The 144179-nt window shown below is 37.0% G+C and overlaps 6 protein-coding genes across 8 annotated transcripts; 1 reads left to right on the top strand and 5 right to left on the bottom strand.

The window, feature by feature from the left end:
* Window positions 1-4094: 4094 nt before the first annotated feature.
* On the bottom strand, window positions 4095-14995 carry LOC140151973 (hyalin-like). The gene is made up of 8 exons (XM_072174274.1): window positions 14893-14995; window positions 13297-13557; window positions 12918-13205; window positions 12396-12662; window positions 11531-11818; window positions 10770-11054; window positions 4895-4971; window positions 4095-4436 (listed from the first exon to the last, which is right to left on the bottom strand). The coding sequence occupies exons 1-8, from the start codon at window positions 14903-14905 to the stop codon at window positions 4206-4208; spliced, it is 1710 nt and encodes a 569-aa protein (XP_072030375.1). The 5' UTR covers window positions 14906-14995; the 3' UTR covers window positions 4095-4205.
* Window positions 14996-26474: 11479 nt separating this feature from the next.
* Window positions 26475-36664, bottom strand: LOC140153712 (single-strand DNA endonuclease ASTE1-like). The gene is made up of 2 exons (XM_072176537.1): window positions 36530-36664; window positions 26475-31509 (listed from the first exon to the last, which is right to left on the bottom strand). The coding sequence occupies exon 2, from the start codon at window positions 31487-31489 to the stop codon at window positions 29621-29623; it is 1869 nt and encodes a 622-aa protein (XP_072032638.1). The 5' UTR covers window positions 31490-31509; window positions 36530-36664; the 3' UTR covers window positions 26475-29620.
* Window positions 36665-37854: 1190 nt separating this feature from the next.
* On the bottom strand, window positions 37855-43777 carry LOC140153711 (E3 ubiquitin-protein ligase Midline-1-like). Its single transcript, XM_072176536.1, has 5 exons — window positions 43591-43777; window positions 42199-42389; window positions 40932-41103; window positions 40012-40217; window positions 37855-39422 (listed from the first exon to the last, which is right to left on the bottom strand). The coding sequence occupies exons 1-5, from the start codon at window positions 43679-43681 to the stop codon at window positions 39126-39128; spliced, it is 957 nt and encodes a 318-aa protein (XP_072032637.1). The 5' UTR covers window positions 43682-43777; the 3' UTR covers window positions 37855-39125.
* A 681-nt stretch (window positions 43778-44458) lies between these two features.
* Window positions 44459-52982, bottom strand: LOC140153710 (probable E3 ubiquitin-protein ligase MID2). The gene is made up of 6 exons (XM_072176535.1): window positions 52355-52982; window positions 47374-47469; window positions 46645-46878; window positions 45672-45694; window positions 45216-45360; window positions 44459-44679 (listed from the first exon to the last, which is right to left on the bottom strand). Exons 1-5 carry the CDS (start codon window positions 52892-52894, stop codon window positions 45216-45218), a joined length of 1038 nt encoding a protein of 345 aa, XP_072032636.1. The 5' UTR covers window positions 52895-52982; the 3' UTR covers window positions 44459-44679.
* A 5495-nt stretch (window positions 52983-58477) lies between these two features.
* On the bottom strand, window positions 58478-109873 carry LOC140152391 (nephrocystin-1-like). Its single transcript, XM_072174697.1, has 29 exons — window positions 109652-109873; window positions 103274-103362; window positions 102207-102267; window positions 101156-101230; window positions 100333-100394; window positions 95001-95807; window positions 92454-92747; window positions 90325-90463; window positions 89057-89151; window positions 85294-85363; window positions 84777-84825; window positions 83717-83741; window positions 82578-82620; window positions 80743-80952; window positions 80314-80398; window positions 79859-79950; window positions 78922-78997; window positions 77553-77605; window positions 76685-76759; window positions 72512-72584; window positions 71598-71635; window positions 71286-71371; window positions 70988-71064; window positions 69068-69167; window positions 65974-66086; window positions 65186-65259; window positions 62327-62371; window positions 61638-61754; window positions 58478-61198 (listed from the first exon to the last, which is right to left on the bottom strand). The coding sequence occupies exons 1-29, from the start codon at window positions 109712-109714 to the stop codon at window positions 61049-61051; spliced, it is 3336 nt and encodes a 1111-aa protein (XP_072030798.1). The 5' UTR covers window positions 109715-109873; the 3' UTR covers window positions 58478-61048.
* Window positions 109874-112220: 2347 nt separating this feature from the next.
* LOC140153709 (uncharacterized) lies at window positions 112221-134340 on the top strand. 3 transcript variants are annotated; one of them, XM_072176533.1, is made up of 3 exons: window positions 112221-112361; window positions 116833-116937; window positions 133019-134340. In XM_072176533.1, the coding sequence occupies exons 1-3, from the start codon at window positions 112295-112297 to the stop codon at window positions 133801-133803; spliced, it is 957 nt and encodes a 318-aa protein (XP_072032634.1). In that variant the 5' UTR covers window positions 112221-112294; the 3' UTR covers window positions 133804-134340. The 3 variants fall into 3 exon arrangements, with proteins under 3 accessions (XP_072032634.1, XP_072032633.1, XP_072032635.1); XM_072176532.1 differs by lacking the exon at window positions 112221-112361 and adding an exon at window positions 116270-116715; XM_072176534.1 differs by lacking the exons at window positions 112221-112361; window positions 116833-116937 and adding an exon at window positions 126426-126457.
* The last annotated feature ends 9839 nt before the right edge of the window (window positions 134341-144179 follow it).

The following is a 144179-nucleotide window of genomic DNA, read 5'->3' as shown; positions in this document are numbered from 1 at the left end:
TTCATCCCCCCCCCCCCTCCGAATGATCAGTCGCCCCACTCTCTCCCCGGTCCCTTCTCTCTCCTCTCAAGTTCTTCTCTTTCTAGTCTTTCCGTCTCTCCCTCTCTTCTCTTTCTTCCTCACCCCCTCCCACTCTCACTTGTTCAGTCTCAAGTATCCCCTCCCTCCCTCCCCCTCCCTTGCAACATTTATCAGTAAGATCCATGACTGAAAATAAGCTCTGCAAAAATAAACATTTAAAATAAACCCGAGTCTTGCATATAGGCCCAACCAATTATCAGATTAGCGTGCCATTGGCACGAATGAATAGAATACATTATCTTTGCTCCAATACAATTCTTTTGTATTGCATTTCAATATAAAACATGATTACCAAATCACCACTTGTACGCGCCTCATTGGGAGATGTTTGACTATTTCAGACGCTCATTTCATCGCCAATATGAAAGACTTTTGCTTATAACTTGGCAACATGGTTAGTATATATTTCAATGAAAGACTATTTTTACGAGCTACGTACGTATAGGCGTAAGTGCATATACACCAAACACAAGTCAATTGAATCCGTACAATTTTCCGCGAATTTAGGACCGTAAAATTTAGACTCTTCTTTTGTCTAGATTAGCACCCAACCGCACATCTCAAGGTTTTATGTCAAAAATCAATATAACTTACCAAAACGAAAACTGAAATTCACGAACTTCAAATTTTCAGTAACTAACAAAAGGCTAGAATAAAAGATTGGTCACACCTGGGAGACTACCACTTCAGAATAACAATGACTTACAAAAACGGATACGGAAACAGAAACTGAAAAGATAAAACGACGGTATGTATATAGGTCTATCCTTCGCAATAGGCCTATATGTTGTTATCATGGTTATAGGCCTGTTCAATAAAGTCAAATGGTTTTCTTAATATCACGAATACCCATTTTAAAAGCCAGTAGAGGCAATTGAGGTAGTGAAGGAGGAGTCGAGGGTTGAAAAGTGGAGAAGCGGATGTGTGATCGAGATTGTAGGGAGGGGAGGAAGACAAAAAGAAAAAGAAAGGAAGAGAGGGAAAAGGAGAGAGAGAGGGAGACGGTGAGCGATGGCGTATAGATCCGGGGAATACATTTCCCAATATTTTGCCAGGCAGGGGTGGTCCATACAATCACCCCCCCCCACCACCACCACCACCACCACCCCATGTTGACGCCTGTGTGTGGGTTTCTGTCGAAATCAACCTCATATTTGGCCATGTTAGCCACAAAATGCCAATTTTTTAGTGCTTCGCGCGAATTTATTCCACTTTTGTCTCATATTTCACCAGTTTAGTTTCAATAGGCCTATGGTAAAAATTTTCGCGCGCCACTGCTAAAGTGTAGGCATAAGAAAGAATAAGTGCAGAGAAAGGAAAAGAAAGGGATGAATAAAGAAAATAATAATAATATTATTATTATAGAAATTAAGCATATAACAGCACTAGGCAGTCATTCAATGATGCCAAAACCTTTATGCGTTACGTAATTAAAACACCCAGTCAGATGTATTTCACACCTGCCAAACACAAGTCACCCAATTTCGAAAACTGGACGTTGAACGTACACTCTCATGAATATTGATTGGCAACATTTTCCAATATGTCAGCGCTCTAATCGGAAACAATAGAACAAAAGACCCTGCAGAGCGTTGCTTGCAGCCCCCATGCACCAGTCACGATATCCGATCTATAATCAGTATACTTCGGTTATTTATAAATGCGCTTTTATAAATGCGCACGTGACCAGATGGCCAGCGCCATATTTGCATTACATCACTGTCAATCACTGAAATGGCGACCATTGTGGGAGTGGCTACAGTTGTGACCTTGTTTCCATCGTGCAGTTATTGTTGCCTACATGTATGCACACAACACAGGGGCACTCACAATAGGCAATTGACCCCTACTGGTAGCGCTGCGTTGTAGATATAGGAGATGAACTAGTTAGCGTCATATAACAAAAAGTATAAAAGCTATGATGTTAGTACTTGCTCTATATTTCATTGACTTATTCTTTGCAAAATATCTGAATTTTCAACCCGGTACAAGCTTTAATAACGGAGGACCATACATTTGTATGAGAAAGAAATCCTACCATCTATATCCAAACTCCCGTGTTATTCCAATGCACATTTTGCTTCACCGGGCCGCCCTGGCTTGGTCGCATTTGGAAAAGGGATGTCACGAAACCGTAATAGGTACAAATTTAGTACTTTTTGTCAATCAAGTTTATTCTCTACATGTCAATCTTTAACTCATTAGCATAGTCCTTATAATAACGGGGACCGCCTTGATGAGTAAATGACAGCAAACCATTGAAAATACCCCAAAACTCGGTCAGTGGAGCTCCGCCCGTACATGTCAATAGCGTCATTATCGATTGGATTAGTCGACCGTAGCGGACAATTCGATCGCTCATTGGATTAATATTATTGTGGCACATTTGATGTCGTTTAAAGGGGGTCTCCGGCAAGCATATATCCTTTATTGTTAGAATAATAATTATCAAGCACGAATCGCATGGTTTTATTTAAAACAAATTCATACTGACCATAAAACGAATAAAAACAGTCGGATCTCAACACGCGATATTCAAAATTCCCGCGCTGAAATTGTTTAAGTGCAATGACGTATGGTTATTTGTGCTCAATTGTCGCCAGCCTTCATTGTATTACTGGGACGTCATTGCACTCGACAATTTCAGCGCCCGGGAATTTTGAATATCGCGTGTTGAGAGACTGACGTTTTTATTCGTTTTTATGGTCACTATGAGTTTGTTTGAAATAAAACCACCTGACTCGTGCTTAATAATTATTTTTCTTACATATAAGGCATAATGTTGTGATTGCCGGAGACTTCCTTTAAGAAGCATTTTATTTACGCAAAAATATTTTTTTTAATTGAGCAAGAATAAGGATAGAAAAAACGTTGAAAATTCTATGTAAAAATTACATTAGACCCCACCAAAGATTACTGTTTCGTTTTTATGGTAATCTAATCTTTTATTTCCTGAAGAAAAAAAATTGAGGTCTATTGTGGAATTCTTATATAAATGATAAAAACATCGAACGTGTATACAAGAAAAATGGTATTATACTGACACACATGTATTGTATATGCGATGTACGAGCCCACGTGTCCGGCGAGTCGAAATCGATATAATGTATTATCCATGTAGAGGCCCATTTATTATCGGATTTCTGTATGTAGAACACGTAGTTAACAACAATTGAGCGCTATTAATACACATTAATGTTTTTAGGCAAATAAAATTCCAAAACGTTTTCTGCCTTTGCTTGTCACGTGGTACTGGTAGGCCCATGTTGAAGTTGCGATTATATGGTCAAATAAGTTTCAAATGGATTCCAAAAATACAAGTGGCCGAGCGGTCTAAGGCGCTAGGCTCATAGAGTATCCAAAGCGGTGCGCCGTGAGTTCGAACCCCGCCTCTGCCAAACTTAATTTTACTTTTTTAAATTTCATATTGGGGAAATGTGACTGGGAGAATTTATGTATGGCGTGGAGTGGTGTGGATCTGATATGTAATGCTGTTTATTTCCCGGCATGCTTAGTACTAGTAGGCACAACGGTCTTACCATAGACCCTGGAAGATATTTAATAAATATTTTCTCCACAATTTCTCAATACATGTATGATAAAATATTAAAACATCGTATAAGAACTATTCTATAGTAAATCAGTTATACCAAGTAACTGATGAGGCATTAAATATGCAGGATATTAATCATCTTCCTAATAGGCAGACTATGGTAGGATACATGTCATAGACGTGACTTTTTACTTCTGCAAATGGCCGTTGGTCGGACCTCGTCTCTTCTCGACATTTAACTCTATGCAGTCTCATCCCCCTGTCTTAAGTCGCACTGGAACCTAGATGTTCTCTGTGACATAACAAAAACTCCTTTAAAAAAGAATGGGGTGCCCAATGGAGTTTCGACCTGCCAAAATCGCCCCCCCCCCTTCGACCTACCAAAAATGCTTGCCCCCTCCTCCACCCCCCCCCCATAATTCACCACCCCGGGGTACATATAGTTATTGCACCACACCTTATACTATTATATGCAATTTCTACAGATAATGATTTATAAATTTCTTTAAAATGACAATGGATCCTGCACTTCTGATCAAAATCAAAGTCAACATTCTCTGTGTCATTAAAATCACTGCAGAGGACACTTGAAACGAACGCGGTAATCCAAACACTGTTGACCATAAAGGGCGTTCCATCTGTTCCAGCAATAAAATCCTATCCTCGGACAACAATACGCTACTTGGCCTCTCTTCTCGGGTGCAGAAGGTATCAAGCCAACAGTCAACCAATCGTCACCCGCCAATGTCTCGCATTGGACATCTATTGGTTCTTCACCATTTGAGCAAGCAGTGGATGGTGTCTAAATAACAGGAATATGAAAATGACAGATAATGTTAAGAAGAGACCAACAAGATAGAAATTTTAAAATAATAGAATTCACCTTGGTGTTATTCAGATTATGTATGCCTTCTCCTATGAGAACAAAACTTAATATTTAAGTGACATGTTCTTATAGGACACTGTGATACAATATTAATGTAAGCCCAGTTTCAGGAATCCGAACATGGAAATAGGCGACACATTATATTTACAACCTTCTGAAGTGTATTTTTTGTTTTGTTTTTCGTTTTTTGTTTTTCGTTTTGTTTTGTTTTTTGTTTGTTCGGGGTTTTTTTTCAGCTGCCCCCATGCCTCCTGGCTTCTGGCAAATATGTTATAAATATGAATTGTCATGTTTTCTTTCTTTCATTTTCACTAGTCTCCGGTTTGTTTGTTTTTTATCATACTTATCGTGGTTTGAGGTTTGAATTCACTTACGGTGTCACAGTCACAATTTCCACCTGGTCTGTCTCTGTTGTACCACTGAGTCCATTGACCAGGTAAGTTTTCGTGTCCTGTAACGGTAAAAATATGAATATAACCTGCTATTACTAGATTTCTTTACATCAAATATATTGCTGTATTTAACTTATAACTGTAACTGATGATAAAATGAGTTTAGGCGACGATAAAATCACCCTGTTCTGCGGACGGACGGACCTTTCAAGTATATAGGGCTTTTTCATTAATTATTCAGTTAGGACGCGGGACTACCAATTCTTTAGAAATGCATAGTCGCGCTAAAAGTCGATCGATACATAAAATCAGCACAATTCAGATATACACCTTTTTGCTATGAAATTAATTTTCTCGGTCAAATATAAAGCAATATTTTTTTTTTCTTCAGTAATGTCAGTTAAAAACTTGGTGCTTGGATATACATTTTTTTTAAAATCCTGGTGTTAAAATTCAAGCATCATATTTTGTCTTTTAGTGTGATATTTTTGATTTTTATAGGCCTTTAGTTCGCCCGTGAGCTTTTTACGGAATTCATTTTTTAGCGTCTCAAACTAATATAGTTTGCTAAAGAAAGATATTTCCCACCTCTGTAAAGCACATCGTGTGGGTCTATATATTATAGTTTTGTCAGAATTTCCGTTTTTATTTTACCCTTTTTCCCTTCGTGCTCCGAAAATGTCAAACTCAGTACTTTATCTCGAGAACAACCAGCAGAAATAATCGATATTTCAATTGTTGTCAACCAGGTCCCTTTTCCATTGAAAACCAGGATTGCCTGACCAGCGATTTGGTAGCCCAAATCCCCAATTCTGGTAAATGAGGTGAATTTTGGAAATTTGCTCCCGTGATAGCCTGCAATTTCAATTTATAGGGGCTATGGATTCCATGATTATGAAAACCATTTTGTCTGTTTGTTTGTTTGTTTGTTTATGATGAGGTCCTTGGGAAAATCCACTGTCCAAACCTAGAAAAATTCGCGTGTTATTAGAGGGGATTTTAATTTTCTGTCCCTCCTATCTCCAGGTGAATTTTGAATGACCCCCCCATCGCGGGTTGGCATTTTCATTACACCCTTCAGACTTGCGTTCGGGTTTGTGTAGGCCTATTTGTCATAATTTAGCGCTATAGGACCTACTTTCTAAATGTAGGCTATAGCTATTATAGCCGTGCTATATAAATATTATAAGGTACCGGTATGTAATATTATGTAGGCCTATGGGGTGGGGTGGGTACTCAACACATTTTAACCATGACTTACAATGCAAGGCTCATTGTTGCCATAAATGATTTTTCCTTTAGGTCATTATAATAGGTTGTTATAAACTTCCATGTTTAACCTTGTATTGTTTTGGCTGCTTCATTATGACTTTCGGGTTTAAGCAATTTCAAACAAACACAAACAAAAGGCACTATACCCAGTCACCTTCATGATAATTGAAACACTAGGTAATTTCTTTGCTATATTGAAGTTCTGGCAACACCGTATCCAGGCCGGGCACCCAGAGATATCGATCCACAATGCTAGTATTAGCCTAAGATTTCACGAGTGGATTTGAAAATTGTTCAGCTGGTAGTCAAAAATTATGGAATCAAAACGGAAATTCTGACAAAACTATGATATATCGCTCACGGTGATGTGCGTTAGAAAGTTTGGAAAAATCCTTCTTTAGCGAAATATATTACTTTGAAAAGCTAAAAGATTGATCCAAAAAAAGGCTCGCGGGCAGAGTTGAAGCCTATCAAAATCGAAAATCTTACACTAAATGACTGAATTTCACGACTAAGTTTAACACTAAGATTTGAAAAAAAATACAGTATCAAGCATTACAGTTTTTCCTGACATTTACTGAAAAAATGAAAATTATTGCTTTTCATTTGGCCGAGAAAAAAAATTTTACACTGAAAAGGTGTAACTCAAAATTGTGTTCATTTGAATACCAAATTCGATCGTTTGTATTGCCTTATTAAATGACTGAGTGAGCCTTGCAGAACAATAACAATCGGTAGTCCCGCGTCCTAACTGTATTCTGGAGGCTAAAGTTACCCTAAAATATCACAAAATCTAAAAAGTATGAAAGCAATCTGAAGATTTTTTACAAACATAATTTTTTTATTTTCTAAAATGTTCAGCATAAGTTATCAATTTTTGACCCCCAAACCGCTGATTTGACATGATTTTAGCAAAATTAAAAAAGAAATAAATAAAATAAACAATTCTCCAAAACGCACATTTGTGGGTCGGTCGGGCCAGTAGAACAGAGTGTTTATTTTTCGTCGCCTTAAGGCGTGGGGTATGGGCGAACTTGAAGTACAGGTATCTGGAGAGGGGAAGCAACGAGTTACCCCAAATCACAGCGGCAGGTAAGTGACTGGGCCGCCGAGTGCGAATATGTATTTATTTTGAAGGGTCGTGTTTGTTTTAAATTTTGGGGCGTTTGTCCAAAATTTGACATTTTTGGTGACATTTCAAAAAAGCGACATGCCAAAGACAACTATTTGGGCACATGGTTTGTTATATGTTATTGTAGTTCTTTTCCACATACCTACGTTACCATTCGCTTTAGTGATTTATTAATTATATATTTCGTGACTGCAATTTGGCGTTTTCAATACGTTTTAAGCTTATCATGAAATTAACGTGAATATCCATGTCACACTCCTTTTAGAAATTTTACCTGATCGTCGGCTTTTGCAGGCAACAGAATATATGTTGGCTCACGATAGATATCGTATTCCTCTATGTGGGTCACTTGATGATAAAATTACTTTGAATTCCTTGTAACAACATACAAATTTGCGACTGGAAACAGGGTCTGGAACTGATTTTGGAACAGCTATAGACTTCAGCGCCGTATCAAATCTCATAAAAAGCGCACGACTGGCGAGTATGTTTTTATGTTTCCCGCACGAAAGCTTACGTCTACATCTATACTGTACTTCTTTGGAAACGTTGACCTTTGACCATTTTTTGTATAATGCCCTGCTATGACCTTGATATGTACGCTTGATTGGGTACTGTATAGCATCCACTTGATTGAGTTGTTTAGCACCTGGTCAGTAGATAATCCTACAGGGATACAGTAGTTTAACTATGGTGTGAGCATGGTGAAAGACTCATTATTGATTATGCGCGGACCCGGGGCGCGAATATTAAAAGCACAGGCCCTTTGCGTGTATAGCAGCAAATTATAATAGAATTTATTTATTTATTTATTTCGTATATTAGTTAGTAATTAGTATTATTCCATGATTCATCGGTTTATTATTGGTTGTTGATAACTTGAAAACTTGATTGATTGATCGATTGATACTCATTTCACACTATATTCCTGGTTTATATATATTAATTTTGAATAGGCCTGACATCGTACATTAGATAAATAGGCCTATCAGTATTGATTTATTCTATTCAGCAATAATCAAGGATTATTATCAAACTTCTCACAGTTTTCCAACAGGGGTCGATTCCCGCGATCTGAGGTGGTCTTTTTCTGGTGGCTGTGTCTGTTACAGGCACACTCCTCTGGAATCCAAACCAGGTTCCCGCCCATTACACATCCATTAATTTAGTTTTTTAAAGAAACAAACACTCCAGATCTTCTTTCCTCATACAGTGGCCTAGGAAATCAAGTTGCAGTTTCCGGATCTTCTTCAGCAGCATCCGTTGACTGCCAGCTCTATGTAATGCTGTTTCATTTGTGGTTTGACTTGTCCAAGGGATCCTCAGCATTCGCCTGATGAACCACATTTCAGTTGCTTGCAATCGATCTTCCATTGCCTTTGAGACTAACCAGCTCTCGCAACCATATTTCAGAATTGGTAGTACATAGCTATCTAAGACCCTGAGTCTTGTACTCATGGTGATATTCAAATTACAAAGGAGGGTGCTCTTCCTTGTGAAAGTCTCTTTTGCCATTGCAATTCTCCTATTGATTTCTCTGTCACACCTCCCATCTGATGTGATCCAGCTTCCCAGATAGCTAAACCCATCAACTTGCTTCAGATTACCCTCATGGATTTTAATGTTGCAGATAGGAACATCCTTCTGTTTTGTAACTACCAGACACTCAGTTTTCTTGCAATTGATGAACAGTCCTTTCTTCTCACTTTCAGTTACAACTTTGTTGACTATTTGTTGAAGGTCTGACTACGATGTAGCTATCAGGACAGTGTCATTTGCGTACCTTAGATTGGTATTTTTGTCCCTCCAATCTTCACTCCTGGTAAATCCTGCAGTAATCTTATTCGAGAGACTAATGTCAAAAATGCGAGATATTTACTCACAACTTTTTAGCAAGAATTGGCAAATAAATAAACAATAAAATAAATTATATATTGTCTTTTTCCAGATCTCGGAAGATTCAAAGCGCTGTAATTTCGCTGCCATGGTGAATCATCACACTCAGATCGCATCAACTAGGTCAGCTGCATGCTGCCGAACCTGGCGCAAACCTATCCGCACTTAGATTGCAACATCCACCAATATTATTATCTGTGCAGCTCCCCAATTCCATTGGGTGAAGGAAATTTTTGATAGCCAAACAACTAATCACCGATTTTTGAAAGCAGGAGGAATTGAGATCCCGGAGAAAACCTGCGAAAATGAGCATGGAACCGGTATAAACCAAGTGCACATACAGTGCACTCCATGGGCACGACTGGGCACGACCGGGCTTGAACTCGGGACCGCAGTAGTACAAGGCGAGGGAACAACCGCTGCGCCAAATCACTCTCCCAAAAAGACAATACACATTCGAGGGGTACGGTGGTGCAGCGGTCTCTGAAACTGTTTCGACTCATAATCGCGAGATAGCATGAGGTCGTGGGTTCGAGTCCCCGTGATGTCGACGTGTTGTGCACTTAGGCAATGTTCTTCACCCCTATTGCATGTCCCCCACCCAAGTGTACAAATGGATACCAGCTTTATTTTTATTAAATGCCGGGAAGGTAACAGACTCGCTGTGGAAGATGAGTAAAGCGATCACCATAATTATATGAAGGAGCTTGGCAAAATCGCTTCAAAAGAGATATGGATACTCCGGTATGTGAATCACAGGTTCGTACCCCTTACACATTATGAATAACTATGTAGACATTCTGACCAATAACCCTAGAACTACGAAGGGGAGTGGACTTACCACCCCTACGGTTTTTCATCCGTCATTTAAAAAAATGCGCGTCCTTACGCCCAAACGTCTTGAACTAATCGTAGATCCATCCTTTGCGCTCATTTTCCGCGATTAAATTTTTACCCCAGCACGTTACCCTACGAGACCGACCATCAAAGATGACCATAAAGGGGTGACACCCATCATAGGTTTTATGACAAAATCGATGGTTTTCATTTCCTGCTTGCAAAATTATTTCAAGAGATATTGACTTCTTACTTGGTTGTTAGTTTGAAATAGTCATTTCCTTTTATATTTGGGAGAAAATATTGTTAGAATTTTTAGCCAAAAATCAATTTTGCCCATGCCTTTGATAGCCAGAATTTCACAATTTTGCATTGAGAGCGCTCACATTATGACGTCATATTAACATTATGTGGAGAATATTTGTATAGGCCTATACTTATTTTGGTATCACTGGATAGAGGGGACCATAGCTATACATTAGTACCAACTATGGCACGGCGGTATATTTATAATTGAAAATATTATTATCCTGTCTTTGTATTCATTCATTAATAAAGAAATCGGTTCAATCGAAAATCCATAAAAACGTAGATTTCTTGTCAATTTTGACAAGAAGACAAGAAAATATCTATTGGATAATTTGAAAAGTTCGTGAAATTCGTCAAGACTCAAATGTTATCAGACGGTTACCGAATATGTAAATAAGATAAAAGGCCTACCTATTGCTCTAATGGTGACACTGAAGCCACATCTTATGACGTTTCCATAGTAATCATAGAATGTGTTACCAACGAATTGCTCGTTACAATTACCATTAATGAAAAACTCAGCACCAGAATGCAAACGTCTCTGCCATAGAGTTGCCGCTATTGGATTTCCTGCGTCATCTGTAACTACAGGTTCCTCCCAACAGACACGAGTAGATGTTCCTTCAGGTATCTCAAGATAGACATTCTGAGGACAATTTATGACGGTAGCAGGCGTTGGTGCGCTTCCTTGACGCCCTGCAAGCGATGAACAAAACTGACATAATTATGTAAGGATGTTTGCTCATAGAGATTGATTAAGTATAAAAAATTAAAAAAATTTATAAATGTTTTTATTAAACACTCTTTTTATGTTAATCGAAGTTCCTGAATATGCTTTACAACTATTATGTCAATGTTAATTTGGTCAAATTTGTTTGGTATATAGTGAGGTTATAAAGCTCGACATTAACTTGTAGGCCTATCTCTGTGATTGTTCGGAAGGGGGGTATGTGATTTAGTTTGATTCAATAGGGGGGTTAGGTAATTTTTCTCCTTACATCTCAATGTTCTTCCCCCCCCGGCATTAATAATGAACGGTCCCTAAGGAGAGCTAAAAACCACCATCCTATATCAGATTTAAGGAGAGCAGTAGAGAGTGATTGCTCTCGCTCTCCTCAAAAGGCAGCCATTGGGACACCTCTGTCATGTTCCAGAATAGAACCTATACTTACGAACTAGAATATTTTGATAGCAATCTTTTCTGTTTCCAGACGTGTCGTAATAAAATATTGCAGTTCGATGGAATCCAATGGGAAAAGATTGTATCCCTTCTTGATGAGATGCTATCACAGTAGGTGTTACTCCATCGTTGTCTGTAGCTCCTGTAGGCCATGTAAAATTATAGTCAGCACTGGTAGCCTCATTTTCGACATACACTGTAATTATAGGTGGGGTATAACTGACTGCGGGACAGTATACCGTAGGCGGGACCGTAGGAGGCTGAGTATCGATATTTACTCCTGTTATAGAGGGCAGAAGAAAATGTTCATATATTAGATAATTGCCCAAATATAGCTAAATATCTGAAAGGTATTTAATTCTGTATTTTTTAATTGAGTTTCTGTTCCTAAACCTGTCTGTTTCCCCATTTCATTAAAGGAACAGTCCGGCAATCACATCAGTATGCCTTAATATATGCTAGAAAAATAATTATCAAGCACGAATCACGTGGTTTTATTTAAAACAAACTCATATTGACTTCAAAAACGAATAAAAACAACCGTCTCTCACCACGCGATATTTAAATTACCCTGGCACCGAAATTGCCTGTGGCGATGACGACCCAGTAACACAATGAAAGCTGACGACAATTGAGCACAAATAACCATGACGTCAATTGCCAAAGGTAATTTTGGCGCGGGAATTTTGAATATCGCGTGTTGAGAGCAGGCTGTTTTATAAATTTGTTTTTGTGGTCAATATGAGTTTGTTTTAAATAAAACCCGGTGATTCGTGATTGATAATTGTTTTTCTAACATATAAGGCATAATGATGTGATTGCCGAGCGTTCCTTTAAACACCACCACGGGTTCTCACCATTTGGATAAACAGTGACAGCAAATTCACAAACAGCCTCGTTACCAGCGGCATCAGTAAATGTGTATTGTACGAGTTCATATCCGCCTGCTGTAAATTGGTCTCCTGGTGAATGAGTTTGATGGAGAGATACAGGCAGTCCAGAATCGTCTCTTGCAGTTGGTGGATCCCACGTAATAATCAGACTTGTCTGGCTTGGCTCCAACACTTCGTATATGTGTGCTGGACAGTTGGAAACTACTGGTGGTACCGAATCATCTTCTACAGCTGTAAAATATAAAATAAAGAAACCATTTACTTGTTTTACGTTTATCGGCACATTGTTGATCAGCTGTTTTGACCGCGTTTTTCAGGCAATATTGTGCCAATGCGAAACAGTGACGGAGGGGTGTGTGGCCCCCTTAGAATTTTGTCCAAATGAAGCCATTTGGTGCACATTTTATACTTTTATTCAATTGATTATAGTAGAAATGTGTGCAGTGACATTTAATGAGCAAGTCATTCCTGCTCAACTCAACTTACCTACAACGGGAACGATGACATCAAATTCACAGATGGATTGGTTTCCAAAGGAGTCTGTGAAGGTGTAAGTAACAGTGGTAACACCGGCTGGGAACTCAGATCCAGGCTCGTGAGTCTTTTCCACACTACTTGAACCTCCGCAACCGTCGATTACCGTAGGCTCAGTCCAGTTAACGGGAACAGTACCACAGAATGCGGGCTGGTCAGAAGTGATATTTAAGGGACAGTTGAGGAAGGTGAAATTTGGTTCACATTCACATGCATCTGGTGAAGATATTACTTGTTTCACTGTCAAATGTAGAGAATGAAAAAAATCCCATATCAAGAAAGTTCCCAATAATATGAATCTGTTTATTCTTGATATAGAGTAATGACTCACCATTTATCACGATATTAAAGGAACACACGCTGATGTCATCAAACACATACGTAACAATTGTGTTAGAGTTCACGGGGAAACTGGTTCCAGGACTGTGTGATTGGTTGAAGATAGCGATTCGCTTTCCATCCGTTGTCATGGCTGTTGGTTCCTCCCATGATACGCTGATAGGCGAGGTTGATGCTGACATGTTGATGGATATTACATTCGGACATTCCATAATGTTTATACTGCTTGATAGGTCGTCCTGCTCCAAACAACCTGATCGAGAAATTGTGTAACAAAAAGGCTTGCTATAATGTGTTTAGGGATACGCCCTACACAGCGTCATCATCCCTATATCTTCGTGTCAAAAATTGCCGTGATAGTACGGCGAATCCTCTCATTTTTCAAAAGCTACGCATGGCGATTTTGTTCGAGATAGGCCGAGCGACTCAGGCTAAGCATACCATATGCACACGATATGAGATACCACATAGCCTGCAACAGAGTTTCTATTCTATGTTTTTACGATTTGCGCATGATCAAGTACCCCATATGATATTGCCATTACAAGAAAATTCGATTTTTGTCAGGTAAACCCCAGGTTTTGTTTACACTAACTGGAAATGCAATACACTAATTAGCGGGGATTGCTGTTTGCTGTGGATATATATATTTTACTGCATTTTATCCGTAACGATTTTGAAATCGTTGGTCAAAATTGTGATATATTAAACACGTGTACAGAATATTAAAGCACAAGTCTATACAATGTACTATATCAACACACTATACCACTTTCATTATCTGCGTCAATAATAGAATATTGATTTCAATCGAATTGAATACATCTCTCCATTTTGAGTTTGTACTCCACCACTGAGCGATCTAGCGATCGATTTCTAACCAATCAGATGGGACTCCTTTTCTTGCGTTCGGTGAAATACCAATCGCCCGTCGCTCACCAACGGAGTATTAAGTTTATATTTATAATATAGGGTGTCGACACTGTGCCCTTTGAACAACTCGTATATTATCGTATATATCGGTTATGTTTGTTTTCAGCTTCGAATTCACATTATTTGATTACGATTTTCTTTTTCCATCATCAAGTGATTGTGCTAATCGGTGTCGCACGTTTTGGCATGATTGCGTGTTACAGTACCAGTGATCATGATGATGTTTCTTCCATACATGAGATTTTATTAGCCTTTTCGAAATATGGCGGGCACAAAAGGAGAGGGCGTACTTTGATTTGGGTAATCTTTTGTCAGCTGAGAAGCATACAAAAGATTACCCAAACCAAAGTACGCCCTCTCCTTTTGTGTTCGTCATACTTCAAAAAGGCCAATTCCTATTTATATGTTACGTTACGAATAGAGTATTTAATACTATCACACCATTTGTTCATAATAATGGAGTGAAGACATAATAGCGTACACGAGGTCACGGGTGTGCGTTAAAAGAACATGACTCTGTCGGGGTGGGGTCACCATTTCTTGATGAAGACCACTACTTTGTAGATCTAGTTATTGTGTCATTAATGGTTTACTCGATTAATATTAGATTAACATTTGTACATTAAAAATTAATATTGGTTATAATATGATTTACCCTGTCCAATCATAGACTCTAGTCCAATCGAGGTAAGAAACCATAATATGATGACCACTATCAGACATAGGAGACAGAGAATGAAGCACACACTACAGCATATGGCGATGCACTTGTTTCTACTGGTTTGACGTTCTGCGTTATCAGGAATCTGCAATTAAAACGCAATAGGCTAATAATTAGTTTATCATGCATAAATATTGTAGCCTATAGCCGTTTGACTACTCTCTTCGAACTCTGCTACTCACATCTATTTTGTCCCTTGATAATCCTAGGTTTTTGATGTATAAAAATCTCAAGGGGATAAGCCGGATCACGAAGTGTCCTTTTAAGGGGCCACATCACTAAATAAACCTCCAATTGAAATACACGTAAAAATACAAGAAAGGAAGTTCATTTCTCTACCCCATGTGACATGTTGTGAAAGTTTCGACTGGATTTTCTTAAAGTATAATAATAATAAATAAATACACCTATAAATAATACCCCAGCAAACACAAAAACGTTTTAAAAACGTTTTAAATAGTTATATTTTGGCTTTTGGTTTAGGTAAAAACGTTTTAATAACATTAAAATGTCGGGTTATATAATGGTCATGATAACGTTTTAAAACGTTTTGTATGAAAACACACTACAAAAATATTTTTAAATGTTTTCAAAAAATGTTATTGTAAACTATTTATGCAAACATTTTTGCCAAATATTGCGTCAATACTTAAATAACATTATGTTAAAATATTTTAACCCAGCAAACACAGAAACGTTCTTAAAATGTTTTTTCAAAACCTTTTAATAACATTTTAATGTCAGGTTATATAAAGGTCATGAAAACGTTTTTAAAACGTTATTGAAAATATTTTGGGCAAACATTTTTCGCAAAATATTTTTTCAACCCCAAAATAACATTCTGTTTAGAATGTTTTGTATCAAGTTTTCAAGAATGTTTTTGGAATGTTATTAAAACGTTTTTATACCCTTTATAAAACCCGACATTTAAACGTTTTCTGTAAAACAATTTTGTTTGCTGAGCAGTAGATTATCAAAAAATGTTTTTTTAAGGTTATGAAAACGTTTTATACTCTTAATATACCTTTTATATAACCCGACATTTAAACGTTTTCTGACAACCTTTTATAACCTTTTGCGAATGATGTCGAAAACGTTTTGTGTTTGTTGGGACGCCAATGATGTTACCTATAATACTTCTAATGTATCATCATCATGAAATAGTAACATCATATGAGTAAATAACTCACCGTTGTTGTATAACTACTTATTATTTCTCCATTGTTCAAGCCAGCATGAAGATGGTCAACTCTGTTTTGACCAGCGCCTAAGCAGTTGCTAGACTGTTCCAACTCCATTGCTCCATTACTTACACCAACTTGATGAGGAGCATGATGCAGTCATGTCTACAGTAGAATTCATCTCGACCTTTGCAGGACTTAACCCCATTAAAAGCTATTAAGTAGTAGATAAAGGGTTCAAAACAGACCATTACCATAGATAATCGGTGTCTTGTTGAGGTATGGTGAGCATGTTAGTCGCTCGGAAGGCGAGACCCCGAAGGGGTCGAGCCTTCCGAGCGACTAACATGCGAACCATACCTCAACAAGACACCGATTATCTATGGTAATGGTCTGTTTTGAACCCTTTATCTTACATATACGGTGAGCCAAAATAAACGAATTTGTTGTTATGGTTTATTCATTTTCAAAAGACAAACTGGAAAAGCTGATATGATTATCTTGTGTAAGTTTAGGGTTTTCCAAAAATAAAAACACACCGAGACAGTGTAATATTCTTCCCGTGTGTCCTGCGTTTGAGTCTACGAGTCTTATCTAGTGTCAATTGAAAGTGATTTAATCAAATCAATACAGCATTGATTTTAACCGGAGATTCTATTCAATTCACTTGTGGTCATGTCCCACTCGATTATACATATTCGTAATATTAATAATGAATATGTAAATAGTTCAAAGGTCAAAGTGGGTGTGTTTTACCTAGACATGGCGGTAACTCATTTAACACCATAGAATTTATATTTATCTTTAATATACTTATAGAACAAATGTCCTGAACCAAATCAACGCATATTCCTGGGTACCTTCCTCGACCTTTTTTGGTTGGGGTTAGGCCGCAGATTGTTGTAGTTTTTCTACATCTAGTCTTGTGGCCTGTAATGTGCTGCATTTTAGGTGCAAAATATCCTTGGTTGAACTTAATTTGTAAGACCTCATGGCTCTTGTTTTGTTACCTACTTTGTCGGAATCTGCGTTAGTTGGGGGAGGGGGGACAAAGGTAGATTGACATCCTCGTCCTAATTATACAGGCTTTAAGACATAATACAAACTAATTTGCATTATTCAATATAGGTGTTCTTGGTGTCATTCAATACACACAAGTATTGTTTACCATCTTCATTTAAATCTAATATGCATAAACTTGCATAATAATTTATGCTGATCGTGTAAAATATATTAAACTTTGATGCATTTTAAGTTTGTTGAAATGTCCAAAAAGTCAAATAATGTGGCCAGTGTTTCTAAATATGAACATGTACTTCTCTTGTTCAAAATTTATTGATTGACCTGACCAAGATTATCTTGACCTGACCAAGATTATCTTGACCTGTCCAGATTATCTTGACCTGTCCAGATTATCTTGACCTGTCCACATTACTTGATATAATCGACAGTTGACTAGACTTTGAACAAAAGAAATACAATAGATAATGGAACAAAAGAAGAGGGCTAGACGTATATACCAAGATAACACTCATTGAAACAGCTCAACTGATTAAATCGGATCTTCTCTGGTTGTGCACAAGTGACTGTTTTCATGTGCGATATCGCAATAAAGCTGGTATTCATAGCTTCAGTTGGGTAACCGATTATAAAGGAAACGAAAGGAAACAATGTTATGTGTGGCTTTGTTCACGAAATCAGACAATGTCGTGCTTTTTGTAAACCAGCATTCTTGAAAATGAGCAACATAATGATTTTTGACTTAACACGGTTTAGAAATAATTTCTTCATATTTTTGGTGTTATCTGTCGTTTACATGTCCTTCCTAAAACACAAAAGTACGACCTTCTCCAAACACCTAAATTAGCTAAAAATTTAGGACATGTTACAAAACTTTATTTTCTAGAACCTGTTTAGAATAATTTAAATGTAGCTTTTACCGGTTTTTTTGTGGCATCCTTCAGAAGTGAGCGGTCCGATACCAATATTTTCGGTCAAATCTCCATTCAAATAACACGGGGAGTTGGCTAGCTATGCCTTGCCCTCACTCATATTTTACAAAAGTACGACCATTTCTGAACATCTAACCTAGCTGTAATTTTAGGTCATGTTAGAGAAATATATTTGCTAGAAGTTTTGGAGAATAAATAAAATATTGGCTGGTTATTTTTCACACAGTGATGTTAACTAGGCAAGTGTCCATTCTCCCAACATACATCATTTGCAGGGGTCACGCGTCAATGGTGAGAGCACTGTGTATTGTGTATAGGAAAACGGACAGTAACTGCAGTATGGCACCATTTCTACCACCAGTAGACTCATATGCATACGCGTATTCATTTTCTACATAGGACATCGTGACTTTTCATATAACAGCGTAAAGGAACATCTAGGAACAGAGAAAAGTTCTGGGAGTATTTATCTTCGCGTATCAGACGTCACTGATTATAACACAATTACTGAACTTGAGCTGTCGCTTCAAGAACCGTGTAATTTATACTTTGTCAAATCCGGGTATATTTTGGATATATTGTTTGCCGTTACTGAAGTGTGCATAAAGGCATGAAGAAAAGTGCAAACTCTAACCTACCAAAAAGATATTACAAAACAACAACAAATTTATAATGAATAAAGAAAAGTGCAAACTCTGACATACCAAAGATATTACAAAACAACAACAAATTTATAATGTTCTATAAATAAAATGCTACGAAAAATCCCTGAAGAATTTTTTCAGCTTTAAAACAAACTCGCATTTCAAAGCTTAATATGTGATAGTGAAGTACGCTGTTAGAACACTTGGTAAAAAACCTGTTGGTAAAACATTTTACCCAGCATTGGCTTCTTTTTAGCAATTTATCCAATGTTGGGTAAAAATTTTATCCAACATTGGGTTTCCACGTGGGTTGTTCATATGGTACTCAGCGGTTGGGTAAAATGGCGCTTTTACCTAAAATGGATTAGAATTAGGTTTTAAATGTTAGAGTTAGGGTTTAGGTAAGAATGAAGAACATGGGTTAGGATTTAGATTAGCGTTTGTGTTAGGATTTGGGTTGGGATGAAAACTATTGAAATGGTAAATTGCACAGTATTTGACATATCCAGGTACAGGAAAAACAACGCTTGTATCTGATGTTGCATATTATTGGGTATCCAGGTACAGGAAAAACAATGCTTGTATCTGATGTTGCATATTATTGGGCATCCAGGTACAGGAAAAACAATGCTTGTATCTGATGTTGCACATTATTGGGTATCCAGGTACAGGAAAAACAATGCTTGTATCTGATGTTGCATGTTATTGGGAATCCAGGTACAGGAAAATCAATGCTTGTATCTAATGTTGCATAATTATTGGGTATCCAGATATAGGAAAAACAATGCTTGTATCTAATGTTGCATGTTATTGGGAATCCAGGTACAGGAAAATCAATGCTTGTATCTAATGTTACACTTTCTTGGGAATCCAGGTACAGGAAAAACAATGCTTGTATCTGATGTTGCATGTTATTGGGAATCCAGGTACAGGAAAATCAATGCTTGTATCTAATGTTGCATAATTATTGGGTATCCAGGTACAGGAAAAACAATGCTTGTATCTGATGTTGCATATTATTGGGCATCCAGGTACAGGAAAAACAATGCTTGTATCTGATGTTGCACATTATTGGGTATCCAGGTACAGGAAAAACAATGCTTGTATCTGATGTTGCATGTTATTGGGAATCCAGGTACAGGAAAAACAATGCTTGTATCTGATGTTGCACATTATTGGGTATCCAGGTACAGGAAAAACAATGCTTGTATCTGATGTTGCATATTATTGGGCATCCAGGTACAGGAAAAACAATGCTTGTATCTGATGTTGCACATTAATTGGGTATCCAGGTACAGGAAAAACAATGCTTGTATCTGATGTTGCATGTTATTGGGAATCCAGGTACAGGAAAATCAATGCTTGTATCTAATGTTGCATAATTATTGGGTATCCAGATATAGGAAAAACAATGCTTGTATCTGATGTTGCATGTTATTGGGCATCCAGTTACAGGAAAAACAACGCTTGTATCTAATGTTGCATAATTATTGGGTATCCAGATATAGGAAAAACAATGCTTGTATCTAATGTTGCACATTATTGGGAATCCAGGTACAGGAAAATCAATGCTTGTATCTAATGTTACACTTTCTTGGGAATCCAGGTACAGGAAAATCAATGCTTGTATCTAATGTTACACTTTCTTGGGTATCCAGGTACAGGAAAAACAATGCTTGTACCTAACTTTGCACATTATTGGGTATCCAGGTACAGGAAAAACAACGCTTTTAGGCTTATCTAATGTTGCATATTATTGGGTATGTTTCATAAATGTTTCATTGTCCATATACAGCCGTCGTCCCTGGTTAGGGTCGGTCGGTCTGATTTTAATTTTTTTTAAAGTCATAACCAAAACATGCATAGTAATCAATTGCCCAAATAGGTGTGAATTGGAATATTTCTCCACTGTATCATTTCCTTCATGTTTTAATTAAAACAGTTTAGAAGTGTGAAGAAATTTTTCAGGATGTCAAATATTTTGAATGAAAAAAAAAAATTTATTTGGAATTTCAGGGTCGGTATTCTTTTTCAGAATAAACACTTTTTTCCAGGTTAGGCAGGGATGCAAATTGTGTGGGAGCGGGGAGCACCGCTCCTAGGAAATGACAGTTCAAATTGAGGAAATAATGCCTTGAGAAAAAAAAAAGAAAGGGGGAAAAGAGGGAGGGAGAAGAAAAAGAAAAGAGAGGAAGAGGGAAAAGGGAAAAAGAGGAAAGAAAAAGAAGAGGAGGCGGAGTGAGGTAGAAGATGACGTAGGAGGAAACAGATCTCAGCAAAAGACAGCAAGTTAATAGGTGGGGTTGTGAGGCAATGTAGTTACTGAATGGAAGAGAGGAAATCTCAAGACAATGGTTATCCAAAATTTTGAAGAATTCACATGATTGTTCAAGAAATAAAAGCCTTAAAAGAGGAATGTGTTGGTGTCATAATATGGAAATGGGTAAAATGCATTTTTGAGGAAATTTACAATTTATCACCAGAAGAGATATTCAATGTAATTTTAACAAGAAAAAAAGAAACCGGGAAGGCAGGTGAAAACATGGCACATATCTGAGGAAATTTATATAGAGGCAGCAATGAGAATTTTATGGGGAAAGGTCATAAAGGAATTCAGTGTATTGATTCAATACTAATGCCAGTGAGGAGAGCCTGACGACCTAGAATATCTTGAGGAAATTTAAAAAGAACCATAAGCACTGAACAAATTGTAAAGGGTATTTTGAGGAAATGGACCAACATTAAGAGGTAAACATAACAAAGGCAGCCATGGTAACAGAAATTGAGATTCCACACTCTAAGAAATAAAGGTTCTAAAAAGGTTCTAAAGTTGTCCTCTCAGGAGAACCCTTAGAGTTCCTCTAAAGAACCAAGAAATGGTTTTAAAACCGAAAAATGGCCACAAAAATGTGATACAGAACCGTTTTCATTCTTTAGTATCTTTAAGGGTTCTCCATAATTAAAAAACATTTTAGAGGTTCAAGAGGGAGGGTCCTCCTGAGAGGACAAAAAAGGTTCTATCTAGAACCTTTATTTCTTAGAGTGAATGGTCAGCGAGTGGCTAAGTGGCACCTACTGACCAAAGACCTACTGAGGAAATTTAAAAGGAAACAAATGGAGAAGGCTAAATCAATAAAAAATAATTGAACTTGATATTCAAATTGGATGAACTATGATGCAAAAATTGGGAAGTTAAAGCCAATGTCCATAAAAACCTCCCGAATCCTGCAACTAGCTCGTCTGGTAACAGACAGTTTATTTTGGCATTTAATTGCTCTTTCTTCTTCTGAGTGTTCTTTAACAATATCATTTGAAAGGTACGAATATTGAATTATTTTCTTAACATCTGTATAATTATCCCATCTGCATGCAAAAAAAAAAAAACTTTCTTGACAATAAAAAGTTATCAATCGAGTTTGTTGCAGGACTCAGGAGACTTTGATGGACAGTATGTCAAATGTTCAGAAGTATCTCTCTGATTCACTCAATCTACACGAAGCTCACTTTAGGCCTACACATGATTTTGCTCACCGGTTATGAAACTGGCTGAGATGCTGGACTGAAGAGTGGTGACAAAACACAATACTATACCATGACTTTGTCAACAAGTCTATCAAACTTCCAAAGTTTGAAAGGGTGCTTGAGGCAATGGAGCAATGCCCTGCAAGGGGAGCATAGTGCCCTCTTACAAACAAAAAGATATATAAAAGTGCTCCATCTGACAAAACGAAGGGGGTGCAAAAGAAAGGGGAAAGGAGCCTGTGTCACAACAAAATTCACCCCAAACTAGTGTAAAATAAACTTTTTGGGCGCTATGCATGCACATTGTTTCAAAAGAGCCTTTTTGAGAGCTCAAAGACTTTACATGTAGAGTCTCTCTACAAATACATGCTATGTTACCATTCTTCATGTTCTTATCTTTCGAATGCAGAATAAAGCTATTTTTATGTCTGGTATGATTGAGGAAATTTTGAGCCTAAAACCCTTGCTCCTGAGGAAGAAATCACAATTTGCACCCCTGAGGTTAGGGTCGGTCGGATTTCAGCCATCTGCTCGCCCAAGGTAGGGCCTATTTTGAGGCCCATCCCCTAAAATAATTAGCTATAAAAATAAACCACCCAATAAATGACAATGAAATTTAGTTAAACTAAAGAAATCTCGCTGTCATGAAAACCCCACACCAAATAAATAAACACGTTAGAACAGAGACAGTGGCATGGTAGTACAGTAGGCCTACCTTTATTTAATCACGCGAATTCAATCAACAATTATAAACAGTTGTCTTTGTAAACATGACATACCGTAGTTTAGCAATCATCACGCTAGTAGGCCTACATGTAGTTTGGGACTTTGTTCCTATTGATAAACTTTATTTACGTAGATACCTTCTCGTTTTTGCTGACGTTAATTTACGCTTGATTACATGTAATGCTTCAATTGGTCGTACTATGACAAATAGGACTTCCCTTTTCATATTTTGTTTTTCTGCCTCCGCAGGAGGTAGTTTGCTTTGAAATTGACACCTAAAATGCCAGCTAATGCCGCACATTGCGCGGCATGTAGCCCGATTGTACAAATTTATATTCTAACAAGTACTCTAATTTTCGCCCAATATTAAGAGCCCAAAATATATCCCCCACCTCTCTGCGCCATACATAAATTCACCTATCGCCATTTCCGAATGTTCAAAAAGGTAATCACGCTTCCTCAGCATGTGCAATAAATTAGCATTAAAATTAATCTTATTCTATAGGGATTCTAGAAACACCTAGCACGTGGCGCCAATGGCGTGGGTCTATCAAGTTCATGAATTATGCATTAGAATATTTTCAAACTCATATGTTGTATAATTGAAGACCGAATTAAAAAGACTAGCTTGCGTATGCCGTCCTGTCAACCAGACCAAAATGCCATATTGCGCAGGTCAGCAACCAATCACGGCGCGCCTTTGTCATGACGTCAGACGCAAACTAGTCTTTTTAATTCGGTCTTTAATTATAGGTTGTAGCCTCAGCGCTCATCAGCAGCTTTATCGTAGAAGACAAGTTTGAAAACCGTTATGCTGTGGCAATGGAAATAAACATCAAACAAGGTTTAATTTCATGATTACATGAAACCTGATTATCAATGCAAAAACTTTGGCTGGAGAAGTTGAAGCTGACGTTCATGGCGACACTTTGGATGTGATAATTTGACATCATGGATTGTTTTGTGCAAAATTGGAGGTATTTTTGTGCCGCGGCGAGTCAGCAGACCGACTGGCATGCAGGCCTAGCTCGACTAGGCCACAATGATCACGTCATGATCATGATGCATTTGAACTGCAAATCTGCAATGTATGGTATGATACGCCTAGCCGCGCCTATGGCTGGCTTCATTGCTGTTCAAATACATGTACTAAAGTATTGCAATTTTATTGCGTTGATATAATTCGGAATAATTCGTTTTAAAGTATTTGTTTCCCCAATTCCCATGCGTGGTTGGTCATGTGGATTGTTGGTGGTATGTATGTCAGTTTTTTACATTCTACTGAGTACTGTTGCAATATTTTTGCATGCATACCCATGACCGTTTCAAGACTATGACTGAGAAATTTGCTTTTGGTTTGTTAAGATATTAAAAAATAAAAATAAAATGCAAGAATCATCTTTCTCCACACAATACTTCTTACAAACAAGGTGTTGATATTGGCCCATTCGATGCAAGACAAAGCACAAATGAAGGAAACAAAACAAAACAATAATGTTTTTGATTTCATATTCAATTACACATACAAAAAAGTAATGGCCTATGAAAAGACCCCCCAATATAATAATATTAATATTATTTTAGTCCTGAATACAAAATATAATAAACAACACATAATATACAACTTAGGCCTATATTTAAAAAACAGAAACGGCTGCCTGCATCTGGAACTCTTCATATCTGAAAGTTTGAAGGTCTTATTTCATACATCAGAATTATCTGCAAGATTGCAAGATGGCTTTAGGTGACCGTGGCCCTATTGGCTAATGCACAAATTTAGATTTTCTTTCTATTTAAATAATATGTTAAAGCTTATGCCCTGTAGATTACATTCGGTTCTTGAGATATGGCGCGAAACCAAAACAAAAAATTGGCAACAACTTTCTTTTTATTTTCTATATTTTTGACAAGTCAAGTTGCCAGATGATTTTCTAATTACATGCATGAATTATGCAAAGTAAAGATTTCAGATACAATTAAAAGAGCTATGGTACTGAGGCATGGTACATGGGTAGAACACACACTATACTACACAATTACGGTTGCGTTTTGGCAAATTTCAATTTGCATAATTAATTAGGGCCACTTATTAAAAAAGTTGATTAGGGCCCTAATTAATTATGCAAATGGAAATTTGCCAAAGGCATCCATGGGTTTTATATCTTATTTTGTAGCCGATCTGAACATTTTACTTTGTATAATTCTTGCATATATAATTAGAAAATAAGGCCTACCTGACAACATTGCATAACAAAAATAAAAGAAAGTTGTTGCCAACTTCTTGGTTTCGCGCCATTTTGACAGGCCATATTTTGGTAACCGAATATCCGATTAAAATAAAAATTTTCAGTCTTGTAATCAGGAGAGAATGGACTCACATATTTCAATCAGACAAAAATCTATATCCAATAGCGTTACCTTAAAGCTAGCATTATAAGTGTCTCCGTAACTAATAACAAAAGGTGCCCACTGGTATCTTGGAGGCATTGTCTTTTTTAAAGACATTTCTTGTTATTATACACCCTTGATGAAATTCTAATGCTAGCCTAGGAATATACTCTTTCTACATGTAGGCATATACTCAACTTTAGGGACCGTTCACAAACACTTGTTGGAGGCCTGATGCAAAAATGGGGGCCCTAAAGGTTTGACCATCCTAAGGGGCCCTGAAAAGATGACAAATTTTCCTGGGAAATTGAGTTTATATGTTTTTCTATGGGGTTGACTGACCCATAATTTTCATGTCAAAAAAAAAAAAGGGGGGGCTGAAATTTTTGAGGTCTGAAAGGGGCCCGAAAAATTTTCGCGATAATTTTTTTTTGCATCAGCCCCCCCCCCCCAACAAGTGTTTGTGAACGGTCCCTTACCAACCCTTAATAAGGACCTTATCCATTGTATACTTAGTAACTCTATCAAACCTGTTCTAAAATTACGTCAGCACATCTTGTCATTCTTGTGTCAAACCACTTTCATTGCGCATGCTTTTGGACGCAAAGTGTCAGAAAACGTCCGAAAAAATGCTACAAACATGACAAATGACTGTAAATAGGGTGAAGAACAAAATAATATAAATTTTTAGGAATTTGAGGGCGAGTTAGCGCAGCGGTAGTTCCCTCGCTTTGCACCACTGAGGTCCCGGGTTCAAGCCCCGGCGTGGCCCAAGGACTCATGTGCACTTGGTTTATCCTGATTCCATGCTCGCTCTCGCAGGTTTTCTCCGGGATCTCCGGTTTCCTCCTGTATCGCAAAAATCGGTGATTAGTTGTTTGGTTATCAAAACTTCCTTCACCCAATGGAATTTGGGGAGCTGCACAGATAATTGGTGGATGTTACAATCTAAATGCGGATAGGTGTGCGCCGTTCGGCAGCAACTGGCCTAGTTGATGCGACCTGATTGTGATGATTCACCATTGCAGCGAAATTACAGCGCTTTGAGTCCTCTAAGATCTGGAGAAAGGCGCTTTATAAATCCAAAATTTATTTTAAAATTTATTTTTTTGTTGGATGGATCCTTTCCCAACAACAGCATTCATTTATGCGCCACAAGTTAAAGCAAAAATATACCATTATACGGACACATTTTAATTGTGTTATTATTTGCAAACAATTATGAAATTATACGAGGGTCGTTCAAAAAGTTCTACCTCCATCATCACATTTCTCTTGTCTTACGCGCCAGACAATTGAAATTATGATTATAGCCTACTCTTAATTAAATCTAGGCTACAGAATAAAAATTATTTGATGAAAATGTGATATTTGGTTGTTAAGATATGTTATTTAAAGCGAATACCGATTTGGTACATCGGAAATGGTTAAAAACTGAAGCCAAAAGTTAGACAGCATCATATTGTAGCTTTGGATGTCTTTAAAAATCTTCAAGATGCGGCTGTCTAACTGCTTACTCAGGAATAATAATATGGTCCTATTTGAGCCACACGACATATACGGTGATATACCTTTTGACTTCAAAACAGAATGAAACATGTTTTATATGAGAAGAAAACATCGGAGGGTTCAACAGACACACAAAATGTGATGCGATCAAGCAAAATCAGTCAGAACTCTGAAATATTCAATTTTCAGTTTCTTTATTTACAAAGCTGCATTTTGCAGAAAATGATATTGAACAACCACTTCCACAGGTATGAGCAATTAAAGAGTTTCCCAAACAATAGGAAACAAAGGAAATGTTTCCTTTGTTTGGCTATATCTCAAAATCGAATCAATGTTTTATGAAATACAGGGTGAGTTAAAAAAAAAAAAGTGCAATAGGGGGGGTATGGCAAAGAATTGATATTTACGTGAGAACCAAGTTGAACTTTCCCACTGTAGAAAGTTTCAATACATTTTTGAGGCACCATGTACGCCTATACAGTAAGCCAAAAAATTAAGGTACCAGTTATGCTCACCCCTTGTATATCCTAAACAAAGACAGAAATGTCATAATTGGAACCAGCAGCCAATAGCTGCATCTTTTAGCTCGAATTTAAGACCTCATTTGTTGAAATTGTTCAAGAAATGAAGATATGACGATCCAAAAACCCAAGGAAGATGCCAATTTAAAAGTTGCGTGCCCTAATGATTTGTACACGATGCGTTCACGAAGAAGAGAAGCAGCCCGTGCTTCCAGTGATTAACACGTTAAAACTAGCATCGTGGTTTCATTGATTAGAACATAAAAATGCAACTTTTGATTCCGTTTTCTTTAATTTTTGACACATTTTTCTTTATTTAGGATATACAGGGGTGAACACAACTGGTACCTAATTTTTTGGCTTACTGTATTTTGAATGAGAGCACACAATACGCAATAAAGACACCATATCTGAAACTGACTTTGCATTATTTCAGTTCCTTTTTTCGGTTCAAACAAACTTCCTAACATTACTTAAAGTAGTTTCGTGATCCTAGCATCCTCCATTTATGACATTTATCAGTAGATATTCACTAAAAAGCTTATTCCAAAAATTTCAGTTGATTCAGATTCATTGCGTTTGCGAGTTATGATTATGTGTACGTCATTACACTGTGCATAGGCGTAGATCCCGGGGTTACCCCCCGGGATGGTCCATACAATCATCATGTGGGTTTCTGACCAAATTCAGCCAAATTAACCTCATATTTGGCCATTTTAGCCCCAAAATTGCAAATTTTCCGCGCTTCGCGCGAGCGGGAGTTTATTCCACTTTTCCACCATATTTCATCAATTTACCTTTCGCGCGCATTGTACCATTAACTTATTCTGTCGCTGAAAGGTGGTACTTCAAGAATTTTTTTCGAACCCCATCCCCCCAATGTCAAAAAGAAATCTACGCCACTGAAAAAGTGGGGGGATATGATGCTGTGGATCACGAAATGCCCTTTTAAGTATTCATTACTTCATATTTCACCCTATTCCAACTCCAGTTTTTCTACTCCCAATATGTCCTATTTGGTGGATATTTTGTAATTCCCTCCACTTCATTTTGCACGCATTTCCTTTCGACATTTGAAAAACCCGCCCACAATTTTGTATCTTTCTTTTATAGAGAATATGAAAATAACAACAAATAGCGTTTCTTCTACTTCAAGACCAGGGGCAACAACACTTTGGATGCCAAGGAGGTTAAGAAAATGGCAGTTGTTCCCAATCTATCCTTACATGTGCTGACATTCAAAATTTATATGTCACGTGGACAAGCATTACAATTGGGCATCGCAGTAAAATGTGTCATAAATACAGAAATGCTAATTACTTCATTTTTTCACACAATGTCAAGAATGAGTATATCATTTATATACCGTTTTAAAACAGAAAGTTTAACCTGTTTTTTGAAATAAAAATGGATTTATTTATCCTGTTGTACTTTTTTTTACTCACCCTGCCTGTACATTCATATAATACCATATTTATACATCCGTGCTCCCTCTCTGGGGAAAGATAAAACAAAGATATCGTTCTCAAAGGCTCCAGAAGATTTTAAATATGAGGGGAGGGCAATGGGGCCCCGCCCAAGTTATGATAAGGGACCAGTGTGGGCCCTATGGTTCACCATTAAAATTATTGGGGGATGTCCTGGAGCCACTGGTTCTATACACGCATTGCAGAAAACAAATTATAACATAACAAGAGAGATTTCTTTTGCGCTATTGTAACTAAACCGTGTAAAGTGAAATTTGCCTTCAATAGCTTTAATACATAAGTAAAAAATTGCCCCGGTAACACAAAACCTACAATAGCGCCTTCAATAATGTCAGTTCTCTAAAACTGCTGTAGTTTTTATGACTATACAGGTATTTTGTTTATGTATGATTTATCATGCTTTTTTTCCTTGTCTTTTTTCCTTCCGCTTTCTTCTTTTCTGACACTTCTACGCACCGACTACTCCTTGTACTGTTGTATTTGTGTATTTTGTTCATTTTGAACAATTCCTAATGAAAATAAAGATGTTTTATGCACATTTTTGTGACGTTTCACCACTACACTAGTGGTTTCATCGGACTGGCAACTCATCAAATCACTGTTTTCTTTGGAATTGTTCAAAATGAACAAAATCCACAGATGAAATTAACATTTCCTCTTAAAGTTGTTCAAATATCAATTCCTTGTATTTCTTGGCAAACATCACCGTTAAATTGTCGATCAATTTGGTTCCTATTTGCATTTAACATAATTCCACAGCTCTAAGTATTTCTCCTTAAAAGATGGGAATTCGTCGAGAATCTTGTTGAAAGTACCTCCTTTGTCGTTGACTAACTCCACCAACTGTTGGGTTTGTCTTCCACTAAACATCTTTGCCATATCAAATTTGGGCAGTGGCTCATTCAACAGAACATTGAGATCATTGGCATACAGCAGACAACTTTGCCATTCCGCGAAAGGATGGAGGACGTCAATAATCGCGTTAGGAAGGTCCTTCAGGTACTTGTTGAAGACTTTCACCATGCTTTCGTCTGGATACATAAGAAATCCAACAACAAGACCACGAACGATACTGTTAATAAACTGCCGAGACTTCAGCTTTTGGTACCAATATCTGGTGACTGCCATTGGAAGTTGAAGATCTTCCTGGGAAACGCTTTCCGTTTGATGCAGACTTGCTAGAAGCAATTTCTTACGTTCTTCTTTTGACATCTCATCAATGGCATCAAGCACAGGCAGGGTTCCATAATTCTCTAACTCCTGTGGTATATCAACACTCTTTTCCATTACTCTACTACTTCGCGACTCCCGATCATATTCTTTAACACTTTTAGTTTCCTTTCCCAAGATCACCCCATAGAGAATAGCTCTGATATCCTTTGAAATATCATTCGCGCTGGTTCGGTGGAAATTTTCTACTTGTTTCAATCCGATAAACTCTCTTCTCACGAAGACGTTAACCCACATCGAGTGCAATTTACCTGCTCTAATATGCTGTACCATTTGAGAAGGCAGACCGAGTTTTTCATACGTATCTGTTGATTCCTTTTGAGACTGACCTGATGCAGATGCAGACTCCAGTGGGGTCGTCGTTGCTGCTGAAGTGGACGCTTTCTCTAGAGATGTAGGTGAAACATCTGTCTTTCCATGGAAGAATTCCACGAGACGGCTTTCAGGGGTACTTGAATACATTTTGATAGATAATTTTGCCTGATTTTCTACTTCTTGTCGTTTTTCGCCTGACAGCTTCATGATATCTAGTACTTCACCCAATATATCATCTGCATTCTTATCATGGTGCTTTGCTATCCACTTTCCAAGCACATCGTAACCTTTACCACCATAAGGTACCTTGACACTTTCGTGGAATGCCTTTAGTGAGTCCCTCTCCATGTAGTCATTACCACGAATGGTTGCTAGAAGAGCAAGCTGATCCTTCTTGATTCCGAGAGTCTTACAAAGCTCATCCTGCGAATCAAATACTGAACATGAGAGATATTCCTTTCTGGGTCGCTTTGCACTTTCTTGATCCAGAATCAGCATTTCTGGATTCTTCCACTCTAGGTTTGGGAATGGAATATAACCACCCTGTAGTGGATAGACAAAGAAGTCATTGTCTAAAGCAAGGACGGGACATTTGAAATGATTTGCCAAACCGACGATTTCATCATCTGCCTCAAAGTCCGCTGTGACAGCAAAAACATCACTTCTATCACGAGCCATGTCTTGTAGGATGCGAAGGGCAAATGCGGGAATCAACATTCTCTGCCCATGGTACCTGCGCTCTTTGCTCACTGCTTGTGCCACATGCAGCTTCTCCTTGTGTCGCTTTAGCAGTGTCTTAAACTTCTTATCATCAAGATCCCACGCCCCATCAAACACGATATAAGCCGTGATGCCACATCTTTGAAGATTATCAAAAAACAATGTACAGTTTTGATGGTATTGTGGATACTCTCCTCCAAATTTACTCTCCAGTCCTTCATACAGATGACGAAGTAGTCCAAGACCATCAATGACAAGCTTGGTGTCTCGGAGATGCCGCTCATGGAACATGTCTGGATGTTTCTTGACATGCCCATATAAACCTGGAAGACCCATTTTGCAAGTAATACCGGTAACTGAAAAGAAAGAAAATTATAGTATATTGAAATCATTTGAAAATTCAGCTCCGTTTTATAAATTCTAGTACAACTACAAATGTGCAGTTGCTCATGTGGCTTAATAGTACCCCTTTTACTCAGAAAATCTAAAGTCCCACTTGGCTGTAAAAAGGGGGTTTGTCTCAGCTTTCTTTGGTCAACAACTTATGTTATGCACGTTTTTGTTTTTAGTAAAAAAAAAAAGAGGCTGTGCGGACGCGGGATTTTGTATTGCATTTTTGGCACACTTTTTCAGCCGATTATTAATACTGATTTTCCTGATGATTAAAAAATCATCTCAGAAACATGAAAAACAAAAATAAGAAATGCGCTAAAATTCCTTTTTCCTTATAAATGAGCATAAGAGTATTTTTTGATTATCTATTTAAAGCCATAATGTACGATCTTTTAAAATGAGTTCGGTCAATTTTTTTTAAACCTGAGTTTTTTGAATATTGGTAATGTTTATACATGTCCCAACTTAGACCTATAATTGGATTCCCAGCAAACACAAGAATGTTTTTAAAACGTTTTATGCAAGTTAGATAAAAACGTTTTAATAACATTAAATGTTGGGTTATATAAAGGTCATAAAAACGTTTTAAAACGTTTTGCAAGAAAACACAATACAACAATATTTTTTTAATGTTTTTAAAATGTTATTGTAAAATATTTTTGCAAACATTTTTTGCCAAATATTTTGTCAACACTTAAATCACATTATGTTAAAATATTTGCAGTAGGCTGTCAACAAAAGTTTTTGAATGTTATGAAAACATTTTATACCCTTTATTATGTCCATTATATAACCGGACATTCAAACGTTTTCTGGCAACCTTTTCTAACCTTTTACGAATGATGTCGAAAACGTTTTATGTTTGCTGGGTTCAGTCAAATTCATGTTATTCTTAGGACAACAGACATGACAGAGCAAGTTTGAATTCAAGTTATAATTATGACTTTAAATCCCCCCTAACTTTGAAGGTGAGGTTTCTTTAATTTTTCCTCATTAGTTTGGCTTAAAATGACCAGAAAAAATTCCTGACAGTTGTTACTAATAATATTTCATAATATTTGGGAAAGAAAAATCCAAATTAAAATTTGCCAAATCGTATAAAATAGGCTTTAACAATAAGTGCTTTAGCCTATAGACGATTGATGCCGCTAAACTCACCACCGTAACTGCATACCCTCTTCCACCATTTCCGAGAGAGCGAAGGGGCTCAATTATTGATATTTGTATCAGCATCACATGTGCTCCTTAAAATAACCCATAATTTTTAACCACCGCCCAAAGATTCCATATGTTTCTTATTTGACACTCAAAGGTCCACTTCATTTTAAAAAAGAAAATCCCCATCAAAGATTCCCTTTAAAATTGTGCACTGCACCGGGTTTTTTTAATTTCCCACAGAAAGACCCTTTGTTCCAAAACAATATTATCACTTGAGACTATATCAGTATCCTTTCGTGACTAACAAAACTTAGTACTTTCCCCTGAAAGACCCAGGGCCGTTCCTAGGCATTTTGCCGCCCTAGGCAAAGCCTCTCCCTGCCGCCCACCAAAGCATACCAAAAAAGTGTTAGGGGGGTTACCCCCTTAAAAACTCATCAGTTTTGACCTGTTTGTATACTGCCCACGACCGTTTTCCTTCTTTTCTGTATTTTTTTATCTCACTTTTTGTTCTTCTTCGGCACTTAGTATTTTGGACCCCTTTTCGTTTTCCGCCCTGTTTTTTGTTTCTCTTTTCGCCCCTTTTTTCTTTTTTCTTCTTTTTATCGGCTTTCATTTTTTCTTCCCTTTTCTTTCTTTTCTTCCATTTTTTCTTTTTTCACCTTTTTGTGCCCCTCTGCGTTGGCCTAATGGTCGGAACGGCCCTGGAAAGACCCCAATTTGAGCATGTACCCCTGAAGACTTACGTTCACACATTTTGCCCATAGAAGCCAAAGTTGAAAGTTGCTGCTGCATGGCAGCACAGCTATTTCATTTTATTTACTTCCACTGTGCACCCCCTCCTGGCTCCGCAACAAAATTGAAATAAAGGTAAGCTATCATAAAGTTAAATTAAATTAAATTACAAATAGAATTCAAATTCGAATTTAAATCAATTCAAACTCAATTCAAAATTTAAATTTAAATTTAAATAATGATCTTAATTTTAATTTCAACTATTTAATATTATACTTTTTACATCATAATAAACCAACGCAAACTTAAAATCCACACAATAAAACGAATTTATTTTTGCAAGCAGCCCTTGTGCAACGTGACTGGAAAACGCAACTATGCAATAAATAATCGGCAGCCTAGAGGGTCAAACAAAAAAATTATGCACAGTCCCCCAGCGTCACGGTTCGTTTGGTGGTCATTCGAATAGCACCTTCACATACAGGGTGTCCCAGAGTGATCTATACCGTGTTTGAAAAAAAAATTAAAATATATAGTCAAAAGTGTATCCAATTTTAGTCAGTGCAATACAATTGTACACTTTATCTCCTACTTAATCGTGAATTTCATTGAAATAGCTCGATTCATTTTGGTGTGACACTGATATTTCTGAAAATGGACGAAAACTGCATATATGTAAAGGCATCATTTATACACATGGATGCTTTATCACATCGTCCAGCCGTACTGTGCAATATAATATTAACTTCTACATTCCTTTTATAAAAAATACACCAAATTTGGAATAGATGTAGAGCTTACAATGCTAATACCTCTTGATATGGGATTATGTGAAAGTTATGACTTCAGATATTTAGGTTAAAATCATACATTTTATGCAATTTTTACCCAAAATGTCATTATTACAGATGATATAACTTCCTCAAGGATCATACGCAGTAAACTTTAATCTTTTCCGTTAACTAGCTGTGGGTTTGCCAAAACACTGTGGGCATGAATAAATGCTACGACACTAAGGACAACCATTCTCTATACTTTTATGACAAATCCATCTCTGCCAGCATTTAAAATGATGAAACTCACACACCGCAATACTTTTCTTCAAAACTGCTGTCAAAGAACATCATAAATAACTGATAGATATCGATTATGTGGAAGTAAAAATAAACAGGACACAATGTACCTGAATAGCATTTTCCAAATAAGTTTCTGCTGAACATTAACAGTAGGCCTACAGGTTTTCAAAATAGGTTGTTTTGTCAAAACTTGGAATTTACCATTTTTACGCAATAACCTCAGGTTACTTTTATTAGAAACATCCAATTTCTAAAATCTAAAGATTCCTAAGAAAGCTAAATATATGTAAATTGTAGACTTTAAAACAATACTACCAATAGTAATGCTCTTCATACCTAAAAAATCCAACTTTCCTGGTATCGATCATTCTGGGACACCCTGTATCACTGTATGTGTACGTATAGTATACGTACATGTACGTTACTCGGGACGTTACTAATTATTTGAAGCTTTGTACTAGTCGTACAGTCGTACTTGCTGCTGCTTAATCATTATTTTGTTCTATTTGATTCTCTCTCTTATGTTGCAAAGCTAAATAAAACATGTCATGGGTTTCTGTATTCCGGTTCTGTATGCCCATGCTATCATGTAGGTATGTGACTAAAAATTAGGAAAGTGTTGAATCGCCTGGAAAGTTATACCATTGGAAAGAGCACAAGAAATAGGTTTAGAATAATACCAAAATTATCACTTTAAGTCATAAAATGATGAAATTAGACTAATTTTATGTCTAAAAATTGGCCCAGTTTTGAAGCCACATTTTCAATGCAAACATATAGGAGGCACTGTGACCGTTTTTATCCAATCATGCATGGGTGCACAACGACCCACACACAAGTGGACTGTACAAAGTGTATTGAGTGCAGTTGATTTTTCAACATTTTCTGTGCATGCTGTTACAAATATCATGCTCAAAAACAACATTTCGGTTTTCAGATCAACTAGATATTTGGCATTTATGTGTCTGAGTATATAAAAAAAAAAAAAAAAATAGTTTCAAAGAAATAAAAATTCATCTGCATTGAACAAATGAAAGTTGAATTTTACCTTAATTTTCATGATGATTTTCTCAACTTTCAAAAATCATACAATTTTTTTAAAACATGACTAGAAAGAGAAAAATGTAAGCTTCAAATACATTATTTACTTGCCAATGTACCTTTAATAATACTATTTCTACAGGAGTTCAAACAGAGTGCTCTGTGTACACCAGACAGGGTCTAATTCTGCATAAAACCGGGCAACGTTATTTCTATTACTATAGATCTGTTGCGCATTCAAATTGCATTGTATTGCATCGTAATTTCATTTGTGTCTATGCTAATTATGTTTACACAACATGAACTCGCGTGTTTTCAAGCAAATTCGCCGATAATAGGTGATCAAAAGCGATCGGAATGTTACAAAAGTACAGATCGCATTCAGCTTACTTCATATGAGATGATCTTTGGAAAATACGGCATAATTTGTCTTGGTGTTTGCGGAATGCCATGCAGTAAAATATTTATATACGTTGCGGCAATTCATGATTGACAACTAACAATCGGCGTGTCCTTCGTATCCTCCACTGTCAATTTCTTATCCACTCACTAATCCTCACAAAAGCTTTGTGTTGATTACGAAATGTGTGGAGGCAAATTGCAATAAGTACAATGAAATAATGAGTAGGGCGGGCTCCGAGGCGGGTTTCTTCTTCATCTTACGTAACAGTATTGTTCTCCAAAAAAACCCGGAAGCTTGTCATTTGGAGCTCTAGCTGAAATACAGCAAGATAATGTAAGATAGTAAATGTAAACCTGTATTTTAGCTAGAGTATCTCGAGCTAGTGTACACCTGAAAAAAGGCACAATTAAGAAATTGGCTTCACTAAATGCTCCAATGAACAAGACACGGTTGACAATTTAAAGCTTTTTGATAATGCCATGTGGTAAAACCATGGTAGGTAGGCCTATTAGTAACATTCGCAGCTATTCGCGCGCTTGTAAGTTATAATGGTAATAAAAAAATGCTTACCGCAGAAGCTAAATCAGGATGAAAATGTGATTATTCCACGCAAAATTCCCTCCGATAGCCATGCATTTGACGATTGTAAGCTATTGTACGTGCGTGCTTTCATTGCCATTGCGTGTACATGAAAATGTGAAATTTCGATAGGCTATGTGGGAATTCCCCGGCGCAGTTAGACTTATTCCAGTCGTATAGAAGTTGTTGCAGTGGTATTTTTGTACGTGCATGGCAAACCGAGTACTCGTTCTGTGTATTTATTTACAAATTAGTTAAAAATAGTTTAAAACGTGTATATTATTCACCGTCTAAATGCAGATATATATATATGTAATTTGCTGCAATATAAATAAATAAATAAATAAATAAATAAATAAATAAATAAATAAATAAATAAATAAATAAATAAATAAATAAATAAATAAATAAATAAATAAATAAATAAATAAATAAATAAATAAATAAATAAATAAATAAATAAATAAATAAATAAATAAATAAATAAATAAATAAATCAGATATGACGCGATAGATAAATAGATAATTGACATCTCTGTTTCAATACATGGCATTTTCCCCGAGAAAATGTCTAAATTTTTTACATTGCTTTGCCAAATTGTTGCATGTTTTATAATTGCTGACTTGTGGGCCTATGCTTATTTGATTTTTTGTTAATTATTAATGCTTGTTATTTATCACTAATTATAAAAAGTGGCAGAATATAGGGGCTGGTGTGTACAAACAAAATGGACCCAAAGTCTGATCAAATTACCTTTGGTCTGATCGACTTTATAATCAAATCATTAACTTTATAATCAAATCATGTCATGAACTTTGTGCTCCTCATTATATTAACCATTCAAAAGAATCTAAGTCTAGAATAATAAAGCATACGTAAGGGACCGTTCACAAACACTTGTAAGGGGGGGGCTGATGCAAAAAGCAATGGGGCCTGAAAATTGTATCCCTCGGGGGGGGGGCCTTTAAAAATATCACCTTAATGTTTTAGAACATGAGTTTACACTATTTTCATTGGGGTGGACGTTCATTTTCCATGGCTAAAAAGGAGGGGGCCTGAAAATATTAAGGTCCAAAAGGGGGGCCCTAAAAAATTAGTGAATCATTACTTTTGCATCAAGCCCTCCCTGTTACAAGCATTTGTGAACGGTCCCTAAATAACATGCAGCTGGTATTCATGGGTCAATGATAGCGACACGGAAATAATAATAGCTAATAATGAAACCCATTAAGTTTTAATAGAATTAGTATGCACATGTATACTTGTATACGACTAATAAAATTAAAATGGTTTATATTATTATGGTGGGACGCGTTAGTGCGTTAATGCACAACTTAGAAACAAGCCGGGGAAACAAGACAATTCATAATTTAGATTTGTTCATTTTATTAAAGTTTTACATTGATTAATATACAATTATTGGACATTTTTATGTACTAAAGACCAACTTCTATGAACATATCTTGATTAATGCTTTATTTGATTCATTAAAATCTAAACTCTGCAGGAAAAATCAGATGTACTATTTTACTCAAATACTGAATACAATATTTGAAGTTAGAATACTGGGGTGATGCATACTAAATGACTGATCCACCCCCACACACATTTGAACAAGTCGCATATATCCCTTTGAATTTACCATTAATGTTACCTTTGAACATTGAGAAAAATGATCAGCCCTTTGGTGCAAATGCCATGCCATGTGTTTTAAACCATGAATAATGAAGTCATGATGATAATGGACTGTCTCTGTGGGCACTCAACTTTGGAAGTGACAGGGTTCTTTCTGTGAGACTAGGGAAAATCTTTCTAAAAAAGGGGTCAATTCTGTGAGACTGGGAAAAATTTTGGGTCAAAATATTAAATTTGATACAAAATATTCAAAAAGTCATCAACATTTGAAATTTTTTGAAAAATTTAAAGGAAAATAATGAAAAAAAACAGGGTTATTTGGTGAGAGATTATCAAAAAAGGGGATCTTTTGGTGATGGGAAAACAAAAAAGGTGGTCATTGGGTGAGAGGGTGTTCAGTTAAACAAATTAAGGGGTTTATGAGTGAGAGGGAGATGAAAATGGGGGTCAATATGGCCGCACATCCCCATCACCCATTTTCTAGTGATCCCAGGAGGATAATGGACTGTTTGTTTAAACAAGATTTTTGATAAATGTCTGACCCCCTGTCAATTTCTCAATGCCTCATTTCTGACCACTATTCAGTTTACCCCTTGTCCCTTTACACATGCCCTATCTGGAACTCATAATTTTAAACCTGAATAACTTTTTTTTGTGCTTTTTTAGCCCATAGAAATAGTCTGCTGTCAAAATTTTTTTTGTAAAATTTGGCATTTTTACCTCAAAGTGGAATTTTTTGTCTTTTCTTTCTGACTGGGGGAAACCAGGGAGGTAAAATGTCCCCCATGTCCCCATTGGCACCACCACTTTCTTTCAGGGACAATAAAGTCCTCTTCAAGTCAATTCCATGGTTATATTTTTTCTATGATGCAACAGTACCAGGTGGTTTCTTATCTGTAACCACCTGCAGCTTCAAATCATCTGTCTTCTCATCGATAGCAAATATAGGTTTCAACTGATCCGGAGGATGAAACTGAAAACTATGAGAGGTACGTGGAGTGGAAGGTGTCGGGGACCGTTGTACTCAATGAAGATGATTTCCCTTTTATTGAAATCTAGTTGAACACCAATGTACTTGGTGAAGGGAATCCACTGGCCACCTGACTTGTGCACCTGGTTGCCATACATGACAAAGCTTCCCTGGCGATTGCTTGGTTTTCTGGCATCCATGACTAGGACCCATGCATCAGGGCTACTACCTACAAGTTGACTCATGTTGACATTAGGCTCTGCTACACCGATCCTTACCTGGAATCAAAGAAAACCGTTAGGTTAATCTGTTAGCCTGTTTTATTTTAAATTAAATATCTAGGCAATCAATAAATGATAACGGAAAATGGGGGGGGGGGTAAGGCAACTTTCGGGGGGGGGGGGCTCCTAGATTGGGCCTTTTGGTGGAGTGGTCACAGGGTTTTTAGTGGTTCTCAAAGTATAGCATGTTTTAAAGGCCCTATAGTTGGGAGGAAGGGGGCAAGGTTTGTCCAAAAAATTACTTTAAATCACAAATATATACTTGGGGGAGGCATGGGAGTGCTAAGTGAATTTCGGGGGGGGCAAAATGAACCAATTTGGCACAAAATTGCTGCAAAAAGGGGAAATTTTGTATGATTTTGGTTTTTTTGCCTCAATAGTGGGAGGGGGAGAAAATAAGAAAAATATTGGAGGGGGGGGCAAATTCCCCATGTCCCCCTGCATTAAGATTGAATCTCTGAGCCCATCTAGCCAATATAATGTGAGCATGAGGGCCACTGAGGTTAAGATTAGGGGAAACATTCCCTGGGGGAGAGGGGAGATGGGGTAAGGTGTCCTAGAAGGTAACCACTATGATATACTCTACCTTGCTGCCTTCTCCATGAATAATCACCTCCCAGTAAAACACACCACCATTGCGACTGTTGAATGTCGCTGTACCAAACACACTGTAGCAATTATCAGTGAAGAAGTCAGATATAGAAGGACAGGCATTAGATGGATGGACGATGGACTTCCCTGAGAGCAGTAGACAGGGATGAGCCGTCTGCTTGTCCAAAGCAAAACTGGTTTCTGAAGGAAATGGAACAAAATGACATTTTGATTAGTGTGACAATAAAGAGTTAAACATTATAGTTCTGAGTTCCCTGATGGGAAACATTTTGTAAAATCGTGTTGTTTTTTTTTGGTTTTTTGGTGATCTCAGCAGCATATACAGGCCTTTTTAAACGGGTGTACATCCCCCGGTATCAAAAAAAGAAAAGAAAAATGCCTGTGTGCATGTGATTTTGATGAAATTAATCTCATTATTTGACCATCTCAGCTTTAAAAAAAAAAGTAAAGTTAGACGTGCTTTGCAAGAATTTGTTCCAATTTAAGCCATATTTTACCATTTAAGCTTCAATATGTTATAATCACACGTTTCATGATCATTTCTTAGCTCACCAAGAAATTAAGAAATTCACACCCGATTGCTGAAGGTCTGTATACACGCCTGGGTGATCTTGTTCTATTTTAATTTCTTGGTTGCCCATTCTGTTTTAAATCGATAATCCAATTTTGTGCCCATCCACTTACAATACAACTAATATCCCATAGTCTGTTTTTGTTTTGTGAATATAGTGTTTTATTGGGTATACCCCATAGAAAAGCATATAAACTCAATTTTCCCAGGAAAATTTATGGTCATTTTTTTCAGGCCCCCCCCCCCTTAGGAGGGTCAAAAATGTTCAGGGCCCCCTTTTGCACCAGGCCCCCTCTAACAAGTGTTTGTGAACGGTCTCTTACCATTAACTTGTTGGACTTTTTGAAATTGTTGTGTAGGTAATTTCTGTTCACCAAGTTTGATCTTGACTTTCCTGCTCCAATCAGAGAAGCCTTGCTTACTGCAGCTACCAACCTTGAAGAGATAAGCTGTACCTGGAGACAATCCACTGACTACAAAGGAGTTTTCTTGGTCCTATATGAAAGGATACAAAATTGATATATGGATTAACATCACCAGTGGCAGGATTGAGAGGAACTCATTTTCCTCTGAACCTTCTCCATAACCCATAAACTGTCAGTTCATGGGGCTATTCCAGTTTAAATCCATCCACCCCTATGGAAGACATGCCCGGAAGACATGACCATAACCTTCACACATGGAGTGTGAATTTCAAATGAGATTACCTGAATAGGCCTGTGATTCCTTTTGAAATCTACACCCCCTGTGTGAGAGATTAAGGTCATGTCTTCCATAGGGGTGTATGGCTTTCAACTGAAATAGCCCATGGGAGGGGGAAAGCAGTGGTGGTGTCATGGGGAGGCATTCCCCCAAATCTTGGGCTCGCAATGTTTTAGATCTTCCCATGTCGCTGTGTCCAGGGGGGGGGAGCACTCCAACTTTGGAGGTGACACGTATGTAGGGCTGTTAAGACCCTTTTTCAGCATCGCTGTCACCCAAAGACCCCATATTTTTTTTACTTAACACATGCTCTGTCACCCGAAGATCCCCTATTTTTCTATTTGATCTGTCACCCAAAGACCCTTACAAGTTCTTGAACAGCAACTTTCATTTTATCACTGATTTTGTTACTTATTTTGAAAAAAACAATGAAATTGAAGCCATTTCAAACTAGAAATTCGATTTTCGAGGTTTTTGTGATGCTGTTTCGGCTCTCACCCAAAAATGATTAAAAAAGGTCATGTTCTCACCCAATGACCCCCATATTTTTTTACATTTTGCTCTCAGTGAATGCTCCTTAGTGCCAAAGTGCCAGCCCTACCACCTATATCCATTTCATATTGAAGTGCCACCCCCCCCGCACTGTGTACCAAAGATTCCAACTAGTGAAAATAGACCTACCCACAGACAAATATCAGAGGTTCCAAAAATAGGCACTTTTGATGTAAATGTCTCTCTAACCACAAATATAGAAAAGTAAATTTAACCTCTACATTGCATCCACCATCAGGATTAATACCACTGATGAGCATATCTGTCTCGAGCATTTGATTTTTGATGGGCTATGATCCCGGGGCTATGATTCAATTATTAAAAAACAAACTTTACCTGAGTTACAATATAGATCCAATCCTCTCTGCCAGTGTCTGTTGTGCAATATGCCACAATATGTGCATCAGATGTCATACCTTGACATGGATTCCATTGCAACATAACTATCTCACCACCTACTTCAGTACGAGATATGTCTATACGGGGCGCTCCTCTTCCAGATGCTGCTGCTCCCTCAATCACAGGTTCTAGTAAATATGCAAAAGTGCGGGGGAGTCAGCACTTAAAGTCAATAAACTTATTCTTTTACAAAAACTTTAATATAAAAATTAGCTTCTCGAATCCATAAACCGAATTTTCGATTGAGAAACCTGGCTTATGGAAATTTCAAAACCACATTTTAGGAAAAAGTCTCTGAATTCTGGTAACCACAACATGCCATGTTGCTCTCCATTGTCGCTTAAAATCTGGTTTATGGAATTTACAAAGCCAGGGTTCTCAAAAACCTGGTTATCGATAGACCCGGGGGTGTATTTTTGAGGCAAATCTGCCACCCGATGACCCCATTTTTTCCTCAGCTTACACCCAATGATACCCTTTTTTGAGAAATTGACACCAAAGGAGAAACTTTTACAATTTTTACATTTTTGTATCAATTTTTCCTTTAAAATGGCAAATTTTTGCTAATTTTTGCTCAGAAAGTAATTTTTCATGGTCAATGACACCCAATTCTAAGCATTTCCACACATAATGACCCCCATTTTCTTGGAGCCGCCACTGACTGACCCCCCTTTTTTGACAAAAATCGCCAGCAATAGACCCCTAGTTACGTACTCCGGTAGGCACAGGTACGTCACTTTCATATTTGAGTCCCCTCCCCCCCCCCGGGTCGATAGAGAACCCTGGTTTATCAACAAATAACAATGTTTCTCTTGTTTATTGTGCATTTCATTTGCCATAAGAGAGTCAGTGCGTAGATGTGTCTTGAAAGCATAATGCAGATTATAGGACACCTTCAATCAAAATGATCACGTGATTGGGTGGGAGGAGGCCAAAGTCATCGACCAAGAAGCTAACAAAACAACTCGTTGGCTCAAAGAGGCCATCTGGATTAGGAGCAGAGGCAACACCACCATGAACAAGGACGAGGGGGCGTACAGACTTGATCGGATACCAGTGATTTCTACGATCAGATCATCAATCGGCAAGCAACCCATGTGACATCATCAAAATCCGTCACAAAGTCTGCCGATAAAATCTAGAAACACTACCACTCACCACACCAGAGTGAACAAGATTCCTGATAGGAATCGAAATATTTCTAGTAAGTACCTAATTTACTATTTGGATCTGTGTTGAGAACATTTGCCTACCAATCAAAATGAACGTTGACAGAAAACAGGTCACAAACCACATATCATGCACATGGCAAACTATCACCATCCTCACCTTTTTGTGTTTTTGGCATGGTTTCTTCCTTCGTTTTCAGTAGTAGGATGGTGCTCCATGGTGACCAGCCAACAGAATTGTGAGCCCTCATGCTCACATTATATTGGCTAGATGGGCTCAGATATTCAATTTTAATGCAGCCTCTGGATTCAATCTGAAAACATGGTAAACAGTAATGCAATGGGCTATTACATTTGAAATCAACACTACCCCTGTGGAAGATTTAGCTAACGTCATCCACAGGGGGAGTATAATGAGTTTCAAATAGAATACACATTTGGGTAACTTCCATTTGAAATACTCACTTCAGTTGTGGAAGGTATAGATAAAGCCATAATACAGAGGGAGTATGGGTTTCAAAATGATTAACTCTGACCAATTACATTTGAAAAACATACTCCCCCTTTGGAAGATATTTCCAAAATCTTCCACAGGGGTAGTGTGGATTTTAAATGGAATAGCCCAATGGCTGCAATAAGATGTAATACTCTTTTATGTTTGAGTGGAGGATCAAGTTCAGTTAATGATAATTAAGATTGTGCCAGTTAAGACTTTGTGATTTTCAAAATCTCTTTTCAGGTTATGGAACAATATAGATATTCACTTTGAAAAAAGCTTATTTCCAAAATAAATATGTTCACCCACCCCCATTTTCAAGTGATGTGAAAAAACAAACAAAATTAATGCTTTTTAAGGAGTGATAGATGATCGAAAAAAATATTCATGGGCTAATTTTATGAAATAGGGGTAATTGTATCAAAGTTTCTGAAAAATGAAAGTTACTGGCATATGTTCTTAAGAACAGTAACATTTTTCTAATTCACCAATTGAATTACTTTTTTGTGTAAATTTGTTTTCTTTACCACCTAGACAGCCTACCTGACTGAGGGTACTGATCCTTGTTTCAGTCAACATCACTAGGTTTCTTATATTTATACCCATACTGGTCCACTTTGTTTGCCTGTATATCATCACCCACATACACAGGAGGAGAGATGCAGACTGTGATAGAGTCTAGTTGACAGATACACAAGTCTGTTTTGATTGGTGGAGGAGTTGGAGGACTAGTAGCTCTCTTTGGAGGAGTTGCTGAAATCAGAACAGTACAAACAGTTATAGTCTCTCATTGATGTATAGCCAAGCTGCACAGTTCAAGTGGCAAGTTCCATGACACTACATATTTAGGTGCAAAAAATTAAGAAAATACTATCAAAGTCAAAGATGCACATGTAACATATATTTAATGAGATATATTTCGGACTATCCTGTATGGCATGCCTGGGACCCAACATCTCCCTCGCTGATTACCATCATGTCGTGAAGATACCAGTCAAGTCTCTGCACATCCTGATGAAATTGAAGACCCAACCCCATTGAGTCCAGATCTTTGATTTAACTTTGTTCCTTTTTGTTAACCATGGTAGTTTGCAAAGACATAATGCATAAAAAGTGAGGTTTATTATGATGGATAATTCAAACATATTAAAAATATGAAGGCAGCATGTTTTTAAAAAGTCACCCTACTTATCTGTTCATTTACATGATCAGAAAAAAAAGATCATTAATATCAGAAAAAAAATATGACCTGCTTTTTGTGTATCATAAATGTGTACACACTTTCATACCTATCTTGGGTTTTCCACTAGCATTTCCATGCAAAAGTAGCTGTCCCGTTGCTTGAAATCCTGGAACATTTGTGTACATTGATTCAGGTCTGCATTGCTGGGTACTGTAATCAGCTGAGGTTGGTTTTCTTTTCTGTTTTTCATCCTTTATCACAAAAATAACAACAGCAATAAGAAATTATCTGTCATTTGAGCCCCCACTCCCCCAAAAAAAAAAGGTTTGTGTGAGAATAAAGTTATGTACTACACAATTGTTTTTTACATTTTTTGCCACTTTGAGGCCAAATTGGCAATTTGTTTTTTTTGACAATTACTGAAAAAATGAATGAATGAACAAACGAACAAACGAATGAATGAAGGAAAGAAGGAAGGAAGAAAAGAAGGAATTAATGAATGAATCATTTGAATTTCAAATTTTCAACCATTTACTGATCTTTTCCCACCACCTGTACTTACTTTTCTTTCATAGATGTTGCAGTCTGTTAAAGAACAACAGAAATTATAAACATTTTAATAACTTATGTAAGATTTTGTATAAAACTTTTGGAACTCAATTTGAATATCATTTATAGCCTTTTTGGTGTACACAAAAGGAGGGCAGTCTTCAATCTAGGTTAAATCCGGCAAATTCAAAAGACTTTACTCACTTCGTGCAGGACCATCCTATTGTGTCCGCCATATCTCGAATAGGCTAATAGGGCCTACTATCAGTAGGTTTTCAATGCAGACTTCTAAAGATTGATGCATAGGCAATACTATACATTAATCGTCATTAAAGATAAATTACAATGGGCCATTCCATCTGATATCCTTACACCCTCTATGGAAAACATGACCTTAATCTTCCACACAGGGAGTGTGAATTTCAAATGGAGTTTCCTGTATGAGTGACTCCATTTGAAATCTACATCCCCTGTTGGGAGAATGTTTTTATGTCTTCCATAGGGGTTGTATGGTGTAAAAGAGGGGGTAGCAAAAAAGAAGGTGTGGCAGAAGAAGGGGTGGCAAAAAGAATTATTAAATAAAAAGAGTGACAAATTGTAAAAAAGCTGTTAAACAAATGGAATTATATATAAAAATGTTTGTCTTTAGGTTGCTAGTGCCTATTATCCTTCTTTTTTTTTTGCTCTCCACTTTTTCAAACCATCGAAAAAAAAAATTAAGTCAAAGTTTTGGGCTGTTGTTAAAGGGTGGCAAAATCCATCTTTTTCTAGCCCCGGATCAGAGAGGCCTGGATACACCACTGCATAGCCCAATCAACGCAAGTTTTCAGGCAAAATTCATCTTTTCTCCAGCCCCCGAATCAGAGAGGCCTGGGTACACCACTGCATAGCCCAATCAACGCAAGTTTTCAATGCAATAAATACTTTTTCATCTGCTTTTTGCAAACATTTCAGAATACTTTTAATATCAAGTAGTTTTCACTCACCTTAAGGAAGAGCTGATCATCTGGTTCTTTGAGCAAAGCTCTAAGTGAATCAATAACATCGTCTTGTTTCCTCAGACACTCTTGGTGTTCTCTCAACTGCATCTCTAACATCATCATCTTCTGCTTAGATTCATCTACCACCACTCCTCTTTGCTCTGTTTCTGTCTTGCTGATGTAATCTCTCAGCTTACAACATTCATTGTTGATGTCCTTTTTGAGATCAGCTGTGTTTTTCTGGTAAGGTGAACACATTAACCAATTTAGAAGTGACCAGAACTGATTTGGGATAATTAAGGGAGGTCTTGTGGAATTTATTTTGGTAACGTTTAGAACAGTTATTGGGCATTTTAGCCACATGGGGTGGAGTGGGGGGGGGGTAAAGCCAGAGATTGGCACCAGGAGGTGTAGGGTGCAATGCACCCCTTAATCAAAAAATCTACTTTTCAGGGGTGAATGTTAAAATGTACCCAGAAGGTCCAAAAAGAAAAATTAGAAATTAGAAAGAAAAATTAACAAAAGGACCACTTTTTCATGTTGAGTATTACTAATACTACTAGTGGAACGATAGGTTCACCTTTTGCTTGTAATTAAGTAAATTTATTTTCAATTTCAAAAAATGAAAATTTCATACCCCCTGCAAAAAATCCTTGGTGAACGTCTTTTTCTATTATTTAAAATGGATACCATTATTTACAATAGCTAATCGTACCGGCAAAATAAGTTACCTACCTCTAAAGCAGATTTGGCCTGTTTTATGTCCTCAACAAATCTCCTGATACCATCAGCTTCCTTAGTCAAATCCTGTAAATCTTGACGGAATTGAGCCTGTGAATTATTGAAAATTGGAAATCAAGGAACAAAAAAGAATAAATTAATTGTCAGAATCTTTGGGGTTCCTCCCTTGTGGCATGCAGTGGCGTAGCGTGGGCCATGGCTAAGGGGTAGACAGTCTATAATATCGAATTGATTAATTCGAATTAAACAATTCGTCGAGTGGCCATGGGCAGCGCCATTAAACATGTTACAAACTACCAAATGACAGGTGCCCTTATGAAAAAACAACGACCAAATCATGATCGTAACGATCAAATTCTTGATCGTTACGATCAAAAAATGGTCGCGGCGACCAAAATTTTGACCGTCAATGATCGTACGACCATAATAGGACTGATAGAGAATGGTCGTAGAAATGATCGTAACAAAAATGTTGGTCGTATTTTTGGTTGTAATCCAAATATTGGTCGTAAATTTGATCGTTTTTTTATTTTAATTATATTTGGTCGTAATTATTGCTTTGATTGTGAATACAGTTGATCGTATTTTTGGTTGTAATCAACATTTTGGTCGTTTTTTTGATCGCTTTTTCATTCCAACTAAATTTGATCGTATATTATGATCACAATTTTGATGGTTGTAATTTTACGATCATTCAAGATGGTCGCAATCATGATACTTATATGATCTGAGAATTACTATCAAAAATTCAAATTCATCATTTGAAAATTACAATCACAACATTTTCATAAGATTAGGAACACCTATAAATCTCAATCAAAATCATGAAAATGACCAGATATTATATTTAGATGAAATTTTCCTTTTTTTTTGCCATTTTATTTCATAATCAATTTATTTCCACAGTAAAAATTGCTTTTACAAAAAAATTGACTTCAAATGTTTAAATACAGAGATATGAAATACCACGCATAGGACATAATTCCTGAAATGTTTGTTGATGCCACTTTGGCCACTTGTTCTGCATGAATTCGCCATGCACCCTTAGCGTTACATCGTTATATGTTATTACGACAGGTGTACATTACAATTGTGTAAAAGTTTATGGCGATAAAATATGAATTGCAAAATAAACATTGAATTTAAAACAGGCAGATATCATGCAACTACTTCAAGTTAATTGAGCTATTAAGCTGAGATATTCATGTATAGCAGTAAAACATAGTACTACTACTAGCAGAATATAAGGTGCTGCATATTGTAATATCAATATGTTATGACTAAGTATGATGATGAGTAATACATACCAGCCCGGGATAACAGCAGATTGTCTTTTAAACCAACTATAGTTTGATATTCAAACTTATTATAGCCTTCAGCTTCATGCAGCTATATACTTACAATTAAGAAATAAATGTCCTCAAATAATCATTGCATATTATCTTATACAGCACAGCATTTCAGCACTCACTTGTTGATGTTGCATTCTGTTTTATCAGCATTAACTTAGTGACAGCTAGTAGCCCATGACCTTTTGTGGTTCATATCCATTTTAATTATTAATTTTGACTCATTTTTCAAAAAAAATTACAAAATAAAAGTGACTAATAATTTTATTATCATATATGCATAAATATTTGTTACATTTTTCTCCAAAAATACAACCAAATAATATTTTGAAATAAAAATTTTCTCAAGGGTCAAAGCCCGTAGCCCCATACAGCCAATCACAATTCACATGGCCAAAGGTCATAGTATATTCAAAAAATTGGATGCATGCAGTCATGGCAGTTGCAGAGCATGAGAGATCACAAATAATATGATATATCTTTTGATTTAAAAAAAGTTTATGAGAAAGAATGTGAGAAATATGATCTCTGCCTACATGTATAAGGACCATCCAGCCAGCGCAGGTAGTATAGTGAAATGAGATGGACATGAATGATGAAATGAGTGTAGCATGTTACATGTACATGTAGTTGTAGGTAAGCTTATTAAAGGGCATATGTATGTTTATGGAATTGAATGGTCATGATCAGATGATGGTTGGCAATCCTTTCTTTGCATGCACCTGGCCTGGATCAGGAAAAGTTCACCTCTTCCATTGTCTTCTGCAACTACTCACACATCATATATGATTCGAGAATCGAGAACTTTTTACTTTAATAATAATGTTGAGTTATAATCAGTTATATTACATGTAACTCATGCAGTTTATAGTTATATTAATTTTAATAGGCTTATACTACATGTACATGACTTTGTTTTAAAGATTAATTTAGGCCTAAGTGAATATCTTGTCCAGCATATATACCATTCATAACTGTTGATGCTTTTCTTGGACTTATGAAAATAATTCAGGGTTAAATGGTGCATGCATGGTTTGTATGCGTACTAGTGAGTCATTTTCGGTCGCAGCAGTGGGAAATTTTACGATCATTAAAATATTGATCGCGATAGAAGCAATCAAATGCAGCGATCAGAAATAGCAATCGTAATAATGCGACCGTTTTAAATTACACAAAATTACGATCATTATTTGCGATCAAAAAAAAGCGATCAAAAGTTGGTTGCATATATGGTCGCATATTCGCGATCAAAATTACGACCATTAATAACGGTCAAAATAATGATCGCTGGGGTACCAAATGTGATCAAAATTACGATGATAAATACAATCAAATTTTGGTCGTAATTATGGTCGCAATTTTGGTCGTAATTATGGTCGCAAATTTGGTCGTAATTATGATCGCATCAACATGGTCGTTCTTTTCATAGGGGTGATGGACGGTATACACACAAAAGAATAGGCACTTTTTTGATAATTTTCACCAAGGTTACTCAAAACTTACCTAGCTAATTTATTATACAGCAGGGATCTCTGCCTTTTTAATATGTTATGAAAAACTTAATTTAAAAGATATTTACCGACGGAAATAAAAATCCATCGACGGATAGTCTTGTTATGCTCTCACAAACGTAGAAAAAAATCTGAAAATTCCAAAATTTTGGTCTAAAAATTGGCCAAGGTTACTGCTGTCCCATTCAAAAGCACAGGAAGACCACCTACAGCGTTGAGGTCAACTTTCTAGACTTCCTGTCTACTGGCAGTAATGGCTACTACCCAGTGCTAACATCAATGAATTGTTTAATTCGAATTAATCAATTCGATATTATAGACTGGTAGAGGGGAACACGTCCCCCTCTCATATGACATGGCCAAGGGGTAGAGGGGAACACTTCCCCCTCTCATATGACATGGCCAAGGGGTAGAGGGGAACACTTCCCCCTCTCATATGGTATGGCCAAGGGGTAGAGGGGAACACTTCCCTGTCTCATATGACATGGCCAAGGGGTTGAGGGGAACACTTCCCCCTCTCATATGGTATGGCCAAGGGGTAGAGGGGAACACTCCCTCTTATATGGCATGCATGGCCAAGGGGTAGAGGGGAACACTCCCTCTTATATGGCATGCATGGCCAAGGGGTTGAGGGGAACACTTCCCCCTCTCATATGGTATGGCCAAGGGGTAGAGGGGAACACTTCCCTGTCTCATATGACATGGCCAAGGGGTTGAGGGGAACACTTCCCCCTCTCATATGGTATGGCCAAGGGGTAGAGGGGAACACTCCCTCTTATATGGCATGCATGGCCAAAGGGTAGAGGGGAACACTTCTCCCTCCCTCTTATATGGCATGCATGATCAAGGGGTAGAGGGGCATGGGCGTAGATCCCAGGGGGATGGGGGGGATTTATCCCCCCAATATTTTGCCAGGGGGGATGGTCCATACAATCATCCCCCCCCCCCAATGTTGACGCCTGATAATGGGTTTCTGACCAAATTAACCTCATATTTGCCCATTTTAGCCCCAAAAGTGCAAATTTTAAGGCCATGCTTGCAGTATTTAATCTACTTTTACACCATATTTCATCAGTTTAGCTTCAAAATAGCAAAAAGCTTCACGCGCATTTATATCATAAACGAATTCTGTCGCCAAAGGGTGCTGGATTGACTATACTTCAAGATTTTTTTCCAACTTCATCCCCCCCAATGTCAAAAAGAAATCTACGCCACTGTAGAGGGGAACACTTTCCCATCCCTCTTATATGGCATGCATGACCAAGGGGTAGAGGGGAACACTTCTCCCTCCCTCTTATATGGCATGCATGACCAAGGGGTAGAGGGGAATAATATGCATGTCATTCATGGCAGCCAGCAATTTTATTTATTCCCAGGATTTTTACCACATTTATGGCACGATCTGGTACATGGGGGCCAAAGGTGGCAAATTTGAAACTGAGATAAAGGCAAAAATATTGAGCAAAAAACAAGAAAATACATAAGAAAATACACATCACAAAACCGCATAACTTTAGAAGCAAGTACCGTATGCTAGACCTTTAAGGTTTTCAGTAGCCTATATGATAGCCTATAATGTTACTACAAGGTAATAATTATAGGCCTAGTTACTCAATTTTCAAAAAATGCCTCCTTTGGCCCCCTTGGTGCAGATCGTGTCACAATTCTAATTTTGTCCTATTAGAGCCACTTGCACTTACCCCTTCCCGTATGTTCTTGGGCCCTCCCCAACTCTAGTAATTCTCCCAGTGGTGTGCCGCTGGTTGGTATTTGAGCCCGGGATTGGAGCCTGAGAATAGTAGATCTGTATAACTTAAAACCATTATGGTTGATGACTGTGCCCAAAGTGGTGGCACAAGGAATTTTTTTTCGGGCAAAGTGAATTTCAACGGGGGGTCAACAACGGGGGGGTCAACAAATAACAAATTATGCACAAAATTGCAGCAAAGAGTGGTTTATTTTTGTATTTTTTGCTTTTACTGGGGATGGGAAACATGAGTTCTATCTATGAGGATTTGCCCCCCCCCCCCACACACACACACATCCACCTTCTACTCCCGGTTGCACCGCCACTACTTCTAAAGATATTCAAAGATCTTACAAAGATATTCTCACCTTGATTGGTGCTACTGTCATGGACTGAGGCTTCGGAGCTGGAATAGGAGGCCTAGCTCCACCACCAGTAGCTGCACCAGTGACCCCAATATTTGTAACCTTATGGGTAGCAAAAATGCCACGGGGTGGATGAAACACCTCCAAACAAGTATCGCAATAGGACACCTCACATTTGGTGCATCTCTTTATTGCTGCCCGACACTCTTTCTCCTTACACATATCACACGGTGGACCTCTCATGTCTCCTTCAGATGAGGATGGGTTTAGTTGGTTCCTCTTGTAGCCTTCAACGATACTCTGCAGCTGGAAATTGCGCTGCATGCCGCGGACACCATCCTTACTTAGGGGAAATTCTCGCTTGCAATTTGGACATGGCACTCGAATCCTAGTATCATCGGAAGTGCGCGATGGAGCTCTATTTCGTACAGTTTCCAAAAGACACTGTCTACAAAAACTGTGCATGCAATATAGAGCTACTGGGTCGTTGTATAAATCTAGGCATATTGGGCAGGTCAGGTTGGATTTTAGGCTCTCATCCATGCTAGCGGAAATAAGAAATCACTTGGAACATCCATTTACACGATATAGGTGGTTCCTTTAGCTACACTTTAAGCTACACTACCATAATACAATACATAACGCTATCTGATGTTAAAGGTCATCGTCAATCGTCATGCATCAGATCATGTATATAGCGTCACATGACATATTGCGACAGATCGGGAATTTCCCGATTTGCCGATAGTCTTGTTCAAGACTTTTCCAATGCCACGCTACACTTTTTAATAGGGATTTTGTGGTTGATCTAGGGCAGTGGCGCAGCCAAATGAAAGAAGACCCCTTGAAAGCCCCCCCGAAACATTCTGGCTACGTCACTGCTTGATAATAATTCAATTAATTTCAGTAGGCCTAAACAGCATGTTTATATCTACTATGATAGTAACTATCTTCAGTAGACAGCATTGTTTATATCTAGGCCTACTATCTTCAGTAGACAGCATTGTTTATGTCTACTATCTTCAGTGGACAACATTGTTTATATCTGCTATCTTCAGTAGACAGCATTGTTTATATTATGTCTATCTTCAGTAGACAGCATTGTTTATATCTGATATCTTCAGTACACAGCATTGTTTATAGGCCTATCTACTATCTTCAGCATTGTTTATATTATGTCTATCTTCAGTAGACAGCATTGTTAAATATCTGCTATCTTCAGTAGACAACATTGTTTATACCTGCTATCTTCAGTAGACAGATTTGTTTATATCTGCTATCTTCAGTAGACAGCATTGTTTATATCTACTATCTTCAGTGGACAGCAATGTTTATATCCACTACCTTAAGTAGACAGCAATACTATCTTCAGTAGACAGCAATGTATATATCTACTATCTTTAGTAGACAGCATTGTTTATATCTACTATCTTTAGTAGACAGCATTGTTTATATCTGCTATCTTCAGTAGACAGCATTGTTTATAGCTACTATCTTCAGTAGACAACATTGTTTATATCTGCTATCTTTAGTAGACAGCATTGTTTATATCTGCTAACTTCAGTGGACAGCATTGTTTATATCTACTATCTTCAGTAGACAGCGATGCTTATATCTACTATCTTCAGTAGACAGCATTGTTTATACCTGCTATCTTCAGTAGACAGCTTTGTTTATATCTGCTATCTTTAGTAGACAGCATTGTTCATATCTGCTAACTTCAGTGGACAGCATTGTTTATATCTACTATCTTCAGTAGACAGCGATGCTTATATCTACTATCTTCAATAGACAGCATTGTTTATACCTGCTATCTTCAGTAGACAGCTTTGTTTATATCTGCTATCTTAAGCTTCAGTAGACAGCATTGTTTATATCTGCTATCTTCAGTAGACAGCATTGTTTATATCTGCTATCTTCAGTAGACAGCAATGTTTATATCTACTATATTCAGTAGATATCAGTTGGTAGCGCCCGGGGAAAGAAACAAAATTGTTTATATCGGCTATCTTCAGTGGACAGCATTATTTATACCTTCTATCTTCAGTAGACAGCATTGTTCATATCTGCTATCTTCAGTAGACAGCGTTTGTTAAATCTACTATCTTCAGTAGACAGCAATGTTTATATCTATTATCTTCAGTAGACAGCAATGTTTATATCTATTATCTTCAGTAGACAGCATTGTTTATATCTGCTATTTCAGTAGACAGCAATGTTCAATAGACAGCATTGTTTGTATCTGATATCTGCAGTAGACAGCATTGTTTATCTCAACTATTTTCAGTAGACAGCATTGTTTATATCTATTATCTTCAGTAGACAGCATTGTTTATATCTGCTATCATCAGTAGACAGCAATTTATATCTACAACCTTTAGTAGACAGCATTGTTTAGATCTTCTATCTTCAGTAGACAGCATTGTTTATATTGGCTATCTTCAGTAGACAGCGTTGTTTATATCTGCTATTTTCAGTAGACAGCATTGTTTAGATCTACTATCTTCAGTAGACAGCATTGTTTATATCTGCTATCATCAGTAGACAGCAATTTATATCTACTACCTTTAGTAGACAGCATTGTTTAGATCTACTATCTTCAGTAGACAGCATTGTTTAGATCGACTATCTTCAGTAGACAGCATTGTTTATATCTGATATCTGCAGTAGACAGCATTGTTTATATCTGCTGTCTTCAGTGGACAGCATTGTTTATATCTACTATCTTCAGTAGATAGCATTGTTTATATCTACTATCTTCAGTAGACAGCATTGTTTATATCTACTATCTTCAGTAGATATCATTGTTTATATCTACTATCTTCAGTAGACAGCATTGTTTATATCGGCTATCTTCAGTAGACAGCATTGTTTATATCTGATATCTGCAGTAGACAGCATTGTTTATATCTGCTATCTTCAGTAGACAGCAATGTTTATATCTACTATATTCAGTAGATATCAGTTGGTAGCGCCCGGGGAAAGAAACAAAATTGTTTATATCGGCTATCTTCAGTGGACAGCATTATTTATACCTTCTATCTTCAGTAGACAGCATTGTTCATATCTGCTATCTTCAGTAGACAGCGTTTGTTAAATCTACTATCTTCAGTAGACAGCAATGTTTATATCTATTATCTTCAGTAGACAGCAATGTTTATATCTATTATCTTCAGTAGACAGCATTGTTTATATCTGCTATTTCAGTAGACAGCAATGTTCAATAGACAGCATTGTTTGTATCTGATATCTGCAGTAGACAGCATTGTTTATCTCAACTATTTTCAGTAGACAGCATTGTTTATATCTATTATCTTCAGTAGACAGCATTGTTTATATCTGCTATCATCAGTAGACAGCAATTTATATCTACAACCTTTAGTAGACAGCATTGTTTAGATCTTCTATCTTCAGTAGACAGCATTGTTTATATTGGCTATCTTCAGTAGACAGCGTTGTTTATATCTGCTATTTTCAGTAGACAGCATTGTTTAGATCTACTATCTTCAGTAGACAGCATTGTTTATATCTGCTATCATCAGTAGACAGCAATTTATATCTACTACCTTTAGTAGACAGCATTGTTTAGATCTACTATCTTCAGTAGACAGCATTGTTTAGATCGACTATCTTCAGTAGACAGCATTGTTTATATCTGATATCTGCAGTAGACAGCATTGTTTATATCTGCTGTCTTCAGTGGACAGCATTGTTTATATCTACTATCTTCAGTAGATAGCATTGTTTATATCTACTATCTTCAGTAGACAGCATTGTTTATATCTACTATCTTCAGTAGATATCATTGTTTATATCTACTATCTTCAGTAGACAGCATTGTTTATATCGGCTATCTTCAGTAGACAGCATTGTTTATATCTGATATCTGCAGTAGACAGCATTGTTTATATCTGCTGTCTTCAGTGGACAGCATTGTTTATATCTACTATCTTCAGTAGATAGCATTGTTTATATCTACTATCTTCAGTAGACAGCATTGTTTATATCTACTATCTTCAGTAGATAGCATTGTTTATATCTACTATCTTCAGTAGATAGCATTGTTTATATCTACTATCTTCAGTAGACAGCATTGTTTATATCTACTATCTTCAGTAGATAGCATTGTTTATATCTACTATCTTCAGTAGATAGCATTGTTTATATCTACTATCTTCAGTAAATAGCATTGTTTATATTGGCTATCTTCAGTAGCAAGCATTGTTTATATCTGCTGTCTTCAGTGGACAGCTTTGTTTATATCTACTATCTTCAGTAGATAGCATTGTTTATATTGGCTATCTTCAGTAGCAAGCATTGTTTATATCTACTATCTTCAGTAGATAGCATTGTTTATATCTACTATCTTCAGTAGATAGCATTGTTTATATTGTTTATATTGGCTATCTTCAGTAGATAGCATTGTTTATATCTACTATCTTCAGTAGATAGCATTGTTTATATTGGCTATCTTCAGTAGCAAGCATTGTTTATATCTGCTATCTTCAGTGGACAGCATTATATATAATTATCTGACATCAGCAGTAGACCTTATTTATATCTGCTATCTTCAGCAGACATTGTTTATATCTGCTATATTTTAATTCAGTAGACAGCAGTGTTTTACATCTACTTCCATCAGTAGACAGCATTGTTTGTGATTTGCTATCCTCAGTAAACTGCAGTGCTTTATATCTGGTATCTTCAGTATACACACTTGCTTAAATCTGCTATCTCCGGTAGACCGCATTGTTAATATCTGCTATCTTCAATAGACATGATAGTGCTTTATATCTGCTATCTTCAGTAGACAGCATTTTTAACATCTGCTATCTAAGGTAGAGATCAACAGCATCTTTCATTTTGCTATCTTCAGTAGACATTGTTTACATTGGGAGTGGTCTTCTTTTCCTTGTTTGTCTTCAAATCTATTTCTCACTTCACTTTCCATATAGGCCACCATGCTTATATAGGCTTTTTAGCCTGGCTTGAGCATTTTGTTTGAGCCTGGTCCTACTAGGACCCCAAGCATGTCTCCATATGGAGCAACCTTTTAAACAAACAAAAAACAAACATCTGGTATCTGATATCATCAGTAAGGCAGGACTGTGCTTCACATCTGCTATCGTCAGTAAACAACATTGCTTCTGATCTGCTATCCACAGATCTACTTTCTTCAGTATACACCAACATGGTTGCCCCACAATGACCACCTCAAGCCCCAACCCTCTCCAATACAATGTAAGAAATCAGGCAATGGCCTGAAAACTGGCATCCCTGCTACTTGTTCCAAGTACAGTGTGAATATCAGAATTTTGAGAGAAAATCAGGACCTTCTTTTTGGAAAATAAACAAAATTGCTTTGAAACCAATGAATAAGGAGTTATGCCCATGAGCTCTCGAGGGAGAGCAACATTTTTGGGAAGCCAAAATAGGGAGGGCAAGTTATTTTTTGCCACAGCCAGTTAAATTAGCACAGTTAATAGGGCATCAGATTTCAGTGTGAAAGATCCAGAGTTCAAGCCCCTGTGAGGTTGGAAAATGTTCTCATAAAAATAATTGTGCTGGCTTAAATTCCCCTGGACAATGAGAATGTCAAATTGTCTCTTGTTTTATACCTGTATGATACTCGGGGAGCTGATCCTGGTTGCAATGGTTATATCATAGTAGACTAGGAGACTGCACCTACATTGATCTGTTATAAGGTGCGTTTTTTGGGCCACAGTGGTCAGCGAAAATTTGTAAAGTGTGCAGAGGTGTGTGGGTTGGCAACATGCATAATACATCCCTAAACATGTTTATTTAAATACCGTAAACCCTCGTTTGTAAACAAGCATATAGTGTGCTTCTAATGAAAGCTAAATTAATCCAGGTGCCATTGTGGAATTTGAGCATATAAATTACAGATCCTAGCATAATTTATACAAACAAGTATTATTGTAAGATCAATATATTGTATTGGCATATTTACGCATGTATCGTATTAATTTAGTTTTCATCAAAAGCACTATATATGCTTGTAGATGAGGTTTTACGGTATTATGGTCTAAAAGGATATAGAAAAACACTACAAAAACACCCCAATATGTTAAAACAATGCAAACAGTTGTTTTTTTAAATCTCTGACAATATGCATCAAATAGATTTGTGCAATTTATTGTGAAACTTATCATCATTTTACTTGCAAACATGTATAAACAAATGTATAAACAAACCAAATGAGAAGAAAATATCCTCAAGTCACGTTTTTTAAAGTTACATTTTGGTGTAAAAAAAGGTTACATTTTGGTGTAAAAACTTGTCAATATGTAACAAACGGTAAATCTATAAATTACTCAAAAATAATTTTTGGCAATATTTCACTTGATCGTATCACAAATGTGACCCCTCAGCACAACTGAGCCCTGAAGTCGCCAATCATCATTTTTGAGATATTCAACCAAAATATTATGCTTGAAATTAGCTTTAAAATGATGTATATCATGTCTATAGTACTTGACATTTAAGTAGTGAAAAATCAATAAAACAGTCAATAAATCCTTTGTTTCCTATTGTTTATTGTTAAGTTCGATGGAGCATATCTCAATAGTGGCACTGGCAACATCCGGGCTCAGTTGTGGAGGATGGTCACATATATTCACTTGATTACTCATTTATGCAGACAATGCCTTATAACACAGCCCAGTGATTGTTTTTTGGATGGAAATGACAACTGATAGCATAATCTGAAAAAAAGACTATAAATCAGTATTTAGGCTGGGAGATGTGTGTTGGAATTTTATGTGTACACCATTGTTGTCAGGAAAAGGTATAACACCAAAGAATATTGATAAATGTCGAAGTGGAATGCAAACTTTTTGAGCGAGCACAAATCGTTTTTCTGAAAGATTGTGACTTCCCCTCCCCTGGTGCAAGCATAGATTGGTCCCTGAAGTACATAGATCAATCCCATTATCCTAACACTACCCATGTAATGGATTTTGGCTATCGGAAGGGAAAGAAGGAACAAAAGAGGAGAGAAGATGAATAAAGAAGTCACTTGGTATCCCCGGGAATTTAACCTTGAACCCCTTGCATGCCAAGCACAGGTGCGCCGAACAGTAGCCACAGGAGTTTCGCCAAACCGGCCAACAGTTCTGTGTGTTAAGTGATTTTCATGTATTAATTACGTTAAAAACAGCACCTCATTTGTTTCTCAAGAAATTAGGCAAATGAATGCATTGAGTGTGCATTAATTTGTTAATTAATTTTTCAACAATATAGTTTTTAACCTACACTTAAGCTTATTGCTGCACTTATAGGGTCGGTGTTCTTTGATGTTATGCCTACCCTCCAGTCTATATCCTATCACACAGCAATACTCCTGGAGTGGAGACATACTTTGGTAATTTTGGAATGATTCATAACAAAGATTCATATTCATGAAATATCCAAGACAAAAGTTATCAACTCTACAGGGTGCACAAAGGATTGTTTTGACGGGAAATTTTTGAAACTTTTTTCACTATAACTTTTAAAGTAACAATGACAAGTATATGAAAATATACATTCTGGAAAGGAAATGATGAAAGGAATGCAAATGTATAGCTTCAAATTTGAAAAAGCTGATTTCCCGCCAAACTTTTTGGTCAACCATTATAAGTTACGCTTGCACTTCTAAATGATAAAAATTACATATTATTATCACAAATATAGTTACAACTTTATCAAATTTGTGAAATTTTGCTTATTTTTTTAAAAATATGGTCAGAAATAGGTCACAATTTCCAGGTTTTTTTTTTTGTTGCCAATTTGGGGGATATTTATTTGGCCTTAAAACAAATTCTTTAATTTTCATGTATTAATTACATTAAAAACAGTGTATTAATTCAAAGTACTAACTAGTCTTGTCTGTAGATTAATACATTGTAATAATTATGTATTAAATATTTATTATTTGGAAATGTAAGAATAACTATTTATGGTTGACTGAAGATTTTGGACATCTTTTTACTTCCTTTCATCATTTTCTTTCTAAAAATGTATACTTTCATTACTTGTCTTTGTTATGTTAAAAGTTAAAGTGAAACTAAGTTTAAAAATTTCCCACCAAATGAGATCCTGCATACACCCTTAATACTCTTACATGAAATGCTTACATACATGTAGTACTCTTATTATTATACATATTGCACTGAAGTACTGAATTGATCACATATTAAATCCACTACCATTACTATATCTGAAACGCCATTTTCATATGTGACATGGTCTGGTCCATGGAGGCCAAAGTTAATATTGAATTAAAGGCAAAAATATGGAGTAAAAAAAATAAAATACATAATACACAACAGACATATCACAAAACTTCAGAACTTCAGAACCAAGTATGCTACACCTTTGGTGTTTTTAGTATAATATGTCCTCATGTTTATATAATGTAATAATTATAATTAAAATTATAACTATTTTCAAAAAGCCTCCTTTGGCCTCTTTGGACCAGAGCATGTCACATGACTTGTCAATCCTTCAATGGAGTCTGTATGTCAAGGCTTCTCTGCATACAGTTGGGCTTTTTGTGTGGAAATAACACATTTGATGTTGGGACTATGCCCGAGCCTTTAAGCAGACCATATATATACACTTAATAGCAATGTAGATTATTTATTGTCCCTTAAATGAAGCATCCAGAAATGTAGCACTGGTTGTTGAGTTGTGTCACCTTCTTCCATTGTATGCTTCCAAGAGGTCATAGGTCACTTCAGACATGTCAAAGGGTGTGTGTTGGGTCCCAGCAGCGAGCAGTGATTGTAGTACACCTTTTTCTTGGGTTTCCTTCATGAATCTTGAGATTTCATTCCAACGATCCTATACAAGAAAATTAAAATTATGTAACTTATTGAACTCAAAAATATATGTATTGCAATCTTTTCAGTTACTATTTTTATCAAAGTTACAACAACTCCTCAGTTTAAATCCTTACACTCCCTATGGAAGACATGACCTTAAATCTTCCATGCAGGGTGTGTGAATTTCAAATGGGGGTTACCTAAATAGGTGACTCCATTTGAAATCTACACCCCCTGTGTGGGAGATTAAGGTCGTGTCTTCCAAAGGGGGTGTAAGGATTTTAACTGGATTAGCCCAATGGTGTCATTAAACTTCCTAAATGACTTGAAGCCACAATGCTATTGCTTAGATTGTTATCACTTTTTGTGTTCCACTTCAAAAGATTGTAATTGTAATCAAAGCATAACCCTAATCTACATGATTAATAATAACCGTCACACCCTTCCATAATGCTCACCTGTTCAGTCTCAAAATCAGCCCATTTATACTGAGGTAGCGTCGGGGAAAAGAGTAAAGGATAAGCACTTTCCATAAAGGCGCTGGTGAATTGGGATTTCATGTACTCTGGATCACGCTGGGTAAGAAAAAGTGAAGTTTTCAAAAAGTTACTTACTGTTGCAAGATATAATAGATCTGACAACAAATAATTTGAATAATAGTTGTGATGCTCGGACGCAGAGCTTTCAGGGAATATGGACCCGAGTTGATCAACAAACAATGTTTGTTTAATCTCGAGGTTTGTCGAGGCAGATTTTTGCACAAAACATTGCCTCTAATGATATTGGTATTGCATTTTTAAGATAAATGATAAGCAAATGATAACTTTAACACAAAATGACAAGAAATACACAAGCATTCTCTTTTTCTCACTCTCCCCACCTCAAGTACTTTTGTTTACAATAATCACTGATAGTACACATTACAGTGGTGCCTTGTTAACATAAAATCAATTTACATAAAATACCTGATAACACAAAGTGTTTAGAAGTCCCTAGCATGCGCTTTTAAATAATATAATGACCTGATGACACAAAACCCTGATAACACAAACTAACATTCAAGGCTTCCTGACAATTTTGTATTACCAAGACTCCACTGTAGCATGTTAGTGCTAATATTAAATCAAAAAGATTTAATTACACATACCATTTCTTTCTTCTTTATTGTTCTCTTTTTCTCTATCCAGCACATCTGTTAGAATGACAAGTGAGGTAAATGAAGACTTTTAAAAAAGTGCAATTTGCTGTCGTGAAATTTGCTCAAAATTCTCTGTAAATGTGTTTTGGGGTCATTACGTTTAGTTACCTGGAGAGATTTGATCATGTCTCACCTCCTTTTTTAATCAAATCAACAGTAATAACTCTTGTAAAGGAGGGATCAACATTTAACCTCAAATTGCCTCGGGCAAAACCCACTTCCTGGGAACTAAATACCACACAAGGTAATTTTTATGTAACTCATTGACCCACTGCCTCTAGCTATAGTATAATGACATCCGTGCAGTGGCGTAACTAGGGGGGGCAACATGCCCCGGGTGCTACCCTTAGGGGGGCGCCAAATTGACCAATTCTGCGCTCTTCCAAGCAATAAAAGTCAAAATTTCCGCGCGCTTTGCGCGCATTTCAGCACAAAATCAATTAAAAGAACATTTTAAGACCGATATTAGTTAGTGGTAGGCCTTATTTGTCCAAAATTTTGCTCGCACCCCGCGCAATTGTTTCACGAATTGGGGAGGGGCGCCAATTTTGTTTCTTGCCCCGGGCGCTACCAACCCTAGTTACGCCACTGCATCCGTGTGATCTGGTCAACTCATTGACAGATACAAACTTCAGGAGGGAATTAAATTTTTGATCAATTCTCTCCAGGTAGTGAAACGTAATGGTGGAAGTCACTAACATTTATGGTGCATTCAATGGCCCTTTAAGTAGGGTGGCCATTGGCCACAATGCTAGGCTATAGACCTTTTCAAACTGAGTAATTCCGATAAAACCCGAAGCATGAAATAATTTCCCCAGTCGTTCGGCCGGTCGCGCACGCATAAAAAGTACCTCTTCAGCATCATGTACAGTGCGAAGTTCCAATGTGTAACAGGCATCATAACTACGATGAATTTTCGATTGTCAATTTAGGGACGAGAGAGGTACTTTTGCCAATGATACTCAACGTGCAATTAAGCGTGTGGTTGTAGCGTTGTGTAAGAGACTGACTATGGAAGAGGTGATAAACATAAACAAACAAGAAATAGAAAAAAATTTAACTGACGAAAAATTACGGACATTATCCATTTCTTTCCATTAGTATCTTATTGTGAAAAACCAAGTAGCTGAGGTGTTAGCTCAATATGCTAGGAAAATATTTCTTGCGATGACCCCATGTTCAAATTGGCTTAATAAGCTGTATTTTTCGGCAAAAGGGTGTAATAATTCATGACATTTCTTGTCTGCCAGTTTGGGTACAATTTGACCCCCTAGCTTACTAATTAAATAACGCGGTTTTCCGAACTTTTCCGATCTTGATATGAAAAGGTCTATTGTGTGTGCCCCTGCCTACATACACAAATGTATGGTGGAAATGTAACAGAATTTGCAGCAAGTTGGAAAACTTTTGGGCACATTGAATTCCACATAATTTGTCTCCTAGTAACTTCTGTGCAAACCCGACTACCTAATTAGATAGAAAATATTCTGCTCGTACTGAAGGTGAATAAAGCATTTTTGTACGGTCACGCATGAAAAAGTTACGCACAAAATTTTTTGTCATCAAATAAAACTCTTTTCCCAAAGATCTACAATTATGTTATATTGAGTTTTACAATCTAGACCCTCAGAGCAAAATCCTGTGCAAAAATCAGACAATTTGGTTGTGTGGTTTAGGAAATACAGGCCTTTGAAGGTCATAATTGGCACATAATAGCGCCCTCAACGGTGAAAATCACACATATTAACCTTAAAAGTCCTGGCAAAACAGTTATTTTTGTGATTTCAGTCATTTTAAAAATGTTGTAAAGAAGAAAATATAGCAATTATGACCCTGGTTTTTTAATATTTGCATAAAAGAACATTAAATAAACAAAAAAACAATACATCTCATGCCTTCTTTAGCTATATTCCCACAATTATCGCTCCATAATTATCGCTCCATGAGTATGCAAATTTATGACAAAATCAGGATTTTCCTAAAAATGGGGTAAAAATGGCCAATTTTTTGTGAATCTTTAGAAGGCTGTATCTTCGCAACAGATTGTCCGATTGAGTGATTCAAATGATGTTTTAAATCATTTTGCATAAGGAACAATCCTGACAGAAAAAGTAATTCCAGGGGTGGGTTTGAAATTTTCATATGGCACCCCCTACTTTAAGCAATCGCAAGTCAAAACCCATCCTAAGTAGCATACTCTGATCAGCTCATAATCGGCGGACTCATAACATCGCTATAGAATAGCATACATACAGCTGGGCGCACCACTATTGCTTGACTGACGCTCGCTTTTGTGAATTTATATTTATGTAGGCATAAGTTGGGACTTTATTGATACGAGCAGTAACAAAAACCAAATAATTCTCACCTATTACGAGCTGATCTTAGTATAGGACTTGCCAAGGGTTTAATACTTATGATGTATCTGTCTCATTGAAATCCACCCTTACACTTACAAAGCCAGTGACATTTTCAGATTTTTGTAACAAGCACTAAATTAAAGTAGCCTTTGTGTACATTTCAGGTTCATTATCTTCAATGTTACACCTATTCAACATATATTTCTTGTTGATTTTTTTTGTTAGCTTGTTGCTGTTGTTGTTGTTAAGTTGTTGCTAAGGTACCCAGCCTCTCCATTTTTTTTGTATGACACACCTTTTAATGCATACATTTTCCAAGGCTTTCACCTTTACATGTCCAACACTGACATAAAACACATCAATGTAATATTGTTCACATGAGGTGTTTGTTCAACAATTAGTGCATATTATTTTTTATAGATTTGTGACAAAACTAGAGCCAACTTACTCTGAGGGCATCCATGATATCTGGAAACTTTGTTGCTTTTGGAAAGTTGGCAAGGAATGGACTGTGAATCAGATCTGTAAAGTAATAAAAATGCAACAAATCAAAGTAAGTTTAATTACAGGTCTTACAAATAATTTGTGTCTATCATGCAGCCACCCATTGACCAATCATGCTCCTGGATAACATTGTTGAGTCAACTGTGTCTTCCCGAGGGCATCTTATATTGTGCACGCTACATGTACTCTAAGGGTATGTTTCATAATGGCAAATAAATGTTTTGAAACACTTGCAATGAGGTCAGAACCCAGGGGTCAGAAATAAAGTTCTATATTTAGGACTCGGATTCTCTTGTGCTCATGAAGAGAGTACCTGTAAGTCTGTTTAGTGTTAAGGAGGTGCTAGGGTTACAAGAATAATTTAGATACATGTTGATACATTTACATGTTGGATTTGGTACAATAAATTATACTGCACCTTTTCACAGAAGCCAATGGATTTATGAAACGGGAACTTGATTAAAATTAAGGCATCATGCTCTTTTTCTGTATTTTGTATGAGAGTCTGCCTGGAAGCAGTGCGTATCAATAAAGCTGTTTACCCTTGATAAAAGAAAAATTTCATTCATAGCTTTCTATAAATAATATGATAATGTCATGTAACACAAATATCAAGCTCTAAGCTCACAACTTGACAAAGCTTTTACATCTACAAGAAGTCTGTTGAGGGGAATTTTACTGCTAAGTGTTGTTCATAAAACTTAATTGAGAAAAGATATACAACTGACATACCTGTATTCTGCAGACCCATGCGATCCCTAAGTAATGCATCCGCTAACAATGTGCGATAATATGATAGGAATGGTAGATACACTGTACTGCTTATCAAAGTCTCAGGGAGTACACTGAATAGAAAATAGAACAACCAAAACAAAATCCTTAAGGCTCACGGATGACGACAGAGTTTATGCATGTGAATATGAGGACTGCTCTATCTGTAGTTTTAATAAACTAGGAGGGCGAGTTAGCGCAGCGGTAATTCCCTCGCTTTGCACCACTGAGGTCCCGGGTTCAAGCCCGGCGCGCCCAAGGACTTCGTGTGCATTTGGTTTATCGATCCATGCTCGCTCTCGCAGGTTTTCTCCGGGATCTCCGGTTCCCTCCTGCTTTCAAAATCGGTGATTAGTTGTTTCGTTATCAAAAACTTCCTTCACCCAATGGAATTTGGGGAGCTGCAGAAAAATGGGTGGATGTTACAATCTAAGTGCGGATAGGTTTGCGCCGGGTTCGGCTGCAACTAGCCTAGTTGATGCGATCTGATTGTGATGATTCACCACGCAGCGAAATTACAGCGCTTTGAATCCTCTGGAAAAAGCGCTATATAAATTCCGAAATTTATTTATTATTTATTTATTTTAATAATGGGTGCATGCCTTCTTGGCACCTGTCAGATGTATTATACACCTCTCAATACCAATTATATTGAGAGCGGGTCTATATCTGTTTTTGTACATAAACGTTTTGCCGATTCAAAACAATAGGCTTTCAACTTAGCTTATATTTTGTGGGGTTTGTTTTGCATAAACATGACTTAGTTTTGCGTATACAAATGGGAATCCTTGACTCTTTTGGACATACACAAAAGAGGAACCAACATCAAACACAGAGACGATGGGACCCACCATCTAAGTTACATGTATAATCCTTTCCTGTGCATCAATTCTACATCCTCTGTGGTTGGGATTCATCCAACCAGAAGAAAGGATCATCAATCAATATTCTAAAGCTGCTTTTCATCCATAAAAAGCAAAATTGTTAAACTAGTAAGCAAATGTTACTTTTATTTGTCAAGAATCTTCATTCATGTATCTTCAAATCTAATGAATCATTTTAGTGTATATAAAATGTACTGATTACAAAGCAAACGTGACCCCAAAATCCAACGGCAACAATTCGACACCCTCTGATTCATCTAACCAGGAAGAAAGGATCATCAATTAATATTCTGAAGACGATTTTTGTCAATGAAAAGCAAAGCTTTTGAACTAGTCAGTTAATTTTGGTTTTGTTTCAAGAATCTTCATATTTTTCACGTACGGCATGTACGCATCACATGTAAGATACTTACTCTAACCAAGTCTTTTGTTCTTTGGTAGGATTGATAAGTTTGGTTTCTTATTAGATATGATACTTACTCTAACCATGTCTTTTGTTCTTTGGTAGGATTGATAAGTTTGGTTTCTTATTAGATATGATACTTACTCTAACCATGTCTTTTGTTCTTTGGTAGGATTGATAAGTTTGGTTTCTTATTAGATATGATACTTACTCTAACCAAGTCTTTTGTTCTTTGGTAGGATTGATAAGTTTGGTTTCTTACTAGATATGATACTTACTCTAACCATGTCTTTTGTTCTTTGGTAGGATTGATAAGTTTGGTTTCTTATTAGATATGATACTTACTCTAACCATGTCTTTTGTTCTTTGGTAGGATTGATAAGTTTGGTTTCTTACTAGATATGATACTTACTCTAACCATGTCTTTTGTTCTTTGGTAGGATTGATAAGTTTGGTTTCTTACTAGATATGATACTTACTCTAACCATGTCTTTTGTTCTTTGGTAGGATTGATAAGTTTGGTTTCTTATTAGATATGATACTTACTCTAACCATGTCTTTTGTTCTTTGGTAGGATTGATAAGTTTGGTTTCTTACTAGATATGATACTTACTCTAACCATGTCTTTTGTTCTTTGGTAGGATTGATAAGTTTGGTTTCTTATTAGATATGATACTTACTCTAACCATGTCTTTTGTTCTTTGGTAGGATTGATAAGTTTGGTTTCTTATTAGATATGATACTTACTCTAACCATGTCTTTTGTTCTTTGGTAGGATTGATAAGTTTGGTTTCTTACTAGATATGATACTTACTCTAACCATGTCTTTTGTTCTTTGGTAGGATTGATAAGTTTGGTTTCTTACTAGATATGATACTTACTCTAACCATGTCTTTTGTTCTTTGGTAGGATTGATAAGTTTGGTTTCTTATTAGATATGATACTTACTCTAACCATGTCTTTTGTTCTTTGGTAGGATTGATAAGTTTGGTTTCTTACTAGATATGATACTTACTCTAACCATGTCTTTTGTTCTTTGGTAGGATTGATAAGTTTGGTTTCTTATTAGATATGATACTTACTCTAACCATGTCTTTTGTTCTTTGGTAGGATTGATAAGTTTGGTTTCTTATTAGATATGATACTTACTCTAACCATGTCTTTTGTTCTTTGGTAGGATTGATAAGTTTGGTTTCTTACTAGATATGATACTTACTCTAACCAAGTCTTTTGTTCTTTGGTAGGATTGATAAGTTTGGTTTCTTATTAGATATGATACTTACTCTAACCATGTCTTTTGTTCTTTGGTAGGATTGATAAGTTTGGTTTCTTACTAGATATGATACTTACTCTAACCATGTCTTTTGTTCTTTGGTAGGATTGATAAGTTTGGTTTCTTACTAGATATGATACTTACTCTAACCATGTCTTTTGTTCTTTGGTAGGATTGATAAGTTTGGTTTCTTATTAGATATGATACTTACTCTAACCATGTCTTTTGTTCTTTGGTAGGATTGATAAGTTTGGTTTCTTATTAGATATGATACTTACTCTAACCATGTCTTTTGTTCTTTGGTAGGATTGATAAGTTTGGTTTCTTACTAGATATGATAAGGCTTACTCTAACCATGTCTTTTGTTCTTTGGTAGGATTGATAAGTTTGGTTTCTTATTAGATATGATACTTACTCTAACCATGTCTTTTGTTCTTTGGTAGGATTGATAAGCTTGAATTGTAACATTGGTTTCTTATTAGATATGATACTTACTCTAACCATGTCTTTTGTTCTTTGGTAGGATTGATAAGCTTGAATTGTAACATTGGTTTCTTATTAGCACTCAACATAGATCTCAGCTTCCCAGTGGAGGCTACACAAATAAAATACAAATATGAAATTATTATTGCAATCTTTTGCTGGTTAAAATATTGGAAAAACCCTGAAGTACAGGGCAAAGGTTTCATATGGTGCATTTTATTTACTTTAATACAAAATTCATACACATGCAGTTGATTATGAATCGCTGAAAACATTTTGACAGGTTATTAGATGGGGCACAAAAATACAAAACAAATCTGTCCACTGTCGTTCCTTGAAGTGATGATACAATACACAAAAACACTCATTAAATGATTAAATTTTAAGATATCCTGAATAAACCACACATCAAATTAATAAAAAGGCAGAAGAGGGTGCACCAAATTAGTCTCTATTGATTCATGGTATGAAAGAGGATGCAAATATCTGCTATACCAACAGGGCTGTCAATCTGATCTGACGTACTTGGCTATGATGTTCTGATTTAGGTAAGGGTATATGCAATTGATGTCCATCCCACGAATGCCATATGAAATAATATGACAAGTACTGAAATGCACTTATCTGACATCTTAATTCAGTCCTGGAATCGGAATATGGTGAACTGATTAGGCATTTAACTAACTAGCACAGACCAGCAGTTATAAATAACTGAGCAATTAGTAAGAAGTAAAAAGATTAAAACTTTCAACTGCACTCACCAGGTTATTTACTTTCAACTGCACTCACCAATTAGTGTTTTGGCTATAGGCAAAATAACCAATTCTCGATCATGAGAGGATGAACCTTCTGCGTCAGCGTACTTTTCATAGAATAACACGATCGCGCCTTGACCATGACCTTGCCTAGCAACGATTGTGTGATTGGTCAATTCTCAAAAGCTGTGTTTGCGCCGTAAGCGCCGGTCTTTGGGTAGTACGCTCGATGCAAATATCTGCGCGTACCCAAGTTTGCTTTCATGATCGAGAATTTAATATTTTGCCTATAGGAAAGAGTTCCATCTTCTGTTAATGACTATTTGTTGTGTGTGTAAGTACCTAAATGAAGGGTCATCTAGTTAATACTACATCATTGCACTTGAAGAAACCACTTCTCATATTCAAATCTACTGAGTTACACATGGACATATTAATACACAAGATAATCTGCAAAGCATCACTCTTATACAGTCAAGTTGTAGTCTAGACCTAGATATACCTATCACTGTTAGTGTGCTATCACTCCAAACACATGTGCAGCCTTGAAAACTCTACTGTGATTATGACTACAAGAAACACTTCTTACTTTTATCTTTATTACACAATCAAATGGTAGAATATAATATTCAGCATTTGGTGTACAAAGGAGAAAAGAGCCATCAGCATCATTCTAATTAGAAGTTAACATACATATGCAAATGCATGCACATGTAAACACCAACTGAAGAAAATCGCTACAACTGTAGATACCTTATTGTTTATATTATTGATTGCATGGAGTGACTACAATAAATCCCATACACACTATGATTTAGCGTTGTATAATTGAGACATGATAAAGCCACAGCAATTCAACATATTGAGGCATGAGGTTTCAATTTGTTCCCCTGTTAATTCAATCTGTACATACAGCTATTCCAGTTGAAATCCATATACCCTTTATAAAAAGTCATGACCTTAATCTCCCACACAGGGAGTGTAGATTCCAAATGGAGTCACCAATTCAGGAAACCCCATTTGAAATTCACCCTCCCTGTGTGGAAGATTAAGGTCATGTCTTCCACAGGGGGAGCATGCATGCATATGGGTCTCAACTGGAATATTCCATTCCATCCATGCCATATGGCAGGTGTCTACTAAACCTGCTTTCCATACAGCTGATAAAATGACTCACCTTTTCTACTAATGGATGGGTCCACTTCTACATCTTGTTCATATGGAGTCCCACCTTTGACAGGTAAATCATATACCCTGAAAACAAATAACAAATACGTATAGTTCAGATTCTCTATGAAAAAGGAATATATCTAAACCACTAAATCACTAATCAATTACCCCTGCTGATCCCCTATGGTGTGAAAAGGGTGCCAACATGTACTTTCAAAATGAAAACACTGATTTACACCAAATATGATTCTAAATACATCACCATTGAAACAATTATAACATAAGTAACATAGGTTTCTCCTTACTTGTTAATGATGGGTGCCCCTGTATTTTCATCATAGAGTGGTAGATGAACCCAGCCACAACTTAACTCTCCTTTCTCACCAGTTTTCTGTATCAAATATACAAAATAGTACAAATTACACACTTAAGCACAACATATTAACAGATTGAAATATCCCCACTTAAAGGGGGATCCAGTTGACCAGGCAAACTTTCAAGGACAACCCAATTAAGTAGGCTTAAAATATAATCAATAATAATGTGTGATTTGCTTCACAACGACACCCTCAATTTTGTAATCCGATCACACCAAAATAAATGTTAACGTTACTTACCGTTCTCACATATGAAAGACAAAGTTCAAAAAGAAGACCTGTGATGACAAAATAGTTGAAAGATTTAAATTACACAAACATCAGAATCAAATAATTTCATGATACAATGAAAATAAAAACAGGGAAAATGTGAAACAACATCCAATGGGATGTTGTATGTTGTGTCACATTTTCCCTGTTTTTATTTTTATTCATTGCCGCTGGTCAGTTAGAACAATTGTCCCTGTTTTTATATGTGACACAATCTGGTCCATGGGGTCCAAAGGCGGCAAATTGAGATAAAACTGAGATAAAGGTAAAAATATGGAGTAAAAAACAATTAAGAAAAGAGTTTATAACTTTAGAACCAATTATGCTAGACCTTTGGTGTTTTTAGTAAATGATAGCCTATTGTATGTATAATATAATAATTACAGTAGCTCAATTTTGTGCCATATATAATACTATAAACAAGTTTCTTTATGCTTTCATTGCAGATATTTATTTCACAGAAGCCTGTGGAATGGACTTTGTGGAGGTCATACAAAGGCCTAAATATTTGCGTTATAACTACTGTATTCATTCCATTAAATGCCCAGGGTGCTTAACTAAGTCATTTTGGGTGAGCGCTTATTTTTTATATTATTTACAAAATTGCATGAAAAAATAATATAGAAAAAAATAAATATGGATTTTATGTGTAGTTGGTTCTGTGTTTGATACACATATAGTTGCATGGATCCTGCACATAATGATATCGGATCATGTGTAGTAAAGTCGCTGGTGGGTGCTTATAGGGGCATGGGCGATTAATGGAACAAATATGGTAGCTCATATTACACTAGAATATTGTATTTATTTCTTCACAAAAAGTACAACACCTCCAATACAGAGTGCAGTGTAAACCTGAAATAAAACAAATATATACATCTCACCTATTTTTTGTTCTGTGTAGTTTGTGCGTACAAAACATTCCCCATCTATTGCACTTGGCAGCATACTTGCAACCTGTCAGTGAAAAGAAGATTGAAATTATCATCATTAACAGGGCATTTCGTGATCCACAGCCTCATTCCCCCCCACTTTTCTTAAGTTGAGTTGAGATTTTTATACCACTGGCTACATAATGTTTATGTACCAAAAATTTCTTTCAGATTAAGTCGTTTAGCAAAAATATCGTCAAATTTTAATTTCGTTCTGGTATACCATCATGCCACTGTTGGAGCAGTGTAATCACAGAGGTCCGTATACACAAGAGTCGCATTAGTGTACATGTTTACGTAACCGCCTCAACTCATTTGCATAATTTTGGAGGTGGGCTGATGCGTATTCTGATTAAATCGAACACCTAATTTGCATAGTTTTGGAGGTTTCAATATTTGGGTTTACCTAATTAATTATTAATGAACCGGACGTTGTTTACATCATGACGTCATAGAGCTTGTTACTTGTCCGATTCGAAACACGAAAAGCATTTGCACTTTTCTTTCCATTAGTGTCAAATCATGAAATACCATATAGCGGAGGTGTTAGTTTTTTATATAAGAAAAATATTCCTGGCGATGACCCCATGTTGACAATGGCTAAATATACTGTATTAGTTCTGGAAAGGGTACGGCGACAGTCCACCATTTTTTTTCCTTCAGATTTTGAGATCATTTAGTAGACTTGCTTACCAGTCGTTTTCATTATCCTAACTACAGTTTGCACATTGAAAAGTGAATTTCGACGTACGTGGTGCGAAAAAGTCTTGCCGTACCTTTTTTGATTCATTTACATGCATGTTTCAGCCGAGACGGTTACGTTCACTGCCACGCAGCGGTATACAGATAAGCTCATCTAGGTTTTACTCAAGTAAAACATCTTTGAGTGCAATACACATAATCATGCAGAACTTGCAAAAGCAAAATCGGAATCAACTGAAATTTTGTGAGTAAGCTTTTTTCGTGGATATCTACTGACAAATGTCATAAAAAGAGGATGCTAAGATCACAAAATCCTCCTTTAATCTGGGAAAATGTTATCAGCCAAAGAAATTGTGATTTTTTTTTCGATCTGATCATCTACACCACCAGTGAGGTCACCAATATTACCCACTTACACAATACATGTACATTAGGATAAATGTGGCTGAAGAGTAAAGACAACAACTGCAAAATGAAATCAGTTCAAGCTACAATCAGTGGCATATTATGCAGGTGAAGGAGCATTTTTTGAACAGACTAGTCATCTCTACAGGTCAAAAATTTAGAGAATAAAAGATAGGATTTTGTCTTTTGCCTATCCAATATTGATATAAAATTGGATCGATTGAGCCCATATTTATTGGTCGAGCTACGAGTTTTAAAATATTGGACGAGACATAGTCGAGTCAATATTTTAAAACTCATAGCGAACTCAATAAATATTAATCGTAAATATTTTTACACACTTGGATTCATCAAAACATAATAATGTGTCATAATGGATGGGCTGGCCAATATTTTGAGTAGAGGATGCCGGCACAACTATGATACAAATATTGGCCAGCCCATCCATTATGACACGATATCGGATAGGCAAAAGACAAAATCCTCTCTTTTATTCTCATTTTTATTCAGTTTAGTATAATTTTTATAAGTAAAACTGCCCTTTTTTCAAAGTTACTTTTGTCAGGACGTCCCTGTTGTTTTAAATGAACGAAACCGCCATGAACATCTTAGCCGCCGAACCATCTTACTATAATTCACCAGAATCTGTACATCTGTCCATCTGTTTGTCTGTTTGTCTGTCTGTCCGCCTCTTTTCTCGGAGACTAGGGGCGCCGTTCCTCAAACTTGGTGGGTGGGTGCAGCTTGGTATGAGGAAGAACGAGTTTATATTGGTTAGTGGGTCAAGGTCACCCAAGGTCATCCAGGGGTCAAATTAGTCAAAACTGTTTTTCTCGGAGACTGGGGTGCGCACGTTCCTCAAACTTGACGGGTGGGTGCGTCTTGACCCGGGACAGAACAAGTTTGTATTGGTTAGTGGGTCAAGGTCACCAGAGGTCATCTAGGGGTCAAATTAGTAAAAACTGTCATATGGGCATGAAACTTGGTGGGTAGGTGCATCTTGACCTAAGACAGAACAAGTTTGTATTGATTAGTGGATCAAGGTCACCCAGGGGTCATCTGAGGTCAAATTAGTAAAAACTGTTTTCCGCCTATTTTCTCGGAGAGTAGGGGTCGCACGCTCCTCAAACTTGGTGGGTGGGTGCATCTGGACCTCAGACAGAACAAGGTTGTTTCAGTTAGTGGGCCAAGATCACCCGAGGTCATCCAGGGGTCATCTGAGGTCAAATTAGTAAAAACTATCGTATGGGCATGAAACTTGGTGGGTACAGTCAACTTTTAGAGCCAAATTTTTGGAAGGTCATTTTGGGGTCACCCAAGGTCAAATTACTAAAACTGTCATATGGGCATGAAGCGTGGTGGGTACAGTCAACATTTAGAGCCAAATTTTGGAAGGTCATTTTAAGGTCACAAGGGGTCATCTGAGGTCAAATTAGTAAAAACTGTCCTATGGGCATAAAACTTGGTGAGTACAGTCACCATCAGCCAGGTAATCGCAACAGTTGAGAACCGCCAAATACGGGTAACCGCCTAGTGTTCTTAATTTGTGCACGTGTATTACGCGAACGCATTATCGCACGATCATTGACGATCTAAAACCATGTCGCCGTTGCGTGTCATCACGCTCGCTGTCTTATATGACTATCCACTATCGTATCATAATGTACTAGGCGGTTACCCATATTTGGCGGTTCTCGGCTGGGCGCGATTACCGGGCTGATGGTGACTGTACCCACCAAGTTTAATGCCCATATGACAGTTTTTACTAATTTGACCTCAGATGACCCTGATGACCCCAAAATGACTTTCAAAAATGTGGCTCTAAATGTTGACTGTACCCACCAAGTTTCATGCCCATATGACAGTTTTACTAATTTGACCTCAGATGACCCGTGGGTGACCTCAGATGACCCCAAAATGACCTTCCAAAATTTTGACTCTAAATGTTGTCTGTACCCACCAAGTTTCATGCCCGTACGACAGTTTTTAGTAGTTTGACCTCAGATGACCCCTGGGTGACCTTGGGTGACCCCTAAATGACATTCCAAAATTTTAGCTCTAAATGTTGACTGTACCTACCAAGTTTCATGCCCATACGACAGTTTTTAGTAATTTGACCTCAGATGACCCCTGGGAGGGGGAGCCGGGGTCAGATGACTTAACGAACCTAAACTTCTTCTTGCCAGGACAGAACTACACCCACCCACCCACCGAGTTTGGGCCCCGTACGACCTACTACAGCCTCACACAACAGGTTTTAGTAATCTGACCTCAGATGACCCCTGGGAGGGGGCCCTGGGGTCAGATGACTTAACAAACATAAACTTCTTCTTGCCAGGACAGAACTACACCCACCCACCGAGTTTGAGCCCGTGCGACCTCGACGGCCTCACATTAGCAGTCACAGACAAACAGACAAATAGACAAATAGACAAACAGAGAATAGCGTATTATAATATAGATAAGTGAAAACCAATCAAATTGCGTGTATACAAGACGCAACAACTGAATTAGAATGGACCGATATTGCAATGTGCATCTGTTTTTGGCATGTTTAACACTATTATTCAACTTGAATATGGGATAAAATAAAGTTGTTGTTTTTTGTGCCCAATTGCCTTGTGAAAGTCACTTTTGAAGCAGTTTAATGTTAAAGACATTACAGTCTCTCCTAAATTTGTCTATGCCACTAAACATAATGGGCCAAAATCATGCAGGCAGGAAATTGTGCCTTTGCCGCACCTGACAACTGAACCCTGACTATAGTTTGTCTTGTCTCAAGTTGAGAGTTACGCCATGTTGGAGTTTGCAATGGCAGATTCAAATCGTGTGCACTAACCTAATCCCGCTGGCAATGCAACCATGTAAACACACTATTTCGAATCTGCCACTGCAAAATCCATTATGGGCGTTACTCTCAATTTGAGATGAGACACACTTTTTTGATTATTTTCACTGACATTGCAACATTGTGCTTCATTACAGCGGTATACATTACATCACATAATTAAGACATACCTTGGGTGAAAACCTCCATGTTTTTACATCCGCCTCACTCCATGACGCTTGTACTGTATGTATATTGCTCAAAATCTATATTGGAAAAACACACAGAACCTTGTGAATTTCTAACCAAATTATTAATCAAAAGTGCAGATTTCACACCAAGCATGTTTTAATTTCAAAACCAGAGGAGGCAGGTTCAATCATTGATATTGACTGCATGTGTAGGAGTAAAAAATACAATATTGTCCTCTCTTGCAGTTTTTGACATAATTTGGTTCAGTAGGAATAAATCTGGTTTAACCTGTGTACCCTGTGTGTTACATTAGAGTTAGAGTTAGGATTATATTTCGGGTATAGTGGGGTCTTCCAGAATTATTCCGTTCAGTATTATATCTTTGCACATAGTCCTTGTCATCACAACACGAATTAATCCTGCACAATATAATATATGAAATATAAAAATTCATTAACCCTAACACTCCTCTATACTATTGTATGCATCCTACATGATACTATGATGCAATCACTCCAAGTGATGTATATGCATGGTTTTCTTCTCCGGGCCAGCGAGACACCAGTGGCTAGTGGTCACTTACCTCGTGCTTAGCACGCAAGGGGGTCTCGGGTTCGAATCCCGACCAAAACAAACAACTTCTTTGTTCACCTTCTCTCTCTATTCCTTCCTTCTCCCCTTTCCGTTCAGATAACTTAACATAAAAATATACAGCACCACGGATCATCATGCTCTATCACCTTACCATATCTAGATAGAGCATATCAGCTGCACATTTGGAGTTTGAATAATATTCGCTTAATTTAAATTACATATTTGAGTTTAGATTCAACATTAGCTAAATTTTAATAAAAGTAAATTATTTACCTTCTCTCCATCAAATATTGCTATTCTGACATGTCTGCTTTTGATTTCTATTCCTAGAGGAAAGATCAAACAAGATATATCAGAATGTCTCACTCATTCTTCTGTTAATATTTGCTTATCGTAGGTTTTGTAATGTGTCAAGTCAGAGGATGTATAAAGACATTCCCATAACCCAATGGGGTTTCAGACCTTGGTATGTCTGGCTTTTGTACACATGTGGCACAGTTGACCATACCTTGAATTGGGATTGTGTGCAAATATCTGGTGTTTTCATCCTTTTATTTAACATTCAAAACATTGAGACTTATGAATAAAATTAATCTAGAGGGACATTAAGAATGTTTTCTATAAGAAAATCCAATTTAATTTGATAAGTCTCAACTATTAGCCTGTTGGCTGCAATTTTAAAATTACCATTTTGTGTGTGTGGTAATGGGGACTTTGCCTTAAAGATTAGGTTATATTGATCAAATTTCCCAATCGTAGTGCATTGTAGGAATGCCTTTAAGCCTCCTCTGGTGTCAAGTGCAATATTGTAATATTGATTGCTGTATATCATATATTTTTTAATGTGCTTTTGAATTGTATTTGTTCATGTAATTCAGCCTTAGGGCTGCAATATGAAATAAATAAACATTAGCATACTATCTATCTATCAGGCAAGATAGCAATACATTTATGGATAATCTTGAGTACTGCTGTATAATTAAGGGTAGATGAGGTATTTGTTGGTCGAAGCAGCCAAAAAAATGGATTTTCATTATCTAAATCAATATATTATTGAAAACTAACACTTTGATGTTTTGCAAAAGTTCATTCTACAAATCATACACTTTGAAAACTTGCTTGATTTATTGTTGTGAATGAGTTGTGTATGTTTTACAAAAGTGTTGTTGTTTCAGGCCTCTTTACAACATTACTCAAGAACCCCTGGACCTACAAAGTATATCTGTGATATTTGAAATCTTCTACACGCTCACTATGAAATGATCAATGAAATTTTTGCCAAAGCTCACTACCATTCGCAAGATGCTGTGAACTACCAAATTGCAACAGTTTTAAATAGTTGCTAACCTTAATTTAAAATTTCAGATCTAAAATTCTGAAATCTAAAAATAAATATCTTCTGCTGCTACAAATCTGCCATTGATCAGTCAATGTAGTAATACAGTACTTAACAGTGTTTTTGGCTGTATAGCGCAATTTTGGCCCAATGTATATTATATTTGGCGTTTGGCGCACACAAATTTGCAATACTGTATTACAATTAGTCAATTTGAGGAATTACTGAGCCAAAATTGGGCCAATTTGGGGAGAAAATGCTTCATTTGACGCACTCAATTTCAAGAGAGTAAACACTGATACTTACCAACTCCAACTTGTGGCATATTCTTGACCATCATAAGTGACAACATCTTCTGTATCCTAACAGGTTGACTTCTTATCTGTGTGTGATGCAGTCAAGTGAAACAAATAAAAAGTATAATATCACAAACATAAAGAACAATAATAGAGAAACCCATGAGGAATGTAAAGCAGAAACCTTCACCCAGATTTGAACCAGGGACCTCCTGCGTTCTATGCATATGCCATAACCACTAGACCACAAAGCCTGAATGGTAAGACGGGTCGCTATAGTCTGTATATCTACCTTGAGTCACTGGCACTAGCTTTGAAGCTCAGCGTGTTCCGCGTTAGCTTAGCGTTACTTGGTGCATGTACATACTTTTACGCGTGCTATCAACATGCCGCATATGTACACGCAAGAAACTACGCTAAGCCAATGCAGCACATGCTGAACTTCAAAACTAGTGCCAGTGACTCGAGGTAGCTATACAGACTATAATCCAACCGATATAGGGGAGGCTTTGCTTTACTTTCTGTTCCACCATGCATAGGCCTGATGCTGCTTTTTCATATGCCATAAACAATTTATTATTATCTAATATAAACAATAATACATATGTTTGATGTTTTCTTCCATTTACTTTTGCCTCTTCGTTTATTACATTATAAATTAGTCTATACTGCATACCAAGCTTGTTTTTATTTCAAAAACAAAATATGTGTGTTACAGTCTGTATACCTTCCTCAAGTCAGTAATTTAAATATTGTTTTTATTGTATCTCTGAATGTAATAAGAAGTATATAAAAGTATACATTTTCAAAAAGGAAATAATGCAAGGAATCCATCTAGCATAACAGATTCCTGTAAAAATTAACAGTTTTTGAGAAAATCTCAAAATTAGGTTTTACTTTTACTGACTTGAAGAAGGTATATGGACTATAGCTATAATTCATCTCACCTTGTTTTCATGCGGGCTCCAAAACAAATCCCTGAATGCAAGATTGGATTCACTCAACTCAGGTTTAAGAAAACTGGAGAGTGTACACTGATCTAAAAGCAACATACCAGAATAAATTTGAAACGCTATCACAACGCAGGAATGGGAGTGTTACATGAATAGTTAGTATAAGAAAATATTGTTAGTAGTTTGTTAAAACTATGATTGCTATTAAAAACTCAAATTGAACCAACTGTTTCTATGTATTTTAATATCAATTACGCATTCATCCTGTTAAATGGCGATTCAAATCTAACCAGAATAGGGAAGAATTGCGACTGATTATTTCTGGATCCGACATGCCCTTTTATAGTGATTACACTACTGTACTATATATTATGTATAAATGAGTAACAAATGGGTTTGATTTCCATGAATTTATTCACTTACAAAAAATGCAGTTTTTATTGACCTACCGTCTTTGAGTAGTTTTGCAGTCGTTGAAGGCCTGAATCCAGATGGAATAGCTCCCATTGCAGTCAGCACATCTGTCACGCTTGTCTGCAAAAACAAAGAAATCAATGAGCAACATACTTCTCATATCTAAGCTAAAACAATGGAGCACATTAACAACAACACTACAGCAAACCACTGACAGAACTTAACTGGGCAGCTTGTAATACACAAGTCAGACAGGGAAACAAACATTCATTGAACTACATAGGGATAAAGTGTATATATAATACAAAAGATATTTATATATCGCCTATTCGTAGTTCTGGGCGCTACTTGCATTAGTCTTGCAAGTATGTATAGACCAAGTTGCAAGACACATGCTCCAAACAAACAACAGCTAACAGCAAGTTCCCATCAACCAGAAAGAAGTTTCTTCATTGGAACATGACATTAATATAACTAGAGAGGGAAGGACAGAGGGGAGGGGGGGGGTAGAGGGGAGGGATGGAGGGTGTGGATGGAGTCCATGTGTGCTGATTTGAAGCCAGCTGTGCATCAATCAAGGACAATATACAAAATCTCACCATTATTATTGGAAGAGGTATGGCAAATTGTCTTGCTCCTACACAGGCACTCAAATATTCTCTCCTTCTGGGAGGCTTCATGAAGGAGTGTACAGCAGAGAATAAGTGTTTTAAAATGTATGTCTATATTAGCAGTGATTCACCTAACATATTCATATACCGTATTTCCTCGAAGAGTCGCCCCCCTAAATTGAAACCGGAAGTGAACCAAAAGTCAGTGTTTCTAGTTCATAGTTCGTCATTTTAGCGTGACTTTTAAGCTTACCTAATAATTTTCACAGGAATTGTTGTGCTAAACATGACCTCTAACAAACGCCCGTTTGGAAAATGCAACACCCCCGGTGGCGTTTATTCAAGGAAATACGGTATTGGAAAGCGTGAGTGAAGTTGAGTCATGTGACAAAACTTTGTTTCAAATGATTGAAGTACCTTGTATCACTATCTACTTCCATCAACCTTCAGATACCTGCAGTTCCTCACCCAACGCTTTTTTGTGCATTTGATGGCACCCATCGTTTCCTTCATACATGCTTTTCTGCACATCACTAGACAGAAAAGTCCCCCAGTCATCACCCTCAAACAATAGTCACTTGCTTAGCTGCAGTTGAGTATCTACTGAAGGCTGAAAACAGCACATTTTGATGCTAAATCACAAGTTCTATATACTATACCAAAGAACTCATTTCTCTGGATTTTTAAATCTCTTTTGCTGAATAATATGAAGCTACAGGTAATATTAGTTAGGCATGCAAGATCATATTTAAGACAGGTTAATATATTGGAAGAGAGTTAAGCATCCAAGCTAGGGAATAAACTCCTGCTTTGACAAAGAGAGACATTTTTTTCTTCAGAAAAACCATCAAGTCAATGAAAAAACAAACAGAAAGAAACATGTGTTTCAAATTATACTATTCAGCAAATTACTTCAGTGGTGCCCCTCTGCTCTGTCTGATTACCGCATAAAAAGAACTAGGTAGACTCGCGCGATGCTATGCAGCTTGACCAGCAAATGAGGTGCAGATGTGATGATGACATGATTCAATTACCCAATCTGAACCCCACTTCCGTATATGCCATAAACTGCGCCAAATTGGCAGGCCACTGAAGTACTGTGCTGAAAACTATAGAAATAGGGTATAGGTTACCCCTCAGTATGATGGTCAACACTCACTATCAGAATAGTTGACATATCTGTCTGTCATGCATTACCGTAAAACCCCGTCTACAAGCATATATAGTGTTTTTTATAAAAGCTTAATTAATTCGAAGCAAGCGTTAATATACCAATACAATTGATCGGTCTTAAAATAATACTTGTTTGTATGTGCTTGGATCCGTAATTTATTTGCTCAAACATAATGGCGACTGGATTAATGTAGCTTTCATCAGAAGCACACTATATGCTTGTAGACGGGGTTTTACGGTATATGCCTCAGTAGGCTATTACAGTTGAAAACCATACACCCCCTATGGAAGACATGACCTTCATCTTCCACACAGGGAGTGTAGATTTCAAATGGAGTCACCCATTCAGATAACCACATTTAAAATTAGCACTCCCTGTGTGGAAGATGAAGGTCATGTCTTCCATAGGGGGAGTATAAATTTCAACTGTAATAGCCCAATGTGATCTTGCTATACCTGGCTTTAGATTAATATGAAAGACAGTATCATATATTACTTTGTCTATCCTTTCTTACCTCAGTCATAGCTTTGCGTAGACCCTTCCACAAATCACGTCCACTGTGAATAAAAATAAAAATAACATTTATTCTGTTTTATTTTGATATTTTATAGTTTTTCTCAAAAAACTGGTGATGTCATTGATCATTTCAGAATGACATATCATCGCACCTGGCAAAAACCCACGCTCAATAGGGATGCCGGATACGACCTGCCCACCACCTACAATGATCTGCTGACACTTGACCACCCATCGGGTGGTCATGTGACCGGAGGATTGTAAACAAAACATCACTACGCTGAATGAAGACACTGTGATGGTGTCGCAAGCTACGTCACTGCTCAATGATGACTCTGAAAAAGGTAACTTTTTAAGCAAACATTGCACATGACATGTTATGCCATGTGACTCTATATCTTTGGCATTTATAATGCACACTAACAATCAGTCAATACTTGTTAGTAACACTATACGAAAGTAGATTTATCCATACACACCATGTATCCCCCAAAAGATTATAACCACTGAGTACCGACACAAAATTGGCCATGTGTATAATCATAGATTAATAAACACACAGATTGGAATTTTCCATGCCTGTGCCCTCTAAGTGTACTCGAATTCAGCTGACGCCGGTACAGCGTTCAGACCTGGGGACATCGCTCATCATACGCGCAAAGTTTCTTTTGTGTACACTCGTGCTATTTGCGCTACTTTTTACTTGCTCACATGGTACCTGACTTAGCGTCAATCCCCATAGGCAACATGCCATGATTCCGCGGTATGTGTATAACACTATGGTAAGTCCACCATATTGTTTTGTTACTCATGGAGGGCAAATAGCTTCCCTCTGGAATTTTTCGGCAAAAGACCGCAATTGAACGATAATTTGAGTCTTTGAGTGTTACAAAGAACCATGCACTTTGGATCAAAATTTGCCACGCGCATAATAAATTTAACCAGAGGTACACTATTTGTCCTCTCTGCTCTGTGAGCAATTTGGAAACATAACAGAGTTGGTACTCTTTAGTTCTACCTTGTTGATCCCAGGCACACACACACACCAATGACTGGGATGCCATTAATCACCTTTTTCCAATTGGGAGTGTTTTTCACACATTTAGAAATATTAACATGTAATATTACAATAATTACCTTTTGGGTGATTTACTTCCATCCTCTGAAACCAAATGAAAACACTTGTTAGAACACTGAATTCTATAAAGACATTTTTACAGCTACAACCATCGTCAAAATATTTTGGGACACTTATGGTCAAATCCTACTTTGTTATGGCATAATTTCTGTTATTTTTAATTTGCTGAAATGAGACTTTTTTGATGTCAAGCCTAAACCCTTTCCTAAGCTCTCAAACCTCCCCTTTCTCTACCAGTTTGTCCAACGGACAACCATCAGTAGCTTTTTTGGTTGTCCAGTGCTAGATGTACTCGTCCCAGGCGAATGGACAACCACTTATTTCGAACGCTGCACATGTACGTCTTTACGCTTGGAGTAACCTGTCTTTTTATCCAGGGATTATTATTATATTGACTCTGCAACTATGCAGTAGTTCTATTACGCAGTTAGGAAGCAGACAATATAAATAGTCTAATATCAATTCTATTCCCCATTGTGGATGATGCGTCTTGGATGAGATGTGATACCATAGCTATCAAAAAGAGTAAATCCAGGTGAACTGAATTATAATTTTCTTTACTGTGTCTACCTTTTAAACCAATCATTAATCCTATTGATGAAGAGGATAATAAGCTTCTACCTATGTCTTTAGAATTCTTATATAGCTCTAGTCTTTGTTTGCTTTGGCTAAATCCTGTTCAAATGGTGGGCTACAAAGCATTCTATTTTGTCTAGATGACCAACAATTAACAATGAGAGTACTTTCCTGAACCTCTTGGACTTGAGGATAATTTGAAGTGACCGCCAATTATGACTGTTTGATATTTATTACCAGCAATGTGGAAAATGAGACATATGTAGCACCGAAATAAGGTACCCTTTTGCTGAAGGAGCAAAAGTCAACAAGCCATAACTCAGCTTCTGGATATCGTTTTAAGTCAAATGATATATCATTTTAAAGCTTGTGATATATATTTTATAAACACAAAATTAAAAAAAATTGACTGGGCCGAATTTATGAGCGTTTTGTGGTGGCCGGTCACAAATTATTTTATATCTGTGTGTGTATCATACTTACCTGCTTCTGGTGATTGCACATCTCTGTAGTCCATCTCATCTGTTTTTAACTGCAATAAGAAGAATACACTTGAGCACAATAAAAAATAACCTCACTCCAAGGCAAATGCATATTATTTGAATATCATTGATACAATCTAGATGCTAGATTAAAAACATAACCTATTTATACATGTTTTACTTTGTTATATTTGTTTCTTAATATTGATATGTATAAGCACAACTGGGATATCTTGATACCATACCAAAGCAAATGATATGTAAATCAGTTTCAGATTAGAGCCCATCCAAATCGGATGAATAGCAAATTGGCGTGTTTCTCTTGAGAAAGTAAAACCATTATAGATTCATACCCCAAGTAAAGTATATTTTGTTATTAGCATGTATAAAATACACGGAAACCTTCAACATTGTGATACCTGAACAAGTGAAATTGGTCTCATACAATGGGTACTCTATCAGTTAATTTCATCAGACCCTTTCTCAGAGGTAAGTCTGTCAATGCATCGATCAATTACCTTCAAATAAGTACTTGGCACCAGTCCTTTGTTTCCTTCTTCATCTTCTGCCATCCACCATCCATCCTCCCTGAAATTAAGTGAAAAGTCCGCAGTTATGTAACCCGTCCTACACCAAAACCTGATCTTGTTATAACAAATTGCTTGATAAGGTTGTGTGCAGAATCTGATCAGGATCATAATTGAATACCAAATTTGCTACCACAAACACTCTTAAATTGACAAAGATTGATACCAGTATATGAAAGTTGGTGCATTTTCAAAAGTTGCCAATCAAAAGGATGCACACGGTCGAAATTGCTAAGCAATAGGCCCCTGCCAACTTTCCCAGGTGCCTTGATGCTTGATGTCTTAACTCCTAGAAAGCTTCCACTTGTCCAAGGAGACGGACGAAATCGTGCTGTGCAGATGTGCGGGTGCGAAGAAAAGAAGACTAGAAGTGCAAGTAAAAAACATCCTCATCTTTAAAGCTGATGATGGGTGGTGGTTGGCTGCATTGCTCTCACCGATGGAAGGGCTGCTGCCTGGAATGCTGCGACTGATGGTGCTATCACTGCTTCCAACGGGAGTCTATTCCAAAGTGGAATGGTGCGGATGAAGAAGGAGAACTTATATGTGTCACGAGAAGCTTGTATTGGATGATAACGGAGGTGATGGCTTGATCTGACTGTTAGTGGGTGAAGCTGAACACAAGGTGGAAAACTGACATTGATGCCGGTAGAATGCATGATTTATTCAATTGTTAATTGGAAATGCATGGATGAGAGATGAGAATGAGGTGCTGCTGTGTGGCTGTGGTAAACACCAATGGTGGACACAGGTGGTATGCGCCGTGCATTCTCTAAATTCAGTGATGTAAATTTCCATTGTCAACCGTGTAATTGAATGGGATTATTTTGAAAATTTAAAACGCTTGAAATATCACAAACAAATAGGCCTATGTTAATAAATAATGTAAATACAAGCTAAAACCGTTGGGGTTCGATAATGAACCCCACAAAACTAACCGAGTATATGGAAAATGCCATACGGCCGAGCGGTTTTGCCAGCTCTCTCCGACCATCATGCCACTCGCCGCGCCGCCTGGGTGGACACACAAGATATTGAACCATTTTTACAAACAGCTACAAACTAGCAGGACTCAAAATATGAAACTTTTGTTTCTCTTTTTTAAAATCTTTATGAACCGAGTTATTATTATGTTTTTATGTTTTAATAAAATCTGAAAACATGCTTCAACAAATCTTTTAGTGTTTTTAAACTGTATGTACCATGCTGTCTTATAAGGGCATTTCGTGATCCACAGCCTCATCCCCCACTTTTCTCAAAAAAGTTGAGATTTTTTATCACTGGAAACCTCTGGCTACATAATGTTTATGTACAAAATATTTCTTGCAGATTAATTAGTTTAGCAAAGATATCATGAAATTACAACGCATTGTCTATGGAGCAGTGTAATACACATAATCATGCATAACTTCATGAACGCATAAAATCGGAATCAACTGAAATTTTGGGAATAGGTTTTTTCGTGGATATCTAATGAAAAATGACATAAATAGAGGATGCTAGGATCACGAAATACTCCTTTAAATGGTAGAAAGCAACTTGTTAATACCCAGTTGAAAGTTGAAACAGTCCATCTAGAGTGCAGCTATTATGGTTTTTATTTGGCTAGCATGGGTAAGGCTGTTTAAACTTTACCCTGGACTTTATTTTAATTGGTTTTTCCCTGTTATCATAGTTGCTTTCTAGCATTGTTCCTTTTGATGTGCTAAACCTTCATTCTCATCATTCATGCAAGTTGCAAGCATTTCAAATTAACAGTTGAATAATCCGCACATTATACCGGCACATGTGATAGTTGCCAGGGGCCCACTGCGGGCAGGCAAGCTTGACCACGCTTGGCAATTTCGACCGTGTGCATCGTTTTGATTTGCAACTTTTGAAAGTGCACTTGCTGGTATCAATCTTTGTCAATTTAGAGTGTTTGGTAGCAAGTTTGATATCAAATTAGAGCTTAATGACCTTATCAATCTAATTGTCATAACAAGATTAGGTTTTGTAGGGGGGTAACATAACTGCAGACTTTCTTTGTTTGAGGTGTTTATTTTGATATTACTGTATATTGCAATATTCCAAAACTGTTTGAGTGTTATGCGCACAGATATCCCTTGTTCATATCATTCATTTAAATATAATTGCTTATAAGGAAATGTGTGAAACTTAATCAATATAGAGCGTCATTTATTAATATACAGCAGGGTTGATATTTTTTTTGATTTAAATTTTTTTTTTTAATTGGATTTTTTAAATTTAAATCGATTTAAAAAAAAAAATTTAATTCCAAGAAGTGCTATACCCCATAATAAATTCAAAAGAGACCAGTGGAATGCTAGACATATGCGCAATACTATCAGGTACTTACAAAAGTTCAAAACATGTTTTTACATATGAAAATTTCAAAGAAAAAATTAGGCAAAAATCATGTTGAATTCTGCATCTTAAGGGCTGGGGTATGAGCGTTTGGACAGTATTTATTTTGGGACATTAGAGCACATCAGACATATCGAATTGCATTCTGAATACAAAGAATGTCATTCTGATATCAAATAATTTTGATTTTTGAAATTAGCAATTTAATACACATTTTATGGCAAATCATTAAAATTGATATTTTTGATATTTAACAGTACTTGAAGTAAACTTTATAAATCTGATGATTTATACTTAAAGTGTATGTAGGTGGGATGAAAAGCCGACGATCAATTGAAAATTTTGACCTTTAAATTATTGAAGATATGGATTTTTTCCCAAAACACCAAAAAAAATTAGGTCTTTTTGGGAAAAAAAATCCATATCTTCAATATGAAAGGTCAAAATTTTCAATTGACCGTCGGCTTTTCCTCCTGCTACATACACTTTAAGAATATATCATTAGATTTAAATAATTTACTTGAGGACTGTTATATATCAAAAATTTGAAAAATATCAAATTTTTATAATTTGTCATAAAATTTGAATTATATCGTGATTTTCAAAAATGAAAATTATTTGATATCAGAAAGACATGCTTCAGTATTCAGAATGCAATTGATAGGTCTGAGGTGCTCTCATGTCCCACAAAAATACTGTCGAAAGCATAATAAACGCTCATTTTAGATCCCTTAAAGATGAATTTTTAGCAATAGATAAAGTGACATCATAGAGGTATTTTAATTTTATCCAAAAAATGTAGAAACATCAGAAATGAAGTAAAACAATCAATTAAAGAAAGAAATTAACTCACATCAAGAATACGCCACAAGTTGGAGTAAAAAATGAAAAAAGTTGATTTAAATCAGTGATTAAAAAAAAAAAAAATCAAGTGATTTAAATCGCGATTTAAATCAATGATTTAAATCGACGTGATTTAAATCAAACAACCCTGACATACAGGGAATAAAAAAAAAATACAACTGATTTACTTTGCAGGTATATATGCTCATCCTCAATAAGACAAAATAACACTATCTGTGCTGTATCACACATACATGGTTAATATATTAATTCATGACCAAATGATTAAGCTATAAAAACAACCACTGGGTCGATTGGTCTTGACTTAAATTGTTTGTATTGACATGATTTTACAAAACAATTGAAAATGTTTTGAATTCTTTTTCAAAAACTTTCCTGTTAAAATCAATTAATTTTGGCCCCAAAAACCGGCTGATTTTACATGATTTTAGCAAAATTAAATTGGTCGGGCCTATACACATACCTTGTGGAAACAATGGTAAGTATATCTCCAGTCTTGAAACTCAAATCTTCTGGCTGTTCTGCTTCAAAATCACACACAGCTTCAAATTGCCTCATCTAAAACACAAAAGAAAAGAAAAGTCTGCTGTCACCTGGAATGACACTTTATTTTTGTCACTAAAAAGGACCCTGTGTTTTAATACTTTGTCACCCAATTTGTTTTATTAAAACCCATCATCATTCTTATTTTTGTAATAAAATAATATCTGCAACATTCATTTCTCAAGAGATTTTGTGGCTGAATAATTTCTAGTGTGTCACTGAAAGCAGGGGTCGCATTTAAGGAGTTTGCACGTCCAGGGACTCCTTATTTTTTTATTTTGGTCATTTTGGACTCCTTAAATCACAAGTTGTAAGTGACCAAATGGTCCTATAAAAACTGTATGGACTCCTTAATTTTACGATGCACGGAGGCATAAATCAGTAAAAGAATAGAATTTCGGACAGATGGACTCCGTAAATTCTCATTGGACCCCTTAAAATGTTGGTTTTGCAGGTACCAAAGGGTCCAGAAAAATCAAATTGGACCCCTTGATTTTTTGTGCTCGCGCTACCCCTGACTGAAAGAGATGAAGTCTTTTAGATGGGAAGAGTCACCAAAAGATCTCACTTTTTACTCTCACTCTGTTACCTGACAGATTAATATTTTCTCAATGCTTCCCGTCACCGAAACATTAGTTTTGAATTGCCTGTGGCACTCATCTGCAATTTTCATATAGGACAATGAGTGCCCTGCCCCAGGGATTAAACAGGCATGATGTGATTTTTCAATGGATCACTGTGTGTCTAAAAGATATGTGCACTTTCCATGGAGAAATGGCAAAAAATGTTGAATGGCCCCTAAACAGAGAGAGAAAGGGTCCTAGTGATTTAATGTTCAATAAGCTCAATCGCCATTGCAACTTCCGGTTTTTGAGAGCAGTTTTGAGACACTTTCACCTCTGACATATCGGGGAAATTGCAGTAAGTATTATTGTCATAATGAATATCATTAAAAATACTTAAATACTTTATTTTTATTCAATAATAATGTTTTTTGGGTTTGTTTTCATTCTTGTAAAACATTTTAGATTATATTTTGTACGCACAAAAAACAATTTTTCTGAATTTTCCCATTAGGTCAGAAAGCAAAGTGTCCCCAAACTGCAAAAACTGTTCCACAATGCATTGCAAACTTCCAATGCCGATTTGGCTTATAATGTGAACAGGTGTTACATGATTAGCACTTACCCCATCTCCAAGTTGATCTTCATCACTAGCTTCAGATTCCCCGGTATCTTCTAACACATCATCACTGTCTTCTTCTTCTTCCTCCTCCTCCTCCTCCTCCTCTTCTTCTTCTTCTTCATCTTCATACTCATCATCATCCCTGTTAAACAATGAAATAGTTTTGAATACCATTCATTATGACATTCAAACTGAAAAAACATATCAATATAGCATGTATTTAAAATATTTCCTCAGTAATTTAACAATGCTACAAAATACTACAGGTAGGTGCATCCCCCTTTAGCGGGCAACACATAGGGCACATCCGACCAAACCCCCATCAAGGCATCAGGGTTATTAAAAATGACTGTGCCTACACCAACACATCAGGTCAGGCTGCCACAACATACCAATTGATTGACATGGTATAGACAGGGCCGTTCCTAGGGATTTTGACGCCCTAGGCAAAGCCTCTCCCTGCCGCCCCACCAAAGCATATCAAAAAGTGTTTAGGAGGGTTACCCCTTGCAAACTTGTCAGTTAGCCCTATTTGTATACTGTCCACCAGACTCCAGTGGCGTATAGCTATGGCTTGTGGCGCCCAGGGCTAGGGATACATAATGATGCCCCCCCTCACCCCGATTCTTGATATTGCGCTATTTCCACAATAGGGCCTACCACTAATAAATTTTGGCTATAATGATTTATAAATTGATTTTGAAAATGATTTGTGCGAAAATGTGCACAAATAGGGTCTGCCACTAATACATTTTTGCTATAATGAATTTTAAAATGATTTTGTAGTGAAATGCGCGCGCAGCGCGCGAAAACTTTGACTTTCATCGCTTGGAGGAGCGCAGAATTGATGCTGAATTGGTCAATTCGGCGCCCATACGGATGGCGCCCAGGCACGTGCCCCACCAGCCCCCTCCCCCGTCGCTACGCCACTGCTGCCCACGACCGTTTTCTTCTTTTCTGTATTTTTATCCCTCCCATTTTTTTTTATCCGCCCTCATTTTTTCTTTCTCAATTCCCGGTTTTTTTCTTCTTTTTTTGCCCCTTTTTTTGCGCCCCTCTGCGTTTGCCGCCCTAGACGACCGCCTTACCTGGCCTAATGGTCGGAACGGCCCTGGGTATAGAAGCAAATGCTCAAAAAATTCGGAATTCCCAAACAAAATGGCCAGGTATAAAAGTAAATAATGAGTAACCAAACAATGGATGAACCAACAAATAAATAAATATTACTTCGAACTAAATAAGCTAAACAGGCATATCTTAACACATACATTTACTGACATTATCTGTTCCAATTCCAGTGACACTTCATGCATATTGTCTTGGGTATGATTCTGCTAAAATTCACTAGATCAAAAATACATAAACTAGCACTACACCCCTGATATATTGATTTTTCAAAGTAAAATGCCAATACCTATTATATTTATTTATTTGACCTTTCTTTACTCAGGGTAGCTCCTTCAATGTCAAATACAGATTTCCAAGGAGCCCCTGCATTTACAAAGATACAATGTGAATAAAAAGCAAAAATATATAGAGTATATAATGCATCCAAAGGTCTGGGGTAAACTACACCAGGCACAAAAAGAAACTCGTCAGTTATATTCATCCTTGCTGTTCAATAACTTGATAATTTTGGATTATTCTAAAATATACATTTTGTTTATTGGACTTTTCTTTCTCATTTGACACCTTGTTCGTGAGCATTGAGCAAGAATTGACCAAGATATGCGCCTCCAAACTCTCAAACCCCAAAATGAAAAGTTGCAATTTTAACGATTCAATTGTGCCTGTTATACTGTGTGCTTTATTGATTGGCTTGTGGTGTTTGTGTGCAATACAACGATGGGTTCCCATTGAAAATCATTGAAAATGCAACTTTCGATTTTGGGGTTTGAGGCTTTGGAGGCGCATATCTTGGTCAATTCTTGTTCGTTTTTCACGAACAGGGTGTCAAATGAGAAAGCAAAGGCCAATAAACAAAATGTATATTTCAGAATAATCCAAAATTATCAAGTTATTGAACAGCAAGGATGAATATAACTGACGAGTTTCTTTTTGTGCCTGGTGTAGTAAGGTGTCACTGGAGCTGGAATAGATAATAATTAGAAGTAAAATGCTTGACAACTCACTCCTCTTCTGATTCTTCTTCATCATCATCTTCATCCTCTTCCTCTGCAACTTTTCTTGAAGCAGCACCTTTGGTAGGAGGCTTAGCTTTCACTGGGGGTTCATCTTCTTCTGATTCTTCCTCTGTTTCCTCTTCCTCGTCATCTTCCTCATCCTCTTCTTCATCCTCTTCCTCATCATCATCCTCATCTTCACTAGGAGGATGCCTTTTACCATTCTGTGTTTGAGGTTTTATAGCATCTTTGGAGGTAGATTTTGTTGTTGATGATATGGTGTCCTCGCCCATCTTAACGTTACTGTAAAATAAATAAATTGGACAAAATTAGCATTAGCAAGAAAGCAGCGTGTTTGGAAACACTGATTAGAGTTGAGGTATAAGTATAGAGGATAATATTAATTGGTTGGAGTGAAACTATGGGAAAGATCACATAACAGACAACACAATAAGTAAGTTATTCCGGTCAGGTAAGGTTTCCTAAGCAATAACACATCTGTCTGGTGGTACGGATGTATTGCAAGGCTTCAAGGCTTCTTGAGTGGCATGCTCCATCATTGCAATGTTACTTTCATATTTTGCCCAGATTTTGTGCAAACAGCTATTGTAGAATAGATGTTATCCCCATAAGAGAATCAGGAGGAGTGCCAATGGGCAACCAGTGGCATCACGTGTATTGCCTTCAGTGTACTGTTCAATTACCAAGGTTTAGTAGGTATTCCACAACAAATATGTTACCAGAAATATTGGCAAATAACATCCACCACATACATCACCATTTCGTAAGTCAAATTTTTACTGTGTAAACGCATCCAATAAATGCAAAGGGGAATCAAATTTATATATTTTTTTATATTGGGCTAAAACCTTATACTATAAAGTGACCAAAGGAAGTTTTAAAAAAAATGTTTTGTGCAAGATATAAACAATAATAACTGTCAGTGTTCTAAATCAGTAAATAAAATAAACCTCTGGTATTTTAGCACGTAATTTTCAGTAAAATACTGTAAAATACCGTAATTTACCATAAAATTTGGTAAAATAAAAGACACCAAAGGAAAAGATATTTTTGAGATGTCTTAAAACATGATTCATGGTTAGAAAATTGAAAGGTTTCTTTCAGAAAATTGTTTTACTTGGAATACATATTATACTAAATGAGACACATCGCTACTAGGTCTCAAAAACACAAGTGGTTTTCCCAAGTAAAGTGTTGGATACGTGCTATCAAATGGTGTAACAGCACGTATCATACACTTTACTTGGAAAACCACTTTTATCCTTCATACAATGCTGTTTTACTTGGAATACATATTATACAAAATGAGATTAATTGCTAACTAGTATTCAGAATATTTTAATATCTTTTTGTTTTGATCAAAATTAATAGTTTGAGATGCAATATGGGAGGCCAAATGAGTCAAAAAGGTCTGAAAAATAAACAAAGGTCTCAAAAACATGATGCATGGTAAAAAATCAAAAGGTTTCCTTCAGGAAAAGGTCTTTCAATGTAATACCTTTATGATCAGATTAATGAATGCAACAACTTACAGATCAGAAATGAACAAAAAGAAAGTATTATCATCACAGTGAAGCACACTCTTGTGGAATATACATTATGTAGAAGTGAATAATAAAGCAGTACAGTGCAGTGCATCTTGTACAAGTGCAACAGACATCCAAAATAATCACATTCTATAGGACACAATTGAGGAACCTGTATTCATTAAACTTCAAAAAACTCCCTGTATTGAATTCTTTCCCTATCTTCTTAAAGCATGTAGAAATTTGAAGAGAATAATAAATAAATTGAAATGTTTTCCCCTCCCAATTCTCAATGCTCCCACCTTTTAATGACAAAGCTGGTTTGTGCACATGACTGCAATACGCAGATTTAGGGTTTCTCTACCGGAAGTCAATTTGTGCCGAAATTACTTCCCACATTGCAATAAGCGTATTGCATAACAATAGATACAGTTCGGAGGTTAATCAATATCCTTTGTTATGCAATACGCATAATGAATTGTGGGAAGGAATTTCGCCACAAATTGACTTCTGGTAGAGAAACCCTAAATCTGCATATTCAAACACTACAAACACTGATGTGTCACAGATTATGAGGAAGGAGAAGAAACATTTTTACCAAATCATCTCAAAATATTCCAGGAAACAGCTTCTGCTTACCGGTAACATAGCCCAGGCTTTTCAGTTTGGAGAGAGCGGGGGCCAAGACAACTTTCAAGGGTGGGCAAACATTGATGAAAATTATCAAAAATGGGCTAAAAAAAGTACAAAAAATGCCTAAAAATCTTAAATATGTGGGTGGCCAGCATCCCACATGGGAGCAAGACTTCTCACATGGGGAAGCTGTCCCTCATGGCTACGCCACTGGTGATTACAAGTTACTAAACTGAGCCTTTTAAGTTCAAATACAATTTGCAAGGATGTTAAACATGACTACATGAGCACACTATTAAAACAGACAATCAGTGAAAAGCAGTGCAAACCATTATGTGTACATATTAATCACAGCAGGCACATATAAAACATTCACCTCTCTCTTTTGCCTTCAAGTACTCCACTTGAACCGCCATCTTTCTTTCTGTCATTGCTGAGTGTCTTTGTTAATGGCCCATCTTCATCATCATCATCATCGTCTTCATCATCATCATCATCATCATCATCTTCACTTTCATCCTCCTCCTCATCATCATCATCTTCATCAGGTGGTGTTTTTGAAGTTGATGGTTTTAGTACCGGTTTAGTTGGTGGCGAGTCAAATACCTTTGAATCTGCCCAGTCACTATCCTCCCCCTCTTCCTCTTCTTCCTCAGTCTCCTCCTCTTCCTCTAATTCTGCTATTGTCATTACTTCATCTTTACTACTATCTTCCTTTCCTTTCCTATCACTTTTACTTGCTGTTTCTTTATCTTTGATACCTTTTGCTTTCAATTTTTCTTCCTTTTCCAACTTTTCTCTTTCCTTCTTTTCTCTCTTCTCTTTTTCCTTAGCTTCCTTTTCTAATCGTGCCTTGTCCTTTTTATCTTTCTTTTCTTTTTCCTTTCTCTCCTTCTCCAACTGTTTTTGATTCTTTGAGAGTTCTCCTTCAGATGCGTCCTTGGGTGATGAGTCCTTGCCAAGTTTGGACGATTTCCGAAAGAGTCCAAGCCGACCAAATTTAGAAGGGGAAGCACTTCTCTTATTATCTGCATTTGCATCTTCCTCTTCCTTCTCTTTCCCTTTCTCAGGCAAGTCTGTTAATTCCTCTTCTTCATCATCGTCGAAATCAGAACCAAGTTCCTCAACTTGAGTGGTGTCTTTCTTTGATTTGGGTTCACCGCCAGTCTCCTGTGCAACCTCGCTATATTTTCAAATGGATATGGTATTGAAAGTTTGGGCAAGAAAAATACAAGCAAAGATGCAGTAAGAAACAGCAATTGTATAAAGCCATGCACTAAAATATAATGGTGCCATTTTTAATGTGAAAACAACAAATTATACTAATGTGAAAAACAATCACTTGATCAATTTCTTCCTTTGATGTTTGGAAAAAACTAATCACAAATTTCATCGCAGGAAATGTGCAGTATATCAACAACTCTTCTACACATGGATCTGAAGATATGTTTTGATTACATGCTTTTTAGATAACATCCATCATTCAAACTACATTATACTTGCAAGCATTTGAAAAATATTCACCAAGAAAGAACATGTAATTTGCAAATCTAGACATTTTTATATTATTCCATGCAAATTCCTCTCCATATTTTATGCAATCTAACATTCATGAGGTCTTGGAATTTTCATGCACCGAACATCCATCGAATGACAAAAAGTATTTCCCTATACTTTGAACAGGGAAGATCCAAGCAAAATTTCCTTGAAGATTTACATGAACATCCCTGATATAATTTGTGTGTGTGTAATAAATCATATTATTTTAAGTACATTTGGTATCCTCAAGGCAGTGATGTCAGTACTTTGTAGCAATTAATTTGAACCGCCTTTGATTGCACATACTTATCCGAAACTCCAGTTCTTTGAGTCAATGCACACATTTTAATACTGAGCCCACTGGAGCCTGCATGGGTGTCACTTGAGGAAACCAAATGGACTATATAGCTGCATTGTTCACCTTATACTAGCAAATAAACTCATTAGCTATGTAAAAGAGTGCATGCATCAGATTATATCATTACAACTCATCCAGAAGCATCACCCAAACATTTTTAAAGTCTCACTATGAGAATACATTTTAATTAACAACACACCACACTGCGTCATCATCCCTATATCTTCGTGTCAAAAATTGCCGTGATAGTACGGCGAATCCTCTCGTTTTTCAAAAGCTACGCATGGCGATTTTGTTCGAGATTTGTTTTCAGGTAAAACACAGGTTTTGTTTCCAGTACACTAACTCGAAAAGCAATACACTAATTAGCGGGGCCTTGCTGTTTGCTGTGGATATCTTTAACTGCATTTTATAAGTAAAGATTTTGAAATCCAAAGTAAAAATTGTGATATTTTCAACTGTTTGAGAAATGAATTATACAAAGGAACCCGTGTAAAACCCAGGTGCTGTATCTATAATACAATGTACATTTATCGACTTTCTTTATCTGCGTCAATAATAGAATATCGATTCAATCGAAGTGAATACATGTCTCCATTTTGAGTTTGTACTACACCTCTGAAAGCGTCTGGTAGGCCTCCTTTTCTTGCGTTAGGTGAAATACCAATCGCCTGTCGCTCACCAATGGAGTATTAAGTTTATATTTATAACACTGGCTGTTGACACTGTGCACCATGCTTTTGTAAAACAGTCAGCCAATCAGTTTAATAATCTCATGGGTAAATTTCACAAATCTGTGTGATGCACTGTAAAGTCATATGACATTACACAATTGGTACACATTAATACAAGAAATTTAATACATTACCAAAGTGGAAGAAGGGCCCAACTCTGCCATTTTACAAAAATATGCTAGACCCGGGCAATATATATACAGGGATATTTATGCTGATATTTAATGCAATTGTAAAAGTAAGCTTAATTATCAATAGTAGATAGTTTGACCTTTTGAGTATGACTCAATAGTAGGGGTGTGATTTTCGGGTAATTTTGTGCCCGGGAACCCGGCGCATTTTTCGGGCGGGTAACCGGGTACAAAAAAATAAAAAAAAAAACTAAATGCTATCATGGTTGACCTAAAAAAAAAAAAAAAAAAAATTGCACATTGTTTTGTAATTTTAATATGAAAATTGATACATAGTTTTCATGTCATACTCTATTAATGATATCAAAATGCATTGAATTTGAATGCATTTTGATATCATTAATAGAGTATGACATGAAAACTATGTATCAATTTTCATATTAAAATTACAAAACAATGTGCAAAATTCAATTTTTTTTTTTTTTTTTTTTTTTTTTTTAGGTCAACCATGATCTAGCATTTAGGTCTAGAATCCAGAGACACTACAAAACCGAAAAAAAATTTGAAAAAAAAATAATAATAATAATATTACCGTATTGGTCCGAGTATAGTCCCACCTGTTTTTTATGTGAAATTTTTTCACAATTGGGGGTGGGATTATACTCAATTTCAAAAAAAAAAAAAAAAAAAAAATTTTTTTTTTTTTAAGTTTATTTTTCGGTTTTGGAGTGTCCTGGACCTAGACCTAGATGCTAGGATCATTCACGGTTGACCTAAAAAAAAAAAAAAAAAAAAAAAAAAAATTCAAGATATTTTGTATTTTTAATATGAAAATTGATACTTTGTATTCATGTCATACTCTATTAATGATTTCAAAATGCATTGAATTTGAATGCATTTTGAAATCATTAATAGAGTATGACATGAAAACAAAGTATCAATTTTCATATTAAAAATACAAAATATCTTGAAATTTTTTTTTTTTAATTTTTTTTTAGGTCAACCATGAATGATCCTAGCATCTAGGTCTAGGTCCAGGACACTCCAAAACCGAAAAAATAAACTTAAAAAAAAAAAAAAAAAAAATTTTTTTTACAATTTCTGAAATTTTTCGAAAAATGGGGGTGGGATTATACTCGAGCGTGGGACTATACTCGGACGAATACGGTAATAATAATATATATTTTTTTTTTTTTTTTTTTTAATTTGGGTACCAGGCAGGGAATTTCCTGCCGGGTAATAGGATTATCGGGCTCACACCCTTACTCAATAGCTCTAAAATAGTAACATACTAAGAAAGCAGGATATGTCAAACCTCCCAGTCTGGATATGTGTACATCCATATCAAAAGCGATGCACTTATCGGCTGCTACATGTGTCTCTCATTTCACATAATAACTAGGAATAAATACCAGACTCATATCAAGTGTAGGTCACTTCAAATCATCCCAAAGTCAAATTGTACAAGGAATGTTCTCTGTATTCCTAAACCATGTGACTTGGGATGATTTGAAGTGACCTTCCACTTCGGAGATGAGTCTGGTATTTATTCCTAGCCATTATGTGAAATGAGACACATGTAGCAATAGCAGCCGAGAAGTGCATCCTTTTGATGTGGATGTACACATATTTTATTATAATTTATTATTTTTCCCCAGCAAGTGCTAAGGAAGTACCGTGACTGCCGAGTATAGTCCCACCCCGTTTTTGGGTGAACATTTTTCAAAATTGGGGGTGGGACTATACTCAATTTCAAAAAAAAAAAAAAAAAAAAATTTTTTTTTTTTTCGGTTTTGAGTGTCCCTGGACCTAGACCTAAATGCTAGGATCATTCATGGTTGACCTAAAAAAAAAAAAAAAAAAAAAAATTTCAAGATGTTTTGTTATTTTAATATGAAAATTGATAATTTGTATTCATGTCATATCTATTAATGATTTCAAAATGCATTGAATTTGAATGCATTTTGAAATCATTAATAAAACATCTTGAATTTTTTTTTTTTTTTTTTTAGGTCAGCCATGAATGATCCTAGCATTTAGGTCTAGGTCCTGGGACACTCAAAGCCGAAAAAAAATAAATAACTTTAAAAAAATTGATTTTTTTTTTTTTTTTTTTTTAATTTCTGAAATTTTCCGAAGGTTTGGGGGTGGGACTTTACGCGAAGGTGGGACTATACTCGCGTCAGTACGGTACTATTTGAAATTCTGTGAAATTTCTCTGTTTTTGTAAAACAGAGAAATTCAGGCTCTAGAACAAAGTAGTTACACACTTTAACTCAATCAGAACTGTGATGCATGTTCTTGTGGAACTACTAAGGGAACTCATGCTGGCTGTGATGGTCAATCAAGACATAGGCTGATTAGGTAACTGCACCAGTACATGTACTATGGTTTATGCATTGCAGTGACTTGGTTTACTGTGTACACCAACCAGCAATACCTGCAAAATGTGCCGTGCCATTCTAATCTTGGCGTTGTGCACTGCAAATCACCTAATTATTTTAAAGGGCATTTCGTGATCCACAGCCTCATCCCCTCACTTTTCTCAAAAAAAGTTGAGATTTTTATATCACTGGAAACCTCTGGCTATATAATGTTTATGTACCAAATATTTCTTGCAGATTAATTCGTTTAGCAAAAAAATTTTGCCAAATTTGAATTTCGTTCTGGTATACCAGAACGAAATTACAACAGTGGCCTATGGAGCAGTGTAATACACATAATCATGCATAACTCGCAAAATCGGAATCAACTGAAATTTTGGAAATAAGCTTTTTTCGTGGACATCTACTGAAAAATGTCATAAAAAGAGAATGCTAGGATCACGAAATCCTTCTTTAAGTTACAATAGCTAAGCTAACTCTAAATTTACACTGTTGAGACATATCGCTTTATTGCACCAGGAAAATGATCAACAGATTCAAGTGGATGACAACATGTACTCACCGAAAGTAGTCTTCCTCTACGTCATCAGGTTGCAACTTTTCACTGATACGATTTAATTGTTTCTAGAAAATACAAAAGAAATAAGATTAAATTGTGCACATATGCAACAAAATATTTTACACACATTTTGTAATTATCATTGATGTTAGGGACAATACTTGGTCAAATAGTCAGAGAGAAAACATTTGTCCCTAATACGTATTCTCACACTTATGATTAAATGCACACACCCCTAAGGGAGTGTTCATAAATACTTTGGTGGGGGACCGGGCACTGGAAATTTTTGGAATCTCTGACGGTTTTACCATCCTAGTGAGGGGTTATTTATGACTGACCCTACACCCAACTGCAGACATTGTTTATGATGCCTTGTTATGCTATTTGTCCAGCAAGCATGGATGTCCTCAGTACCTATGTGTCCCCCTTTTACAGTGTTTTCTCATGTGTGTGTGTCTAATTGTCAAAGCGTTAAAAAAGAACACACACCCACTTTCGTAGGCAAGAAAACAAGGACCTCATTCTGCATATGATTTAATACTATCTAACCGAGGACTCACACACCTGTTCTTAATCGACATACTGTGGACCTCACACACACACCAGACCACTTACTATCCGACAGTGGCCCGTCCTATTTACCCCCATAGGTGGACCCATTTTAAAAGCATTTTTACGTTATTTGTCATGTCCTGGTTATATCCAATAGACCGAGGACGTTCACGGTCGGAGGTGTGTCCTCATTTGTCATGTGTGTATCCTTATGTAGGTCCTCGTTTGGAGGTATTGACAAACGCATACAAACACACACCACACACACACATACCTTAAATGACTCTACTCTGTGGATTTCTTCTTCTTTGGCTTCTTCGAAACGACTCTCTGACATGCCTTCCTTGCCCTTGAAAATGCACAAAAATATAAAATTTTTATACAAAATATACTAATTCCAACTTACAAAACAGCCAATTCCTGGCTCAATGTTTTGAATAGGGATTATTTGTTATCATATACCTATATCAATATCTCACCCTTCATCTGAAATGAATATATCTCACAAAAATAACTCCTACGAATTTACATACTGATGATATCATTAAGTCAAGGAAGCACAGTGCTATATATATCTAGGTAGCCTCGGTTTCAGGCGTTAGGGCGCCTGGGATAGTGTTTTTTTTTCTTCTTTTTTCTGTTCTTTTCAATTTTTTTTTTTTTTTCTCAATTTTTTTTTATTCTGATCTCTCTAAGTCTTGTCCACCTACTGCTGAACAGATCGCTAGTGGCCCAGCCGGTCATGGTTTAGAAAAACAGGGATAAACCAGAGAAAATTGCTGATCCCAATTTTCATTTATCAATCGCTGAAAACAAAAGAATTTTAACACTTTCTTTGCCAATATCTCAAAATCAATATTGGCGACATCCGACTCATTTCCCTTGATCGTGTCACATATACATGTACCTTCAAATGAAAAAAAAAATTTTTTGATGATTTCTGCAGGAAACGGAACTTTACCTTTAGAATTTGCACAATTTCCACAGTTAACTTTTAATAGTTACTCAAGACTCGAGTATATGCAATCAAAGCATTATCAAATTACCCAACAGTTGATCAACTCACAATGCCTTCCTACATGTATAAATATCACCATGTTAATGAAACCACTAGTGTATTCTGAAAATAGCTGATTCATCACTTTAGTCAAGACAGCACTTAAACAAAGAGTGTTTCAACAAAATCAAACATCAAGGATACACATTTATACTTGGTAACTATGGAGACAACAAGAGCATATGTAGCTTATATGAGATAGTTGTCATAGTAACAAAGTTGTTATTTTCAACTGCAATATTAAGAGCTAATTAGTGAAGAAACATACCTTGGATAGTTTATTGACCTTCTGTTCCAGTTTATTCAACTTCTTATGTAGATCTTGACATCTGTAAAAGATACATGTCAATGTATTTTATGATTCATGAGAAAAGTACAAAATGAAAATGGAATCACATTTAAGGTGGATTAGGCAATTTAGAAAATGCTCTAAGCAAGTTTTATACAGATTAATAGAAAAGGGCTAAGTACATTGATCAAAATATCTTTTTTGTTTGAAGCAAATTAGATATATGGGTTTCTTTTATATTTTATTTGTATCCTATTGTTTTTCCCAATAATCAATGTAGTTTATGACCTAACATGACTGAAAAAGCACATGGATATGTAATTTTTGCCAATACTTTGTGTAAAAGGCAATGCATAAATGTTCAGGGTACTTTTATACATTTATATTTGTTCAGGGTACTTTTATTTTGCAGAATTTTGCCTTGAAACTTGGTCAAATTGTTTCTAATGTTTTCTAATGTACTATATTAATTGTCAACCCACCCTCAGTTTGCATATTTGCATAATTAATGAGCTAATTTGCATAAATGCTAATTATTTGAAGGAAAATGTACTGTGTCTTATAATGCACATTATTCTACTAAAGACTGCATATCACCCAAATTTTGTATACGTTTGAATAAATTTGCATAAATTAATAAATGAATAAACATAATATCATAATATTACAAAAAGCAACTTTCCCCCAAACATTAAGGCAAATCATGATCATCACTACATGTAAAAAATATATTTTGCTCTAACCAGGAGGACTGGGTCTCAAAACAATAATCATAACTTTATACGCAACACTGCCTAGGCTATTATTTTGATAAATAATATTGCAATGTTATTTTACATTCTAGTTTATGCATTCTTTTGAAAGGACAGAGCTTTTAATACTTATTAATGCATTCACCCTCAAAGTTGTGCCCTTCCTAATTAGCAATGAAGGCATTTCATTACATCACATTTTGAATCTGACCTCTTCATTTGAAACAAACCAATGCACAGATTTAATTCCTACTAAAAATAGATAGTAATCATTAGGAGCTTTGACTGACTAACCTTGCATCCAATTTCTTCATGCGTGGTTCTCTGTCTTTAAGGGCCGCATCATCCAGTACACCTTGGCATTCCAACACAAATGCATCAAGCTGCAATATACAAGTAGACAAAAAAAGTTGTGTTGTTATTGATCCTGCCAAGCATATATTGTTGTTGTTGTTGGGTACTATTCTTGGGTAGTGTTGCATTTTGTTTTGTTTTTATGCACAAATTGTAAAAAGAAGAAGTTACAAGTCGACCATAAATCACTAGTTATTCAAGATTTAGGTATCCCAGGCAAACCTTAGTTAACACATTTGCTAGTCAGCGAAATTCGCGAGACCGGGGCCCAAACACAATGCATATTTACATAGAAATTTGAATTTTTTTTTTTCGAGAATAGGTCGGTGAAGGAAACCTACATAGATATGTTTTCTATACTTCACTTGACCCACATATATGATTTTTTATGGTGATAATCAAGTCGCACATGGAATTTTAGAGGATTTTGATAGCAGTTCCATTAAAAAAGCTGCTATCGCCATGAGACTAAGATCTAGAAACACCCCTTATGCCGTTTTGGGGAATTTTGCTAGCAGAATCTTTTTGATGGAAGTCAATCTTTGACAAGATGTAACTTTGTTACGGAAAGTGCTATGACAAAAATGTTTTCAGTTTTGGCTTTCTTTACTCAAGGGCTTTAATTTGATATGTAAAATGATGCAGTTTGATGGCAAATTTGAATTCACCTGGCATACCTACAAGATTTGAACTGCAGAAATACTGCTTGTATTTAGCAGCCAGAGACATATTACATTAGCATACATTGCTAGCTGTTTAGTAGAAGCAAAGGTAATTAAAAAGTATCTAATTTATGCTCTATCTTAAACTACAAAGAGCCTGAGAGGACATGGTAAAACTAATTATATTACGCCTATGTACATTATAATTTCACATATGTACATTTTTTTGCATTTTCTGGGAAATCACATTTTTTTGTGGTTTCTGGAAAATTGTGGAGAGTTTTTTGGCTTCCAAAATCACATTTTCCCCCTGTACTTACACTAAAGTATATGATAACTTTGCTGATATTAAGTTGATATGAAATAAATAGAAAGTATGCTACAGTCACCTGCTGTTCAAGACAGGGGTAGCATTAAGGCCCGAAAGTCGGGGGTTGTTTTCCCGTGTTTTGCACTCCCGAGCTTGCAGAAAATCCAAATACATGGGGTGAAAATTAAATCTCAAGTGTGAAAAATGTTTTGCAGTGTAGTCAGGGGTAGGAGTAAGGTCCAAAAGTAGAGGGTCAGAGTTCACCCCGAGCTTGCACATTCCCAATATATGGAGGGTGAAAAATTAATATTTTTTTAATTTAGGGCGTCATTCACCCCCAATCGGGGGTTAACGCTACCCCTGGTTCAAGATGCTCATTTTCCTGTTTATGTTGTTTAATCTAATGTTTAACATTACTGCAATTGTTTTATCTTGTTACATCTGGCAGCCAATAAAGTCATCTGTTGTCTTTGTTGTATATGTTTTTCATTTTTCTTTTGATTTGTATCAATTTATATGAATAGAGATGATGAAATATTTATATTATTGATATCGTACATGTGATATGATATGATCAGTGAAACAAGGTTGCAACAATCCATTGACATACATGTACAATGTAGTAGAGAACACTGACCAAGAAAGAGAAATGGACTGAAATGGGTATGAACAAAGATGCTAAATGACCTGGAGGAATACATTGTGTAGCTGATATAAATGTTTGCTTGTTTGCCCTTAAGGGATCTGGAATGAGCGTTTTGATCGTTTCGACAGTATTTTTTGTGGGACATGAGAGCACATGAGGCATATCGAATTGCATTCTGAATATGAAGAATGTCTTTCTGATATCAAATAATTTTCATTTTTTGAAATTCACGATATAATACAAATTTTATGACAAATTATCAAAATTTGATATTTTTCAAATTTTTGATATATAACCGTCCTCGAAGTAAATTTTATAAATCTGATGATGTATTCTTAAAGTGTATGTAGCTGGGAGGAAAAGCCAGCGATCAATTGAAAATTTTGACCTTTCATATTGAAGATATGGATTTTTTCCCAAAAGACCTAATTTTTTTGGTGTTTTGGGAAAAAAAAATCCATATCTTCAATACTAAAGGTCAAAATTTTCAATTGTTCGTCGGCTTTTCATCCCACCTACATACACGTTAAGTATAAAGCATCAGATTTATAAAGTTTACTTCGAGTACTGTTAAATATCAAAATGTCAATTTTAATGATTTGCCATAAAATGTGTATTACATTGCGAATTTCAAAAAATCAAAATTATTTGATATCAGAAGGACATTCTTCAGTATTCAGAATGCAATTGATATGTCTGATGTGCTATAATGTCCCACAATAAATACTGTCCAAACGTTCATACCCCATCCCTTAAGAAACACAAATTTGGAGGGTGGGTAAGTTGATCCTTTTTTTAATGGGCACTTTGGCCATTTTGACCATTGTGGAAAGTGAAACCACATCTTACAGCTTTAAAACTAAAGCTATTGAGCAACTGTCCTGTGACGTCTGTCAAGAGGCTGTCCTGACCTGGTGTTTTGATTGTATTTTAAGCGAATTGTAAGGTACATAAGAATGTTGGAAAAAACCCTGAAAAAATAAAATTACAATCAATCAATCAATCAATCAATCAATCAATCAATAAATATATAAATAAACCCAAGATCATTATTCTTAATATATCAATATACAGGGGAAAGAAGAATTACGCATCGCACACTAGCACATTCAAACATGAATTTACAAATGTAAACATAACATGCATAGGCAGATCAGGGCTGTCAACTCTCATGCATTGGCCGTGAGTCTCACGCATTGGGTCACTTTCTCACGCCAAGGTAGTATGATCTCACGCCTAGGTAGTAAAACTCAAGCATAAAGCTGGAAAATGAGTAAAATCTCACGCATCGTCATGGATAATTTGTTGCTCCTACCCCCCCGCTTTTCACATTCCTGAACGCCGTAGCACAAATAGTCATGGTACAAAATGAACATTGGAGTCGGCAAACCCCGGTAGTGGTACGCCTCTGTCTCACACCAAGCAATTCAAAAAAGTTGAGAGCCCTGAGGCAGATATATCAGAGAAAAAACTCCGGACATACCTGCCTGTGCGGAATGCTTTTTGGATGAATTTTGCTAACTGAATCTTTTTGATGATTTCAAGTCAATCTTTGACTAGATGTAGGCCTAACTTTGCTACGGAAAGAGCATAGATGTGGCCCCATTGAATGTTTGTGCATTGATCTTGGCTGCCAGCTGAGTGCTGTTTTCATATCACTGTAGTGATTGCATTTTAGGTTGTTTGGATGAAAGAAAATATTGGTGACTTTAGTTAACAGTTTCCTCTTTTGCGTCATTTAAAAAAAATTTAGTACTATTTTGAGAAGTTGAAAAATTTTGCGGTCAAAAGTTTTGGCTTTTTTAACTATCATTTATTTTGATGAAGGAATATATACATGTAGGTCATTTTCTGAAACACACATGTCCATTTAGTACATTATATTTATCTACGTCCAGGTGTAATATGAGCAAAATCTATGGACAGAAACCTTCTTTTTGAACATGATAAAAGTGGTAATGTGGACGGAAAATTCCAAAATGTGCAATCAACTATGCATGAAAAGCTGAGCATGCTGAGTGAATGTATGAATTGAGTCTTACAAAAGGTCACACATTCATGACATTTGTCCATTGCTTTAAATGGATAATGATGGACCAAAATTGTGCATGTTTGGTAAACCTAAAAATCCTCTAACTCTCTTATTATTTGACTATGGGCAATAATTTTGGTATCATTTAAAGCATTTTTTAAACCCTTTCCAATGATATCAGTTACACAGGAATTATTTGCTTTTGAATTTTGTTGTCACATACCGTATTTCGTCAAATAAACGCCCCCGGGGGCGTTACATTTTCCAAACGGGGGCGTTTATTCAAGGTCAATTTTAGAACGATAATACCCGTTAAAATCATTAGGTAAACTTAAAACTCGCGCTAAAATGACGAACTATGAACTAGAAACACTGACTTCTGGTTCACTTCCGGGTTTCCAATCCAGATTTTCACCAAAAAGTGACGCTATTATCGACCATGTGTGCAACTTGGTAAGCTTACTACACAAGATAGCATGGAAATATCGGCATTTTTGAAACATCTTGGTTGAAAAAAGTGGTGGGGGTCGTTTATTTGAGGGGGCGACTATTTGACTAAATACGGTACCTATTTTATATGCAGGCATAGACTTTAAGCATCATATTTCGAGGCGCGGAAAGACACCAAATTGGTGTTGTATGACCTTTGACATTCTTTTGTGGCGAGTGACATGGTCTTTCAATTCACGCCGAGTGTCCATGACAGACGTGACTTAGTACGAGGAACCCATACCGTAGTACACTCTGCACAACGGTATGGGACGAAGTGTAGGGCCTATACAAAAAGCTAGTGCAACGCAATTGCATGGTTTCAATTAGAGTTTGCACTAAAAAATACAAGGCTCCTGTAGCTTAAATAGTTGCATGTTTGTCATAAATATTAATTACACAGCTTCTTGTACTTCTTACCTAAACTTCTATGGCAATGCTTGAAATTGTAATAAATACTCCATTATTTTATCTAGAATAAATAAAAATTCATTAGCACATGATCCAAGTCGGCGCACCAAAACTGAGATGGCACTTCAGTGCAAACTTAGATAGCGCGTCACACTGGCAATAACAAAAATGTCATACCGATAAATGATGTGTCTGTTTGCCCGTTTTTCTAAGTTTGCGTTGCGAACTAGACGTGACTATGCTTCAGTGGTCATGAAAGAATTCAAAAGATAACCTCTGCCCCAATAATCCCAAGCTATTGTCTGAAACTGCACCTCGGAAAATGTATGGTAAGAACTCAGTCCTCAAATGATAGTCATATAACATGTATAACGACCATGGCCATCGCCATGCGACCTAGTTCACCACGTAAAACTTGTATGGCTCAAAATTCGGACCGCTCGCCATTAAGTTTACTGCTTTATTTGTTTTGAAAGTTGTTGACGTTTTAACGATCCCCGATTCCCGGTCGATTATTTTAACTGTGTCACGTCACATGCATGACGCTGGTGGGTACCAACCAAACTTCAAAAAAAAAAAAAAACCTCGATCGCCGATAACGATGTGATATGGGACTTACATAGGATTACACAGAGAGATATTTTGCCAAAATTTGACCATTTCTATTTAGCTTGGCCCTACTTTGTCTGCGTTATATGAAAAAGGACAGTCTTAAGTAAGTAAATGTACAACGCTTTTGATGTTTTGAAGTTTTGGGAGACTGGGTCTGGAGGGATCAGAACAAAAAAATGATGGAGCCTATTCTTGAATGTGTAATATTCCTTCAACCAGTTGCCGTGCGGCAACAGTCTTATACGATGGACAGATAGTATACAAATATTTACTGCTCATGAGGGATCTGGTGGAATCTATTGGTCCCCTCGGTGAACTGGAGACCGTGAGCCTACTATTTCCCGAGACCGCCAGGTCGAGGGAAATAGTAGGCTCACGGTCTCCAGTTCACCGAGGGGACCAATAGATTCCACCAGATCCCGAATTTAGAGCAGTAAATATTTGTTTTATATCCTTCATTAATATATTCTTTGTTCATTAATTGGTTAAATAATAGAAAGGCCTTTATCATAGACATAGGCCTAGGCATAAATGTAGGCTAAGCCCTAGCATAATCAAGGCTAGGCTTGCCGTGCTTTGTTTTGATTGAATACACGTATGCCTACATGCACAAAGCACGCACACAATTGAGTGGCTATAAAGCTTACCGTTGTAATGTTTTAACCTCTACAATACCGTCGTGAAACGAGTAACCATGTTCTCTGTTATTTCACCGTCAATATTAAGATATTGTTCCTGATGTAACTCAGATTATGTCATTAAATTGCCGTATTTTAGCTGCACTTCTGTGCTGCTGCTTGTGTACTTCGCAAGACAACACGACTTGCTACACATTAATACCCCAGAACCGGTAGCGATATCCCGCGTATGTGGCGAGTTGCACTGACCGCTAGGAACTGCGACGCGGCTATGAGGGCATACGCGCTCAGAGGGAGTATAGCAAAAAATATATCCCGGGGAAATAGCACTTTGAGTCGGCTTTTTAACTGCTTTGCAAAATAGCAAAACTATTTTTGGTCACATGATACTCGTTTAACCAATTAATGAACGAGAATATATTAATGAAGGATATAATATCAGTTTGTGAATGAGGACATAAGTCCCTTGTACTAATGCGACCAAAAGAATATGTAGTAGTTTTTAAATTTAAGCTTACCTCTTTTTTTATGGCGTCACCGTCAGCTTGGGCACTCTTCAGAGGGCTCTTTGACTTTAGCATCTTGTTGGTCAGATTTATTATAAACTTAACCTGATATTGTCACATCAAATCAATGCGTTCACCGACCAAAATACAGTTTGGTTCACATCTCGTTTAAAAAAAAAATTGTTTACAAGAGCCGCCATGAAATGATGTCTTCTGCGTATTGGAAATTCCTCATGTTGTGTTGGAGCACCTCCGAATTTACTGAGTATGTTCATGGGAGTTCACAAGTGCGGGTGCAGCACAAGCTCCTATAATATTAAATTGCACAGGCTTAAAATATTTCAATAGATAGGGCCTAGGCCAAATATTCATTATTTTGGCACAGATAGCATGTTGTAGATTACCGGTATGAATAGGAAAGGTACAAAAATGCAACAATTCAACTCTCTGGCTGCATGTGCCCGCGGCGCCACTTTTAGGGGGCGCCGAATTTGCAAATTCAGCATCAATTCTGCGCCCCTTCAAGCGATGAAAGTCAAAATTTTCACGCGCTCCGCGCGCATTTCAACACAAATATCCATTTAGATCAATTTATGACCAAAATTCAACTTCATTAGGCCTATAACCAAAATTAATTAGTCTCATTTGTGAAAATTTTCTCGCGCTCTGCGCGCAATTGTTTCAAGGAGAGTGAGGGTATCCTCATGCCCCGGGCGCCACAACCCCTACGCCACTGTAAATGAAACTAGTATTAATAGGCCTATAGACCATATAAGTGTGCTCTTTCATTTAATGACATAACATATCAATTCGTAAGTGCTCTTTAGCAAAGCCATAGTTCATTGAATTTACAACCGTATGACGAAACAGGCGAAAATAGTAACTTTTTGAACAAGATTTGCAATTTAAAGAGAATTGGCCATTGCTCATTGAAATATAGCGAATATATGGACAATGTGCTCTTTCTTTAATGGCATAAAATCTGAAAAATATTGTAAGGATCACTTGAGGTTTTGACTTTTAAAACCTATATTTTGGTCAAAAAACGTGCTTGGATAGGTCGTTTTCAACAGAGTTACCACGCTCGCCTTGCTATAGACTTCTCATGATAGTCCACTTGCCCATTTTGCATACTCTGGCTATTACATTTGAGCATAAAACTCTGCTTTATAACGGTGTGCAAGTGCAACTGATAGATTTTCACATCTGTATCTGATCTTTTCAGTCACCGCACTCCCTCTGTTTGTTAGCTTCCCAAGTCCCGGGGTAAAGTTCTGCTTTCGTGTCTAAATTTTCTTTATAACTAGTTCACCCGTATCTGTGAGAGGTAGCTGTGAGAGCAACTGAGAGCCCCAGCACTCGGACAGCATGATAGCTATGCTGTTTGACCCCGATGACCTTTATATGACCTTTGACCCTAGATGACATCTATTTGATGACCTTTGACCTTGAAAGACCTCAAGTTTTATTTTATGCATGCGTTTGAATTTAGAAATTATTTTCAGCTATGAATGCTGGGAAGACATTGCGGTGTTCAGTTGTAAAATCTGTAACAGGTGTGTGGCAGGTGGCCAAATATTTCTACTTTTCTTTGTATGCACTGACTTGGCTTCATGGTATCCAATTGAGGGAATCATTTACATTTCCCCCCCCCCTTGATGACCTTTGACCTCGAGGGGCCCTTCGAAAACCACCCGGTCAACAGGCTTTTCCCGATACCTATCCATATCCGAAATATCGGATCGATGCGTCGCAGCGCGGCGAAACGCATAGCCGGACAGACAGACAGACAGACTTCGCTGGTTATTTTAGTATAGTAGATATCAAATTAACAAATAAATCCAGGCGGGCTTCAAAAAAGGAAGCGGGCGGGGACGAGAAACATGTAGGCCTGTGTGTATGTGGGTGGGGGTGTATGTGTGTATGGGGGTATGTATGCATGTTTGTTTGGTTGTTTTTTACATAGCCTAAAATTGGAAATAACAAATTTTGCAAAAACAATACACCCAACCCAAATTCAAATGGCCGCCCTCCTCTAAAATCCAATGGAGTAATCCAATTTGGAAAGTACCACATTAAACCTCCGATTAAACCAACCTGAAATGATGTTTGCACATTTTGACAAGGACCTAAGGCAAGCATCTGTCTGTATAAATAATTTCATAGTATCGTTTATCGAAACGCCTATGCTTCAAAGAAACTGTTAATTAAAATAAATATTTCAGCTGTATTTATTTTCCCTTGAAAGGATATAATAATCATACACAAAACCGTGACAAACATGTTGCACGTTGACTATAATAGTACCTGAATCGTATTGGCACAAGCTGTGTGTTGTCATGACAACCAGGTAAGTTAAGGTCCAATCTCTGTTAGAGATGACCTTAAGCCCTGAACACGCTTATTACTACACGATATACAAATTCCAAAAATAATAATACCGCTACTAAAAAGTGAACATCTATTAGTTCGAGCAAGGAACTTTGCAGGAATGCTAGGTACATTGTATGCATATGCACGGATGAACTAGTAGCAAATCGGCAAGTATTATAGTAATCCTTCAAAGTTCAAATTGAACATGTTGGAACAACTTTTAAAGAGTGATCTAGTGCATTTATCATCACCATCATCACATCTCATCGTAGTCAATGTAACATGCTATCTACATCTTGTTCTTCCATGGTAGAGATACTTACAGATTTGATACGTGAATCTATAATAGGTAAGTCATTAATGAGGCCTGCTTGTAAAATAACACGCTATTCTATTGTCTTTAAAAGCTGGTTTACAAGCTTCTGAAGAGTGAATAATACACAGAACCTATCTATAGGCTATAATAGGCCTATATTATTAGCATAGCATTCTTTGAAAGAGCATGAAGAAAGAGATGCATGCATAAAGCGTGAGATTGGGGTCAATTATAGGGGTATCTTAACATGCGCGTATTTGGGGGGGGTTTGGGGGCGTCAGCCCCCGGGGTAAAAGCAGGGGGCGGCCAAAACGAAGGGGCGGCGGAAGAAGAAGGGGCGGCAAAAAGAAGAAGGGCGGCAAAAAGAATTAGTAAAGAAAAAAGGGCGAAAAAATTTAATGAACTGTGAAAAAATGGTACTAATAGTAATAGGGTAGGTGCAGGTAATATGGGACAGCAGGTAATATGGGACACCTGTTTTCATTTTAACAAAAAGTAGCTTAGAGAAGGTAAACACTTTAAGTTGATTTGTTAAGTGTTTAGAGACATCAATTGTGATTCTAGAAATGCAGTTTTGGAGTGTGTGTATCAAACTCTTGGAAATCAATGCCAAAAAGAGTGAAATTGCCCAAAAAATTATGTCGTTTTTTTGGCCTGATATAAAATCAATGACGTCACATTTTATGATTGTGTATCCAAAAACTCTGGTACTGAGGGGCATTTGTCATTTTTATGATCTTTAGGTGATGGGTTAAGCTTATCAGCAGGTAAAATTCCACTGACAAGTGGCACTTTCCTTTATAAATGATTATTTTCTCTGATTTTCAACTGAATGGGTGCAGGTAATATGGGACACATAGGAAATTGTGTGCATTGTCAATGCGAAAAGCAAAACTATTTAGAAAATTGAATTTTCTTGTAGAAATTTGCATTTAACATTCAAAATCATGTAACAAAAATGTTTTTAGAACAAAAGAGTGATTTTCTGAACTTTTTGATTTTCACCATAGAGATAACACAGTGTCCCATATTACCTGCACATGCAGGTAATATGGGACACTTGACGATGACGTCATTTTGACGTCATAGCGTCCAAACAAACATAAAAACAAGGTAACATTGCCTGTTTTATTAATCTTAAAGGACAGGTTGTTCATCATAACAATCTCTTGTGGGCATATCTTCTTTAGTTTTTATGCAAATAAGCTAAACGTCCTTAATGGTCCCATATTACCTGCAGGTACCCTACATTGCTTTTAGGACGCTAGCGCTTAAAATCCTTTTTCTTTTTTTTTTCTTTTTTTTTTTTTTGCTCTTCACTTTTTCAAACCACAAAAAAAAATTGGGTCAACCTTTTCGAGCTGTTGAGATCTAGGAAGGGGGCGGCAAAATGTGATATTCTTCAGCCCCCGGGATAGGAGCGGCCACGGTACGCCACTGATCTATAATATAATGGAGAGCGATAAGAGTCTCAGACTGAGACCATTTTCATGAGAAAACACTCACCGCGATACACCAATGATTCAAACATCTTCATCTGTTCATATGTATACATGCGCGTATTTGGGGGGGCTTTGGGCGCCAGCCCCCGGGGTCAAAGTAGGGGCGGCAAAAACGAAGGGGCGGCAAAAACGAAGGGGCGTCAAAACGAATTAACAAAGAAAAAAGGGCGCAAAAAATTGAAAAAGCATAAAAAAAATTGAAAAAAGGTTGGTTTTAGGGCGCTAGCGCCTAAAATCCTTTTTTTTTTTTTGCTCTTCACTTTTTCAAACGACCGTGAAAAAAATTGGGTCAACCTTTTCGGGCTGTTAAGGAAGGGGCGGCACAATTGTTTCTTCTTCAGCCCCCCCGGGGTTGGGGCGGCCACGGTACGCCACTGGTATAGGCATATTACATCTCTTTGAAAAAATCATTAACAAACATTTTGTTAGAAGATAAAAATGACTTGCAGCAGACGAAATAACGGAACTTATCAAATAATTTATTGCATTATCTGATTATTGCAGTGACATTAAAAATTATGAGTCAGGTCTTAGAATTATTCAATGGGAATTTCATCCAATTGTTCTTCGGCTCCAGCATTGTATATTATAATTAGTAAAAAAAACCGCAGTGATTTATAGCGCGCTACGCACTGGCACAACGCCTAGACGCGACGTTGATCCACAAGCCTCAGCACACTTTACATATTGTCGTTGACCACTACGGCCCCACATCACTCCATAAACCATTTAACAACAATTCAGGGACTTTGCTGCTACAAGAGCGCACACCCTAGACACTCCACAAATAACCATCGCAACCAGATTCAGCTCCCCGAGTTTCGTGCGGGTCGGGTTGCATGCTAGCAGTAAAGTTCCTTGTCCAGGTGAATTTCAAGCTAACTCAATTTTTCCACGAGATCGTACTAGGGGTCGCCTGGGTTCGAACTCGCAACCTCTCGCACCATAGTCGAACGCCTTATCGATTGAGCTAACTTGACCCGAGTCTTGCTTGCAATAGCCAACCATAAGCTTCTTACAATTAATTACTGATCATGTCAAATTTATACTGAGAGAAAATATCACTATGACATGACTTGTATGATGTGCATGATTGAGTTATCGGTGTCGTCGGCCAACAAGTCATATTTTAATGTTAGGCTATGTATTTACAAATGATTTATGGTGCCGTTAACATGGTTAACAATACATATAAAATAATCTAATTTAATGGTCCCAACAATTGAACCTTGGGGCACTCCACATATTAGTATTTTAAGATTGACAGGATATAATTGTTTTCTGTATCCTATAACACTATTAATCTTCAAACACTTCAAATCGCTTCCTCTAAATCCACAATGATCTAATTTATGTAGAAAAATACTGTGAGGTGACCTCAATGTTCATCAACAAAGGCAAGGGACTGGTATATCGATATGCGAACCCCATGCAACCACTACTCTGTTCAATAGCCTTATTGTGATGTGGCGGGAGTTTTAAAAACATGAGCCCTGAGCATAATATGATGCGCGCGCATACTGCCAGGCAGAAAACAATGGAAATTGTGATGATGCGTACGCATACTGCCAGCCATTCACGTCAGAAGTCAATAATATCCTAACAGTCAACTTTGTTTTCAACCTAGCCCTATACCATATTAATAGAATGTATAAGAGGTGGTGCAATAATCATGCGTACCCCAATTATAGGAGGGAAGAAAAGATTTCTTGGCAGGCCAAAAAAAGGGGAGGAGGGGCAAGCATTTTTGGCAGGTCGAAGGGGGTGGGGAAACAAGCATTTTTGGCAGGTCGAAAGGGGGGGGCAGGCGATTTTGGCACAGATGTTTTGGGCACCGTTTTCTATATTAGGCCTACGCCACTTTCCAAACACTGACCCCACTGTGGGTTACTCCTTCGTGTAATTATACACGAAATTAGGGTTAGAGTTAGTTTATGGTTAGGATTAGGGTTAGGGTTAGGATTATGGTTAGGGTTAGGATTATGGTTAGGGTTAGGATTAGCTTACACGAAAAAATTACATGAAGAATCGACCCGACTTTGGACAAATTATGCGCTAATGACCTTTCCGATAACGTCTGCTCTGGAATTTCTTTGTTTCGATCATATAGTTCCATGTTCAAAGAATATTGTCAATATTTTTTGCCGTTGTTTTCCTTAGTGACGTTAAACATGGTTAATAAATCTATAAATCAATTATGAAATCACTAAATATCGTAAACTGGATTGAACGAGTATAATAGAACTCAATACCATTGGTACCATGCCTCATTTGTCCTGGACAAAAAACACAAAATATTATGTATCATCCTGATAAATATTATTGGGTTATCCTCACTTATATTACTCTTCAACCCCCTACCTGGTTTTAGAACCAGGCACTGGAGTTACTAGGATCCACAACATGCCCATCTATCAGGGGCATAGTTCTTTAACCCCAATACATTTGTACATTCATTGAATGACCTTTGAAAATTGGGGTACTAAAACTCATACTCTGCAACTTGAGGTCAAATTTTGCACTATGATTGTTTAATTGAGGTTATTGAACTATGCCATTGGGATGAGGCCATTGTGGTCCATAGTGATAAAATAGCAGTAGACCAACGCAACGTTCCGTTTCTATTGGTGCCGACGGTGATGATTTTGATCAACTTGTATTTTACATAAATATATACACATGTATGATTATGGATTTCTTTGTACTTATAATGAACAGACAAATAATTCTATAACTAAGGACATATCGTCTTGGCAATGGAATTGGAGCGCGTGCAGGTGATCGGTGAAGATCTTATATGAAGATAAACGAATTCATGGAACTTTCTCGCCTATTCAAAGAACCTATTTCTGACGGCACCGGCTATAAAAAAGAAAAGAAAAAAAGTACGCTATCATCTTTCTAACGATTGTCTTATTATGTTGATATATCATCGAACTTGTAAAAAACGGACATATTCTATAATAGTTTTGACATTTGTATATAAATATGATCCATTGCAGAGGAAAACGAGAAGTTGTTTACACGGAGCAAGATGAAAACGCTGCTCACAATTGAAGTGGCAGGTGGAGATTCACCATCCAAGAATATGACTTCAAAACCGAGAGGTAATTATTAGGCCAAATAAAAAATAAAACATGTTTCACGTCCCCTCCCGCTTTCTTTTTTGAGGTTTCTTCATTTTTATTTTTATTTTTGAAATTCAGTTATAACTTTTCAAAAAATATGTCTAGGAAGTAGAGATGCTTTCTATAGCCTTGCTAATATACAAGAAACACTTTTATAAGGTTTTGTGATAGTTAGAGGGCCTATCTCTCAGAACAACAAATAAAAAGAGGCCTCCTCCTTTTTCCAGGCATTATTGTATATCCTAAAACAGCTCTAATTATGGGTATTTACACCGATGTTGCGATAAAAAATAACAAATAAAAAGCCCCCTCTTCCTCCTTTTTTTCAAAAACCCGGACGTGAAACATGTTTTTTATTTTACTTGGCCTTATACATGAATAATACATAAGTTACAAAATAATGTCTTGTATATTCAGTTGTAAGTCGGCCCAGTTTAATTTCAGTCGCAAGAAGGTTCCGAATTCACTGCACTGTGGATTTTTTAGGTTATTATATAATTTCGAATTTTGGGTGGCATTTATAACTTTAGCCTATACTCCGTTTTAGCAGAACAAACAATTTGTAAAATAGTTTTATTTGAAGAGGATGTGTATTGTTGAAGCAATTTTGTCTCAACAATGTTGTTTCATTTGTTACGAGTCGTACTTGACTCAAGGCCAAAATCACCTTTACCCGAACTCACACGAATGCACAACACAAATACACTGTTTGATTAAGCTAACAAAATCTAAGTCTTTAATTGAAAGCACGTTATGATTGGTATAATATATGACAACAAATGCACATACACAATAATCAAATATAATCACTCTTTATCTATTTAGTACTTAGCCAGCATTCTTCTTCTTGGTGATCATTAAGTTCTTGCAATGTTCTGGACGACTGATGTAATATATCCTTATTCACTTGTCCTGCGAAAATCAGCGAAGTCCAGTGTACACTTGCATTTATAAATATCCTTGCGTATGAAATCCTCACACAAAAATGGCGTTGCTTTCTCCAAACCGTTATCTCGTTGCGCTGCTTTCTCCAAACTTAACACCTTGCGCTGCTTTCTCTGAACTTAACTCCTTGCACTGCTTTCTCCAAAAATGGTGCTATTTCCACCTTTCACACAATATCTCCAGGAAGCAGGACTGCGATGCAGTTGTCCCCAATTATTTTGACAGTTGCGTTGAATCAAAACACCAGACTTCAGCAAGTCGACAGAAGAATATATATTCCTTTCTTGGAAGAAGTACGTTCTTTGACGTAATCTAGATCTTCTCCGACAACACTGGCAAATAGTAGTACTTTGACTACATCAAATATTTCTGGTTTGCAATTTCCTCTCTTTGAAGGAATTGGACTGTAAGCATATTAGCTAGCTAGCCCAGATCAACACTATCAACTGTGTCAATAATTGTGTTTACATTTTCTTATATATCAAGCAGTGGGAAATCCCAAATATTAATAGCCAAAAGTGATCTTGGAAATTCCCAAGCCTTAATTTTAACATTAACCTTTCACATGACATCATTTCCTGAGGGGAATCCCCTGACATCACTTTCTGAGGGGAATCCCGTTACATCATCTTCACTTTACAATCTCTAGGGGTATTCCCATATGATCCAAAATTAGAAATGATTCAATTTGTTTTTGATCAAGTTGATGCAAGAAAGGGGAATCCCTAAAATGTCTCATAAAATAGATTTTAATTGTACACAGAGATAAATCATCAATATTACTCTGGGCACATCACACATTACGTCAACAGATGACGCAATTCAATGTTCATAGTATGGTAAATCTGTTGAAAACACACAATTTTTGACCAAGTCAAAACTCCGGTTGATCCTTACCTGCTTACAATATTTTGCAAATTGTATGTCATTAAATGAAAGAGTGCACTTATATATTGTCCATATATGTACTAGATTCATTGTAATGAGCAATGGCCAATTCTTTTTAAATTGCAAATTTTGTGCAAAAAGTTACTATTTTCGCCTGTTTTGTCATACGGTTGTAAAGTAATAAACAATGTCTTTGCTTAAAGAGCGCTTAGAAATTGATACGAAGATGATGGAAATTTAGTAAGATATGTTAGAGAAATAAGTATCATTCGAGTCAATTCTTGATTGTCTGTTCACATTCTGAGTTAGTATACCGAGCGTAAACTTACGCTAAAAAATAAGAAAGTATTTTTTACCAAATGCTAAATCCGGGTTTTTTTTTATGATTTAAGAAATCTTTTGATGGGCTATGGATGGCCTTAGCCCAACAACGATCATCTGTTTTGATATGCTGTGTAAACAAAGTTACAATCATATTATTTATAATGATCTCTTCAGGTCAGCATCAGGAAATTACTTGTCTTACTGATATATCCTTTTCGATACCTCAATTTGTAAAGCTGAGTGAACATACAGCTGCTACCATATAGAAAAGGATTGGTGAATTTGTAAAAAGTGAAATTAATAGTCAAAATATATAAGTTGGAAAAAAATGCAGACCGAATTAAAGCCATTTGGTGCACCATACATTTTATAACCCGTTGTTTGATATCAACGTATAGCCCGGTCTCCTCTATTGATACCAAAATATAAAAAACCCCATAATTTTCACACTAAGAAATAAAGGTTCTAAATAGAACCTTTTTTGTCCTCTCAGGAGAACCCTCTCTCTTGAAGGTAACCAAGAACCATTCTTAGCAAGCACTCCGTTGATGGAAGCACTCAGGCTCTTTTTATGGATTGCCTCCAGAGAAATGCTAAACAATCAAGGTGGAATCTGAGACTACTAAACATGCAGTCTCAGGTGGAATGGAGTCAAATAATTGAAGCAGAGAGAGCGGCATCTGATACTGAACAAGATGTGCAGAGGATAGAGCAGGTCTTGCCTTAAAAAATATCCAGAAACTAATAAAGGACATGAACCCAAAGAATACAGGAAATGCTTGACCAGTCTTGACAAAGATGTAGATGAAGAGAGCATTCTGGATGATATGGATGTGCCAAACAAGGACAGCTATGCAGGTCGACACTTCCTGGCAAAAACCACAATATTGTTGCCATTCCACATCAATGCCATCCATGACCATCCCCTGTCAACTTGAAACTTTGCAGGAAGTCCAACTTCGGATCCTGCCAACTATGCCATCACAATTAATGCATACTGTTTGATGTCCTCCACGGTATCTCTGCAGAGTTGTAGATTCAATTGGCGACACGACCAGACCCTGAAGTCAATGGTAGATGGCTTAAGGCCATTCATTGAAGTGGAATCAGAAGAAACACTGCACGTCAGATGATACCAACTTCATCACCATGATCACTAGATGTATACGAATAGATTCCGCCCTGCAGATGGTACAACCTACCGGAAACCAGATTTGCCTATCCCAAAAAAGGGAGCTGCAACCAACATCTTACCGAAGGCCAATGACTGGGAACTTCTGAGAGATGAGGAACACAACCGAATAGTTTTCCCTCCTCAAATTACAGAGACAGCAAAGCGCCCTGATATCAGCATCTATTCTGAAAGGACAAAAACTGTTGTTATCGAACTTACTGTCCCGATGGAGGAGAACTTATCAAACTCCTATGCAAGAAAGAAATGCAAGTACCGAATGTGAAAATAATAGAGGCTGGTACATCTACTACTTTGCAATTGAAGTTGGAAGCAGGGGCGTCTACAATACATCACTAAGCAATGGTATCGTTGCCCTTGGTGTTCCAAGTGGAAAGAGGAGACACGTCATAGACATAACCTCAAAGACTGCACTTATACATCATATGGGTTACAGTAGTTATGCCGTATCGACAAGGTATGCCAACAGATAGACCTTATACCAACACCAAGAACAATCTCAGAGGGATGCACGACGGTTGGATACCCAGCCGGCTTAAGATACCAATGTCTGGTCCGAAGTTCAGAGTCCTCAGAGAGACAAGTTTTGATGTCCAATTCAAGGAGAGAATACACCGTTTTACCTTCACAGAGTGATTGTGACTGGTGTTTTATACCATACCAATGAATAACTTCAGCCCTTTTATGTATCAGACGACACTCTTCGTAGCTTTACAATGACAATAGAGCAGCATGTTGCCGTATCACCACTGGTCGACCGTTGCAAGTTGCATCAACGTGGCACTTGTGTATAGCTTAGGCCTTGTCATCTATAACGTCAGTATAAGTGAAGAATGCCAGGTTTTCATTCAGTTTTCAATTGTGTAATGTCTACGAAGTACCTACCGTAGAAGGATCACCTTGAGAATGAAGATTACGAAGGCCATCGACATCTGGTCCGAAATCCAGAGACTTCAGAGCAGATTTTGATGTCTAATCCAAGACGATGAGAGAATGCAGTTTAAGGAACATTTTCCAAGCCACTTTAAGGTGGTACTGCACCCCTGGCCAATTTTGTATTTATTTTTGCATTTTTCTCAAAAATTATAGCGCGATGGTGACAAGTAAGATATGTATATTATAGGGGCAAAACTACTGCACTGGAAAATCAGCAACTCGGAAGGTGACTGTGCTCATGTTCTACCAATGAATAACTTCTCGGTTAGAGAATTCATGTAAAGTGTGCTGAAGCTTTGTGGGTTTGTGCCTACGTGGCGCACTGTGCCTTTTTAAGTACAAAAAAGTGTAAGCGTAATTGTTTTTCCATTTTTCCTGATTGCTCAGTGAAAAAGGAAGAATTCCGCAAACTGTAGTTCAGTGAACAATATTGATCCAATATCCTGCCGATTTCACATGACATACTGCATGGAAATGTTATTTAAATAAGTAAGATCATAAGCTAATCGGAACTTGAAGGTGTCATTTGTGGAGGCTGTGGTGACATCATGTGCCTATAGGGTTATCCACTTCACTCATGTGTGACTTCTAACAAAAGGCACTGGTTTCCGTAGTATCTCATTCAAACTAATTCAATACACGACCTCGGAGTTACCTGCATGACTTTGGCGGGCTATTTTGAAACAGTCATGGTTGCACATGCAGGTACTTCTTTAGAATGTCCTAAACAAGGTATAGCAGTCGTTAATACTAGGATATGCAGCTTATAGAACATGGATAACCTCTATTCCGGTGCTTGCAATCGCGGAAAGACGGGAATCCGTTTGAATGCAGAGACAAAGAAACTTTACTTGAGTCCAAATGTTCAGATGCCTTTAGAATGGTTGCATCATGGTTTACGGTTTCTGCAAGGTATTAGGGAAATGTTTACGGAAGTAGGTTACACGGAAGTGGGTAAAAATACAAGATGGCTGACGTCTTGCAAGGATTGTTAGACCATCAATTGCAATAATGGAGAAAGGCGCAGGATTGGTTGTTTTAGTAAATTTCCTATACTTAAGGTATAGGAAATTTTACATTTCGCCACATATATAAATTGTACAAATAGCACAAATAGCTAGAAGTAAATGCAATTTTGAACTTAGATTATTTTTCTCATATCCTAGTTGCTTCCAATGATCGCTATTTGTGCAATTTGTGCAATTGGTGGAAAGGGCTTTAACGTGCCGACTATATAAGCAATTATGACATTGATCGCCAAGTCCCTTCTAGCCATCAGCAATTTGTGCAATTTATGCAATTTTGGACTTAGATTATTTTTCTCATATCCTAGTTGCTTCCAATGATCGCTATTTGTGCAATTTGTGCAATTGGTGGAAAGGGCTTTAACGTGCCGACTATATAAGCAATTATGACATTGATCGCCAAGTCCCTTCTAGCCATCAGCAATTTGTGCAATTTATGCAATTTTGGACTTAGATTATTTTTCTCATATCCTAGTTGCTTCCAATGATCGCTATTTGTGCAATTTGTGCAATTGGTGGAAAGGGCTTTAACGTGCCGACTATATAAGCAATTATGACATTGATCGCCAAGTCCCTTCTAGCCGTCAGCAATTTGTGCAATTTATGCAATTTTGAACTTAGATTATTTTTCTCATATCCTAGTTGCTTCCAATGATCGCTATTTGTGCAATTTGTGCAATTGGTGGAAAGGGCTTTAACGTGCCGACTATATAAGCAATTATGACATTGATCGCCAAGTCCCTTCTAGCCGTCAGCAATTTGTGCAATTTATGCAATTTTGAACTTAGATTATTTTTCTCATATCCTAGTTGCTTCCAATGATCGCTATTTGTGCAATTTGTGCAATTGGTGGAAAGGGCTTTAACGTGCCGACTATATAAGCAATTATGACATTGATCGCCAAGTCCCTTCTAGCCGTCAGCAATTTGTGCAATTTATGCAATTTTGAACTTAGATTATTTTTCTCATATCCTAGTTGCTTCCAATGATCGCTATTTGTGCAATTTGTGCAATTGGTGGAAAGGGCTTTAACGTGCCGACTATATAAGCAATTATGACATTGATCGCCAAGTCCCTTCTAGCCGTCAGCAATTTGTGCAATTTATGCAATTTTGAACTTAGATTATTTTTCTCATATCCTAGTTGCTTCCAATGATCGCTATTTGTGCAATTTGTGCAATTGGTGGAAAGGGCTTTAACGTGCCGACTATATAAGCAATTATGACATTGATCGCCAAGTCCCTTCTAGCCGTCAGCAATTTGTGCAATTTATGCAATTTTGAACTTCTCGCCGGCAGGACTGCCGTAAAATCTTAACTCGCCGGCGGGACTTGCCGTATGATGCCTAGGATGATGATGATGAGGATGACAAGATGCCGATGCCTCAAATTAAGTATGACTCGGATGATTGGATATAATGATGATGCTTAGGATGATGATGACTCCGATATGATGCATAGATGATGATGACTCCCATAATGATGAATATGATGATGAATATGATGATGATGATGATGATGATGATTATGATGATGATGATGTAGACGACGACGATGATGATAATGATGATGACGACGATGATTACGCTATTAGCTGGAATAAGGGCTAAATAAACCGGGAAATTTTGTGCATTAGCATTCCCCCAACCAAGCCTAAGCATAATGACAAAATGAATGAAGGTGTCATTTTATTAGCGATATTGAAATTAGGGGAGCCCCGAAAAGTTGAGTGTTACCGTAGTTACTGCGGTTTTCGGACTTGTTTTTCTTTCTAAACATCCTCGTACGTATCATTCTTCCTTAAATTTTCTCGGTTTGAAATAAGGCGGTTCTCGAAAGCAATGGGACAGCGCTATTTTGGGAGTCTAATTACCCTATTACTTAGCAGGAATAAGAGCTAAATCAACCGTGAAATTTTCGCATGATATAGACTTGGATTATCATGATGACCATGATGATGATAAGACGGCGATGCCTCAGATTCAGTATATAATATCATCACACAAGGCAGCCCCGAAAAGTTTAGTGTTAGTGTTAGGGCGGTTTTCGGACTTGTTTTTTCTTTCTAAACATCCTCGTACGTATCATTCTTCCTTAAATTTTCTCGGTTTGTAATAAGGCGGTTCTCGAAAGCAATGGGACCGAGCTGCGTCGATGCCTCAGATTCAGGATGATCAATTGTATCATCACACTGCCGACGCAGCTTTTGACTATAATGATGATGCCTAGGATGATGATGACTCCGATATGATGCCTAGGATGATGATGACTCCGATGATGCCTAGGATGATGATGACTCCGATAATGATGATGATGATGATGATGATGATGATGATGCATGAGGATGGTGGTGATGATGATGATGATGATGATGACGATGACGATGACGATGACGATGACGATGACGATGACGATGATGATGATGATATGAAAGCGGTTCTCGAAAGAAATGGCGCAGCGCGAGCCCGGAAAAGTTGAGTGTAACCGTAATTAGGGTTGTTGACGGATTTTTTTTGCTTATAAACATCCTCGTACGTACATCATTTCTTCCTTAAATTTTCTTTCCACCAATTGCACAAATTGCACAAATAGCACTTACTGGAAGCAACTCAGATATTGGCCTCATTGTTTTTATAAATTGCATAAATTGCAACACCTGTGGCTATTTCTACAATTTGTAAAAATTGCTTACGTGCATGGCTATTTGTACAAATTGCACACTTTCTTTACAACTGTAGGCAATTTGTGCAATTGACTGACATAAAGGGCACAAATTGCAACACCTGTGGCTATTTATGCAATTTTTAAAAATTGCTTACATACGTTGCTATTTGTGCTATTTGTACAAATTGCACACTTTCCTGCAACTGTAGGCTATTCGTGCAATTTACTGACATAAATTCCACAAATTGCAACACCTGTGGCTATTTATGCAATTTGTGAAAATTGCTTAAGCAACTGGCTATTTGTGCAATTTGTGCTATTTATACAAATTGCACACTTTCTTGCAATTGAAGGCTATTTGTGCAATGACCAATCCTGCGCCTTTATGCAATAATGGTGGTTACTCCGTAACATTATGACATTTAAACACGTAATGAACACACAAGACAGTATTGTAGGTGCGATTCACAGTCATCCAGTACCTTATGGGCTAGCCACGGTACCTTTGTTTCTTCTGAGTCCTCCAGACATTGAAGTACGGTCTTCTAAGGTTGATAATTTCTTTAACCAGACCATACTCATGAATCATTCTCCTTTTCCATTTAAAAGCGCTTTTAGAGACCAAAAGACATCGGGGCATTTTGTGGACAAAAGTTTCTTCATCTCTGCATTCGAACGGATTTCATTCTTTCCGCCATTGTAAGCATGTAGGCTTATGATAGGCGATTGATGTCACCACAAGTGACATCTCAAGTTCCTTTTATTATCCTAATCTTATTTATTTCAGCAAAGAACATTTCCATCAAATCAAATATTGGATCAATGCTCAATTTACAGTTTGCGGGATTCTACTTTTTTCGGCAATGTTGTGATACTTTTTTGAATGTATGTACCGTACTATTAGCATTGACAAATGACAAAATACTGGCGAATATCAATATTTTTATTGCAGTCCAATGTTAATAGGTTAAGGATCAATAATGTAAGAACAACCCCAAAACCGATCAATCCGTATTTGTTATTGAAAAGAATAGCATTGTTAGTAAATACCCGTTACTACAACCATTGATCGATAACGTGAATAAACTTTGATAGGGTTACCCGGGGGATACGCCCTAGTAATATGAGAGGGTCGATCTTTCAAGACTACTTTTTCGAAAATAAAACCAAAAAATTTTTTAAAATTGTTTCTCTAAATGCAACGAACCCGTAAAAAGGAAGTTTCCACATAGACATTATTATAACTTGTTGCAATTGATACTGGTTCTATTTTTTTCGAAATCCACTGCCACCAAACACTTTAATTAAGTGCCACCCCCGGGATCTACCGTCTAGCCACCACAATGTTGTTTATCAATTATTCATCTATGTACACGGTACACCTGAATACCTGTTGTTAGTCAACAGTCAGCAAGCATGTTTTGATAGGCCATTTGGAAATATCTTGTGTTTTCTTCAAATAAGATGGATTCTTTAGACAAAGTCCCGGACAAAGTATCTTCACATGGAGCCTAAATTCAAACCAGGTAGGATAAATGAATTATGAGGATTTCTCGTGCTGAACGAGGGAACTAATTTTTATGAAACATGCATGCAGGTCATTTAGACCGGCAAGCATGTCTTCAATTCTGTCTGGTTCTGGTTCTGGTTGTGCTTAAAAGCTCCTGAACAGGATCATGTCAGAAATTAATATTTTGTTCTGGGTCTGATTATTCGCCATTATACGCCATTTACCCTGGATTGACACCGACCTCAAAAGAAAAATGAGGAAAAGAGACAAACTGTACAAAAAAGCACGTAGCACGCATACAGGAGAGGGCTGGGCAGCTTTTCGTAAATACCGCAACAACGTTACCTCACTAGTTCACCAGGCTCATAACAACTATGTAAATAATATCATTGGGGACAGTATAAACGATCAACCCAAAAAGTTTTGGTCTTACGTAAAACTAATGCGCACTGAAAACCTGGGCATACCAACCCTGCGCACTGAAGACAAGATCTGCACTACCAACAAGGACAAGGCTGAAGCCTTGAACAGTCAGTTCAAGTCAGTTTTACTCAAGAGCCTACTCACTCCATCCCTGACAAAGGCAAGTCACCATTTCCACCCATATCAAGACTCACCATAGAGGTTAAAGGCGTCGAGAAGTAGTTGTCTTCGTTGAATCCAGCTAAAGCTTGTGGTCCGGACGAACTGCCCCCACGTCTTCTGAAGTCTGTTGCCCATGAAATTGCACCTGCGCTTACATTTTTGTTCCAACAATCATACGATCAAGGCTTTGTGCCCATGCAGTGGAAGCAGGCGTTGGTGAGCGGTATCTACAAAAAGGGACCCAAATCTGATCCTTCCAATTATCGTCCCATATCTTTGACATGCATCAATTGTAAAATCATGGAACACATTGTTCTTAGCCATATTGCTAAACACATGAGTGCAAATAATATCTTGCTGGACTCGCAACATGGGTTTCGTGAACACCTCTCCACCATCACTCAGTTAATAACAGCTACTCATGATTGGGCTTCTACGCTTCAACATCGAGGTCAGACAGATGTCATCTTGCTAGACTTTAGCAAAGCTTTTGACAGAGTGCCACATCTTCGTCTGTCAGCCAAACTGGATCATTATGGAATCAGAGGTCATACCCTGTCTTGGATTCGTTCATTCTTGCATAACAGAACACAGGCTGTATCTGTCAATGGAACACACTCATCATGGGGAGAAGTATCATCTGGCGTCCCCCAAGGTTCGGTCTTGGGACCAGCCTTGTTTCTCTTATATATTAATGATATTCAAGACCATATCCAATCCAAAATGAGACTCTTTGCCGATGATAGTATCCTTTATAGAGAGATTACCAATCCAGAAGATCATGCCATTCTTCAAAAAGATCTTGAAGTTCTCACCGAATGGTCATCTACCTGGCTGATGTCTTTTAACATCAAGAAGTGTGCTGTCCTAACAATAACGAGGAAGCGTAACATCAGCCACCACCTTTATAACATCTCTGGTGAACCCCTTGAGAGGGTAGATCATCATGACTACCTCGGTGTGACCATTTCGCATGACCTCCGCTGGGACGACCACTGTCACAAGATCAGACAGAAGGCTAGCCGTACACTTGGACTACTTCGCCGCACACTATCGCCCTGTAAACAACAAGTGAAGGCCAAGGCGTACCAAGCCCATGTTCGTCCGCAGTTGGAATATGCCTCTGAGACGTGGAACCCATACACCAAAACAGGAGTGGACCAACTTGAGCAAGTACAAAGAGCTGCAGCCCGTTTTGTGTTTGGAGATTACCGAAGAACAACATCGGTCACCCCCCTTATTACCACCTTGGGGTGGGATCCTCTCCACACCAGACGCCTACTTTCTCAAGCTACAATATTCTATAAAATCCACTACCAACTCATAAACATCAGATTCCCACCAGGCATTCATCCTGCATCATTCATTGGACGGCATGACCACCAGCTAAAGTACTCCTTGCCTGAAGCAACTATAGACCCCTACAAATTCTCATACTATCCACGCACAGTTAAGATCTGGAACCAGCTACCAGCAGCTGCTGTACTCTCTTCTACCACCATAGCCTTCAAGGAAGCCGCCCTGCCTGCCATCAAAGGGATGCGGGTACCTGTGGGTTCCAGTCTGCTGTAGTCACCATACCAGGCTTTTTAACGCACCCTCGGTTTCGTCTTGTTTTGTCAACTTTGCTTAGTTCTTCACCTTATTCTTCACCTGCACCTTTATGGCTCTGACGCTGCACCTGCACCAATCCCAGTATAGCTTCATCTAGCTGCAAAGGGATCACCGCACTGAAGACTGAAGACTGAAGACTATACTTAAAAGCATATATATCAAAGTCAACTTGACCAATAAGCTCGCATGGTGATGTGCAGGAAAATTTAATGAATTGTTTCAAGTTGAACATCACTAGTACAATGGCTGCGCAGTGATGACTTGAAGCTCTGCAAAGTTTTTGCTTCTACTGCTTTGGCAGGCAGTTTATTCCACAGTTCAATTGATGCGGGGGAAAATGAATATTTATAAGCATCAATTCTGGTTGCTGGCTTGATGTATTTCTGGTTATGAGGTCTGAGTTATGAGGTGTGAGATATTTACTCATGGAGATGTCAATTAGTTCATGACGGATGAGGTTTTGTGACGGTTCCCTTTTCTTTTGAGTATTCCCTTTTACAAAAACGGGCAGCTTGCCTTTGGATTCTTTCCAAGGACATTATGTTCTTCTTCCTATATGGGCACCAAGCTCCTGCAGCATAGTCAAGGTCTTTTAAACATACTGACACTTACGGACCTGACGGATCAGTACTTGGTACTTGGTTGATATCGTTAGTGTTTTAAAAGCTATTGCTTTTATACTTCTAAGCCCGGGCTTCCAAGCAAAGTTGGAAAACACGACTTCATTATCCTAATTATTATGGTTCATAGCACTGGTCGATGAATTCAATATGAAACCGCTCTGCGCCTTTCACTGATCAAAGACGAGAAAATTGTGAGTAGAACACGAGTAAGACGGAGAAATGGTTTTATACGAAACGGTAGTTCATTCATTGGTTGTATCATAAATCTCCAATCATATAGAGCTCTAATTCTAAATCGCACTTAAGCGGTATAACCTCAACAAGTCTGTTTTACCAGATAATTATATCTTTTCTAGTTTTACAAATAATATCCGTAGTTGACGACTTCACTGTAATTCTCAAGCGAATACATGTATGATCTAAAAGTAGCAACGTTGCACCATTTCTTTCCAGGATCTGTGGTTGCACTGAGCGCAACTCGGTTTCTGTTCCTCAAGGATCAGTATTCGGAACAGTTATTGCATGTTGTCATACTACTTTAAGATAGTTAATGTAATATATTAACTTATTCGGGTATACTTTGGGTAATATAATTAGGTCTGATATCTACTTCTTTGTTTTAAAAAAATCAGAATATATAGCTTTGTTTTAACTGACTTTAAATTTTTGTATATAATCTAATTATTCATTCCGTCTTTATTTCTATACTTCTTTCTCTTTCATTTGACCATTCAGGGGGTTATACCTTCTTGGCATATGAGATATGAAATGGACCCGTATGATTATTGACCCGGATTTTATGATGAGCGTCACCCCCGGGTGGGGAAATATTTTTATTCTATTCTTTACATTTATCTCTTTCATTTACACCACTAGGGGGGGGGGTCACAGTCATACCTTCGTGGCATTTCGAGATATGCCCATTTCAGTAAGTAAGCCAGTAACATTATAGACTGATCATGGTCAGATTTAATTTTTGCCTCCGTAGTTTAATAGATAAACAGATTGGTTTGTAAACATTCTTATTTATCTTCGCCAAATCATATTCTGCGTCCTTCCGCAAGTAATCAATTTCTCATGAAATTTTGATGGCATTATACTCACCAAGAAATACAACGTGATGATATACAATACAAATATTTGTATAAATATACATTTGGGTCGATAATATTTTTACAATGATGAGTCGCGCATCTTCAAGTTATCATTGACGTACATCGTGGAACAGACACTCACTGATAGTCGTTACCCCGCATCTTTTATCGTATATTTTTTTAAAGGGAAACAAAATACTGAGGCTGATCAAGCTGATCGGAAGTCTGCTAAATCATCAAAATCATTTTATACTTTTTTTGGTCTGAACAAATGTCATATATCATTAAAAACATCCTACGTTATGATTTTAAAAGTTATTTAATAGGGAACACGTATATTATAGAAATTATAAATATGTATATATACCCAGCAAACACAAAAACGTTTTTAAAACGTTTTAAATAAGTTATATTTTGGGTTTTGGTTTACGTAAAAACGTTTTAATAACATTAAAATGTCGGGTTATATAAAGGTCATGAAATCGTTTTAAAACGTTTTGTATGAAAACACACTACAGCAATATTTTTAAAATGTTTTCGAAATGTCATTGTAAACTATTTTTGCAAACATTTTGAACAAATATTTTGTCAACACTTAAATAACATTATGTTAAAATATTTGCACCCAGCAAACACAGAAATGTTCTTAAAATGTTTTTTTACAAAACGTTTTAATAACATTTAAATGTCGGGTTATATAAAGGTCGTGAAAACATTTTAAAAACGTTCTTGTAAATATTTTGGGCAAACATTTTTTGCAAAATATTTTTTAACCCCAAAATAATATTTTGTTTAGAATGATTTGTACCAAGTTTTCAAAAATGTTTTTGAAATGTTATTAAAACGTTTTTATACCCTTTATATAACCCGACATTTAAATGTTTTCTGTAAAACATTTGTGTTTGCTGTGCAGTAAATTACCAATAAATGTTATTTAATGTTATGAAAACGTTTTATACCATTAATGTACCCTTTATATAACCCGACATTTAAACGTTTTCTGACAACCTTTTATAACCTTTTCGGAATGATGTCGAAAACGTTTTGTGTTTGCTGGGATAACTAGAGAAAGGGGCATTTACGTCGTTCGTTGCAAATATTTAGCGAGTAGCAGTGTCCCAGTGTTTTTTCTTAGAATACCAACTATATTCTGACTCTGATTCGCTCAAGAAAGATTAACCACAAAAATCCACTGACCGCCCTCCCGAAAATTTGGGCGGAGCGGTCACTGGACTTTCGCGATTCGTCGTTATTGCGCCATATGAGATAGTGATCATAGTCTGGGGTTCAAGTCCCCGCACTTTATGTCTGGCTTATTTGCTTATGCAAGTTTTGTTTACATTGTAATTTCACGTTGAATTGTGATGTAGTGTTCGATGCGTAGCCCCCCCTGTATATTGTTGCATCATTAATTAAAGCCCCCTTCCCTTGTTTGTATTCCTACAACAAGTCGTTTCAAGCTGTACACAACCTAAAAACCACTAAGTTATGTACATACAGTACTTTTGAGACAAACAAGTTTATAACCGGATTTATAATCAATGTTGCAGACATATGAAGAAGTTGCATCCCTATTCCTGCTACCTCTTGATGCATTTAATACCCCCAAAGCAAAACAGAGTATCTGTTGATAACTATAACATATGAGATACTGTGTTGTTACTTGGTAGAACAGGAGTGCGCCCAGGGGATTTTGCGTTTTCAATCTCAGCCTGTTACTGCATATAATCTCTGACAAAGACTTCAAATCAAGTACTTATCTCATGTTATTGCCTGATGTTTGACAAACAAGTTTATTGACATCACCTTTATACTTTTTGTTTGAAACAATATAGATGAACTATTGCGACTCAAACTGTATAAATTTACTTCCATATACATTCCCCAATGGAAATGGACGGAAAGAAATAAGATCAAACATTCGTGAACATATGTGATGCGATCAAGCAAAATCAGTCGGAACTCGGAAATATTAAATTTTCAGTTTCTTAACAGATAGTAAAAAGCATTTACAAAGCTGCATTTTGGAGAAAACTCCATTGAAATTGAACGACCAGTTCCAAAGATATGAGCAGTTACAGAGTTTTCAAAACAACAGGAAACAAAAGGAAATATATCCTTTGATAAGCTATATCTCAAAATCAATATATCCGAGTTCCCCGACTGATTTTGCTTGATCGCATCACATACTTAATTTCCAACTAAATTATGTTCTGTGTCCAATTCGAATAGATGAAAGTACTTTCTCAGTTCAAAAGATGTAATCTCTTATTTATCGCGGACAAAGACTTCCATAATTTATTTTGCTCACGAGGTCAAGTTATTTAAGTTGCATGTACGTCAGCGTTATGCAATTTTTGTTCATATAAATTTATAATCATATACCGTAAAACCTCGTCTACAAGCATATATAGTGTTTTTGATGAAAGCTAAGTTCATACGAAACTAGCGTAAATATGCCAATACAATATATTGGTCTTACAATAATAATTGTTCGTATATGCTTGGATATCATTTATTTGCTCAAACTCCATAATGGCACCGGGATTAATTTAGCTTTCATCACAAGCACTCTATATGCTTGTAGACGAGGTTTTACGGTATTCTACTTACTACAATGTTTGTACTTTTTAAACTTTTTTTCCTTCTTCTTCTTTTCAGGAACATATCTGGACCCACTGAAAGCATGCGCACTGAGTGGTGTGAGTACTTTCCAGGCGGGCAAGTCTGAATCCTCTACATACACCAAGTATATGGGCATAGTAAGACAGACAAGACGAAATGCATCCAGGACATCTGTCCTGAATGATGTGGAAAGAACACGATTTACATCAGTCATCAAACGCATTGACAGCGAACAGGCATATTCAACATCGGTTCTTGAAAGGCAGAGAAGAATGTTTAAAAAGTCATTGGTCGATATTGAAAAACACAAACGTGATCTACTGAAACAGAAAGATACCGGGCTTTATGCTATCGGTAAGGAAGATCCATTTGATAAACAAAGACACTCTATGGATGGTAGTATAAGCATTCCTGAACTGATCAAACGTCAAAAAGGAAGATCTAGGAAACGAAATGGAATGACAATTCGGTCAAAAGGCGGGTCAAAGAAGCGGCTTCATAACACCCGGTTACCAAGTTTAACAAATGAAAGTATTCAAGAGTCGGAGGATGAGGATGCTGTAAATGGTGTGAAAGCTTCTTCTGAGGTAACAGACGTAAAACTATCTAAAAGAACTAGTGGTTTACTTACATTGCCTGTGTTTATTAAATCGGGAGTACCAAGTGATAAAACGCAGACGAACGCTACCTTTTACACTGGTAATGATGTAGCGAGTAGTACACAGAAGAAATCCGAGGAAAGTAGTCTAAAACCAGCTGAGAAATTTAAATTACCAGCAATAAACTCTAATATGTCTAAAGAATCGTCAGAATGGACGTGATAAAATACAATTGCAGACATTTCAAAATCAGATTGTTGCAATACTATATACTGTAAGATGCCTTTTGGTATGTTTTTGAGGAGAATGAGATTTTCCCGTGCTAAATACATACGTTTGGGATTGGGGAACCGAAAATTAGAAGTACTGTACTGATTTCGCATTTTTGTCAAGGAAATGATTGATATTACACTTCAATGGACTGATGGAGCTAGGTGGAAGCCCAGATAGAGTGGAGGTGGGTATGTCTGCTTCCTGTGTTCCAAAAATGCTAGTGGTGAAGCAACAGTTACATGTACGGTAAAATTAAGAAATAATAAATAAGAAATTATCCCAGTACTTGTCGCGAAATGTAAAGAAAATCAAACTTGTTCGAGGCTAGCAAGGTAGAAAATAATATATTTAAATATAGAGCTAGAAAGCAAAATGAAACTTCTACGCTACTCAGATTTGGTATTTACGTTTACTGCTACATATGAATATACATAATACAGAGCTGTTTTAAAATCCCGTAATAAATTAATTGGATAGTGTTCAGCATTTATTGTGTCAATTTGTTTTGTACAGTGCTTGTAAAATCACTAATGAGTCATTCCATGTCAACTCCAGGGATGTGCACCGCAGCACCTCTTCAATTTTTTTCTTTTTCTGTGTGGTGGTAGATATTGATAAGAAAGTAAAATCCTGAAAATTTGAGCTTCATACTCTATTTCGTTTTCCCGTGGCATCCATTTGAAATTTAGGGAGGGGGGGTCAGCGTAAAAAATGTGTCGCAACGCGAAAGACCATGTTTGGAGGTCCATAGATGTATAAAGGGAACCCCCAACAACTTTGAAAAGTATGTATCCTGGGGTACTTTTATGCGTAGAATTCAAATCTGGCATCAGAAAACTTATGACTCCTTTACTTAAAAAGATATAGGGCCATCAAAATGTAACTTCGTCCATCCAGGACCAACATCGGGGGGTAAAAGTAAAAATAATTTTATTGTCCATTTTTTGCCAGTCAGAGCCCTATGGTAGGACATTACTCTTATCCCATATTGAGCCTATTAGAATACTTTTAGCTAAGATATTACCCATGCAAAACTCCAATTGTACATTTTTTGTACATTTTGACCCCCCTGAAAACCAATGTCAGACATTTTGCCCCACCATCAACTTGAAAATATATTCTTGGACAACATTTCTGAGAGATATTGGCTTTGGGACTCGATGACTTTGCTTTAAAAACATCAGTTAGGTTTGCCTACTCACATATATGTCATTCCAACCACATCAACAAAATGGGTCGGTTGGTCTGTGGTCATCCCCTCAAATTTTGCTTGTTTCGTTTTGTCAAAATTTTATTTGTCAAAAAGAGGTTTTGAGAGACCCATAACTTCTTCAGTAGATAAGATACAATGTTTCTGAGTCAAGATTCTGCTTTCCTTGGTAAAAGTCACCCTAAGTGATACTTTCCAGCTTAATATCTTTTTCGCAAAGTCAAAATATGCATGATATGAGTGTTCCAAAACCTGGGCCAAATTTTGACAAGCCATATCTCCAAAACCGCTTGGAGTTGAGCATTCATTTTTTCTATGTGTTCATTATGCTCATAGAAGTATGCTAGAAATGATTTTCAGCAAAATTTGAGTGGATGACCACAGTCCACAGACCAACCAACCCATTTTGTTGATGTGGTTGGAATGACATATATGTGAGTAAGCAAACATAACTGATGTTTTTAAAGCAAAGTCATCGAGTCCCAAAGCCAATATCTCTCAGAAATGTAAAATGAAAACGAAATGGAGTATGAAGCTCAAATTTTCAGGATTTTACTTTCTCATCAATATCTACCACCACACAGAAAAAGAAAAAAAATTGAAGAGGTGCTGCGGTGCACATCCCTGGAGTTGACATGGAATGGCTCTAATGTGACATTTTCATGTTCAGTGAATGTATGCATAATGCATATATTATTTACTTATGGCAAAATCATGCTAAGATGTAGGTCAACCGTCTGTAATCAAGCATTCACTGATTCACGTTTGCATTGTAAAATGACATGCATTTACATGAATAATTGTTCTCTTTTATAAAAATTCACACAATGCATTGCAATTGACGCGATTCCAAATACAGCGCGCCACCTACGATCACGCCTGGCTGATCTACTTCGCGCAGAGCATCATGGGTAAAAGTCGACATCCATGAGTCGTCGCGTCGACGATGAACCATCGACCCTGGAAACAGAAACGAGTGTTGCTATCGATTACTCAAATTTGCTTATTTACGTTGATGATGATCAGCTGTTGATTCAACCCTCCGACGGTTTTTTTTTTTTTCATTCCTGTCTCCTTTTTAAAGTTGATTTCGACAGTCATGGTTTAGGCCTACCTCTGTTCAGAGTGTTATGCCTATTCCCACACAACCTTATTTTCAAACTTTTCCGAACTTTCCGAGGCGCTCGGGAAAATACTTTATAGGCTCTCGTTTACAAGAAAAGAAAACACTTTCAGGTCTTTTAAGCTTTGTTGTAAGTAGGCCTATAATAGACTTGATTAAAAAATATCATAGGGGATAGGCCTACTTCATGCATATATCCTTTAAAAAAAATTTAAACCTTGTTTGTTTTAAGTAAAGTAGGCCTAATTCTCAATATTTAGAATAACGAAATATTCAATACATATTTTAACAGCATGAACAGCGTAAAGCATTTATTTTTTAATGTGGTTTTTTTCTGCCTCCTTTATAAAGTTTATTTCGACAGTCATGGTTTAGGCCTACCTCTGTAAATGTTCAGAGAGTTAGGCCTATTCCCACACAAAATAATGGGCATCAATTAAACCCTTATTTTAAAACTTTTCCGAACCCGATCCGAGGCTCTTGGGAAAATACATTAGGCTCTCGTTTACAAGAAAAGAAAACACTGAAAAATATGATTGGGGATAGGCCTACTTAATTAGACCCTCATGAATATATCCTTAAAATACCCACAATTTTTAAACCTTGTTTGTTTTAAGTAAAGTAGGCCTAATTCTCAATATTTAGAATAACGAAATATTCAATACATATTTTAACAGCATGGACAGCGTAAAGCATTGATTTTTTTAATACGATTAAAACGTTTTCGAATTTCAAATGTACTCTATTCCTATTCAACCATCTACGGTTAAAACTCGATGTCAAAAATGTTGATGTCTCTGATGCTGATCGACCATCTAGGCCTATAAACCCGATGTCAAAATGTCAATTTTCGAGTTTGGGTACATTGTAGGCCTAATAGCAAATGCTTTTGATGCAAGACAATTTCAAACAGAAAATTTAATCTAAAACGCAAATTCGTGCCTTTTTTATTTCTTGTTTGGATAACTTTTCCCATAATTATTACCATGCGTGATACATGATTAAGATAAAAGCTTTTGGTTTTCAAAAATGTTTTGAACGCTTGTCTTATTTTTATTTTTATTATTTTTTTTCCTAACCTAGGCCTATAGATGTTTTACATTTATAACCTTTTTACAAACTTGAATAGATATGAATTAATTGTTTTAAAGCATTTTTCGAGTGACGTTTGAAACACACTTTGTAGCATGAAGTAGGCCTACTGTATGACCACGAAAGGTCGTAGATTTAGAAGCCATTTCCTTCGATATATAGCCCTAAACAAAACACTTTGGCCCCAATGTATAATATAATAAATTATTGCAAATTGTCACGTTTCCTACTCGAGGACAAGCAACCTTGGACAAGATTCTCACTAACTTTTCTTCGTTTTACAAGGCTCCAATTCCATCTTCCCCATTGGGTCGTAGTGACCACACTGCTGTTATCTGGACGCCTAAATCAGATATTGTGAAGAAGTCAAATACATTCACTAAGCGCACGATCAGACCCATGAAGGATTCCAGTATCAGAGAATTTGGAGCATGGATCTCAAAGCATGATTGGGTAGAGATTTATAACGCCACCGGAACTGTGGCTAAGGCCAATGCTTTTTATGAAACGCTTAACAACGGTATTGAAACCTATTTCCCTACTCGCGATATTAAAATGCACATATCAGACAAACCGTGGATCTCGGATAGAACCAAACACCTTATACGCGAAAGGCAGGCTGCTTTCTCTCCAGAGCGACCCTTGTTGTGGAAGCTTTACAGGAACAGAGTTCAACGCTCCATTGTTGCCGACAAGAACGAATACTACTATAATAGGGTTCAAAGGCTAAAAAAGGCTAGTCCAGCAAGCTGGTATAGAGAAATACGTGTGATGACCACCAACAACAAGTCCCAAACTTGCATACAGCCTCCTCCTGAGACTGATCCAACAAATGCTAAGGCTGTTTCAAACTCGATCAATGAGCATTTTGTCTCTGTTGCTAGGGACATAAGACCGTTAAATGTTGAGGAATTGCCCGCATTTCTCCCAGCTAAAGCATCTGTGCCTGAAATATATCCCTGGGAGGTATGTGAAAACTCAAAAGATCAAAAAGAACAAAGCTGGAGGTCCTGATGGAGTTTCAGCCACTATTATTCGCGAGTTTGCTTATGAGATCAGTGATCCTCTCTGTTGTATATTGAACACATCTTTTAATGAGGGAATTGTACCACCCCAGTGGAAACAAGCTATTGTTGTCCCAATCCCTAAGTCTAGCCCTCCTGTTTGGAACCAACTCCGTCCTGTCTCTTTGACAGACCATTTTGCCAAAGTGGCGGAATCATACATTATTGGGTGGCTAATGGAGGACATTGAGCCTCAAATTGATAGTAATCAATTTGGAAACAGAAAGAAATATTCCACCTCTCATTATCTTGTTAGACTTGTAGATAATATTTTGTCTCACGCTGAAAATACTAAAAGCATGTCCAGAGTTACAATAACAGATTTTAGTAAGGCGTTTGATCGCGTGGATCACAACATTGCTATTCCAAAATTAATTCAAATGGGAGCCAGATCTTGCATAATCCCCTGGATTTGTAATTTTCTCTCAGAGAGGTCTCAGTGTGTTAGATATCAAGACTGCCTTTCTGCATGGCTCAATCTTTCAGGTGGTGTACCCCAGGGCACACTTACAGGCCCTGCCACATTTGTTTGTCAGGTTAATGACGCTGCTCAAACTACAGATGAGAACAAACTGGTGCTTAAATACGTTGATGATCTCACTATTGTTGAGAACACCTTTGTCAATCAAAGATCTAGTATCCAGGATAATTTGAATCTATTTGATCAATGGGCTAACATCAATAAGATGACATTAAACCCCAAAAAATGCATGTTCATGGATATTAATTTTTGTCATACTCAATCAGATCATCAACCACTGACACTTGCTGGTGTCGAATTGCAATCTACTGATTGTGTCAAAATTTTGGGTGTGAAGATAACTCAGGATCTTAAATGGGATGTGCACACTGCAGATGTCATCAAAAGAGCTACAGGGCGTTTGTTCATGCTCACCACGCTGAAGCGGTTCGGTCTAGATCTGGATGACCTTAAAACCATCTACATAGGCTTTATAAGACCGCTTGTTGAGTACGCTGTTCCAGCGTGGCATCCAGGTTTGACCGAGCAGCAGCATTACGCCCTGGAGCGCGTCCAAAACGGGCATGCAAAATCATGCTGGGCTTCAAATACACATCTTATCAAGATGCTCTAGAACGTTGCAAATTGACTGAGCTGAGATCACGTCGCGATCAAATCTGTCTTAAGTTTGCCAACAAACTCCTGGAGCATCCTGACTTCCGTATCTGGCTTCCAGGTTACAGGAAGGAGACTGGTAGGAACCTGCGAAACGCTAACCACCTGTCTTTACCCAAGGTGCGCACTCAAAGATACGCGCGTAGTCCCATCCCATACATGGTTCAGCTGTGGAACAAGGATGCTTCAGGAGCAGGTCAATAATTTCTTGCTAGCTTGTTTGCAGTTATATATAGTTTGTATGTGATTTCGTTTTGGATTTCATGCTGTTGTAAGATATATTTAGTGTTTTGTTGTTGCCATTTTCTTTGTAGCATGTATGTAATTCAGCCTTTTGGCTGCCATATGCATTGTTGAAATAAACCTTGAATAATGTCGGGAGAAAATATATAGGCCCCTACTTGCACTAAACCTGTTAATTTTTAAAATAAACTCTCGTGCAGCAGTTCTGTCAACAAAATTACATAGGCTCAGCCCCCTCAATAAATTTGGTGCGGGGGCTCGAATACCTTTCTGTGTGAATAGGCACGTTTTCATTTTCATTTAGGCCTATAATGGCCTCCAAACTACATTGTTAAGCATGTTAAGTTATCTTGTTTTTGTCAAAAACATCAACTGCAAATTGTCCCTTATTGTACAGTATATCCTTCACCGTAAATCGGTGTGTGTGTGGGGGGGGGGGTGCCCCGGTTCGCCCCTTCAGTCTCAAATGAAGCAGCCCTAAACAATGCGTTCACCCCTCCAATAAAGTCCATCCCCAGATTTGACCTCTTTACTTTGTAGGTTGAGTCCTTGATCCATGGGCCTGATCCATTATTTAACATGCAAGAAATGTCGACCGTCCGAATTTAAACCTTTCCAATTTGGCCAAAGTCAGTGCCGTAAAGGATGGGCTACACTACAGTTCAGTTCCTTTCACAGTGTTGACTTATAATTTCATGAGAAAGAAAAGGAAAATGGGAAAGATTTTAATCTTTTCCATTTTCTTTTTCTTTAAAAAAAACATGTATAGGCCTAGGCCTAGGTGTTTAAAATTGTCCAATTGAATTAGTCGAAAAGGTTTTTGATTTTTCAATGTTGTGCCGACCGATAATATGACTAAAAAGAAACTCATTCCAACCAACGTGTGCTATTTGGGAGTAGGCCTAGGCCTACATTAAGAGTAAATTTCCTTGGGTTATGAATTATTAAAAGGGAAAGATGAAATAAAGATGGTATGACATGCAAGAAAGCGGAAGTAAAAATAAAATATGAAAAATTAAAAGAAACATGAATTAATATTAAAATCGGACATGACAATTGTCAAATTTAAACCTTAATTGTGACACGATCTGGTTCATGGGGGCCAAAGGAGGCATTTTTGAAAATTGTGTAACCATTACACGGATAGGCTATCATTTTAAACTGAAAACACCAAAGGTCTAGAATACTTGGTTCTAAAGTTATGAAGTTTTTTCATGCATATTTTCTTGATATGCCTTAAAATAATGATCTTTTAAAATTCATGTACTCTTTTGCAGTTTGAAACTTTCTTCATCTTTATTATTATGCTAGAACTCTATGAGGTATTGTTGAACTTATGCATTAAAGTCTCAAATTGAAATATTAATAAAAATAAATGTTATTTTTATGCGGTAGGCTATGCCTACAAAGTGTTTTATTGCGATCGTAATTTTTAAATGTTTGATAGTAATATAATTAAAAATACAAATTTAGGCTTAAAATAAAATAAGGACAAATCAAACAATTACAAATAACAAAAACGTGATGCATGTTTATAACTTAGTAATGAGTATTACGAATCTTTTTAAAATTTACTTGAAATTCTTTGCTGTAGGCCTATCCCGCGCGAATGGCCGCTAAGCGCCTTCGTGCAAAAAATCATTTTTAGAAAATGTAGGCCGATTACAAAAACGCAATTAACACCTATAGTATGGATGTTCTTAAGTATGCTGGTGTTATATTATTATATTATTATCGTATTGAACAAACAATAATTCAGAAAGAATTAAAACAATTTATTCTAATAACCAAAATAAAACCTATGCGTTTTCCATTAAAAAAGGACAGGCCTAGGCCTATACTTCGCATTGACTAGGCTCGCGCGTATCGGGCTGAAAAGCATCGTAAAGTTTAAAAACAAAAAGGGCGGTTTTAGAAAATGGGATAACAAAAGTTAACACCTAGTATCAACATCAAGTTTGCGGGTTTTAGAAAAAGACATATGTGAATATCAAAGTGCAATATTTCACTTCAACACAGAAAATCTCAAAAAATTTCAAAAAGTACTACAAAACATTGTGTTTTTAGAGTAATAATCACAAACATGGTCAGCTATGGTTGATGAAAAAGGATGTCGACCCCAGACACGGGAAATTCCAATTTTCACTGCCGTCGTTGGTGGCGCGCTGTATTTGGAATCGCGAGAATTGGCTTTATTTTGAATTAATTTCAATTGATTTGTCTAACATTGCCGGAAATGGGATTATTCGATTCTATACACCAGTACTAGTAGTAAATGTACAACAGCCATTTTACTTTCAAATCCCTACATAATTGAAAAATAAAATTACTGGAATCGAATCGAGTTGATTTATTTAGAAAGTGTTCTGATTCAAGAAAATGCGGACATAGCTTTGTGAATACCATTAAGGGTTTGTGCAATAATTTTCTGTCCCCCAGGGTGGGCAAAGTTCAAAATAGTCTGGCAAAAAAATGCTTGCTCCTCTCGACATCCAAAAATAAAAATAATAATAAAAACAAAAACAAAAAACTTGCGCCTCTCTCGTCCTGTCAAATATTGCTTGCCCCCTTTGCACATGCCAAATTTTCCGAGTCTGGAACAACATGATCTGTGTTGGAACCACAGAATTAGAGAAGGAGAACCGGGACTCCCTATACCGCCACGTACAATCGAGCCGTCAGCTATGGGGAGAAAATTGGGGGTATTCGGGTCCTTGCCGACGGTGCGCGGAGTCAAACGAAAACAATTCTGCGTCTCATCTGAAGCGTCTTGGTACTTGCGTGCAGGTCGCATCAAGTGCGTCTCTCAAATGCGTCCATCATCCATGTCGCGCTTGCATGACAACGAATGCCTCGAGCGCATTCCGAGGGAAACCGAATACCCCCAATTTTTGCTCCATGCCTGTATCAAGATGGCGGCCGAGTCCTGGTTCTCTGGTTTTAATTCTGTGGTTGGAACCCAGTTTGAACCCAGAACTTGAATGATCTAGATGTATATATTATGCGAACGTAGCGATCAGGAAATTTTGCATATCATAACATTTCTTATAATTGTTTTGCCAAGAGCGTTTTATTTAAAACGTACCCCATGAATAATCTCTTCCTCCATTTTGACATGCCAAAAGTCTCTCCCACCCTTTCTACTTACCAAGAAAATTGTTTTCCCCCTTTTTGTCCTGCCAAAAATAGCTTGCCCCTTCTTTTTGCCTGAGGGGCAGATAATTATTGCACAACCACTATTAAATTCTAATGTAAAAATGCTAAACTATATTAATGTTGTTGTTGAAAACACTATAATTTATATCAGGCAAAAATCGCCATGGTAGGTTGAATCCACAGCCACGCATGGCCATTTTGTTCCGACCTGTTTAATAGTTTTGAGACGCATAATGAGCCGTGGGACATCCGACTAAAGCTACTGACAATAGCCTGGTAATTGACCTCTCTGTGTGTGAGTGAGCATGTATACGCCATAGGGTCGGGCTACTTTTAGACTGCCTCCACGAGTGAGTGCAGCTAGCCAACGCTGCGCTATAGTTCGGCACATATAAAATCAGGATTTTTTTCAGTTTTTGAGTTCAAGACGCACGGTTCTTTCTCAAGACGCAAGCTAACGACTATCATATCCGTTCAACACATATATTCAAGTGCAAGGATCTAAATATGGCTTCTTTAGAATAAAAAATTACGGGCGATATTCATCATTTTCTATCCCGGTATCCAAAGATTTATCGTCTGACTATCAAATCGTGCATAGCACATTCACGTGTATCGATCCCGGGTATTCATTTTAGTATCTCTGCTGTACCAAGTAATTATTAGCCAGGCGATGTCGGCGTGTCAGGCTGACCAAACACGATTTTTCCGAATCCAAGAAGGACAATCACCTCTTGTTATCTATGTGGGCCCAAATTAATTTGACAGTTGCAATTCTAGCAGAAATGTGATTTAGTGATGTGTACAGTTTCCTATTAGATCACCACAACTATGGAAGTAAGACCGTTAACAATGGTACAACCAAGGTCAAAGGTGGAAACCAAGGTCAAAGCTACAACCAAGGTCAAAGCTTTAACCAAGGTCAAAGGTCTTACTTTCCATATGGGACAGGTTATGTTATCAGAGATGTTGCCTTTAGTTGTAAATAAAGTTTAACGATGTGCAACAAGTTAAACTCAATTTGCCCTTGCCGTGAAAGTGGCGATTCCATTTGTTTACCGGGTCAGAGGTCATGTTGTCATGCCAGCGTTGTGGTGATTGACCCGGGAACCAATGAGAGTCGTCGCATGTCGCGGGTTTGGGACATGATCCTGGTGATCAAATCATTGTTGGTTTGAAATCATACAAGACAACATCTAAAAATTTTGTCCTGAATATTTCGTCTTTAAGTGAATAAGCGGTTAAGCTTACAGCACACAAAGGTTGTGCTTTGAATACATCTAAATGATGCGCTGGTTAGAC

Source organism: Amphiura filiformis, chromosome 5 (genome assembly GCF_039555335.1).
Source record: "Amphiura filiformis chromosome 5, Afil_fr2py, whole genome shotgun sequence".
Classification (NCBI taxonomy): Eukaryota; Metazoa; Echinodermata; class Ophiuroidea; order Amphilepidida; family Amphiuridae; genus Amphiura; species Amphiura filiformis.
The sequence above is the reverse complement of the archived record's forward strand: the minus strand, read 5'-3'. Positions and strand labels throughout refer to the sequence as shown.

Coding starts and splice junctions, on each gene's coding strand:
- LOC140151973 (XM_072174274.1), bottom strand. Junction 12,663..12,917: donor TGTCATCGTTCCCGTTGTAG/GTAAGTTGAGTT, acceptor TATATTTTACAG/CTGTAGAAGATGATTCGGTA. Junction 4,972..10,769: donor TGTCACCATTAGAGCAATAG/GTAGGCCTTTTA, acceptor TTACCGTTACAG/GACACGAAAACTTACCTGGT.
- LOC140153712 (XM_072176537.1), bottom strand. CDS start 31,489: ATGGGTCTTCCAGGTTTATATGGGCATGTCAAGAAACATCCAGACATG.
- LOC140153711 (XM_072176536.1), bottom strand. CDS start 43,681: ATGAGGGCTCACAATTCTGTTGGCTGGTCACCATGGAGCACCATCCTA. Junction 40,218..40,931: donor AAAAGTCCAACAAGTTAATG/GTAAGAGACCGT, acceptor CATTTCCTTCAG/AAACCAGTTTTGCTTTGGAC. Junction 39,423..40,011: donor TTCATGGAGAAGGCAGCAAG/GTAGAGTATATC, acceptor CTTTGATTCCAG/GTAAGGATCGGTGTAGCAGA.
- LOC140153710 (XM_072176535.1), bottom strand. CDS start 52,894: ATGGATGAGAGCCTAAAATCCAACCTGACCTGCCCAATATGCCTAGAT. Junction 47,470..52,354: donor TGACAGTAGCACCAATCAAG/GTGAGAATATCT, acceptor AATAATTCACAG/GCTCAATTCCGTCAAGATTT. Junction 45,361..45,671: donor GCAACATCTATGAAAGAAAA/GTAAGTACAGGT, acceptor TTTGTGATAAAG/GATGAAAAACAGAAAAGAAA.
- LOC140152391 (XM_072174697.1), bottom strand. CDS start 109,714: ATGCTAAAGTCAAAGAGCCCTCTGAAGAGTGCCCAAGCTGACGGTGAC. Junction 92,748..95,000: donor CTTGAAGGCAAAAGAGAGAG/GTGAATGTTTTA, acceptor TTTATTTTACAG/TAACGTTAAGATGGGCGAGG. Junction 80,399..80,742: donor CCCTCTCTAGTTATATTAAT/GTCATGTTCCAA, acceptor TTGTTTTTGCAG/ACAAGCGTGACAGATGTGCT.
- LOC140153709 (XM_072176532.1), top strand. CDS start 116,628: ATGAAGATAAACGAATTCATGGAACTTTCTCGCCTATTCAAAGAACCT. Junction 116,716..116,832: donor TAAAAAAGAAAAGAAAAAAA/GTACGCTATCAT, acceptor GATCCATTGCAG/AGGAAAACGAGAAGTTGTTT. Junction 116,938..133,018: donor TATGACTTCAAAACCGAGAG/GTAATTATTAGG, acceptor TCTTCTTTTCAG/GAACATATCTGGACCCACTG.